Raw genomic sequence first — 121896 nt, 5'->3', positions numbered from 1 at the left:
ACTAGGCACCTGCAAAAGACAGCTCTCTTTTTCTTTCAGCCAATCCTACGGTGAATAGATATCTGTCAATCCTGCAGTGATCTGCCCTCCATCTTTCTTTCTCTATCCTTTTCCCTTCCTCTCCACCACCACTGTTTCTCCTGCAGCCATATGCTGTTCTGTGGCCCAGCAAATGTTAACACACACACTCTGCCTATAGAGGTCAGTGTGAACTTACAGAACCAGATTTACCAGAGGTCAGCAGACTCGCTGACAGACAGACGAAGTCGTGGTGGAATAAATATTATACCATGTTTATGTTACTGAACAGCGGATGTTACGTTCCTACTGTATCTGCAGTACTGGTTTTAATATCAGCGTCCTGGTCTACAGGCTCATTTCTGTCATATCAATATCACATCACCTTATAATCTGTCATTTTATCAGCAGATAACTTTGCGTTGTTATGTAAACAACAGTGATAGCGACCAAATCATGGTTATTTATTTGTTTGTTTATTTGCAGCGGTGGAAGTTCATTTGTGCATCTTTGAGGTCCTTAAGTTGGCTATTTGTATTTCATTTTTATTATTAATTTGAATATTCAGATGTTACACAAAATATGTGATGTTACCTGCGTGCTTTGTTTCCTGTTGGCTGTTATTGTACAGCACTCTGGTTGTTTTAAATGTGCTTTATAAATAAACTTGATTTGATGATTTGAGTATTTAATCATTTATTTATCTAGTGGTTTATTTTATGATTTTATGATGATATGACCAATTCTAGGCTTACAATATTTATTTGAATTATTTGAATAATAGAGTAAAGATAAAATAACGAGACTTTCCAGGTGAATAAAGGGGAAATAAAGTGTAAACAAAAGTCACTCTGAAGTTGTAAAAAAAAAAAAAAGAACATCTTAAAAAAGTGTTTATTGTTGTTTTTAATGTTAATTATCGTAAAACGTGGTTGGCATTAAGATATTTTATCTTTTATTGACCACAGATTGTAACAGGCCAGTAAAAACACAGTGGGTCGTTCAATGTGTGTGTGTGTGTGTGTGTGTGTGAGAGAGTGTGTGTGTGTGTGTGAGAGTGTGTATGTGTGTGAGAGGAATGTCGCAGGCTGGACTGAGCTGCAGCAGCGGCAGCATCCAGCCGGTGAGATCAGACCAGCCCGGCGGGCGGCGCATTGCTACCTGGCTGGGATCCCTGCACGGCTTCCCACACAGAGAGTTTGAGAAGTGCTCTGGACTTCCTGGTACGGGACCATGGACATTTTCTGCTCCACTCCGGCCGGGGAACTACCCGCAGCGATGTAAACGAGGGACGACCCGTCGAGTTGAGAGCAAGGTGAGCGTGTGTAGAGTTTGTTAGCCCCCGGTGTTGTCGGCGAATGTCGGAGCAGATGGGAACTTGTCGAGCTCCTGAATTGCATCTGTCAGTGCAAACGGTAGCGTTACCGCGGGGCTGAATGACGGTAGCCCATTAACGGTCGCTTTTCAAAGTGAAATGAAACATGGCGCCGGAGCTTTTTGGACTTTATTGGGCGTCTGTTTAAAATTATTCAGGTTGTTTTACGTTTGCGAAAGAGGGTTCGTTGTGTTTTATTATTGTAAACTTTGTGCTTATTTGTATTCACTGAGGCCTACCTAGCCAAACCCACCACTGTTGAGCTAACAGAGTAGAACAAAGATACTTCCGGTATCATCCTACAAAGTAAAAGTCTTTATTTACAAACACAACTCAACATCAGAGGGGTTTAGGGTGATTTGGTAAAGCTTGCGATTGTCTTTATAAGGCTTACAGTATATTTGCGTATTTGTAGGTAATGAATAGTTCATCCCTAAAAAATATGTTCTGTTCCTAGCTAAATCTGTCCCTCCATTTGTCAGTTTATTTGGTACCCTTAACTGAAATTAATGCAATCTAATACTCAACAAATTCTCTCTTTTGTGAAGGTTATAATTCAGTTTCTGTTAAAACTATGTCAATGTGGTTAGCTGTGATGCTTTCAAAGTGTATTATGTTATACCAGCAGGTGTTCCTATTATTTTGTCCATCAGTGAGGGTAAACTAAATAGCAGAAACACTTCCCTGTACAATGCCATACAGGTCAACAGCACCACAAACTACATCCTCAAAAATGATCACACAGTTGAATCAACACCTATCTGAAACAGTTTCAGTAAAAAAACTGAACATCGTGACCTTTATGAAGGGAGGATTTACAGTGTTTGCTTCCCTGTCATGAGCTAAAGTTTTCTCGTTCTTGTTTACACAAAAATGTTCACTTGAATTATTCACAAATGTACTTTATATATATATATATATATATATATCTGTCCAAGTCTTGTATATATATATATATACAAGACTTGTGTAAATCCCGATAAATAAATAAAATTTAAAGTTAGCACAAAGCAGAGGAAAATAAATTTGTCAAACTTGACTAGAATACGTTACAGTAAAAACAAAAATAATATTATTCCTAAAAATCCTCCATTTAAAATGTGGTTTTAAGATAAATGGTAAAGTTCTTGCCTTTTTCTAATGCATAAATGTGGATCCGTCGAGCCAGTATTTTATTTTGAATGTTAAAACGCTCTAATTCCGGCCCTATTTCGGTGGATTGTTGCAACGTTGACTCGGCCGAAACCCCCTCAGGCAGCCTCCCGCAACGGAATCAATGGGGCCGGAGCACCAATCACGACCTCCCGTTGGCTGTAACCGTGAGTTCCGAGGCTCCGGATTGGCTGTTACGGGCTGTCAATCACTTTGATGAGCTCGGAGATGCAGCCGCTTTCTGTAGCGTTTAAATGAATCGAGGGGCTCAGTTGTTTACAATTTGAAACAAGAACATATGTTGAGATTAACAGGAGCGGGTCTGTTTTAGTGCTTGTGTTTGATAAAGTTGAGCCACCGTGTGTTATTTCCCGCCTCAGGAGAGACGGGATAGAGTTACCTTTTAGCAAGGTGCGTTAAGATGTTAAGAACGACAATAAAAACGGATATTAGATGAATCGTTTTCAAAATAAAAGCGCGAAATGTGTCGGTTTCAGGTTCAAAACTTAGTACTGTTCATACTCCGGACAATGTATGGAGCATATTATCAGTTAACATAGCACATATTTATATTAAATTTAAAGTAAAATAAGACTATATAAATACAAGTATAAGAACATTTTATACACTTCATTAAACCTCCATGCCTTGAAAAGAGGGTATTAAGGCTTTGAATATAGGCCTATATCTGAATGTATTTATATCTATATATGTATATACATGTATAGATATACAATATATATCTTAACATTTGTAAAGCAAAACTTCACCAACTTAAAGCAACGTTAATACATTCCAGTCAATATCAATCACAATATATGTTATATGTTGTAAAATTGATGTTTTATTTTGAAAATAGTGGTAGGAAATCATATCTCTTAATGTTGCAAACTTGACAGTGGTGTGTCTTTCAATCCTTCCTATCCCGCTTCAGGATAATGCGGCTTAACGCAGTCAGGAGCTTTACAGTTTGAAAACACAAGGCGTTTGGAGTGGTATTGCACTACTGTGACTGCGTCTAGCTTCAAGACCTGAAACCTTGTAATGCACATGCAGGACTGTGGAGTGGAGGATAAACTTGACACTTGCCAGTATCGAGCAAAAAAACAACCACACAAAAATCAACTGCTTGAATCAGAAACATGTATTCCCTTTACTGCAGGCCTTCGTCTGCTTATCACTGTTGGTGTCATAAAAATGTGGTTAAAGTCTCACTTGTACACTGAGCGTCAGGCTGCGATGAAGTGAGCAGCATGTCAGGATGTTTCAGGGTCAGACTATCCGCTTTATCAGCTTTTTATTTGGAGCCATTGTGTCACTGCTGCTGAGTTGCTTTTCTGGGATCAGCCCTTTTCCCAGCTCCGTTGCAAAATAGCGGAAGAAAGGAGATAGAGAGCAGCATTCCTGGGAAAGGCGAGTAAGTAGAATATTCATTTTTTATTCAAGAGCTTGTGGACACCCCCTCTCCCGTTGCTTGCTGTCTGTTTTGGGTTGTTGCTGTCTGTCAGAGAGATCACACGTCAGACGGAGAACATCACCTGCACAGCTGTCGGGCTTTCAGTGTCTCGCTCACAGACCGGAAGCTTGTTGCTGCAGCGTTTTTGAGGTTAAAGGTCTGATAAGTGTTCGTGCCACCCAGCTGCCAGCACACTATTGTCAACGTTTGACCTTTTTACACAAAACCCCCTGCTGACTTCTAGAGGTAGTCGCTGTGCTCTGTGGCATTTTCACGACCTATTTTGGATGCGAGGCACATTTGCTCTTCGCTAATAATAGTGAACTGTATTTCCCCTCCATATCAAAACATGCCTTTAATCACATTACCAAAATATAGGCGTCTAACAGCTGTTTATTATTCACATATGTTGCTTTACATTCTGTATTCACGCAGACCAACAGCCTAAAAGCAAAATATAATAAATTTACAGGAGTCTTAAAGGCAGAAAAGCAGCAAATCTTCACATTTGACCAGTTGAAACTAATGTTGTTTGGCATTTTTTCTTTATTAATGAGTTAAAAATGTCTGTCAATTAACTAGTTAACTAATTCACTTATTTTTTTCAGCACTAGTTAAAAGTTAAAAATGTCATAGAATTACAATTAGTTAATGTAAAATTTCTTCTCTTTTCCTTCTCACTCTGTTGAATACCTGGCCTGAGTAAAGCATTCGATCCGCACACGCTAATCATTTGTGCCCATATTGGGTAAAAAACATAAAATCTCTGACTGATTCAAAAAAAAAAAAGAAAGAAAAAGAGGTAGTTCCTCAGTGTGTTGAGGCTGCGGTTGGATGTGTGGCTCGGTGACAGAGAGGAAATGGGAAAAGCCCGGCAGTCGTCAGGGTCAACAACCACAAATTAGTTCATCTCCTTCTTCTGTTCGCTCTCTATCTCTGTTACAGCATCTGCCCAGCCTCTCAAGAAACAATTGAATGAGCCTGTGTGTGTGTGTGTGTGTGTGTGTGTGTGTGTGTTGTAGTAATGACGGTTTATTTGCCAGGTTGCACAGTGTTATGTGGCTCCCCAAACTCCAAACGCAGGTTTTGTCCAACTGAATGTCTGTATCATAGCAACAGAGACTTTCCAAGGTCTCTCTCTCTCTCTCTCTCTCTCTCTCTCTCTCTCTCTCTCTCTCTCTCTCTCTCTCTCTCTCTCTCTCAGCTACATACTGACAGTCTCTGTCTGTTGTGGCTGTAATTTTACTCTTGACCCTAAGAAGGACTACGTGTCCACGGTGCAGCTGTGTGTGTGTGTTTGTGTGTGTGTGTGCGCCTCCTCAAGGGAGTTTAATTCGAGCTTAAAATTTGTTTTTTCTTGTTTCTGTGAGTGTGATCATTTATAAAGTAAAGTAACAAGACGAATTAACTCCATTACACGTTATCTAGCTTGATTTTACTTCACTTTATACTATAACCCTAACCTGACAATTATCAAAATATTGTCTGTCAGCCAACTAACAGACTAATCTTTTCAGCACATCTTTATTTTCATTATTAAATTTGACTTGAATCAATTTGCAAGTAGGTTTAAAGGAATAGTTCAACATTTTCACAAAGCACTTATTCTCTTTCTCGGTGAGTAGATTGATAGAAGTCCTGTATCTGTGCAAGAAAGCAAATTTTGAATTCGAATTGTGGATCTTTTCTATTGTAAAAGTCACATGTTTCTGTGTGAAAGCTACAGATTCCTTGAATTTGCAGGTCGGCTGAAATACGATAGGAATTTCAGTACGGTGCAGCAGAATTCGAGTGACTTCATCAGGCAGGCGGCCCACCCACATACCAGATGTAGTCCACACACACACACACACACACACACACGGTTCCTGCATTCCCTCACTGCTGTCCAGGCCTTGGCACCAACCTGCTGGTGCTACCCGTCTTTATTGGCCGCTGATCCCCGCTGGCTCAGTCCACCGCTCTCTGTTTTAATGCCCAGCTTCATAGGAGCGACACACAACACACCACCAGATGCTGAGCTGCCCTCTGGCCTCTGTGTGTGTGTGTGTGTGTATGTGTGTGTGTGTGAGAGAGAGTGAAAGAGAAAGAGAGTCCCGCTCTGGCTCCTGACCCTGCATCAAATGTAACTAACCTCGTGTCCAACAAACACGCCGGTGTTTGGCCAATATGGGGCTCATGAAGGCTGATACAGATGATGTCGGATCAATCTGCCACCAGCTGGCTGCTCCCTGTTGTAATACTCACATGTCACTTTGGGCCGGTTTAACGTCAGTGGCCTGTTAGTTCACTTCAGAGACGTATAACCAGTCTGAGGGTGCATGGTTACTCCTTAACACGCCGTGACAGTAGTTACACATGTTCACAGCCGCTGTCCAGCCGAGTTTACTACACCACGACAACAGAGGTCTCGTTTGTTGAACAGCTTGTTAGCTATTGTGGTGCCAGAATATTCACAAAATAGAATCACCTCCTCGTGGTTGTATCCCTCCGCCACTCAGACTAGTTACAGGTTACATGCGTGTTTATCCAGAGTCATTCAAAATATGAACCATTTGTGTGAAATTTTTTCATAATTTCTAATTTGAAGTCTTGAGAAATGGGTAAAAAGTGTTTTCTGAGGTCACACTGACCTTGACCTTTGACCTTTGACCACCAAAATCTAATCAGTTTGTCCTTGACTCCAGGGGAACATTGTTACCAAATTTGAAGAAATTTCCTCAAGGCGTTATGGAGATATTGCATTCACAAGATGAAAAAACATGTTTTATGAGGCCACCGTGACCTTGACCTTTTGACCTTTGACCACCAAAATCTTACCAGTTCATCCTTGAGTCCGAGTGAATGTTTGTGCCAAATTACAAGGGATTCCCTCGAGGAGTTCTTGAGATATTGCGTTCACAAGGCCAAAATCATGTTTTGTGACGTCACCATGACCTTTGAACTCTGACCTTTAGACATCAAATTCTAATCAGTTCATCCTTGAGTCCAGGTGAAATGTTTTACCAAATTTGAAAAAGTTCCATCAAGGCGTTGCTGAGACAAACTGATTCAATTTTGGTGGTCAAAGGTCAAACCCGTGACCCCAGAACTCACGTCGGCCTCTCTAAAGTGACCCCGCCTCCTCGCTTACGGTGCGTTTGATTGGCTGCATGTAGCACAGTCATGATAACTGGCCAGTGTCCCAGCGTGGGGCAGAGGTGGACATATGGTGGATCTAATCCCAGGTCAGAGCCTCGGAGCTAAGACTGTCCGCCTCAAACCCTCTGAGATCTTACTTCCTGTCTGTCGCTCTGACACGTCGTGGCTGAGGGAAGAGTTTCAGGGAGTTGCATGCTGGGTATTCAGACTCTTGGATGTAAGTCCTGCACTAAACAGAGTTTTTATTGTTGTTGGGGAAACTGAAATGAAGTCTGTCACACCTACAAACATTCTGTTGTTCTTGGAAACACTGATTAAAAACACATTTCTTTCTAAAAAAGTGATGCTGTTTTGCACGAACACGTCGTTTTCTGCCAAAATCAAAACCATATTTCACATGAGAGAGTTTGTGCATTTGTGTTTGGCCTGTACTATGTGCGGAAAATCCCCCTTTTAAAATGTTTTACTTTATTGCTTTTAGTTGAAGCCTTCTATATTATTGTGAGTCCATGAGGAACTAGAGATCACTCTACAGTCTGACAGTCTGATATATATATATATATATGTGTGTATATATATATATATATTTATATAAACACTTGTGAAAAAGATATGTAATGAAAGCAGGATATTTTACAGATTAACAATAAACTTTATTGTCCAAAATGACATCACTGCACTGAAACAGTAAATTTCACTAGGAATTAAACAAAATAACTATAAAAATAAACTATAAATAAAAAACATAAGAACTAAAATACAACCTCATGTCAAATAACCTGAACTGTCCCTTTTAAATGGCCCTAAATAGCAATGTTTCTATTGGGTTTTTAAACTGCTGGTTGGATAAGACAAGCAGTACGAGGACATCAGCTTGCATTCTGGGTATTTTTCTTTACTATTTTTGACATTTTACTTACTAAGTAACAAATTCATAAATCGTAAAAATGATGAAGTAATAAAAGTCATCATTGGTTTCAGCGCTCCCATATCAAAATGTTGCCGTCCTCTTTAAAGACTTTAAATCTGCATAATAGTTTCAAACTGTCCAAACGCAGTAGTAAATCGGATGATGATGATGATGGAAACATCAGCTTCTCTGTCCGTCCTCAGTGTGAATGGATCTGAGCACCTTTCTCTGCTCTGCTGCTTGTTTGTCATTCCCTCCGCCTGTGAAGAGTTCTGCTGACCTGTGCTGCTTTTTCCCTCACAGCGCTGGAGGATATTGGATCCTCAAGCATCTGCAGCGAGTTGAGCTGATGGCAACATAGTGTAAGAGGAAGGAGGGGGGGGTGGGGTGGGCTTTGATTTCGACATCACCTGCCTCATTTCCCCCCCGCCCCGCCCCTCACCTCTCTCCCTCCTTCCTCATCCTGCTGCAAGCATCTGCAGAGTGATCAAATTACCCATTATTACTGCATACTATCATCAGATTACTGTTATTTAGTCCAATGACCGGGTTGATTCGGATGGATGGGCGCTCGTGCACATACACACACCGCTCATTCAGCCTCCCTGTGCCCTGCCATTTCCATCCCAGCGAAGATGTTAATGAGCAGGCCCACATCCTTTAATCAACTGTGTGTGTGTGTGTGCATGTGTGTGTATGCGTGGTTGATTTGACACTGTATTTGTCTGTTTCAATGACACATGAATGGATCTGCGTACTTGGGCCTGTTTCCTTTATCCATTAAGATGTCAGTTATTGTTTGATTTATCATTTTATCTATAAAATGTTAGAAAATAGTGAAATATTTCTATTATGATTTTCTAAAACCGAGGGTGACGTGTTCATACTGCGTTACAGAGAAAAGGAGTGAAAACTCACACTTGAGAACCTGTAACCAGAAAATGTTTGACATTTTTATTCCTCCGCACCGGTGGCAGCCATATTGTTTTCAAGTGGTCCGTCCGTCCAACCGTCCCATTCTCTCAGACACGATATCTCGATAACGCCTCGACAGAACTTCTTCAACTTTGGCACAAACATTCATTTGGACTCATGGATGAACTGATTAGATTTTGGTTGTCAAAGGTCTAAGCTATAACCAAAACACGACCATGTTGCAAGCAGGTGTCCTCACAAACACACTGAACACTTGGTGTCTTGATTAATAATTAGTACTAGATTAGTAGTTTCTATCAGCAGCCAGTTTAAACATGGAGTGGATATCAGGTGTGACCTCATGCTTTCTTTGTCTTCCCCAGGTCATGAGTGCCTCTACGAGAGACCCAGTGGAGAATAACCTCACCTGTCCAAAGCCCCGTCCTGCCTGGGTCTCACCCTGCCCCCCACCCCTGGACTCCCACCATGAGTAAGTTCCACCCATATTTCTTCTTCTTGCTCTCTTCCACTTTGGCTGCTTTTTTGTTGTAATGCAAATCGCAGGAAGTGGGAGTATTATCTTTTATTGTGTCTCACAACTGCCGTCGTACTCCATATACTCAGTCTGATACTCGGTATCTTCATAAGAACACCATGAAAACACGGGGACACAGCATTTGTACTTTCTGCAGGTACATTTTAAAGCCTCAGTGAGGTGCTCTGTCGGTTATTGGAACCACAGAGATCGATATTTGTGCCAAGAGAAGGAATTCAGGGTTGGACCGAGGTCAAACTGTGATAGACTGAGATAGAAAACCCTCACGTCCCTGCTTTGGCCTTGACACCTTATTAAAGGTCCCAGTTTTACACTTCTCCTGTGTTTTATTTTGAAGTGTTGATCCATAAAAAGATGGTTTTAAGAACCAAAAACCATCTTGATGTAGTTTTACATCTCCTCTCTCAGGCTTCTTTCTGGAGCTCTAGTAACAACAGGTCAGTGAGCCAATCAGAAGAGAGGAGGCTCTGAGACTCTCTTCTGATTGGCTGTTTTTTTTGAGTGATCCAATAAAAATAAAGCAGATTTCAGGTAAAACCCTCAGAGAAACCGAATCCTGCAAGGTTTGGATGGTGGGTTCAGGCGGCTTGGGTTGTGGCTGAGAGCGGTGACTGTTTGTGACATCACAAAGTTCCAGAAGTGTTTTCCTTTGCACCTCCAACCTGCTCCTCCTCCTCCTCCTCCTCCTCCTCCCTGACGGCAGAAACATATGGCGCAGAGGAGAAGTGCTACAACCCTCACCATCTCATCACTCATCAGTCACACTGCAAAGCATGATGGGAGGGCAAATGTAGCGGGATGTGGACTCCCATTATTTCCATCTACATTATCTGTGTGTGTGTGTGTGTGTGTGTGTGTGTGTGTGTGTGTGTGTGTGTGTGTGTGTGTGTGTGTGTGTGTGTGTGTGTGTGTGTGTGTGTGTGTGTATGTGTGTGTGTGTGTGTGTGTGTGTGTGTGTGTGTGTGTGTGCTCGTCTCATGCGCCGCTGTATGTCAGTGTGACTGTAATGGCACGGCCTCGCATGTCGGCTCAGTGTGAGTCATCCAGGCTGCAGTATATTCTCTTAATGTCTCATATGTTCATACATGTGTGAAACGTCACACACACACACACACACACACACACACACACAAACACACACACACACACACACACACACACACACACACACACACACACACACACACACACACACACACACACACACACACACACACACACACACACACACACACACACACACACACTGCGCCAGAAGTTTTCATCATTTTCCCCACATGGGCTGTGTCCTGTGTTCTGGTTGATGTGGATGAAACCTTATTAATATTTCTTAATATCAATCATTTTTTATTATGGTATATCATGTGCAGGTTGACTTTCTATTCTTTGTTTAGCACCTTTTAAACCGTCCTCGCCCACGTGATATTGGGATGTTTGACTGAGTTATTCTTCTCAGTTTGTTCATTTTAGTGTAAACCTGCCAACAACCCCATAAAATACTTGAAAAATGACACAAGAACCTGTAAAAATGTACCAATGTTTAGCAGTAAGCACTCAAAATATCATTATAGTACAGTTCAGGGTTGTAAAAAATATTGTTTCACTACTTACACACAGAAATACAACAGAAAAATAAAACTATAATGAACCCTATTTAAATGTAACGTGAATCTATCATGACTAATTTTTGTGCTTGTTTGTCTTCAAATGCCTGAAAATATTAATAATTCACCTTTAACTACAGTGAGTAGAAATAAAGTTATGCTACTATAAATAAAACATGCTCATGGTTTTCCCCAGGGAATAGACAGAGCCCAGATTGTTGAAACATACTTTCATATCAGTGTACTGTTTGTTTCATTTAGCTGCAGCTCTCAAATAATCAATCAATAAACAATCCCTCACTGTAACACAACATTTAAGATTTTTCTCATTGATACCAAATCCCAAATTAGTAAGTTTAGGAAAGGAAGGAAGAAAGGGAGTTTATTCCTTCACCACCCAGAGTTATTTGCTCTGTGTATCAGGCCTCCACAGTTTACAGCTCTACCCTCTCAGACCTCCTTGTTTTCTTTGCCATTTAGCTCACTTCACAGATAAGGATTGAACGCGAGCCAACGTTTCCTCCTGCCAGCGCCGTTAACTCACTCTGCACTGGACGGTTCGCAGCCTCGCCTCCGTGCCGAGCCGCGAGGCTGTAGATCTGTGTACCGGGGGGGGGGGGCTTGGACTGGGTTACCGTGGCAACCCAGCGCACGCTGAGGCCATAACCGGAAGGCGATTGGATTAAGCAGCATGGCTGAAGGGTGGTGTTGGTGGTGGGACTACTGAGAGGTTTAACCCGATTACTGCCTTTGCCTTTGCAAACTGCCGCCAACTGTGCACATGCACATACACACAAACCGTATGTGTGTGTGTGTGTGTGTGTGTGTGTGTGTGTGTGTGTGTGTGTGTGTGTGTGTGTGAGAGTGAGAGAGAGATAGAGAGATGATCTGATTGATTGTGAGTGATGAAAATGGAGAAAAGACTGATTGATGAGCTGAGTGGAGGAACAGTGGGAAGTGGTGGTGCTGTCTCTTTCTGTGTGTGTGTGTGTGTGTGTGTGTGTTTGTTTGTGTGTCACCCCAATGCCCTGATGTGTTTAATGTATAAAAAATCAATACATTATTGTGTTAGGAATGTAAGAAACTTTGTGTAGGTATTTGCAGATTGAATCAAACACCATCAAGAGGAACTGAATCATTAGAAGTAAAACAATGTGAAAAGGAAGTGAAAACAAGCATCATCAGTTAATCTCCATGCAAACAATGAACTGTCCTGAACAAACTCCGTGCTGCTATTGTTGTTTTAACATGACCTGAATGTGCTCCGAGAGAAAAGGCTTTTATGTGTTTCATTATTTATCTCAACCTTTGATAGACTCACTCTCACTCTCTCTCTGTCTCTCTCTCTCTCGATGGTTGACGATGTTGATATCCGGAGCTAATTACCTTAATTACCCCTCCTACAACACACACACACACACACACACACACACACACACACACACACACACACACACACACACACACACACACACACACACACACACACACAACCGCAGACCCGGGGCAGGGCGGGGTTAGTTACTCTTAACAAGGATGGATGACTCACTGTGGATAGTGTGAATATCAGTGGTAAAAGAGAAAGAGAAAGAGTTGGACTCATCTTTGTTCAGGTGTAAAAATGCTTACTCAGGTTTGAAAAGTGTGGTCCGGGGACCCACAGGGGCCCTGAAGGGGTTCAAGGTTTGTCAGAAATAGTATCAACAGTAGAAGTGAGTATTTGTGGCGGTGTTAAAGTGAGCCAGACAGTAGATATGTGATTTTAGCATTAATTCAAATGCTAAGCTACTGTTAAATTTTCATGATGCATGAAGGAAGCAGTCCCCTATACAAGCACAATCATTTGGTATCTATGGCAACACATGCGTGTCAGTGCACGAGTGAGATTTTCCCAGACACAACAGAAGATGAGTCGTATCATATGTCAAATGCAAAACAACTTATAATGCTCGTAATGAACTGTGACCACACGCAGGCAGAACAAATGCACGTAGTCTAAAAGTGAGAAAAACAATCAGAAAACAGTTTAATCAGGATCATCTGCGGCTAAATATTGGTTCGCAGAGTGCGGCTAACGTTAGCAGTGCTAGCACCAGCAGCAGGTTAACGTCCACATTCCTGTGCTGAACCTGGTTACGCATTGCTCCTGACACACAACCTCTCTCTCATTTTCTACAGATCAAAATACTGATAAACAGCATTGGTTTGTATGAGATATAATCCATCCCGCTTTCCAACTTGCTTGTTTACAATATTCTGCCGCGGCTGCGTAACATCTTAGATATTATTAATGTTGTGCATTCATAAAATATTAATGATAAGTTTAACTGAGCCGTATATCAGCGAAAGTAGTAACGTTTAATCGTTTAGTCGACTAATCACATTAATCCCTGCTTGATACAAGGCAGGAAGTCTCACTGAGTATATTGACGTTTCATGTGCGCACACACACACACACAGCAGTACATATCTGCTTGTTCATATACACACGGACATTGATGACACATAATGAGAAATCACAGTTTAATGAAATTGGTATTGTTGTCACAGGTTTTACCTCGCGGGACAAAACTTTATCAGAGGTTCGGTCCATTTAAAACCTGCCCACGTCGCCTGAAGCTGCATTAAGTGACATAGATGAAGTGAACAGAAGAACAAACAACACGCCGTCATTATATGTTGCTGTAGGAAATGGATGCAACGCCGAGTGCTAACGGCGAAAGGGAGGGGACGGTGATGACAGATGAAGAAGACACACGGAAGCTGTGTAACGTTTTATTGGTGTTGTATAAACAGAGCCGTTAGTTAAAGGAGCGTAATGGCTGTACAAAGACGGAGACGGGCGGGGACATTGAGTTTCTGTCGGCAGCAGCAGTTTGGTTTGTCATCCATAGAAATAAATAGAGGGAAGGAATGAGACGGGGAAGGGGAAGAAGCTGTAATGGAGTTAATAAGTTCCTATTTATATTCTGTCTCTTCCTGCCGAGGCCTCGGAAAACTTTCCCTGTGTATAAAGAGAGGGAGAATGAAGAATTACCGTTATTAATATTAACCAAATTATGTGTAATTTACAGATGTTCACTCATTTACATACATCTACAATACACACTAATTTATACTGCGAAGATTTATTCTAGCCCTCAGAGGCTGGTACTTTATGTGCAATTTATATTTTAAATATTAGATTTTATTATTTTTTTATCAGTGACTGGCTCGATATGTAAAAATTCAAATTATTCTGTGTGGATATTTTTAATTTTCTTAACTTTTCATCATCACAAATGTACCACTGGTAGCTGATAAATCCCCTAAAAGAGTCTTTAGTCTTCCTCGTTGCCAGTTAGTTTCTAAAATAGAACAACATCCACCCTGAAATTACCTTTTTACAGGCTCCATGTTGTTATTAACCCTCAAAAAAAGGAGGAAAAAAAGAGGCTTTCAGACGTGACGCCGGTCCCACTTTATGACGTCTGAGCTCAGAAGTAGGAGATTTTAGAGGAGCACTCGAGGGCAGCATGAGTGTGCAGACATGGACTGTTGACTCCAATCTGTTCACCTGTCCTTCGCCTATTCCAGCACACACACACACACAACACACACACACACACACACACACACACAGCCATCTCTCCCTGTCAGAAGAAGACTGATGTCATCGGGTGGCGTGCTGGGCACACAGTGTCTGGGTGTGGTGCAGGATAATTATCTCTTCTTCAAAGCCTCATCTGGCCTCCATCTGCTGGACTTTAGCGTGGTTAGCTTAGCCGCAGAACACACGGCACACTTCCTCTACTGCTGGACCTGCCGTATCTTTTTCCCAGCTGCCACCTGGTTTAGATTGACACAGGACACAGACTTCTCAGTGGTCAGTGAAAAGTTTGCGCCCGAGCGCACAGGACGCCTCGGCTACAGGTTCCTGAGGGATGGGAGGGTTGTCAGTACATCAACCACATTTTCCAGGCCAGGGAACCTTGTGATCACGGTGTGCGAGCTGCCAATTCCCAGGACGATGTTAATCACACAGGGTGGATGACAGCTAATGGTGCTAATGTCTCCCTGCGGTGCATGTCATTCCCCGCCCAAGACATCGCCGTTACAAATAGCTCTTCACGAGTGTTCAGCCTGAAAATAGCCCGGTGCTTCTGGTACCACCCAGTGGGGCAGAAGGGGCAGAGGGGGCGCTGGTGGTGGTGGTGGTGGGGGGGTGATTCCACAACCAATAAAACCCACAATATTCTCAGTTTACAGCCGTTTTAAAGAAGGAATAACAACCAGCTACTGTCCTTATGTCAGCTTCAACTTTCTTTCTGAACCACCCAGTGTTTTTTGCTAAATCTCTTCTGTGTCTGCTGTGTCAGTTCAGAGGTTTTAATGAGGTTTAATTTATGCAGTATTAAAGTAAGATTCACACGGAGGAGAGTTAGTTGAAAAGATTGATACCAGTCTCACATCTGTCTGGTTTGATATAAGGCTTGCTTAGCTTAGCTTAGCTTAGCTTAGCTTAGTTTAGCTTAGGTCAGCTTAGCAAGAAAACCTGAAACAGGGCAAAACTTACAGAGGTTTAAGGAAATGAGGTAAAACTTGTTCATTCATTAACTGTAGAGATGGTAGAGTTTGTTAATGTTGGACTGAGCTGTCGGTCTCTGCCAAAAAGTGAAGAAAAAAAAGTGGCTTTAGTTTAAGTTTTCTTTTCACACTGAAGTCATATTTATACAGATACACGACATGAGGTGCCTGAAAATAACAACATTTTAACAGTAATAAAACTATAATTTGGTTTTCTGTACTTGTATAAAAGAAATAAAGCGGCACAGTTGTTGTTATTGGTTCCACATCCTGGGGTATAACAGAGATGTCAGATTTGCTCAATCCTGTTTACCTCTATTTTTGCTTTGTTTGTTTTTGCTCATTCGATCATAGCACATTTCTGAAAGCACTTGAAGGCAGCATTTGTTCTTGTGTTTTGTTTTTGTTTTTGCGTCCGCTGAACCCTTAAGCCCTGAAGTGAAGATGATGACACATCTCCTGGTGAGAAATGTCTTCACCGGCTCCGCGTACTCAGAGCCTCTGTGCCCACTGAATGACTGGAGGCTAATTACTACAGAGATTGGTATTTGTTTGTTCGGAGAGATCACCTCAGGGAAACAGGACTGTTTCAGTTTGTTGCTGCTGCACAGGTCGGGCAGGTTTATTAGCCTGCCGCGCTTCCTCCACTTCAAAGACTCGTCTGTGCTGTAAATTTGAACTTGAACATAGATTAAGGATTAAGATGAGTCCAGATTTTAAGCATGTTGTTTTCATTAATGCTGGGCTGGTTGAAGTCCACATCTAAGGTCTCCAGCAGACAGGAAATGAGGCAGGCGTCGTTATAAACACTGTGTTTTCACCACAGTAGTACTCCCAGTCCTAGAATGCTGTTTAATGTTTTACTTACATTTACTACAAACCGTGACTGAGTCTGCTCAGCTGGTACAGTTTGGAAATATGCTTTTAATTCTTTTTAAAATGTTTTTTAATGTAATTGTTTTAATAGGAATAGATTTTGCTCGTGTGATCTAGGCGTCAGGGTTGTGCCCATATGGACGATGATACTCAGAGCGATCGCTGATTGCTCATGCCTTTGCAAATGTCACAACAATATTTGACTAGTTTTCCCATTAATGTCGTAACTTATGATATTAAATTCAATTTGCACCGCCACAGTTTCAGTATATAACCACATATAACCATGTTTGCAACCTACGCATGCGCTAATCCCGCTGCTTTTTACGGTTGTAAATTGAACTTTTGGACAGTCAGTGAGAGAGACGCATCATATCTACTATCAGCAGTTTCCCAGGGTGACGATAGGAAGATCAGATTATTGGAAATAACTGGATGTATCCCTGAGAAAATAAATAAAGGTTGATGATGATGGTGATGATGATCTCCTTATCATATGAAAATGAATGGAAACCAATGGCTGCTCAGAAAAAGTAGGAAAATACAGCCAACTGAGAGTCAGGTGTGTTATGCTAGTAGCGGCTAATGTAACTTAGCTTAGATGAGGAGCAGGTTCAAATTACACATTGTGCCTTTAATTTTGGACTTCCTGTGGATGTGATGTTACATTCACAATCAACACTCTGTAAAAGAAAAGTTTTCTGCCAACTCACTTCAAAGTTGTTTCGTTTTTAATTTTTATGTCGTCAGAAGCGTTTTCGTCGCTTTCGTCTCTTTCACTTTCCCCCTGTTTTCTCTCCGTTCTGTCCTCCTCTCTCTCTCTCTTTTTTTCCCGCCTCCACGGTTCATTCCAGTTCCCGCCAGTGTGTGCGTTCCATGACGACTGAGGAGTGAACTGTGTGTCATGTGTGTGTAAAAATCTGTGATCTGATGCCAGTTGTGTGGAGGAATGCAGTTCGTCCACCCTCCCACTCTGAATTCTCTGTCCTTTCCTGCAGCAGAGAAGGATGCTCAGATGTCATGTGTGTGGAGACAGGGATGTGTGTGTGTGTGTGTGTGTGTGTGTGTGTGTGTGTGTGTGTGTGTGTGTGTGTGTGTGTGTGTGTGTGTGTTGACTTATAGGAGGATGGGGGGGGGGTTACAGGAAGGAAGCCTTGCTGGAATACGATTACATCTCCCAGTAAACAGGGCAGCAGGAGGAAATGGATCCACAGTCTCTGTCCTAAGGGCATCTTCATGTATATACTGAAATCACCAGAGAGTAATATGTTCCTCACACACACACACACACACACACACACACACACACACACACACACACACACACACACACACACAAACCTGGTAGATCACATACCTGAACACATGCTCACCTGGACGTTACATACATTACAGTATGTGTCAGGTTTTTCCACAGACGGGAGATCTGGTTTCGGTCAGTGTCGACCTCTCCTGGTTCGATGGGTCAGAAGAGAACAGTGTAAACAAAAGCAGTGACTACACACTACACAGATAAAAAGCCCTCTTCATTCGAGATCTTAATAGTGACGATTGTATTTCAGTAAACTGCGAATAGTTCTTTCCAGCAGACGAGTATCTCTGTGCACCTCTTCTGCGGTTGCAGCGTTTCAGTAATGCATTCTGGACGGATGGTTTTCTGCAGATGAGAGGAGCATGTAAGAACATTTTCGATACCGTTTTCACTGCTGGTGTTGCTGCTGGCTGCAGCTTGAAAAAGGGGTAACAGGGTTATGACTATCACCTGGTTATCCCGCTGCTGCCGGGCAAGTTTTCCATTCCGCCACACTTCTATCAGGTTTTCCAGCCACATTATGCAGCTCGGAGTGGACCCTGGGATTTATACACGGTTTGGTGTGACGTATATTTGCTTTTTATTCCGATGCTCTCGACAAAATAGCAGCAGACCAAATATAAGTTTGTTTTCTGTCTCCGAGCTGGCAGCGCTGGCAGAGATTAGGGAAGGTGAGAGCAACACACAGAGTAAATGACATTTCCAAGCCATGAAATATCAGCTTTATAGGAAACAGAGAGCTGCGGCTCCCTGCAGCTTTGGTCAAATATTCAACCTGCTCCAAATTCAAATTGTTTTGGCTGATAAATAGTTTTTCCAGAAGATGATATAACTGCAAAAACAAAGATTTATAAAGATCAGAGGCGGCTCTGTGCCGACTTAAGACTCCAGTTTGCAAACATATGAAAAGAGAGAACTTTTTGGATAAACACTGTAATATTATCCACAGGGATATTTAAAGTAAGATAACTGCTCCAGGAAAATGTGATACTTCCTCTTTCACATGCACAGAAATCATGAAGTTGCCTTAACGTAAGCTTTTCGTGGCCTGTGTGTATTTATGGTGAAGCGAGTGGAGCGGCTGTTTTTCGGCGGCGGCGGCGGCTCTTCTGCTCAGAAAGTTTAGTCCATCAATACTTAATGTCTGGACTGGAATGTCTGTAGACAGACGGGATCTTAAGCTTTGCTGTTTTTGGATGTGCAGCTCTTTAATGTTTGTTTTTTTTCTTTGTGCAGACGTGATGTGAGTTCAGTCTCTGTGCCAGTTGAGTCTGATACCAAGTTATTTGCTTCTGTTGTTGAAAGTAACAGAGTTTAAGCCGTTGATGTAAAGTAGACGTGTAAGTTTATGCAAAATCTTGGAAATTATTGGATACACAACACGGTTTTAACGTCACAGTTTAAAGTACAGTAAAACAAATGATATAATTTTTATTCATTTATTTTAAAAAGTGCAAACACTAGGTCATGGGTCACAATTAGGGAACTAAAACCAACTAATCTTTGGTATTTTATTATGAAAAATAAATGAAATAATTTATAGATTATCAAAATAGTTAGTACTTTTTTTTGCACAGTTCTTGCTAACCGTGATTTACTGGTTTAATCTGGGTTGTTGTTACTAGCCACTTCCTTACAGTCAGTCAATGGAAGCTGTTGCATCATGTTAGCTAGAGCCGCCAGATATCTAATAAGAGGTTTTAGAAAAAGAGAGGATGATAATAATAATAATAATAATCAAAGTGTTTTTAAAGAAGAAAATCAAATAAAAAACAAAAAGGAAAAGTAAAAGAAAAAAATAGGTTTCCAGCTGTTTCTTCAAACCATCACCAGAAGGTGATTGTCTGATTTGTGGTGGGAAAAGAGTAATTGATTTGTTTTCCAACAAATTCTCACATTTCTAAAGCATAGGAAAGTTTGTTGATAAGGTGTTTTGCTAATTTGTAAACCTGTTATGTTACCAGTATGTTGCCAACTGCCAAGACACGGCAATAATTATTGGTTGAGGTTTTACCAGTTTTTGCCTAGAGACTAGAAACACACACACACACACACACACACACACACACACACACACACACACACACACACGAGACAAAACACAAACCTGTTAAAGCATGATGCGTTACATCATCTCAGTTTCTTCAGATTAAGTGTTAATGACTAACAAAGATCACATGTGCAACCTCCCAACGCCACCGTTAGCAACTTACAGTAAAGCAGTGACCAGGGAGAAACCTCACACACACACACTCACACACTCACTCACACACACACACACACACACACTCACTCACACACACACACACACACACACACACACACACACTCAGCCGGTGACAAACATCTCACCGCCTGTCAACCCGTGATATACGACACACACCCTATCGACCAATGTCAAGCGGGATACACCTGATCGACTTTGTGATGTATGAACGCACGTGTGTTAGAGAGAGAGAGAGAGACCGAGAGGGGGCGAGCACAGAGCATTGTGGGTAACATTCGTAGACTCCCACGCTGCTGGTTGCCGCAGTCACTGGAACGGAGTGGTCGTAGATCTTGGGCTGTCAAACCTCTGCTCCTCCTGCTCGGCCCTGGTCCTCCGCTGCTTCACCAGCTGTTTGCTTTAGTCTGGCCTTGTAAACAACACACACACACACACACACACACACAACACACACACACACACAAACACATCTACAGACGCTATTGACTCTCCCACCTTTGTGGTAAACATCATGGCTGTGCACTGGGAGGCGGGGTCATGCAGGCCTGGGAGAGGTTAGCTCTGAGGGAGGCCGGCCTCTTCATGTGGAGTCACAATCAGACTTAGACTGATTTATTGTTTCACTCATGTTTCGCCTTTGGTTGAAACTATATTCGGAGTGTTTTATTTGAACTCTAGAACATTTACTCCTCTATTTATTTTCTGTTTATCTTGCCATTCAAAGCTCAGAAGGAAGGAAATAACTGAAACCGTATATAAAGTAAATCCTCTATTAATTTATTTTACATTTGGCTGCAGCTAATGATTCTTTTCATTATTGATTAGGCCAATAAACAGTCTAAAATCCATAGATAATCAGTTTACAATCATAAAGGACAAAGGAAGGCAGCCAGTGTTCACGTTTTAGAAGGTGGAGCCAAAAAATTTTTGCTTAGAAAATAACTCGACCTGATTTTCAACATTTACCAGACAAATTGAAGTCCAGGTTGACTCTGACTTTCTGTGCATTCATTTTTCACAGAAAATATTAATAATTCACATTTTTAAATACAGACACAAATAACCTACAGTGATATACGTAAAACAAAAGTTATGTGTGAAGTAAAGAGAAGCTCCAAGACAGGGACAAAAGAAGAAGAGAAACCTCAGGAAGAGCGACAGTGGAAGGATCCATCCTGCAGTAGATGTTGAACATGTTGGCCGCAGGAGAAACAGGACGACAGCATGAAGTAAATAAAGTATAAAAGGCACAAAAACTATGAGCTATGAGGGTGCTGAAAAGGATTCCTCACTAACCACTTATGAGTCATATGACCTTTGTTTACAAATGCTGGTTTGTATTTTTATGGGGCGGTTAAAACCCGAACAAACCACATACAAAAATGCAACAAATTAAACTGAACCACTGCGGTTTAACACAGGGAAACACACTGACAGTCAGTCACTTCAACTGGGAAATACTTTTTATTTTGCATCTTGATCTTGACCATAATAGCAATAGAATAATAACTGAATACTTTTAAAAGCATTATTAAAAAGGTGAAGAATTGTAGCATGATATTGAGTTTGGGGACAAATATCAGTATTGGCTTTCGCAAACCAATGATTTGATTGATTAAATAAAAATACAGCCTTCTTTAAATGAGCAGGTGTTTTTAGGCCCAAATGTGTATTAGATATTAATTGGATCATTTTTATATGAAGTTTTAAAATAAACAAGATTAAAGGCAGTGACGGGACTAAAGCAGGACAGGTGCTGCTGGAAAGTTTCATATATATAGCACGACACGTAACCAGCCACGAAGGACACTGGAACACTTGGCTGACGTCCGATTGGTCAAAGTGTTTGCACACTTCAAACAGGAAATGACACGGGGAGGGCAAACAGGAAGTGCGAGGCAGAGCGGTGATGTTGTTCCAGTGTGTTTTCTTTCCCGTCCCGTTCCCATTCCCTCGCTCGCTCGCTGAGAGAGGAAGGAGAGAGGAAAGGCAGTGAGAAAGTCAGCGATAGGGAGGGTATTCAACCTTTCAAACATGCTGACTCAAAACTTTTTAGAGCTGTGATACTTTAGTCAGAGTAAAAAGCAGCATTTTAAGACACTTCAGCCTCCCTGCTGTCGGACACCAACATGTCTCCAGTGGGATAATGTTGCTGCATCTCTGTTGGACGTGTAAGTAAGCGACTGTTTGCTAACGTGTCAGAACTGTGAGTCTATGTTTTGCAGACAGTCTGCAGTCGGCTTGCTCAGTAGTTTGGCTGTTTTGAGCTTATATCAGATGAACTGTGTTGCTCTGCGATATGGAAATGAAGAAGTTCAAGTATTGATATCAGCATACGGCTGGAGATCACTAAAGCCTCGTGGAGCTACTTTCTACATCTGTGCACAGCTGCAAACTTTCCATTCATACTACAGTTGTGGTCTGCGCTGGTCCATGTCGGTGTGGCGATACACGCATGCGCATTTCCCGATTCACACGCCATGATTGCTCATGCCTTTGCAAATGTCCAGACGGTATTTGACTTGTTTTCCAATTAATGCAGTAACTTATTATTTGTGGTGTTAAATTAGTACAACATTTAGCTCTTGCACGACCTCTCTTCAAAACAAGACTCCATTTTGTAATCTGGAGCATATCGGCGCACTTGCTAAGCGCACAGTCGTGGACGTGGACATAGGATTCACTCTCTGGGGACCATGAACTTTCATCTCGAGAGAAACGCTGCCAGATCGTCTGAAAGAATCAGTATTTGCTTCACAACCACTCCGTCCCTATCTGCAGATTTACACAGATGAATGTAGGTACGAGCTGAATGAAGAGGTGACGTGCATCCGGTGAAATGCGGCGGAGTTGTTCGTGTTCATATTGTTCCCCGTGCATGAAACCTCATTGGCATTCAGCAGCAGGACTCTGAGTGCCACGGCGCACTGAAGCGCAGCAGGCAGCATTAATCAATGTGCCGAGCAATCAGCACCCAGCCTAATTCAATCCCCCTTCCAACAGAATGCTGCCATTAGGACAACAGAGGAGTGTGTGTTCACACCACTGTTATGTCTGTGTGATTTGTGTGTGTGCCAGCCGCCGCCACCGCCGCTCCTGCTGCCCCCAAACAAACCCCCCCCCCCCCCTCCCCTTAGAGAGACAGAGTGGGAAGAGGAAGCAGATAGAAAGCATTATGGAGAAGAGCGCTGAGTGAAATTGGGGTTGTTGCTGCTCTTCTTGCAGTGAAGAGGAGAGACAGAGATGACAGTGTAGTTGTTATTGTCATTTTCTGTGGAGGGAGATTAAAGGGAAACAAAAACGTGGCATTGAGCTGAAAAAAAAGTTTTCACGCTGGCTTTCCTGTCAGGCGGCAAAGACGTTCATTCATTCATGTTGTGATAACTGGAGACATTTCTTGACTAGTTTTGAGAAATTCTGACAATGAGGCCTTCAAAGCCTCTGTGTCTTTCTTCTGACACCTTTTGTATCTCCCAGCTTTCTTCTCTGTCTTCCTCTGGTAATATTTCCCTCCTTCTTCCATGTAATCTTCCACAACCCTGACTTCTGTTTGTTTTTCTTTTTATTTTGTCTTTTTCTTTGTAAATTCAGCTAATACGCTGAGTCTGAACACATCCGCAAACTCACATCTGCAATCACACGTATCCATAACTTTCTCTTTGAATTACTGCAAAACCAAATTGTAAATGTGGTTAAAATCTCATAATTTTTAAAAAAGAAGGAAACATCTTTTAAGAATATTTCTTCACTATTGTACAGGCAGCGTCGGCTCTTTTAAACTTTTCAAACCGATAAAGTGTCAGAACAATGTGTTCCTCAGCTTTCCTCTGATTAACGCAGATTTAAGTGCTGTTTCGCAGGTTTTCCCGCTTTGCAAAAAGCTGTATTTCTAAACACGACTGAATCCTTGTTGAACAGACAAATTCAAAGATTTAAATCTTTCTTAAAAAAAAAAGTCATTTCACACTGAAAAAACATTTTTAAAAATGGAGTTACATTATTATAGTCGGTTTATTTCAGCTCCTTCATTGTCGGCTTCATAAAAGATTAACAGTGCTACAAAAATACCTGCATCGACCTGTTTCAGATCACCGCTGCTCTTTCACAGTTGTCGCTGTGTTATTTTTCCAGCCTGTGCGCAGGATCTACTCTCCTCTCTCCAACATCCAGAACTTGGCGACCCGGTCGCGGCGCTGACGGCGTCTCGGTTGCCAGTTTGAGTGAAGAAGGCTGTCACTCGGCCGAGCTCTCATCTGGCCCGTAGATTACAGAGGCGATGTCTCAGCAGCTCCGGGAGACTTACAGTATCTGTCCGTTCTCAATCAAGCGAGCGTTAGGGCGAACTCGTCGAGAGCCTATTGATCTGAAACCGACGTATGGCTGCTGTCAAGAGGAGACTGAGGGCTCCATCAATATCATTCTGCTTCCCTCCAACTCAGCCACAGGTCAATCCATATCTCTGCAGGTCTCTGTTCCCCTCCGTTTCTACGATGCTTACCTCACTTCCTCTTTTCCTTTTATGTGTGTGACTTCTTTGATCCCTGCAATCTTTGAAAAATTAAACGATTACATATTGATCCTCGGGAACATTACAGTAGAAATTAATTGCAAGACATAATATGATCGACCAACATCATTATTTGATTTGAATTTTAAGATTTAGACTTAGAATAAGGGGAAAAAAATGATCCAATATTAACTTTAATGAACTTTTTTAATGCCTCTGAGCAAATTTGCTTAATTTATTATTGCTTTTATTTTAAATTTATGATTTAATTGATAGATATTTCCAGTTCAATACAATGTGGGTCTTTGCAGTTTGATTGTATTGTATTCATGGCTGAAATGATTTAAGATATTCCTTCATTAGTCCCACAGTGGGGAGGTTTGCAGTATTACTGCAGCGAAGTGACAGTACTGCAAAATGACAATATCAAATACTTAAAAAAGATAAATAATATATTTACAATAGATATTCAAATATAAGAAAAATACAAAAAATAGCAGCAGATAAGTGTTAGATGTTAAAATTATTGCACATGACGATATAGAAACACTGGATTTACCACTTCAGGCCTCTAAAAAAACAATCTGAGTCACACTCACTAGTAAATATTACATGATTTTAAGGAGCCACAAGGGACCTACTGCTGAGGTCGGCCAGCGGCATCAATAAAGAACACAACAGGTGCATTTTCCACCTGCAGCACTGCTAGCTGCAGCCTGTGTATGACTTAACGTGGAGAACAGTACGCGTGGTTATTTTGATGCAGGTGTCAGCGGATGATTGTAGTCACTAAAAGATGTGGTCACCATTATGTTGGTAAAAGGCCACACTTTCACCTCCTGTAGTGGGGTCACAGCTTAGCAACAGTGGGTCTGAGGCCATAGCAACAGTAGCCACCGGCTCAGTCCAGCTATGCAGTAATTGGACCCTCTGACTCAGATCGACGTGCACGAACACACACGTCATCATAAGGACACATGTACATACTGTAGCACAAAGTATGTGTTTGATAGAATGTGTGTGAGAGATGTGTGCCATTAGAGAAGTGTGTGTGTGTGTGTGTGTGTGTGTGTGTGTGTGTGTGTGTGTGTGTGTGTGTGTGTGTGTGTGTGTGTGTGTGTGTGTGTGTGTGTGTGTGTGTGAGAGAGAAACAGCAAACAGAGTGTGTTTTATAGTGACTCCATTAGTGTAAAAAATGAACCTGCCTGCTGGTGCTGCTACACGGTGCCTGCTCCTCTGCATGCTGCACCGTCCTTGGGTAGGCGTCATTTGTGTGTGTGTGTGTGTGTGTGTGTGTGTGTGTGCGCGTGCGCGCAATTTCCTTGTGGGTATGTGCATATCTTCCCATTCAACATGACAGTGAGCACTAATGACATGACGTGTTCATGTACCTTGAAGGTGTGTGAAGTCTCGCTGCTCAAGGTCATTTTTGGGGCAGTCCATTTTCTAACCGGCTCAAATACTGATATAGGAGGACATTATTCACTGCCGGGGCTGCTGGGAAATCCAATTTGGATTTGAAACTAGAGAAGAGGAGGAGGAGGAAGGGGTGATAGAGACAAGGGTTTTGTTTTTGTTTTATTGTTTTTGAGCCATTGATCAAGAAGGAGTCGCACACTATGGGCACATCTGTCACAACGCCTTGTATGTGCAAGCATGAAGCACATGAAACATGCAGCAACATGTGCAAACTATACCATGGCGTTTGGTACAAAAAATATCTAAATTTATCATTTAAATTACATGTAATGTATAATTGCATCATAAAATTACACAATTATAAAATTACACATAATTATAAAATTACGGTTAATTTTGGTTTTTTTTAATTATAAATTACACATAAAATTATGCATTATTACAAATTTACATGTAATTTTATATATACCTGTAATTTTATGATTTTAATTCCCAAATTAATTTCATAATTGCATCATGAAATAAAACAGTACAGGCAGTGGAGCTCCTCCTTTTTTTTATAATTTACAATACAAGAAACTAGAGAATGCATGGCAAAATATTGGCCTATGACTTGTTAAGAGGAACTGAGCTTCCCTGTAGTTTCCACCCTGTGTATTAGGAAAAGATAGCGGGGACCTAAGATGGATCCCTGAGGAACCCCAAAGGAGATACCAGAGACAGAGGATGAGGAATGGCTGAAAAAGACCCGTAACGCTTCATCAGAACAATTTCTCCTGCCCCTAGAAACTACCCTCCAGTTTCCGTCAATTTCTGTAAATTTCCGAAACCAGGAGTAAATCATTCATGGTTTATTACAGAGTATGTTCCTTGATAAGTGACATTAAAACCTGAGTGTCATTGGTAATTTGCTTTTTCTGTCTTGAAAGGCAATTTAAAAAAAAAAAAAATCTTTATCAGTGCGAGGGAGTAACGACAGTGACAAAGACGGTTTGAAAATGTGAGAGGGCGTAACCTCAGGATGACAGTGTTACTGATGCTGATGGCTGCAAATCACACACATACACACTCATCTCTTGCATCACATTTACTCCCTTTTTTGCATTCTGCTCGCGTCCTCAGCTTCGCAGTAAATGTACACAATAAAAAAAAAGAGAAAGAGGGGGGGAGTGGGTGACCGAGACAGAAAGTGACACACTTATAACGGGAGAGAGAAAGAGGAGGGAGGAGTGCAGGAAAGCAGGGAGAGGGAGAGGGAGGAAGGGAGGGAAGGAGATGCTGTGGGTGAGTGAGAGGAAGCGCTCATTAATTCGAATTTAAAGGATGTGAAGAGAGGATGGCGAGCGAAGCAGCCAGCGATCGCAGGACTGAGGGAGGAGAGGGAGACGGGAAAGAAAGAGATGGATGAGAGAGTTGGACATCACTGGTGAACTGTGCGTCCACTGATCCACAACGTCCAGGTGGTTCTGTCTATCTGCTGGAGCCACAGAAGAAGAAGAAGAAGAAAAAGAAGAAGAAACAGACAAGGGGGGGAAAAAAGGAAGAAGAAGAAAAGAGAGACAGGACTGCTCTGTTCTGTTTCTCCGCTGCCGACCGCCAAACGGAGAGTGTGTGAGAGCACTCCAGCTGAGCGACACCACACACACACACACACACACACACACACACACACAAACGTCACACACGACAGGAACACATTCAGTTTGCTGCCAGTGAATATCATCCACTACTTTCAGCAGCTGCCATTAGTTGAGCTGAGATTTACAGGCTGTTTCATGTGGACCAGAGGTGGGATTCGAAGCAGGTGAAGCCTTTAACAGGTTGTGTGTGTGTGTGTGTGTGTGTGTGTGTGTGTCTGTGTGTTTGTGTGTATGTGTGTGTGTGTGTTAGCTGCTGCTGTTCATCTGTGCTTGGAGATCCAGCTGTTTTATAAAGAAATATCAGCAAAGAGAATCTGAGGGCATTTGAGTTGCCGGAGAGTTTATAAGCATGTGTTGAAATCTGGAGAAAGAACATCAAACAGAAAAAGGAGAAGAACGTTTTTAAAGAAAAGGTTGGTTTTTTTTGTGGGGTTTTTTTTTTTAACTCCTGGAGAAGCAGCGAGCTCTCGTACACCACCACCGCCACCGCAGGAACAAGCGCCTCATCTCGGAGCAGAAACGCAGCACCTCGCCTCGCCTCTCCTCCAGGATGCTGAAACCAACGTCCCCAGGAGCCGGGAGTCACGATGTGGATTAGGAGTCCCGAGGAGGCGCCAGGGAGGGATGAGGTTGTGGAGGGTGAGAGGGCAAGAATGGGCTGCCCCTGCCCCGTGGCACCTCCGGCTGCCTCCACCACCGCCTCCCCGTGAGGATGCAGGTCCTACAGATCGTCAAGGAGCTGGTGTCGCCTTCCAGACGCAGGGCAGCAGCCAGATTCGGAGGTGTGTGCGTTTATATGTACGTCGGTCATTTTAATGATCCATCACTATTATAGCCACTGATTGTGTTTCTCAAAGTGATGTAGTGCAAAGGTTTGACCTAAAAACATCAGAAGGAATATCGGACATTAGACAGTGAGTGTTGTCCAGGCTACATCATCAGCTCAGTGTGAGGAGAGGGCAGCAGCCCAGAGGATTTATGAGCCTTGTGAATATTTGCTGTAGGGTTCGACCGATGTAAGAGGCAGGAAAAGCTTTTATTAAAGAAGGTTATTGGCCAGTTACGTAGCCTCCCTCTGACACGACGAAGCTCTGCTGTATCGTCTGAATGCCGCGTCCACGACCGGGTTCAGTTTCCCAAAGATTTATTAGAATCAAGCAAAGTCTTAGTTCATGTGTCACTGTCAGTGTTTCTGCCAGGATGAAAACCACCACCATCATAGACGTGGTCACGACACAATGGATAGTACAAACAGGGATGACGGCACACACCCTGAAAAGTCACCGCTCCCTGATTAACCATCTTGAGCTGTTTGTGATGTAATAATCATCATCAATCAATGTGACCCGCCTACATGAGGAAAACCAACTTCAGCTCGTTTTGTCATTTGCTAACAGTGATTTCTTTTTCTTTTTTTTTTTAAAGACTAAATATATAAAAGATATAAAAATGGTTTATAATTAAGTTATCAATTAGCTTGTTAACACTTTACAAATCATAAATAAACAAGTTATAACACAGTTTTCATACACTGATACTACTCATTAATCTTCCTAATGAGTTACTATCGTTTATAATTGGTGTTGTAAAGTGTAAAACACACCATCATTTATTAATCATTTGACTTTTTTTATTCTTCCACGCCGCCGACAGTCAAAGCGGGAGCCATATTGTTTTTTCGTCTGTTCGTCCGTCCCATTCTCGTGGGCACGACATCTCCGTAACACCTTGAAGGAACTTCTTCAAATTTGGCACAAATGTCCACTTGGTCTCAAGGATGAACTGATTAGATTTTGGTGGACAAAGGTCAAAGTGTCACACAGAAATTATGACAAAAAATTTCACAGAAACGGTTCATATTATATATGATTCTGGATAAACAGGGATGTAACCTGGAACTAGCCTGAGTGGCGGAGGGATACGACCACGAGGAGGTGATTCTGGTTTGGTTTTGAACTAGTGTGACGTTAATTATTTTGTACTGACTGTCATTGAGGATGGGGTTAAACTTCCTGCTGAGCCTGTGTGGCATTTGTCTGAATGGAGGGGAGCCTCCACTGTAATGGCTCTGTTGCTCTGTGTGTGTGTGTGTGTGTGTGTGTGTGTGTGTGTGTGTGTGTGTGTGTGTGTGTGCGTGTGTGCGTGCCCTGCAGCTGCATTTCTCTGGTGTGCGATGAATAACGAAGCATGGCGCCCACAGTAATGTGACACGCTGTGACCTCCGACCCCTCGTCCTGTGTCCTGATTGGTTCAGCCTGCGTGCGTTCGCCTCGATCTTTAATCTGCTTCTGCAAAATAACCGTCATTTTTATTATTTTTTTTTAAATTGTTGTTGCCACAAATTTATCCGAAGCTTTCCTTCCCTGCGGGAGGATGAACGCCACAGCTTGTTGTTGACTTCTTGCTTCAGTGCTTCAGATACAAAAAGGAGGTAGATTTGCATGAATTTAACGAGGGGGCTGATGGGCAGGTAAAAATGTGTTGTAATTAGGATGCTGATGGTAATTTATGATAATTTCTCCTAAGTGCATTCATTTTTTCGCAGCATCTCCAGGTCTGTGTGTGCACTTATATTTGCCTGGACTGTTTCTCTCTGAACTTTAGGAAAATGTCAGAAGTGATATTTTTCAGTCTCTTCTTCTTCTTTTAAAAAATGTTACGTTTAGCTCAGTTGGTGCTGGAAAACAAACGGCCTTTCCTTTCATTTGTGCCATAAAGTAACCAGGTGTAGAAACCAGTGTAAAAGGAGGATTCACTTTTAAAGGCTTTTATTCAAGTACAAAACTCTTTTGCCTCTCGACAGCTGGCTTTGATAACAGCTTTAATTTATCAACTAAACCCCACTAGTGCGCTCACGGAGGAGCAATTAAACCACGGAAGCAGGAGCTGCAGCTCGCGGTTCCACTGGGAAGTCAATAATATTTTGGGTAGAAATTGCTTTTGTGCTGGTGAAATGATAGATGGAGGCAGATGTTAACATTCAGGAATGCAGCAGTTTTTATTTTTGGGGCGCGTGACCAAGGTCAGGTTTGTGTTTGGGTTTCATTAAGGTCCCAGTGTTACAGCTAAATAACAAGTTAACCTCTTGAACCGACGAGGAGACGACTCTGTGATCATGTTAATGGAGTCGGTGCAGATGTGTCGCCGTCACTCCGATCTGATATACTGTGTTTTTAATAGGAGCTGTGGAGACTGAATCATCAGCGCTGTGACAGAGTTGGCATTAATTAAGTAACAGTGACAAAACTCATCACACTTTTCTGATTTAATGCTTCTGTTGAACCCATTTAAATAACAGTCACACATCCGATCACCTTCCTTTAATTGTTCAGATTCCTTTATCTGATTGGTCAGGGAGTTCTCCTGGCTGAAAGTGCTACCATCAAATCCCAGTTGGCAGACATTAAATGTGAAAAATAGACTTTTGCCGTTGCTGATTCGCTAAAAATCTGCTAAATATGAATGAAAACGTTTGAAAATGCTCTGATTTAAATACTGGAAAACAATTGCTGCAAGCATAAAGCGTAGTGTTAGGATTTCTGTCAGACTCAGAATTATACACAGTTTAGCTTAGAAAACGTCTCTATTGAAAACCTGCCATGCATTATTTGGTTGTTTTCTGTTTCTTACCTTTTATATCGTCCTGTTCGACTGTGAATTATGTTCATTTAATATGCATATATTTCACACCAGCACGATTTTGTTTGGGAGAAACTGCAGCAGTGACGAGATTCTTTTCAAATATTCTTGAGTTTCCGTCAGATTTTATCCATCTATCTATCCATCTATCTATCTATCTATCTAACATCAGCGTGTGAGACAAAACATTCACACTACACGTATCAGCAAAATATTCACTGTGAATGACGACTCGACGGACGAACACAATCACGTTTCGGAGGCTTGTCGTCACAGTGAGGTTGCCAGGCAACCAGCAGAGACGCTGCTGGTTTTAGTAAGAAATAAACAGGAAAAAATGCAACTTTGTTAATTAGTGTGACTTAGAGGTGTTTGTAAGAGTCTTGAACTTTAGAGCCAGGCTAGCTGTTTCCACCCGTTTCCAGTCTTTATGCTAAGCTAGGCTAATCATCTGGCAGATCTGAACTTTCACTCTGACTTGAGTGGTTTGGATTTTCAAAGTCAGGAAAAACTCACGAACCCAGATTTTAAAGGGTCAAAATATGATTCAACATATTGTTTAATAATTACATGAGCTGATAACGAATGGAGTCCTCCTGAGACTGTTGCTTTATAAAGATGAATTTGAAAAAAGTAGGTGTTGAATTTAGAAAATTGTAAGGTAAAAATAAGTGGCAGCACTTCAGAGGCAGAGACACAGGTCAGGCAATATGACCGTGGTCTTGTTTGTTTACAGTAACTGCCCTAATGCCACTGAATTAATGTCGTAACGATTTATTGATTTTTATTTTTTTTTTTAAATGTTACAAGTGGAAGCTTTTGCCATGACCGACCTGCACTTAGCCTCCAACTCCCCAGTGCAGCTACTCCACGGCGCTGTTAGACGCCGCTGCGAGCGTGCAGACCTGATGACAAGTGTGTGAAAGCTGCCGCGAGGCAGGTAAGTGTGTGTAATCAGCTCTAAAGGCACAGACACTTAAACAGAGAGAGCGTCGCAGAGATTTTCAGCTGCTTTATCGACTGGCCCGGGAACGATTCGCGCTTTCCATTTGGCTGTCGCCTTCGTCTCCGTCCGTCAGCCCCGCGGAGGAGAATCACCTTGGCTCCTCTCTTGGCTTGGATCAATGCAGGCAGATTTAGAGATGGCCTTCAACCGATACAGGACAAATACACACACATACATAAATTCACAGACTCACTGCAGTGCCGTGCTGGGGTGTGATGACGGGATGTGATGGGTGTACGGTGCTAGCAGATGTTGCCAGCGTGAGTCCCGTGATGAGGGTGGGGCTCTGAGACTGAGAGATATAACTCATGTGTGAGAGAGAGAGAGATGATGAGGAATCGGCAGGTTGTGTGTTGTGCAGTATATAGTATATAGTATAAGTATATCAACATACAAGAGTGAAATATTCCTTTATGGCGCAGCAGTTTCTTCCTTTTCCACGTTGTCAAACTAACAAAGTGATGAAAACATGGAAGCGCCGTCTTGAGCGCGCTCAGTGACGTCTGCCACACGTGTCACATTCATCGTAACAAAGGAATATGTCACCCAATACAACAGTATGGCTCTTTAATGAAGGATACGTATATTATTGATCCTGGTTTCTTTTTAAGGGAATTTTCAGTATCGATGTTACGGCTTTGTAGCTCGTCAGCGGAAAGTTGCTGGTTCAGTTCCCTCGACTGACTAAGAAAACATGTGAAAGAAATTAACATATATATATTTCCTTGGAGTGGCCACTGAAATACCTGAGAGGAGAAACATGTTGCTGTGTGAATATGAAGCAGGGAGCTGTCAGAAAACGTGTTTCATATTTTCGTCAGCGTATTGACTTGCGGCTCAGCTACAGTAGCCTGAGGGAGCCCCGAGGCCTCAACCTCGGCCCTCATTTAAAGCCGTTTGTAGAGTGGGACTCCCCCCCCGGGACCTCATTATGACTCGACAAATACTATTATAGGCTCTCATTAATAATTTGCACTGCAGCCTTCGTACGTTTCTGTCTGGAAGAAGAAAGAAACGGCACAGAAAAAAACTAGCCAGAGCCCAAACCAACGAGATGCTGATTCATGCAAGAGTCGATCCAAGATTATCGGGGAGAGGGTCGCTGCCTTAAGGAACTTAAAAAAACTAGGATGAATAAAAGAAAGTATACTGACAAAATATTTTACTTTGGGAGTCGGCTTGTAGCTGGAAAACTCTGCAGCTCAAACGTCGTAAGATAAGATCATCTCATATGTACTGGGAAATGATGCGTGCTACATCCTTTGCCTACTGATGGACTCAGTGCTCTGTTCATCATTTGACATCAGAATAACACACCTGTGACCTTCACCGAACTGTTCTCTGCAGATGAAGACCATGAGATGCAGCTGAAAGCTCAGGAAAAATAACATTGCAGTAAATGGGCATCGCGCCGAGGTTCTTTATTTTCGTCAAACTACAAACAAAATAAATAAAAATGACCCTTCAAGCTCAAAAGCCAAATGTCTAAATGTTTTAAGTTCAGCTACTTTATTGATATTAATTGACTATATTTGATAAAAATCTAAAACTGGGAATTATCGCTAAAGTCAGCTGTGTCCCAGTTCAGGGGCGTTGCATCCTTCGGAGGTCTAGGAAGGCGCGGTTCCCCGAAGATTTTATTCGGGGACGCAGCGACTCTCGGGGGATAAGTAAGGCCGCGAAGGATCCACCTGTTGGATCCTTTTTTGCAGTGAAGGACATCTTTTGAAAGGAGCCTTTGAAATGCAGCCGTCGAAAGATGAGGCTCCTGAACAGAGACGCAGCTATTGATTGTATAGGTGTTTATTCAGCACGCGGGGAAGTTGGAGGGATGGGACGTTTGCAGCTTTTGAGGCAGTCACTGGCTCTGGATCGAACCCCTGCGGTTAATCTTTGCGTTTGGCAAAATCGTAGGTAGTTCTCCTCTCCACATACGTTATCTCCCCCAGCTGCTGCAAATCCCCGGAGGATCTGCAGGTAAAACCGGTCCTGTACAAAGAGAGCTTTTCTCTGCAGCAGAGTCTATCTGGTGCCTGTAGCGAGGGGAGGAGGCACAGAGCAGTTTGGATTTATATCAAGTCTAAAGCCAGACTCTGCTGCTGCCAGACTGCAGCCTCCTCCTGGTCAGCACCCTCGACAGCTCGGTATCTCTCTGCATTATTCAGCAGCCCTCGTACTTCTTTCTCTCTCTCTCTCTCTCTCTCTCTCTCTCTTTATCTCTTTCTCCGCTCCTCTCCCTCCTGTGGCAGCGAATTCAAATGCTGCGCCAGGAGCTTCAAAACAAGGACACTTCTCGGCGTTTTGCATACCAACGTGTGAACCATCTGTGGGCATAATGTGGGTGTGTGAGCTTTTTTGTGTGTTTATGTGCGGAGCCGGAGCTTGAAGGGAAAACCGCACACCGGTTTAGTTGAGGAGGGACGGTCGGGACAGTCCAGGCCCAGCGGGTGTCGGGTTGAAGCCGCCTGCTGACATCCACACTGTAGCAGCCGGGCTAATTGCCTGTCTGTCCTCCCTAAAGGGCACGGCTGCGGTGCTCTTCATACCGCTGCTGTCAGCCTCCGTGGCAGAACAGAGCAGAGAGTTTAATCTCCAAAAATGCCTGTTCTTTTTTTTTTTTTTTCTCCCTCAGCGGCTTCAGCTTCACGTGAACATCTCGGCTTGTTTTATATCTTTCACTGCTCGTGTCAGATTTAGCTGAAAGTATCGATCCCCCCCCCCCCCCCCACGCTCACTGATTCACACCTAGGCCTTTTAAATTATGTATCAAGTGGCTCTGCAGCCCTTCAAAAATCATTACTGAGCTTAAGCCGACACACATGCTCACATACACCATCCTGCTCGCCGGAGAACCAAATGTGGATTCATCTTGGCAGCGTCTGACCAAAAAGATTAACTTCCCTTCCTCTGCTTTGTTTCAGTCATCAGGTCGGTTGTTTTTCGGAGCGTGCGCCGTCCCGACTTGTCCCGTCTTGTTAATAGCAAGCTGGTGACAGTCATGATGTTGGCACGGAGTCCTGCATGTTGTGGTGATAACAGCCTCTGTGCTACGATCAGCTGCGTTTGATCAAAACTTTGTTCTCTGGGCTGAATGTAATGCCGCAGCTTCATCAGATTAGTGGCAGATTTCAAAGGCGTGTCGTCTGTTTGCACCAGTTTTAGGCAGTTTACTCTGCAAAGAAATGTGTCACTCAAAACAACATTTATTAGTTATTCTTCTCCATATTCTCTCTTTCACAGCTCAGGAATTTGAATCCTTTCTTTACCAATTTTTCAATTTCCTGTCAATAATCAGGAAACCACACGGCTTTCACGTCCTGAGTTGCTCTCTCAGATTAAGACGACTACAGAGGCGTCTTTTCTCAGTCCTCTCTGTGTGAGAGGATGACAGCTCATTAGATTAAATAAAGCCTATAAATCATCCTTACTCTTTTATTTTGACAGGGTTTAATATTGTGCGGATTGAGTGTTGAGGTGAAAGAGCAGCAGTTTTCCAGTGAAGTAAAGAGTTCAGTCTTATATATTGTTATTAATAACTGTGTGATGGCAGAGAAAGTGTGTGTTGTTTGAAAACCAGCAAAACAAGGAAGTGACTTCCAAACTTTAACCGGTGAGGAAGTTGGACTAGTTGCCTTTGAGGAACAGCGACTGTTTTTCACTTTCTGTGATGAGCTGTGGGAGCTAATAATAATAATAAAGAACTTATTTTGCACCTGTCGTTACAAGAAACGCAGCTCAGAGTGCGTTAAAGATTGAAAACAAGTTAAAAGACCGAGCAGGTAATTTAAACAGCAGGTACAGTTTTAAACAGCATCTCAAAAGAAAAGGAGGGAATGATGATCTGAAGATTATTTCTCCCCTGGGACGACTTGTACCTGTATTTAGCGCCGTCTGCCTCTGATCTGTATCCACATTTAGCCTCTTTGAACAATACGACTGCATCTAATTATGCTGCAGGCAGCTGCTTCACCCACCGACAGACACTTTGATATTGATTAATATTTGCCTTGTGGGAACTCGCACTGCAGCTTCGGTCCTCGGCTGATTTCTGACGGCAAATAAAAACGTTGAAGTCATTAAAAACATGGCGCTGAGTCGAGTGGTAGGGGGTCACGGCACGATCTGAAATATTAGGACAGAACTTTTAGTAATTAATTATTTCCAGCAGTGAATAAATGGACAAAAAAAATAAACGAGGAGCCATTTTATCTACTGTATTGACAAAAAATATATGATTTCCACCACGAAGATGAAAGTTAACCCTAGCGCTGACCTTGTAGTCACACACCTGCTGTTCCTCCAAACATGGCAGCGCGCTGATCTGAATCTACTCCAGGTAACACATGTCAAATGACCCCAACTCTCCCTTTTAAAGTTAAGCAGCTACAGCTCAAAAATGTGTCTGTTCAACCGGCGAAGAGACGGCGATCAGGGCCGGCTAAATATAGTCAGTGCTGCAGGAGTGTTTTTGTATATCGCAAACAAAGTAATAAATAAATAAAGGAGAGATTGAAGCTTCGACAGGCCTCGGTGCAGAGTGAGTCTGGCATTGCACGAATACAGACGTGGATTAAGTGGACTTCCAGAAAACGGCGATGATGACGCTTGAAAGCGGTAAACGTCCGCCCTATCTATTCTCTGTGTGACCCACGGAGCTTCTGAAGTGATAAGAGCACTTCACTCTCATCCGCCAAACTCTCTCCCCTCACGAGCGCAGATATTTCCTGTACTGATGCAGCAGCGAGATACAGCCGAGACGACAGGCCAGCTTCTTTTTCTTCTCTCCTTTTTGCCTGTTGCTCATTTCAGCCCCACCCCCCCCCCCCCCTCGCTCTCTCTCTCTCTCTCTCTCTGATGCGCCACATCACAAGACCCTTCACGGCACATCACGTCCACTCCGTAATGAAGTTTTAATGGAAACTTTTTTATCATCAAACTGTCATCGTCTGCCCTCCTTCAGCTTCCCTCGCTGAAGGAAGGGCTGAAGGGCTCGACTTGAAAGAACAACAACAAAGAAAAACTCTTACGCACATTGGGAAATTGTTTAATTGGTAAATTTTTGTGCCATAAATAATCACACTGTAATGAACGGTCCACTCTCTTTGTAAACACGAGTGCAGTTCCTCTGGTTTTTTCTTTTGGATCGTCGTGTTTTACTTTTTTGTGACATTTGGAAAAACTTCTCTGAAAACAGCGATTCCCTCTGTCGCGTCTCTGTCTGACGTGCTGAATGGAGCTTGTTGTGTTGTTGTGTTTGGGTGGGGAATGTTGTGAGTGGGACTGACTGATTTCTGCCTCTCCGTCCGTCCGTCCGTCTGTCGTAGCCACAGCAACAAACAGCAGCATTGTTGACAGCAGCAGTCTCTGATCTCACTTCTCTTCGCCTCTCGCTCATGTTTCCTCTCCGTCCCCTCTCTCGCCGCGCAGCAGTGGGCAGTGACAGTGATGGGACGTGGTAGTTCAGGTTGTCTCTTGTGTGTGTCGGGAACCGGGTTGAACTGAGACCGATGCGGACGAAGGCTCTGACCCGCTTGGAGGATCCGCTGGATGGCCTGAAAAGAGGTAAAAGATGAGAAGGAGTCGGACATCTCATGCAGACGATACAGGCAGTGTGTGGTTTATAGGATCTGATTTAAATGGGTGTTTCTGAGGGTAAAACCTGTGTGACGGTTGGTTAGTGGATTTTCCTTTCAATCTGTTTGTCTTTGATTCCTTTTTTGCAAATATACAGAAGGCAGGGTGAGATACTTTCCACAACACAAAAATGTCCAAAGAGTTGCAATAAAAGTTGCATTGTGGTGTAAAATGTAACACAGACAGTAACAGAACTTGTCTGTAAAGTGCAGTACACATACATGAACAGCAACCTACTGAAAACAAAACATTGGTCACTGAGTAATCGCTATATATATATATATTTTTTTTTTTTTAAATTATAAAAATGTAAAAAATTTCCAGATGATATGACGCAAACATTCGTGTTCCCCAGAGGATGAATCCAGATGATTCCTGAGCCACCGACAGGACGAACTTACCTGTAAAAGTAGCTGTAGTTTGTCTGTGTATTAATCTTCCCACCAGTAACAAAGAAAATAGTTCACACTTGTAACAAACCACAAAGAACTAAAAGAATAAGAAAATATTAAACATTTTTGATTCATATCACACTTTAAATTTTTAATTACCATTGTTCCATAACTATAGAAATACATCTCCTTTTAATCCCTTTTTATTTTTTTTGCTTTTCGTGCCATAAACTTTCAAACATCTCTCAAAAAGTGATGCATACTCAGCTTTTTAACATGTTCAAATGCTATTGATTTATTACATTTATTTATTGCAGAGTCCAGATGCAGTTAAAAGCTTGAAATAACTTTATAAATCAAATGACTGTCAGACCGGCAGCAGTACATTATCATCTCCTCACGCTCTTCATCTAAATATAATGCCCTGATGTCACAATGCTAATATTAGATGCTCATGGTAGATAATAATGTGCTGTGAAATGTCTGCTGTTTAATGGGTCACACTTTTTACTTGAAGGTGCCGCATGTTAGCATGCTAACGTTAGCATTTAGCTTAAAGCAGATCTGAGTTTTTGTAGCACGGTGGCTGCAGCTTGATTATAACAGTATTAATACAGAGTATACATGGTTCATTATTCGTGGTTCTTGTTATTGTTTGCGTCTGAAGAGCTTCACCTTCAGGTTCAGGACTGCTGGAGTCTGTGATTACCGGTTGACACTGAGAGGTCACGTCATGTTCACGTGGTCAAACCTGGGTTGGAAAAAGCAGACTGAGAGACAGATGGTTGTTTTGGAGGCTGGGTAATAACATGTAATAGTGAAGTGTCTGCAGTTGCCTCATCAGTTGTTTGTTGTGAAGTGGGTGACATCATTTGGTCTGTGTGTGTATGTTTGTGTGTGTGTGTGTGTGTCTACATCTCAGTCACTTCTCATAGAGGCGCTAGATGTTTCAGCTTTACTTTAATTAGCAGCACTGACTGTTAAAGACGCTGCACACGTTCTATTTTACACGGTTTCAGTTCATGTGGTGCAGCTCAGATCTTCATATACTCACTTTAGGGAAACTTATAATAGAATAATATAAAATCATGTTGCAGACAGTTGCATCACTGTTCGGGAACTTCAGGTGATTCTGTGAGTTTGAAGCGAGAAGTTGTGTCACAACGTCTGAGCAGAAATGTCTGCAGCTGACAAGTATCTGTGTCCGTGCTGATTCACATGCTGATCATTTTCTTAATCAGCTGATCAATCAGTTGGTCTGCTCTACAAAACGTAAGAAAAATAGAAACATGTTCATCACAAGTTCAAACAGCCGCAAATCAAAAAAGATTTTCACTTTATTAACATGAAAAACAAAGAAAAGATGAAAATATTAAGATTTAAGGAGTTAGAACAAGGGAATTTAAAACATGGCATAAACCAAATCAGTCAATTATTTAAATTATTGCCAATTAATTCAATTGTAATCACTATTTTTTTCACAAAGAAAAACATGCAATGATACAGCACTTCCAACGTGCAAGATACTTTTTTAAAGAACACGAAACAGTCCTTGATATTTTTTCAATTTTTATAGGCAACTTTGAAAATGTGTCGTAGAATAAACTCCACAAGAATATAAATAAATAATTTGCTTTTAAAGCTGTTAAAATGCATGAAAACTTCCACCTCTGAATCACCAGAATTGTAAATGTAAGAAATCTGCATTCATGCAAATTCAGTTTTACAGAAAAGTTTTAATTGTCAAACTGCTGTCGTATGAATCGTTTCAGGTCTATGTGCAACTACCAGAAAAAAAACATACAACACAGCAGAGAGCTTCAGTCAGTCACAACTTGTTTTGTTTTTTTCTGTAACTAAATAATAAAAAGTACCAATAAGGGAACGGTTAAAGTACCGGATCGATAAGCGGTATTGAGTACCATTAAAATCTTAACGAATACCATCCTTAGTCGTCACACTGAAAGCTTCCAGAGTTAAACTTCCTGCTCGGCTTTAATGGAAATGTAAGCAGCTCAGTATTAAAGCATCTAATTATTATGAAGAGCTTGGTCTGAGTAGAAGGTCAGAAACCCAGACAATCATGGATCAGGTGACGTGACGCGTCGTGCCCGTCTGAATGGAGGTCAGGTGCGGCTGTAAGAGCCTGAACGCAGCAGCTGAACCAACTGAAGTGTGAAAGCAAGAACAAAAGACAGGAAATGAGTTCCTCTCCAAAGCAACCTCTCCACTGTTATTACTGTCATTATCATCATCATTATTATTATTTGTCTGTCTGTGCAGATAGCATATACGACAGGGAGAGAAATGCACAAAGAAATGGTTGGAGGTTTTTGCAAAGAGCTGAAACAGGCGACGACTCCTTAACACGAAGAACAAAGAGTTGCTCGTTACGTCGGGCAAAAGGCGGCTTCAGGAGAGCCGAGGAAACGAGAAAGGCTGTGATTATCCTCGTGGCGGTGTTCGTCGTCAGCGCCGGTCTTTAACCGCGGCGATAATGAGGAACTAACATACAAATACACCCCGCTGCTCTTCCTGTCACGTGTCACGCCAGCAGAATTGAATCTGAGGCCTTTTTCAAGTGGGTAGATTGAAAACCAAATATAGAGAGAGATTTTCTATCTACATTTAATGGCGCACTTGTTGTATATTCATTAGCATGTGTGTGTATCTCAGTTAGTGTGTGATTGGCCTTTGAACCCCTCGGTGTGTCAGACACCGTTGAAGCTGTTTGAGATTCAAGGACGAGGCAGTCAATGAAGCAAAAAACCTTTTAGCTTTGAAACAATCAGGAGCTTTATATTCACAGATACAACTACTGATTATTTTCATCACTCTGTTTTTCTTCCGCTTATTTTCTTGATTATTCAGTTGCTTTATAAAGAAATAGTGAAAAAATGCCACTCTGACGTTTTCAGATTGCTCGTTTTGGCTGAGCAGAAATCAAAGATATTCAGGTGAAACCAGTGAAGTTTTAATAAAAATAAACATCTGAATCAATTGTTTAAAAAGTTGAAGTGGAATCAATGCTTTTATTCATTTCATTGCATTTCTAAAAATAAGATAAAAAATAATGTAAAAATCAGAAAAATATAAATCAACTGATCAATTGATATGTTATATATATATTATAATCATCTGCGGTGGCCACAGTGACTGAATGTTATTTTATTACTTTTAACAAGTGTCTCATAGATGTGGTAAATGTCTTGACTGGAGGTTTTATACAAGTTTGAATGAGCCAAATATTATAATAATATTTTGGCTTGTTCTTGAACTCATCACACATACTAATGTTAGAATATTTTAGCAGCACCTGAAGAAATAAGTCGGTTTTGAAGCCTGACAGTGTTAGAGCTGTAAAATCCTCCCACACTGGAGCAGAATAAAATAATATTCAGAAACTGTGGCCAACACACTTTTTTTTAAATCTTATTTTTTGAACTTAAATAAAATTAAATGAATAAAAAAGGAATAATTCATGTTGTTTCAAAATAAATGAACTTTTAATTTTATTTATTTCACTTTTTTAGACCTGTAATTGAAGTAAGATCAAGTAGAGATAAGATATAATAATAATAAAAAATATTGGACTGGCATAAATATAGCCATGACATCTTTCTTTTCTTTTTCCATTAACAGCTTTTGAATGTGCAGGTTTTCACTTTGCTGCGAGACAGGTGAAAACATGGGAGTCACAGATTGAAATGAAACATGATGAGCAGTGTGAGCTTCCTGTCTGAGAACAGCGCTTGCATCACCTGTTAAGTGGTAAACGCCACTGGGGAAGTTGCACCTAACTTCCTGAATTCTTCGTGTATTGTGCTGGTTTCAGACGAGCTGTCATGCGTGAACACTTCTGACTCCTCCAGCCCTGTGTGCTGACAGCAAAAATCCCACGTGACCTGAATGCAGCGTGAGGAGTGAAGGGCAGAGCCAGGGGTGGGGGGCGGCATCCAGCTGGTGATGCGGGGGTGACGGACAGGGACATTTTAATCACAGCGGGACAGGGACAGTTAGCTGGAGCTGACATCGGCCTCACTGCTGGGGGAGTGACTGTCAGCTCAGAGGAAGGGGGTGGGGGTAATGACAGCTTTGTAATGACAGATAAGCTCTGTATAAAAACTTTATAAGCTCAGTTTAACTCTTTGATGTTGTGACTCATTATACGTACATTTTGTTGGTGTTTCTTAAATCTGTTTCCACTTCATTCGATCACCCAGAGATTTGTTGTGTTTCTCAGAAGAATCCCAGCAGTTCATTTTGTGGTTGTGTTCAAAAATTGGTGCAAAAACATACTGGAGCGTTAAGCTGCTAAAGAAGATGGGGGTTTTCTCAGGAGCTGGTGGAGACCAAAAACAGAGCTAAAAGAGAGAGAAAACACTGGACTTAGATTCATCAGGTGGCCAGAAAAACACCTCTGAATGAATGCTAACGTTGCTCCATCTCTCACATGTCAATATATATCAACTTAAAAGATTGTGTTTACAGCTTGTTTCTGAAGCGTCAAAAAAGGGGCATTTAATGTTGGTTGAACAGAAGACGCCAAAATAAAATGTTAAAAGTTGTCTAAACACTTGAAACTGTACTTCAATTCCCAGTTTCAAAAAACAACAAAAACAAACTGTTCATGTTTTGAGAAAAATCCTTCTTAATCACCATTACATAACCATATGAACCAATAGATAGATGTAAAGTGGTTGACAAAACTATCTCAACTCGTTGTGCTTATTTGTTTAAGGGCTAATTCGTCTCTTGAGACCAGCTGTTCTCAAACTGGGATCAGGGAACATGCAAGGATGTGTCATCACTTTCCACACACACACTTTAATTTTTACCAAATTTTTCTTCACAGCAAAGTTTCCAATTTGCTAGGAAAAATCTGAATCTGAATTAAAACTTCCTTGTGTGCAGTTTAGATAAGTCACAACGTGTTCTTCTTCTACAATCTCCTACAAACTCTCAGGACTCACTACAAGTCCAACGAGAGCCACAAATAAAAACACACACACAGACCCGATCTCCGTCACGGACGTCAGTGTGATCCTCCAAGCATGAAAAAGGGTCTAATTGCATTTAGCTTAAGTCAGGCCACTGTGGAATACTAATATGGCTTTAAGGGCTCAGAATTAGGGCTAAGCTCCAGTGCAAAGAAAAGGCCTGAATCCCATTTCCTCCCCAATTCCTCTCACTCTCACTATGGGAACCGCAGGGCCCCCCGGGGTGGACGTCCCAGCAGAAAAAAAAGGGGCTTTAACTGTATTTGTTTGTTTGCCCCAGACAGTCTGCCTTGTTGGGTGCTCTCCCACTGTGTGTGCTCTGGGCAGCCCACAGCGACATGCCTTTCACTGACACACACACACACACACACCATCCTGTCATAAAAATGCCAGCCGGGCTCAATAAGGAGCGTGTTTGTCCGGAGCGTTTTGGAATTCCAGTCAAGCCGTTCCTCCCGTTGAAACCCCGGAGACCCGGGGAGGAAGTCGGAGAATTACACGAGTCAAATACTTCCTGTTACAAAAAACTGGCAAAAAGAAAAGAACTGGGAATATTACATAACTGCTGGGATTTGAACGACTTGGGGTTTTTGAAGGCCAAAGTAGTTTTAGATAAAGGCTGATTACAGCTGATAGATATCAGTGTCTTTACAAACATCACATGCTTTCTTTATATTTATGATCATTTTGTGCAGGAAAAGAATGTTTATGAATCTGCTTTTAAAAGGTTTTAGTGTTAGTTTTTCAGTTTAAAGCATCAAAGCTGGAAATATCTCATTAAAGAGTTAGAAATATTTCCATACCGAACATTTCTTTTGTACTTAAACTCAACTTATTTCAATCAATGCAGTAGTGTATTTTCAAAAAAGGTATTAAATTCTAGTTAGACATTTAAATAAGACCTTTTTTGCACCATAGATTTCAAGTAGGAACCAAGCAGCAACCTCCAAGGCTGAAAAATGAAGCCAACACTGAAGTGCTAAAAACTGCAGTTCCTCTAATGACCACTAGAGTCGGGCTCCGACAGTGAGTCAATCCCCATAGACTCCCATGTTAAAATAAAAATGTTTACAGCCTGGTACAAAAGCAGTTTTGGTCTCAAGAGCTAATTTCCCTCCTTTATGACTGTTTATATAACTCACCTGTTTATATTTTATTAAGCCTTAAAGTTATGGAGAATTGAGGGCGTGTCCTCTTTGAGTGACAGGTGGGCGAGCGTATGCTTGCCACAAACCGGCATGAACCGAAGTTTCAGCTCCACTCCCATTTTAACAGGGAGTTAGGAGTTGAGTCAGGCACTGCCAAGATGGCGACGGTGGAGCAGCTCACTCTGAGCTTCAAAAATCGCTCTTCAGAAACCTGTGGGTGACGTCACGGAGGCTACGTCCATCTTTAGTTACATGGCGGGAACATGTCACAACATAGTGTGGAATGAATTTTAGCCCCCACCCCCTCCGAAAGTCTATGTGCTAATGCAGGAACCACGTCAGGTAATATGGTACTTTAGTCAAGCAGATTCTCTAACAACATTACCAGGAACGAGTTGCCTTACAGTAAACCTGGGGCCCCTGTGTGTCTGTTATTGTACCGTTTCCTGCCAAAAAAACTTGTCTGATCCTCTGACAATTCATGTGTCTACTCGCTCTAAAAATACATCGGAATAAATTTAAATTTGCTTATTAAGGAACTGATTTGCACTGAGGCTCGATATTATACAGTTGCCACCAAACAGTAACGGCTCCATCAGTATCTGTTAAAAAAGCAGCGCCATGTTAATATTCATCCTCTTTAGTGTGTTTATTACCATGGAGTGATTCCCACCGGCTGCTTCTCCTCTCACAGCCTGGAGGTGTGATTCATTATATACCTCCATTACTACGTGCCGCTCGCCGTATTCAACATAAACACAACATGACCCCACTTAGTAGTGTGTGTGTGTGCCAGCTTTGTTAACACACATCCGATGTTTGGAGCCTCTCATGGTTGGCTGCATCAGGAAGTGTGTGTGTGTGTGTGTTAGTTGTGTGACAGATAAGAGAGTGGAAACCATCGTGGGAAATGCAGATTTACAATCCTGAGGTACACAGAAAAGTATCTGTTTTAGTGTGTGTGTGTGTGTGTGTGTGTGTGTGTGTGTGTGTGTGTGTGTGTGTGTGTGTGTGTGTGTGTGTGTGTTATGACCGTGTGTCGCAAGTGCAACACACGTTAACGCTCACACAATGTTCAGAAAACAGAAAACCTGTGTGTGCCAGTGTGACATCTCTGTCACAGCAGCTCTCCGTTTAAAGGAGCTCCTGTCATCAGCACACACACACACACACACACACACACACACACACACACACACACAGAAACGCACATTATTGACTGAGGCTGAGGTCAGGCTGGCACGCTGGCTGTGCTGCAGTGAAGTGCTCCTGCTGGCCTCACCACGCTTTCTCTGACTGGTCTGAAGAGAGAGAGTGTGTGTGTGTGTGTGTGTGTGTGTGTGTGTGTGTGTGTGTGTGTGTGTGTGTGTGTGTGTGTGTGTGTGTGTGTGTGTGTGTGTGCGCGCTCTCCACGTCAGCTCTTGGCCCTGACACGCCGAAGGAGAGTTGGAGCAACACAAAGCGAGTCTGTCAGACTCATCTGAGAACTAATCTGAATCTGTACAGGAGGAAGTTTGTAGATGATTTTAAACAAAGTTAAACACATTAGATAAATTCACTATATAAGTTGTTTATGTTTTATTTGTTTTGTAGTCATGCTCACGTCAGTAGCCGGACTGTAGAGTGTGGCAGCGTCAGTCCAACACTTTGGTTCAAAGCATAAATATCTCCACAGTTATTAGATGGATAGCCATGACATTTCATCCAGATGTGTACAGATGTGTACGGACGTTTGAGCCACACAGATAATAAATCAAATGATTTTCATGATCCTCTGACGTCAACAAATGTTGGACAGTTTTCATTTATGCAACACTGGAATTCATCACAGGATAGATCATCATAGAAATGACTGAGACGAATGAATAAGGGTTCAGATTAAAGCTAACATAGCATGCTAACACGCTAGCATACTGTGAGCTTCACTTGGTCTAAAATAATTTGGCTTCAACTGTGGACAAGAGTTTACATGCTGATGTTGTAAGTATGTTAACATTCGATTCTTAACATGCTATCGCTACATAGCTAGTGATAGGCAGAGGAAACTGAGAGTTAGCCCCTTTAAGTTGCTCTGTGGTTTTATTTTTTTGTTGTTGTTTGAAACTACTGTTTAAATTGGAAAAACATTTATGGGTGAGTCACGACAAACCAGCAGCATGATGTGAAGCCCAGCTGGTGAGAATGATTTAACCTCTTGTTGTTTTCCGCAGAGTCTGATCACAAAGGTGTTAAAGTTGTGTGTTTTGTCATTCATCCTTCCCTCTCTTCTCTCCCTCCTTCTTGTGTTTGCTCTCCAGCGTCTGATACCGAGCAGGATGCGGCGGTGAAACTTGACCAGGAGCGGGCTGAGATAGTCGCCAAATATGATAAGGTACGGTGCAACAATCTTCTTTTTTTTCTTTATTTGTTTTCCTGTGGTCACCCGCAGCCAAATTCCAGTCACTCATTCACGCTGAGACTCGACCAAACCTCACAACACAGTGGTGAAATCCCTCCATAAATCTCTGCCTTATTGCCCGTGAAACACAGTAATAACAGCGTGCGGCGTGCAGAATCTGCTGCTCTGTGTTTCAAACGTTTTCATTTAGCGATGCTGTGTTTTTTTTTTTGTGTGTGTGTGTAAGAGCCACGTTTCAGATGCAGTATTCTCAGCTAATGTATTTAAAAGGCACCATGGTTTATTCATTCATTCACTAAAAAGCAGGGTTAATGTGATGTCACTGGCACGATGTGATTTTATTGGCTGAGATCCAGAGGTGGTACTTCCTTCATCCAATGTTGTCTCCCAGCAAAAAGCCAATACTGGCAGAATCACAGATGTATTTCATATTTCATTGAAGAGAAATCAAGATCAGTGAATTAATCACGGGAAGTGCCACTCATAACAGAACACCGATGACGTAATAATGATGTCATCAGGCTTGCCTCGGCAGGTTTGACTCGCCTTGTGCTTGGCGACTGCTCATGTATTTGTCAGGATGACTGTGTTATAAACTGAAGGTGTGGAGGTTTGGAAGATGTGGTTGTTGCTCAGGCAGGAAGTGGCAAATGAAAGATGCCAACTCTGTTGCATTATGGGAAGTGTAGGATCCAGGTTTTTTTTTTTTTGGAGGGAATACAAGTCGGGATGTGTCTGCTTCTGCTGTTTCCGTCTCTTGCAAATCCCTTGCAAATAACTGATTAATCGAAAATCGAAAAATCCTTTGTTTATCCTCAGTGGGCTATTATAGTGAGTGATTGTTTGATCAGTGAGTGTAAATAACTTGACATGTCCTTAATGTCGTCCATAAATCTGTCAATTACCCTCCAATGCCTTTTTAGATATTAAACAATACAGAAGAAACTATCAATAATCAAGCATCTTCTTTGATCTTTGCTCCTCTCGTCTATAGTTTCTGTAAATTTACATCAACGTCTGTGCAGGGAAATCAGACAATAACTGTCCATGGTGTCTCTAACAGTGTGTGTGTGTGTGTGTGTGTGTGTGTGTGTGTGTGTGTGTGTGTGTGTGTGGACGCTTCATGAGTGACACGTCTATTTCACAGCCCGGCGGTATCAGTCGGACCAGCCCACCACGCTTGGTTTGTAAATTAGTCTTTTTAATTTAGTCCAGCAGGCTGCATAATCAAGCTGCCTCATTAAGAGTGAAGAGACCATGGAGAGGAGATGATGGAGGCGTGTGTGTGTGTGCGTGTGTGCGTGTGTGCGTGTGTGTGTGTGTGAGGGTTTACTGAGGTGGAATGAGACACAATCAGAGTTAAATCAGTGTCATTGTCGCTGTCGGAGATGGGTGGAGTTTAATGGAGTCAGTTATCACGCCGACCACACACACACTCGCACACACTCTCGCTGCTCGTTCTTTTGTGGACATTAAAAATGATTTCTTGGCCTCGAAGAATGAAATGAAGAGTTTTGTTTCCAGATGACACGCCCACCCAGGCCTGACCGCCGTCTGTTTTTCACTGCTACAACTGATGCTGATAATTTTGGATGGAGGCCACTGATGGAAGATGTTTGGAGCCAATGTTCAATAACTTCCTGCTTGGCTGGGATCAGATCAAAAATGTCACATCAGTTCAACTTCAAATCCCTTTCGTGGACACTCAATTTAAAATTCAGCAGTTCAGTTCAGACTTTGGTCCAGACTGAAATATCTCAACAAATGTTCAGTGGACTGACATGAAAGTTTGCCCCGACATTCGTGATCCCCAGAGGATGAATCCTACTGACCTCTAGTGCCTCCATGAAGCTAATATTTGTGCTTTAGGGTGAAATATCTCAACATCTATTGCATAAATTGCCTTGAGATTTTGTTCAGAGATTGAACTGGTTGGATGGATTGCCATTAAATTTGGCGCGCACATTCGTAGCTGTTCTTTGTGTTTAATGCTAATTAGCAATCGTTAGAATGCTAACAGGCTAAACTAAGAAAAACTTTACCTGCTAGACAGGCATGCTAATGTTAGCATTTAGCTCAAAGCACCTGTGTGTCTCAGTACAGCCTCACAGAGCCGCTAGCAATAAAAAATAATTCTTAATAAATCAGATTTGCCCTGATATATCTGGGTATCTAACTTATTATAGATCTCAAATGAGTTATGGTATTTTATGTTTTTATTATTCAACCTCTATTTTTTAAATTTAAATATTGAATGAGGGAACATCTGACCATGAAACACTGACGCATTTAGGGTCACGAGATAAATCTAACGGGTCGGAAGATGATTAAAACTCAAAACTTTGATTATTTTTTCTGGACTTTTCTCAAATATTTGCTTGCTTTGCTTAATTCTTACGAAATGGAAAAACCACAGACTTATATTAATGAATCAGTACAAGTTATAGTAATAAACTGTAGACATGCTGCACACATGACTGAACCTCGCAGTCCATCACAGACTTGTGGTGACACACAATCACAGAAGGCATGAGGGAGCGAGCGCTGAGCAGTCGGAGTACCGCTTTAATTTTCCGCTGAGATTGATTTTAAGCAGAGAGAGAAATAATAAATGTGTCATTCGTGATGATGTGGTGCTGTTGACTCCGTGGACGCACAGGTTGGAGGGAGGGGGATAAAACACTGAGGTCTTTTGACTCTTCAGAGATGTGTAGAGTTATTTATTCAACTGGTGTGTTTCTGCTGAGCGAGCAGAGGGTGAGGGAGAATATTTTACCTCAACATCTGGTCATCAGACCGACCTGTGAAGCCTTCTGTGTATTTTTAACATATGTTGGATCATATACGGTGGAAACAGGCAGAGAGGTCCGGTGGCAGATGTTTCTGTACATCAGGTCATCAGGTGAAGCTGTTCTTCACATCTGTATTTTCGTAACATGTGATTTAATCCAGTTTGAAACTAAGGATCAAACCAAAAAATGTCACATTTAAACATTTAAGTGTGAAAACACTTAAATTCAGCCAAACAATCATATTGTTCTTTATATCAAAGCCCAGGGTTTCACAACCGTAGGGTCAGGAGCCAATACACCCGAGCTTCTTTACACCTCCATTTATATTTATTTGATAAACAATATTTAATGCATTGATTTATCAGAAATGCACTGATCAAATTCTGGTTCGTAAATCTTCTCTTTCTCTTCTATTATTCAAAATTCTTTCTAATATTTTTGCATTTCTTTGAGGATTATTTTACACAGTCGGAGCTTAATTTTGATTAAAAGACTAAATAAACAAACAGATATAATTTTGCTGTAATTGCTTTGTAGTTGTTCAACACAATGAGGCATAAATTGCTGGTTAATTAAGTACTCGTAAGTACTTGTATCACACTTGTATCAGCAGACAAACGAGCAGCAGATGAAATGACAAGAAGCAGCCAGGAAAGGAAACGCTTCGCACAATGAGTCGTATTCAACATGTGCTTTTAATGCGTATTTACTTTAAAAAATATCTATATATTTCCAGAACTCCCCTGAGAATCATCAAGTTTTGAAGTTTTCTTCAGTATCACATTAATTCGGTGGCAGTTGCTGGTACATCCGTGTGTACAGTGCAAACAGGAGCTGCTAACAGCTGATTCGGCTTCTTTTAATGATGCCAAAAACGTAAACAACAAATATGGATCAGAGAAATGGGGCTGCAGTTGTTGCCCGCAGCAAAACTGCAAACCTGAGATTCCTGCAATGTTTGTGTTTGTGGAAAAACTACATTTAAAAATTCAACAGCAACATCTGTCAGTATCCTGGTGAGTCTCTTCACAGATGTTGTGAGCAGCGTTTTTGTTTTTTTCTTGCTCGGACGGTTTTTCTACCAGAGAAACGCGACATTTACATATTTTTGTACTTTATGATGTGAGCTTTATATTGACTCTTTCAACTTCCTGCCCTCTATTCCTCCATTTCTTTTTGTCGCACACTCTGTCTCTTTGATATTCTCCCCTTGCTCTTCTCCACATAATCCTCCCTGACACACACACGCACACACACACACACACACACACACACACACACACACACACACACACACACTCTACCTGTGGGTTTTCTATTTCTTTGCTCCGTGATGGTGAATTAACTACTTTTTTCGGAGGCCCAGAGTCAGACGGTGACACAGGTGGTCATCGCTGCTCACACACACACACGCACACACGCACACACACACACACACACACACACACACACATACACAGAGTTTCCTTGTGTCTCGTAAAAACGCACACTCACGCCAACACACATTCCCAAGGGCGCCGGAGTCGTGGCCGTCCGTCAAAACTCGACCCTCTGCCCCTGAGGAACGTGGTTGGTGTGTAATTTGGAGCTCAATCAGAAACAACGGTTCAGTTTATTTCAGAGCTCGACCACCGTCACACATACTACTTCTATTGATACGGATGAATCTCTACGCTATTTTTCAGATTAACCGATTCATCAATTTGTCGATAAAATGTCCGAAAATGTTTGGATTCAAATTAAAAATAATGTAAAATTGAAGAAAAAAGCATTAAACAGACGTTCAAGTGAAAGTTGTCTGGTGTTAAATACTATTTATATTGTTTTTGCTGTGTTAAAAACAGTTGTTTTACACAAGGGCTACAACTAATTAATATTTTCATGATTAATCAATCTGCTGATTATTTTCTTAATTATTCGTTTTTTCTATAAAATGTCAGAAAATAGTGAAAAATGCCCTTTAAAGCTTCAGATGTCACATCAGTCATGTGTTTTGCTCTAATCACTGACCAGATGTTGAGTTAACCATTAAACATAATGTGAAATATTAAAGCAGAGAAATAAAGAAATGAGTAAGTCAAGCCGTGTGTGTAACAGGAAGTAGCAAATAAGAAAAATATAAATGAAAAATGGTTGAAACTATGTGACATTCACTTCAGCGTTAATGTGATTCTCTGTGTTTCCCTCCAGGGAAAAGAGGCCACTGTGGAGCCCTGGGAGGACACCAACTTCCACCTGTACAAAGTCATCGACCGCTTCGGCTTCGTCCAGTAAGAACACGCACAGCAAAAACATCACAGCCTGTTATTATTCTTATTAAGTAAATGAATGACCTCCAAAGCTCAGCATGAACAGCAGCGCCACACTGAAGAAGAAAGGAGGGAAAATGAGAGGCTGAGAGACGACTGTGTTTGTGGCTTTGGTCCGAAGGCCGGTCGGTCAGGAGGCTCTTAAACAGCGCTGTGTTGGACTGTTATATATATATATAGGCTGGCACATGCAGGCAGGAAACAGAGCGGTTAGCCACAATCACAGGCATCAGTGTTGGGATAGAGTGGTACGATCCGGTGGAAGATGGGAGAGGGAGGGATGAGAGGATGGTGGAAGGAGAAGAAGGAAAAATAAACCTCAGGGTTACATGATTGTTTCAGACAGGGGACAGAAGTGTCCTAAGGTGAAGGTCAGTGACTGGGCGGCGAACGAGAAGGAGGAGGAGGACTCCATGTTTGTTGCTGTGAACCAGGTCTGATTCTCCAGTTGAACCTCTGCAGAGGAAGAAGGGGGGGGGGGGGCAGCAAGATGACTCCCCATAGACTCCCATGTGAAAATGTTCGAACTTTACCACAGAAAGAAACATGTTTACATCCTCGTACAAACAAAGATAAATAAATTAAAAATCAATAATCCAACTGTTATTTTTCCAAGCTTTATTTTAGGCCACGTTGTTGTGTAGCAGTGGAGGAGAGCGGTGGAACATGCAGGGCAGGTTTTCAGGTGCCCTTGTTAAAGCCGGTGCGTCCTCTGTTTATTGTTTACTGTGCTAAATGGCAGGTAGTATTCAGAGCCGACGAACACGAGAACGAAACCAGAATATTCATTGAACCCGTCTCGAGGGAGAAAAACCCGCCGCTCCGCCGCTGCAGAGACTCTGAAAACGCAGATAAACAAGAGCCAAAATTGAGGAGTGTCTAATCTGTTATTTCCTGTTTGTGTGACTGCTGACATGTTTGATGTTCCCTCTTTGTGATAACGGTCGGGGGGGGGGGGGGGGGGAGACGACGAGCTCTGACCCGGATATCAGTCGGTTGTTCCATCACTCAGTGTTTTCTGGGAGGAATCTGACTTTGAACCATGTGTTGAGCATGAAAACTGTCAGACTGGCTGCAGAGTGACGTTTCCCAGCTGACAGACTTGGCAGTGTTGACTAAACTGTGATTCATATATGACAGAAAAGACACAAGCAGAGACGTAACAATAAACTGGAGCTTTATAGATAAGTCCAACTCTTTTTTTATCTCTTCATTCATTTACTCTCTCTCGCTCTCTCTCTCTCTCTCTCTCTCTCTCTCTCCTCAGTGAGAATGAACTTCCATCCTACGACTCGGTGGAGGAGAAGGTGAGTGACCTTACTTCTCTTTCACTTCCGCATCTAAAAACATCCTATAAATGTATCCTATGAATAATATCACAAGATTTTTAGTCCGTATCGCGATACACAATATATATCTTGATATTTTATATTTTTAAACCTTCATAAATGCACAATTTGCATAAAATCACAGCAGTATGATGATTCTAGTCCCTGCAACATCTATCTCCATTAACACATTCTTGTTTACTGTTTATTCATTAGTGGTTTCTATGGGAACCATTTAAAATTTACATGAAAAAAACAGGAAATCACAACCAATTTAAATTTGACTCATTTTCTCACATATATTTTAGTTTTTCATACTGTAGCTACACTTCCCCCATTCATATTGCACATCGTACATATTTGTATTATATTTATATTTTTTCACGTTTATTGTTATGAACCAAAACACCAAAGCAAATTCCTCATATGTGAAAAACCTACTTGGTAATAAGCCTGATTCTGATTAACAAAAAAACATAATCAAGAATCGCAATATAGTCGTTTACTACATCCCAGGTGGAAACAAGCTGCGATACATCGGGTACGTTCGATATATCTTCCACCACTATAAAACATCTGCCTGTGAAGATCACGGCTCTTTTTAAAACCAAACAATGTCAGGAACTGAACTTTACAACTGTGTAAATCAGGAAATTGATATTCCCTTTCTGCACATTCATGTTTGCTTTTCTGCGGAAGAGGATTAATTCTCTTCTGGAGTTTTCTAGGAAGCCCTGACATGACCTTGATTCTCACAGCTTGTTTTCATAGATTAAAAAAAATAAACAAACAAAAATTTAGACAAATGATTCTGGCAAAAAAAATAAATTTACTTTTCCCCTGCATCTGTAAAACTGTCATCAGATTAGATTAGATTAGATGAAATAGTAACTAGATTAAAAATAAATTAGATTCACTGTGGTTATTCTTATTCACCGTTACATGAATCTGACATTTGAGTGGATGTTTGAAAACGTAGTTTCCCAAAACTGCTGAGAATATCATTGATATTACTTTGTTTTATTTAAGTTTCTATTGTTTTAATTCATTCAGTCTTTTATCATGAACATAAAGCTTCTTTATTAAGTTTGTGAAAATGTTTAAATTAGAAAATAAAACGACATCCCACCAGACTTTTGTCTGTAGATGACACACTTTAGTTTCTGTGACCAAAGTGTGAAGAAAGTTTAATCAGAGCTTCTCAGCAGCTTCAAACGACTTTTGATCAGAAGTCGTTCCTCTTTATCCGTCACGTCGCTCTTGACAGCGATTTCCCGTCGGACAGACTCGACACAGAGGAAGTTTATTAATGTGTCACTTCTGCTTTCCGCGCAGCAAAAACACACGGAGGTGGAGCGGACCACCAAATGGCTGAAGATGATGAAGAGCTGGGACAAGTACAAGAACAGTGAGAAGGTGATCGTCTTCATTTCTCTGTTTGTCACCACATCTCATCTCATCCTCCTGTTTTACCGCCGTCACACTCGCCTCCATCTGTCCTTCACTGTTAATCTCTCTCTCTGGACACGAGGATAAAAATAGTCTCATTTTGCTGAGACTCAAACAACAAACACTTCATTTTGTCCGTTTTGATGACTGAATACTCTGGAGAGAATACAGAGAGTCATACGCCACTTTATTTCACAAGTTATTTTCATTACTACTTCATTACTTACTTTCATTATTCATTACTCTCTCCTCTCTCTCTCTCTCTCTCTCTCCCCTCTCTCTCTCTCTCTCTCTCTCTCCCTCTCTCTCTCACTCTCTCTGCCTCCAACAAGGACAATTAGAGGCAGGCAGGTATCAGTTATCGCTGCCGTCATTAGCGCCTCTTTTAGGTCCAGGTTGGGTTGTGGTGTTGCCTGGAGGCGTTTCACCGTGTCCTTCATTTGTATGTGTGGTTTCAGAAAGGATCTTGTGTGTGTGTGTGTGTGTGTGTGTGTGTGTGTGTGTGTGTGTGTGTGTGTGTGTGTGTGTGTGTGCGTGTGCGCGTGCGTGTGCGCGCACTGGGGCTTTGAAATGTGAAATACACTCACGGCTGGCACTAAGAGCACAGTCAGACTCGCCTGCTCTTTGTTTCAAAAGAAATGTTTACGGCGAGTAACATCCAAGGACACAGAGGAGTGTTTACCCCCTCCTCCCCCTCCTCCTCTTCCTCCTCCATCACATCACTCTCCATCTCTTCCTCCTCCTCCTCCTCCCTCTTCATCTGTGTCTTTCTTCTTTAAAGCTTGGGGGATTTTCTATTTCTTTTTCGTCTTTGTCAGTCAGCGCCGTGCTTTCAGCTCGGCGAGGAAACAGGTCACGCTTGATGTGTCTCTTATTTTGTTTCCTCACTTGCCAGCTGCTGAGAACATTTAGCCCGCAGTAGGAAAGTACTAGAGAGCCGAGCAGATGTAAAGAAGTCATAAGCTTTTTTATTTATTTATTTATTTATCACCCCACCCCCCCCTCGTCGCACCACACATGACAAGTCTGGCTCGAGGTCGTAGCGTTTTTAGCAGAACTGTAATACCACTGCACCATCTTAAGGCTCAGAGCTGTGACATGATGTTGAAGAGGCTGTAGCATCTTTGAAGTGACCCCCCCTGCACCCCCCACCCCCCCCTGCACCCCCCACCCCCAGTCAGTGAAGCTGTGCCTCAGTTCACAGTTAAAAAAAAAGTGGAAGCCCGGTGATGCAGTAACTACTTCCAAGCTGCTGCTGTTTGTGAATAGTGTTTGTTTGTGGACACGTTTAACGTCGGTCTTTGCAGCTCTAGATGAATGTGCCAGGATTTAAAGTGAGCATTAAAAAAAAAGAAAAAGTTCAAAAGAAAGTTCAATAACCAAAGACTTTCCAGGTTAAGTTCCCTCAAAGTGAAGGACCTGACGCGGCGCAGTTTGAGTCGGGGATCAGGTTTAACTACAGTTACAACACTAAGAATAGAAGCACACAGACAACAATTAAGAAGAGAGAGAGAGAGAGAGAGGCTTGATTGTGTGAACGCTTGTGTTGTGTTGTGTTACCATGACGACAGACTGTGGTCTTTAAAAATTCAAAATCTCAAAAAAAAAAAAAAAATCATCCAGAAAAGCTGCACATAATATATGAATTCAAGCACTTTTCAATGAGACGTGTCTATTTATGTCTGTTTTCAAAAACTTTAAATTTCTCAAATTAACAAACTTTCGACTCCATTTAACAAAATTTAGTCTGATTTAGAAATTTTCATTTAATATCAATATATATATATATTGATGTACAGGTATATGTTGTGTTCTAAACGGTGCTAGAGGCAAATTTTTGAATGCAAACTTTATTGTTACGGCAGGTAACAACGTGTTTTGGATACATGCGGATAATCAGGTGGAAACCAGTTTAAACGAATCTGTTCGTTTAATAAAATCAGTTAAAAATCAGGAAAAATAATGAGCGTCGTGTGTAAACAGTGAATGCAAAGAAAGACTGAAACTGCACAGATTCACTGAAATGTAAATGTTGACACAGACATGTTTAAATACACACACACACACACACACACACACACACACACACTCAAAGGATGATTAGCCTAACAGATGCTCTCATTGACTCGCTCATCAGAGTCTAATTACAAGGCTGTTGCACCAGAAACTAGTGAGTCCCAAGCGTGGTGGTGGGAGGCTGATGGAGTGTGGGCTTTGGACACACACACACACACACACACACACACACACACACACACACACACACACACACACACACACTCACACACACTCACACACACTGACATGCAGACGAGCTGATTTGTGACATAGATGTGAACCTCTGACTCCCACTGCTTGTTTTTTCTGTTCGATTCAAAACCTAAAAACGTTGAGTCCACTAATGCACAAGAAAGAAAAGTTAAAATTTCTCACATCCTGAAGCAAAAATTTGACATTTTATCTTATAATTCCTTAACAAGCCAATTATTTGATTATTGGAACAGCTGATGATTAACATTGTGTTGATCAACTTAGCAATAAATCAACTCGTTGCAGCTCTAGATCAAACAGTTCTACTTGTAGCAAAACTAAGTCTTCCATCGAGGGTCATGAAATCAGCTCCATTTAATGTTTGTTTATGATTATTTATCATGTATTGATCAGTGAAGAGTTGGTATCTTTGGTCGTATTGATTATCGGTGGTTAGTTGAAGCTGATTGGATCCTTATTAAATCACCCAGCTTTAAAAGACGCTCAACGTTGTTGTTTTTGTGCGAGTGTTAATCCAGGCAGTTTTCGGTTTTGAATGGGGGCCGTTTCGTTGTTGGAAATGGAAGATTGACGGGGGGGGGGGGTCATAACTCCTGATTGATTGGCTGAACAATTAGCGATCTGGCTCCCGGAACGGATCGGACTGTCTTGTCTGTGTCCTTCAGCCATCTGCGGCTCCATACTTTTCTTGTTCATTGGAGATCTGCACAACTTTTACTCTTAGACCAGAAACCGAGGCCTCCTGAAGTGGGGGGGGGGGGGTGGATAATTACAGGAGGACTTTTCCTTTTCAAACCTGTACAACACCACACATTTACAACCACAGCACCCCCCATATCTGCTGTAGGACTGTTCCGGCTGGATGCGTTTTAATGGCTGCAGACAGAGAATTCACCGCCGCGATTAGCTTTGCTGTTCCTGCAGTTTGGGTTTGAAGACTTAATCTTCCTCAGCCGGAGTCCGACCGATTCTCCGTCTCTTTGTGAATTGCTGAATTACTCCAGACTGTTCTGCTTGCATAGCAGTCTCTCTCATTCTCTCTCTCTCTGTCTCTCTCTCTCTCTCTCTGCCCACAATCTCTCCTGGAGCTCGTCCAGCCAGATGGTCGTGGTTCACCTTCCAAAGCCCTTTGCTTTTTTTCCGCTCCGGGAGAGCGCCGAGTACATTAACGCATCCGCTGTTTGTATCTCTGACACCTTCGACAGGGTGAGGGCAGCTCAAACTTAACATGACTTGTAGAAGTACGTAGTAAAGTAAGCAAGTAAGTAATTAAGTTTGTTTTGCCCTTGAGTAACAAAAAGCTCCAGAAAGACAGATTTAAAAACATCAACAGAAATCTTCCTACGTAGCATCTGCTGGACAAAATCTTGTCCACATCAGAGCTGCAACCGTTTGTAAGTTTTGCTATTGCTACATAGCTAACGTTAGCATTAACAGCTTGTTTACTCACCAGTTTTGGCGAGAGCTTCAGCCATACAAGAGGTTATAAAACGTCCTCTGAGCAGCTGCTTCTTCAGGGCAGACTGGACACCATCGCCACCTCCAGAATCCAAGATGGCACCTTCAGATGATTTGTTTGGTCAACCTACAGAGATTCGATTTCCATCGAACACTGGCCATTTTTTATTCCTTCCTGCCGCCGACAGTCAGAGCCGGAGGCATATTGTTTTTTCACCAGGACTCAAGGATGAACTGATTAGATTTTGGTGGTCAAAGGTCAAAGGTCGAGGTCACATTGACCTCAGAAACCACTTTTTAGCCATTACTCAAGACTTCACACAGAAATTACAACAAAATTTCACACATGAATGGTTCATATTTTATGTAACTCTGGATAAACAGGGATGTAACCTGAAGCCTGATATTTAATTAAAGGCCTGATGTTCTGTCGGACTAAACCCTGGATGAAAACCTCGACTTTGATGTGAAGGTGGAAGCTGCTGCTCTTTGAAAACCTTTCTAACAATGACTTCCCGCCGTTTGCTTCCTTCCAGCTGGTCCGGAGGATCTATAAGGGAATTCCCCTGCAGCTCCGAGGGGAGGTGTGGTGTCTGCTGCTCGACGTTCCCAAAATAAAGGAGGAGAAGAAAGACTTCTACGAGGTACGAGACACTCTCCACACTCTCTGCCTGCCGGCGCTTTACAGTCCTGCTCTCCGACACCACTTTATAAACTCTCTCCGGCACAGCGGCCTTCATTACCGCGCAAGCCTCATAAAGATTCATAAGCGAGGCTTGGCTTTTATTTGATTTTACTGAGCTTCAATTCTGTTGTGGGTTTGGAGGCTTAATTGTGTTTGTGTGAGGCTGCACGCTGTGAAGAACTTTTTCTGTTCAGCAGCGAGACAGACTTTGGATCTCATTAGAAAAGTTTAAGCTGGCAGGATCAATACAGCGCCGCCTGGAAGTGCCGTAATTATGAGTTACAAGCAAACAGAGTGCGGAATATAAACCGTTAAAGAGAGAAGTTGTGTTTTGATGAGCAGGGAAACTGCGGCGCTAATAAGTGTGAAAGTTAATTCCATCTGGTTGAAGCCAAAAGTGTCAAATAAAACATTGAATAAATGACAAAACTGTTCAAGTACAGACCTTTTTAAACTTTTTAAAGCAAATTAACATCAGACGAACATGAAGGGAACATGCAGAGTTCATGAAAATACAAATGATTTTTGAAAAAGAAAAAGGTTTGGTTTCTACAATGTTACATTTCATTAGAAATATTCAATTAAATTAAATTTTACATTTTCATTCAGTCTTTAATTGACAGACACAAATTAGTTTTAAAGAAAATGTTTAAACTCTGATGTGAACGTCTGACAAAAGTATGAAACTCGCTGTTTTTTCTTTTTGGAGTCTCCTCTGTCGCTGACCTCTGACCTCTGCCTTCAGTCTTTGTTTGTTTTTTGTTTGTTTTTTTGGTCGTCTACAGAAATTAAAAGCCCGAGCCAGAGGACTCTCCCCTGACATTCGACAGATCGACTTGGATGTGAACCGAACCTACAGGGACCACATCATGTTCATGCATCGCTACGATGTGAAGTAGGTTTCCCCGTCACTACAGTCAACAAACACTGCGGCTGATTTAAAGTCAGAGGCGATAATGATGCTCAGCAGAAACAGCTTTGTGGCGTTAAACAGTTTAAACTTGGTCACAACATTTACAGTGACTTTAGGATATAAAGTCAATAAAGTTAATATTAGTTCAAATGTAAAACGTTTGTATTATCAGTGCAGTTTTATGTTTATGAGGAATAAACCGAGGTCATCAGTGGTGAGCACGAACATGACCTTCAGATTTCAGCTCAGAGATCGTGTTGCCGGGCAGGATTTGTCTCACTGACACGACGTCAGGACGACTCAGTTCTTCTTCTATTTATTCTAAGAAAAATATACGCATCACTTTTTTTTTTTTTTTTTTTATTCACCACATAATTTTCTCTACAAGGATGAAGAAGCAAAGAAAAACGAGAAAAATCACATTACATCTCTGCTGCAGAGCGGAAACACCACAGAGTCAGCACTTAGCAACAGAAATAAAGGCCATAATGCCTTTAAATGTATTTTCACACTTTGTGTAACTGTGTACTGTCAGCCTAGAGCAAGATGTTTTTCATGGTTTATTTAACTGCAGATTAAAAGTATAAATAACCAGAAGAAGGTTGTAAAACTCTCAGGTATCTGAAGCTTTCCCAGTGAGGAAGTGAGACGTCTCACGTCCTCTTTCTGCGTTTTAGACGTATGATTTTAGGCCGCAGAGAATCAGCGACGACTCTCTTGAAGTGTCGTACAAGAGCTACAACTATTTTAATACCACTGTAATATGTTATGATGATCGCACTTTGATTCTCACATTAAGATCTTGTGCATCACTTTCATTTGTTTCACGCACCTGAGCCGCTGACGTGCAGCTCCTCGGCTTAAACTGGAAGTAGAATCAGTCCAAGGTTTTTGGAAACACAGAACCGAAACTGTGAGTGACGATCTCGCCTCTGTTCTGTGGGTTTTGTGTTAATTGCGGTTTGTGTTTGTTGTTCTCAGGCAGCAGGCTCTCTTCCACGTCCTCACGGCCTACTCCATGTACAACACGGTGAGTCGCTCGCTCTGTAGCAGCGCTGTGCTTCTGGATGTCTGTCCCATTTTATTCTTTGTTTCTGTGTCTTTGACGGATTTTATTTCCAAGCTGTTGCTTTAACTTTTGGAAGCGGCAGATTGATCTGTAAGGACACAAATTTTAATACTTCCAACTAAATGCAGAACTCAGAGGTAATATAATATAATATAAGATAATACTAGTCTCACCTTGAACTTCCCATCCTGAGCGCGACGTCAGGAAAATGGCCGCCGTGTGTGCAGTAAGAACATACTGTTGCTCCCCCGACTGATAGGTGTGTGTGTGTGTGTGTGTGTGTGTGTGTGTGTGTGTGTGTGTGTGTGTGTGCATTTGCAGGAGGTGGGCTACTGCCAGGGCATGAGTCAGATCACAGCTCTGCTGCTGATCTACATGAACGAAGAAGACGCCTTCTGGGCTCTGGTCAAACTGCTGTCTGGGCAGAAACACGCCATGCACGGTAACACGCACACACACACACACACACACACACACACACACACACACACACTAATTATCTAATACACTTATTCTACTTAAACAACCCCGCTGTCCACTGGATGTATCTGCTGGAAGCGTCCCACTCTTTCCTCTCATCACACATTTTAACGTGTCTGAAATTCACAAAAGCACTTTAACACCTATATTTACTCCTTATATATTTACTGACAGTTGGCTTTAAATTCATATACATTTCATTTGCTCCTCACTTTGTCTCAACAGACACGATTCATTCTTCACCTCAGAAACAGCAGTTGACAAAACAAACTGTGATTGGACAGAGAATAAGATAAACAATTGGGAGGCACAGATAGACAGAGAGGGTGTGGTGCAGAGCAGCGATGTATGGAAACCTGATGAGGTCGTTGATATGATCAAAGTGAGCTGCTGAACTGCTTTGATGTGATTGTAAAACAACTTATCACTACGTTTGAAATGCAAAGCTGCAGCTAACAGCTAACGCCACAACCGCCGTAAACACCCACGATCACTACAGATCTGTAGACTGTAAACATACAGACACATTTATATACACACATGTTTGAAGGGATTATCACAGACTGGGCCTGAAAGCCCTGAACATACACAACCATCTAAGGATGAGTTTGGCCGTGGGGCAGTTTCAGCTGCTGCCGCCGCCGCCGCCATGAAGCTCAGCTGGAACATATTAACATCTCTGTTGATGCTGTCGGCCAAACACTGTATGTAGCCGCAGGACGAGCAGAACAAGAGACAGCTGAAAGTTTAGATCTGAGTCTGTCCAGTTCACCCAGTGTGTCCCCTCCGTCCTCACCTGTCCCCTCCGTCCTCACCTGTAGGGTTTTTTGTCCCCGGCTTCCCGAAGCTGATGCGTTTCCAGGAGCACCACGACCGTATCCTCAAGAAGATGATGCCCAAACTGAAACAACACCTGGTGAGACACACGACACGACACGACACGAGCTGAACCATGGAACATACACAGCTATAAATAACACAGGACTAAATTAAACTGTTGACATTCAATTACAACAAAAATATTTGTGTTTCCTGGACAGAAAACAAACTGGAAACTTATTTTTAAGCGACATAAATGATCTCGATGACACACAGCAGATACTGTGGTGAATAGATGTAGACGTTGCTGCTTTTGTCACTGTTCAAACGCACTGGAATAGATGTTTCTGTTGCGTTGGTTTGTTCTGCTGCAGGACAACCAGGAGGTGTTCACCAGTCTCTACACCATGAAGTGGTTCTTCCAGTGCTTCCTGGACAGAGTGAGTATTGTCTTTGTTTGACTACTTGTAGCATGTTTTCAGCTAATTGTAGGATATTAACACTTGAACTGAAACTGAAGCAACGCCCTCCGCATCACACTGGAATCATTGTCTCTCTTAAAAACACAAACAGGAAGAAAACAAACTTCAAATCTAAAGGAAATGATTTGTGATCACATCAGACTGTTGAAGTAAAGATGATTCTATATGTTTCTCATTGTCATCAAATACCAGGAAAAATAACCTCCTTAGGCTCCTCAGACGATAAACGCTCTAGTTCCTCCTGTTTGGGTAAATTGTTTAAATCACAGCTGTTAAAGGAAATCACTGGACCTTTTTATTTTTTTATTGTTATTAAAGATTTATGCCTCAGTAGGCGCCAGTGTTTGGGGAGGAGAGGCACAGACAGTGTTGGGATGGAACAACACATGATTGTTGTTTTTGTCATTGATATGTGATCCAGTCTTATACTTTATAATAAACGTGACTCTACAGAAGTGTTCGGGCGACAACAATCACAACAATGTCTCTTCTGTTTGTGTCCAGACGCCCTTCACCCTCACCCTCAGGATCTGGGACATCTACATCTTGGAGGGAGAACGAGTGCTGCCTGCCATGTCCTACACCATCCTCAAACTGCACAAGAGTAAGACTGTTGACTCCACCCCCTGATACCAGCTGCTGCTCTCCTCTCACACACAGAACAGATCTTAATGTGTGTGTGCGTGTGTTTGTGTGTGTTTGCAGAGCACCTGCTGAAGCTGTCCATGGAGGAGCTGGTGGAGTTCCTGCAGGCGACTTTGTCCAAAGATTTCTACTTCGAGGACGACTTTGCGATCGAGCAGCTACAGGCGTCCATGACGGAGCTGAGGAGGGCGAAGCTGGAGCTGCCTGCACCAGGTACTGCCACGGCGCGACGCGCACGGTCACAGGCCGCAAACACCACGAGCGACACGATGAGTTGTGATTTTGCGGATGAGGGGTGATGAGGCTGCAGGAGAGAATCAAGATACTGCTCTGCTGCTTTTGGCTTTTCATCAAATACAAATATCTATCTAAAGTAATAACGGCCCTTTACCTCAGCTAATACAACATACACAGGTATGAGGCATGAGTATGTTTATTTTGTTATTGTAAACTGAATATTTTGGGGGATTTGACTGTCACCATGAGCTTTTTGGGCTTTTTATAAACTCAACAGTTGGTTTTAATAATCAAAAAATAAGGAATAATCTTAAAATCTTGTAGAAAACATTGAGTGATTGATAAACAAATAAGTCCAAATTTAAAAAATACTAAAAACAAACGCCTCCTCAGGTATCATTGCTTTGACATAACAGTGCATGTGTACATACAATAAAAAAACAAACCCCCTGTTGTAGCCTGTAAAAAAAATAATGAGACACACCTGTCCAGATGTGTCAGCACATGTATCAGCTGACGCGGCCTCCTGCTGTCCTTTAGCTTGTAGCTGTGTTTTCTAATCTTGCTCTGTCTTCTCATTAATCTGCCTTCTCTCCCTCTTCTTTCAAACAATGTTAGCCAACAACAACAAAAGTGTGGCCGTGAGTGGGGGCCACATTCCCTCCTACAACAGTAACCGGTGGGCTATCCTGACTGGTCTTCCCTCTCTACATGTCTCTGTCCATCTGTCCCTCCGTCCGTCCGTCCGTCCGTCCGTCCTGTCTGTCTCCTGTCTGTCCAACAGCACTCGGGTTTTTCCTTCACAAACTGGTCCTCCAGCTGTTTTTATACCCCCCGTCCCCCCACCACCACCACCACCACATAATATTCTTTCACTGAGCTCAGCTGCATTGCTTCAGTGTTGACGTGGAGTCCTGCAGTGGCTGGTTCTCCTCTTCTTTTTCTACCTTGAGTTTTTCCCCCCCTCTTCTCTCATGTTTTGATTCCTACTGTAGAAACTGAGCCTCTGTCTGTAGAGGTCTTTCAGGTGACACGATGCGCCCTCTGGTGGCCACTTGAAGGTACTGCAAGATGCTGGTTTTAAATTCCCAGTTTGAAAACAAATGTAATGTTTTGTTTTTAAACAGCTGATATATTCGACTATTTAATCCTGCAGATTATTAATATTATTTTTTTATAAATAAATAAGATAATTAACTTGACTTTTCTGCAACTTGCAGCTCATGTAAGACTTTGAAGACGGGTTAATATGTAAGAATAACGGCTCTACACCTGTCCTCGACACTGTTTTTCAGGTTCCTAAGCCTCGTCTTCCTCCTGTATTTACTCATTAGTCCGTCAGTCGTCAGTCACGTCAACAAACCACTTTTAACTTTAGATTTTTTTTTTTTTTTTTTTTGCTTTCCCCCCGGAGCCCACACAGTTTTAACAGTAGCTGTCTGTTCGTTCTTCTACCCGCTGACAAGATAATGAGCCACTTTCCCAACACTGGAGGCTTTTGTTAAACTTCCCTTTTAACAACCATCTGCAGCCACAGTTTCTGCTGCTTTTTTTTAATCTGCATTTTTGTATCTGAACCGGTTGAACTGTGAGAAATGACATCACCGACCCTTAACCGAGTTAGTAGGTTAGAGCAAAGAGGAGTCGGTGAGTAAAAACTCAATTTAGACCCACATGGTTAGGGTTAACTTTAAAAGCTGATCATTTGTCCTGATATTTCGTATCAGTAAATACAATCAGTTTGTCCCTTCAGGACACAAAGATAAGGAAAGGCTCTGCACTCTGTCCAAAACTCAGAAGTACAACATGAGCGAAACAAATTAGAGATTCTTTTCAAACCAACCTGTTCTTCTCCTGCGAACTGATGGTGGCCTGTTTGCCTCAACACAAGAGGAAGAATTACATCTGTTACGTGATGTTATGACCTTTTAAAATCCAAAAACATCACTTCAATTTTATCACCCTCAGACCTTTGTATGTGAGGGGGGAAAAAAAACCCTGTACAGCAGCATTTATACTGTCACGGTGAAGACGCAGCTCCTTAAGGCAACGTTAGGTTTTTAAAGACTTCACTAAACTGAAACAACTTCCTCTTTCCAGCTGTGTGAAGTAAAAACACCTGAAATACAAAAGTCATGAGGTGAGGAGGATGGAGGACAAAATAAAATCTGTTCATCTCATATAATGCTTATAAACATTGCAGGAAGTTCACCTGAAGCTGCCAGACTTCACCCTTACACCTGTATTAGTGTGATTTTAAAATCACCTTGACTTTAAAATAATGTTAACAGTAACAATATTAGTATCTCTGTTTTGGAGGGATGATGAAAATTAGTTTTATCTGCCATTTGAGCCAAAAAAGACTTACAGCATATCTCAGTAAAACATCAGCAAGATTCAGAGGAAGAGAAGTAGAAGTGCAGGAGCTGTGATGAAGTTTACTCCAGGGCAACCAGAAGCCAAAAAACGGTATTAATTTAGTTCTAGAGAGAAAACACGAACCGACTCGACTCGATTCAGATCAACTCTCATGAGGAAGAAGACGTAGCTCAGGTAATCCCCCCCCCCCCCCCCCCCCCCCCCCCCCCCCTCCCGCTGCATTTTAAAGAGGAGAAACAAGGTCGAGGTCAGAGGAGAAACCCGTCATGGACAGACGCTTTAGTTGGTGGATTCAGAGCCAATGATACCGTTCATTTCCTGGATCACTCCCACAGCACTTCCTCTTCCTCCAGCTGCTGCGTCCCGACCCACGACTCTGGTGATCACACTTTCCCTTACAGTCCCCGACACATCCGGCATCACCATCACTGTGTCTGCTCACTGTCGACTGTACTTTTCATTTCTTTCGTTCAGGTATTAACCTGGAACTCGTAACGTGTTCTGGTTGTAACTTTGGTGCAAGCTGATTAGTGAAGATATATTTCTGTGGTTTTACAAGTCTCAGTAGCTTCTTTTTTTTTTTACAAATGCCATTAATCAGGAAGTATTTCTGTATGACCTTTCGAGTCCGGGGCGACTGCTGCAGCTAAGTGCAGCTTAATGAAATGGAGTCAGACTCAATTTCAGGAACCACTCACTTGACTGTCACTTGCTAATTGAGCCCCTCCAGCGAGCTGGGAATTAATATGAAGCACTATTTTTTTCTGTCCTTTGCTCTGTGCCTGTGGAGATGTGATTACGTGTCGTCATGAGTGTAATTCTCCTTTATTTTTACCTCTCTATGGCAGTGGTGTTGCATGAATCCATGTCCCTGTCGTGACTCCTCATCTGATGTGAATCAGCGCCACAGTGTGTCCAACCATCACCGTTCGCTTTTGTTTCCCTAATGATTTTTCTAACGTGTTTCCCGTTGTTTTCGTCCTGCAGGTAAAGAGGACGAGTTTCCCAAGAAGCCCCTCGGTCAGCTTCCTCCTGAGCCGGGAGCGGCGGTGGTGAACCACGTGGGCAACGGCGAGAGCCACGCCGAGCCGGCCGAACCTCCCAGGGACCCGAGTCCTGCACAAGACCGCCAGCGGGAGAGTAGGCCCCCCAGCCGGTCACGCCGAGACTCGCTAGATAAACCATTCCGCCACCACAAGGCTGACAAGAGGGACGCCCGTTCCAGGGGATCAGGCGAGATCCCCAGTGAGAAGCAGTCCACTTCCACCACACCTGAAAGGGGGGCGACACCGCCCTCAGCGCTCACCCCCACATCACAGCTCACCACAGTGGATAGAAGGAAGCCGCAGAGCCACGCCACCGCCAACCACAACTCCAACGCGGCCTCCAGCTCTCACAGAGACATCACCCCCCGCTGGTTCAAACCCTCCGAGACCAAGCTGGAAGCCGCCAAAGCGGCGGCGGCCCGAGATTTCCAGCTGAGCAGGGGGGCGTCACCAGCCCCCTCCAGCCCGGACGACCCCGCTCTCCCCCATCGCCGACCTCGCTCCAAGGGCTTCATCCCCGGCGCCGACCGCGGCTCCAACGCCTCCCAGTATGACAATGTACCGGGGGTGCCGGAGCAGGATTTCGAGATCTTGGAGCTCGAGAGACCTCCGTCCAGAATGAGGACCCCTCGCAGTGAGACGCCCTTCAGTATGTCATCCATCCATCAGGGCAGCCCTGGCCGTGGACCCAGCCTGGCAGGAAGTGTTGTCTCCGTCGCATCAGGGGCCAGGATGCCCAAACACCCGCTTCCTCCATTTTCCCACAACAGTCCAGCAGGGATCCAGTCCGGCTACCCGGGCAGCCAGAGCCAGTACCACACCTCCCCCAGGCAGCCATCCCCCGGCAGAGCTACGACCGAGGTGCCCATCTTCCATCCAGCCTACAGCGTGAACCTGGACCACAGAGGAGAGGACAGACTCTATGCACCATCCTCCAGATTCCCCCCACCCTCCTCCAGCGTGGCGTACGGGGAACAAATGTACGCCACCACCCAGCGGCAGCCCAACAGCCTCTCCCCGGAGAAGGCTCTCATGAACAACTCCTTCGCCACGTACCGCAGACAGCCGCCACCCGGCTCCACCCACAACCCCCGCAGCTTCAGGCCTCCCCAGGAGCATTCGATGCAGCTGGAAACCCAGGGGAGCTCCATCCCCATCTACCTGCAACAGCTCACCTCCACCACACAGGTCTACACCCCGGTGGACTACAGGTTTGAGGGGCATCGGCGAGGCGAGGCGAACCCGCACTACCTGCCGGAGGGAGGGCCTCGGCGGGCCGTAGAGGGGTCGGTGTGGGCGTCGGAGGATGAGCTGCCCCCTCAGTCTCCGGGTGGGATGCCCCGCTCCCCCAGCTTCCAGAAAGCCCAAATGTCTCCGGTTCAGGAGTTCACTTTTCCCGCCGCCCCGGACGGCCTGCTCCATTACAGGACACAGTTCCAGGAGCAGCAGCCCGTCATAAGGCAACAGCTCCCCCAGCTGTTTGGAGGACCACACTACAGGCACGCACAGGAGGCGTTCGCCATGCAGGAGTCCATGCTGCTGTAACTGAACAATAAGGAAATGGAGAGACACTGTATAAAAAAAAAATAAATAAAAAAAAGAGGTGTAGTCACTGACACTGTGGTAAAGACGAGCAGTTGTCCTAGCTTTGTTAGGAACCTGGTTTTGTTGTTATTGATGTGTGAAGTACTGACCTTCTGACTGTCGCGCTGCATCGTAACGTTGCAGGACACACCAGCCTCTGACGTTTTTACTGATCACTTTAAAAAGAGAAAAAAAAAAAAAACTGACTGAAGATTTTATTTTATTTTTGGATGTAAATCATTAACGAGAGGTGACAGTATATGTCTTTTAGAGTCTGATATGTACAGTGGATTTTTTTGTTAATATGCTGAGTTGTTATCAGTAGCGGGGGGGGGGGACTCTCCCCTGAGAGAGCAAAACTCTGATTTATTTTCCATCTTTATTTTTTTATATGTTACTTACAGATATTTACATTAGAGATAAATTTACTCTATATGCTCGTGAATGTTATTTTTCAAAGAGAACAAGTGAAACTATGTCCAATTAAACAATTTAGAAAGAAGTTGATTTCCCATTTCAATTCTGAAGCGCCTCCACTGTAGAGAAAAAACAGGGTTTGTTGTATATTTTTTAGTTTTGCCTTTTTCAGTTTCAGTCAAAGTTTTCCTTCCTGATTAACTCATGTGCAATGCATTTTTCTGTCCCTCGTGACGTACAGTATGTTGGGTATTTACACATATTTGAAGCCAGTGTAGTTTTTGGTTAAATTCCTACCCTGATTAGAGACTCACTCATTTGTGAGGGCTAATAACATATGTGTATATTTTTGATTTGATGGCTTTAAGTCATCTTATTTGTGATGTAACTACAGATAACATGTTTTTTTGTTTTGTTTTGTTTTTTTTAATTGCTGTACTGTAGCTACCACATTTTGAGCACATGAAATAGTCCCAGTAAAAATTTGCTTTACTTCATTATGTCTGATTATTCTCAACACTGTCATATCCACTACTGTTCAGCTCCTGGCACTTCCACTGGCATACAGAGTCTACTGGCACACACACACACACACACACACACACACACACACACACACACATTTTTAACATTTAATCAGTCACATTCCCTATCCTTATTATTATTATTATAATTATTATTCCTCACTCTGGTTTTGATGCAGTTATTCTCAGACAGTATTGCTGTACTGTTTATTACATTCCCTAAGTTATCTTTGTTACTTGTTAAACGACTAATTGCAAACCATTCTGATACTTTGCTTAATAAAATAAGGTGGGTTGAAAATGAATCTTTGGTTCTGTCCTTGCTTACTGTTTGCTGCATATCCTTCTTCTCTTTATTTCCACTATCAATGAAACTGCCCCCTGGTGGGCACAGTGTAGCTTTGCAGGACATAAACAATAAAGGTATTGATTTAGATTTTAAAGGAGAGCCACCAAGCGATTAACTAACTAACTGTACATGAAATATCTTTGGGTTTTAGACTGTTGTTTGGACAAAAAAAACAAACAAAAAAAAAAAGTCATCTTGGGGGTCTGGAAAATTGTGATGGGCAGAAATGGCACTTGATGGAGTTGAATAACATATTTAAGATTTTTGTGGTTAAACTTGACAGTAATTTTGTCCCCATTGGCATTAGGCTTTATAGCAACTCAGTTATAAAGAAAGTGGCTCATGACCTTGACTAATTTAACAATATTTACTATTTTTATTATTATTACTAATGAGCTGCTGGACACCTGAATTTCTCCTCTGGGAGAAAAAAAAGGACTCAAGAACACGCATACATACACAAGGGGTGTAGGTTTGCATATGGACAGTAGAGACATGTCCCTACCAGTAGTTTGGAAGGACAGCATTATCCCTACCAATGTATAAGGGAACTTGTTCGCACTAAGTTAGGAGCGCAGTTGTATTAGATTATTTCAATGTGCCCTCCAAGAGGCTACGTCTGCATGTCAACCGATTTTATGTTACTTCCCTTTCCCCTAACGAGCTGGTATGATGTTTTCATGACTTTTTTTGCCTTACTATACTATGACTTTTTATACTATTACGTTTTTATGACTTTTTATAATATCACTTTTTGGACTTTTTATGCCTTACTATACTATGACTTTTTTATGACTTTTTATGCCTTACTATACTATTACTTTTTATGCCTTACTATACTATGACTTTTTTATGACTTTTTATGTCTTATTATACTATGACTTTTTTATTACTTTTTATGCCTTACTATACTATGACTTTTTTATGACTTTTTATGCCTTACTATACTATGACTTTTTTATGACTTTTTATGCTTACTATTACTATGACTTTTTTATGACTTTTTATGCCTTACTATACTATGACTTTTTTATGACTTTTTATGCCTTACTATACTATGACTTTTTTATGACTTTTTATGCCTTACTATACTATGACGTTTTTATGACTTTTTATGCCTTACTATACTATTACTTTTTATGCCTTACTATACTATGACTTTTTATGCCTTATTATATTATGACTTTTTCACGACTTTTTATACTATGACTTTTTTTTACTTTTTATGCCTTACTATACTATGACGTTTTTATAACTTTTTAAGCCTTACTATACTATGACTTTTTATACTTTGACTTTTTATGCCTTACTATACTATGACTTTTTATGCCTTACTATACTATGACTTTTTCATGACTTTTTATACTGTGACTTTTTTAACTTATTATGCCTTACTATACTATGACTTTTTTGACTTTTTATGCCTTACTATACTATGACGTTTTTATGACGTTTTATGCCTTACTATAGTATGACTTTTTATGCCTTACTATACTATGACTTTTTTATGACTTTTTATGCCTTACTATACTATGACTTTTTTATGACTTTTTATGCCTTACTATACTATGACTTTTTATGCCTTACTATACTATGACTTTTTTATGACTTTTTTTTACTTTTTATACCTTACTATACTATGACTTTTTATGCCTTACTATACTATGACTTTTTATGCCTTACTATACTATGACTTTTTTATGACTTTTTATGTCTTATTATACTATGACTTTTTTATGACTTTTTATGCCTTACTATACTATGACTTTTTATGCCTTATTATACTATGAGTTTTTCATGACTTTTTATACTATGACTTTTTTATGACTTTTTATGCCTTACTATACTATGACTTTTTTATGACTTTTTATGCCTTACTATACTATTACTTTTTATGCCTTACTATACTATGACTTTTTTATGACTTTTTATGCCTTACTATACTATGACTTTTTTATGACTTTTTATGCCTTATTATACTATGACTTTTTCATGACTTTTTATGCCTTATTATACTATGACTTTTTCATGACTTTTTATACTATGTCTTTTTATGCCTTACTATACTATGACTTTTTTATGACTTTTTATGCCTTACTATACTATGACTTTTTATGCCTTACTATACTATGACTTTTTTATGACTTTTTATGCCTTACTATACTATGACTTTTTATGCCTTATTATACTATGAGTTTTTCATGACTTTTTATACTATGACTTTTTTATGACTTTTTATGCCTTACTATACTATGACTTTTTATGCCTTATTATACTATGACTTTTTCATGACTTTTTATACTATGACTTTTTTTTACTTTTTATACCTTACTATACTATGACGTTTTTATGACTTTTTAAGCCTTACTATACTATGACTTTTTTATTACTTTTTATGCCTTACTATACTATGACTTTTTTATGACTTTTTCATGACTTTTTATACTATGACTTTTTTGACTTTTTATGCCTTACTATACTATGACGTTTTTATGACGTTTTATGCCTTACTATAGTATGACTTTTTATGCCTTACTATACTATGACTTTTTTATGACTTTTTATGCCTTACTATACTATGACTTTTTTATGACTTTTTATGCCTTACTATACTATGACTTTTTTATTACTTTTTATGCCTTACTATACTATGACTTTTTTATGACTTTTTATGCCTTACTATACTATTACTTTTTATGCCTTACTATACTATGACTTTTTTATGACTTTTTATGCCTTATTATACTATGACTTTTTTGACTTTTTTATGCCTTACTTTACTATGACTTTTTATGCCTTTTTATACTATGAGTTTTTCATGACTTTTTATACTATGACTTTTTTATGACTTTTTTATGCCTTACTATACTATGACTTTTTATGCCTTATTATACTATTACTTTTTCATGACTTTTTATACTATGGCTTTTTTTTTACTTTTTATGCCTTACTATACTATGACGTTTTTATGACTTTTTAAGCCTTACTATACTATGACTTTTTTATGACTTTTTATACTATGACTTTTTTATGACTTTTTATGCCTTACTATACTATGACTTTTTATGCCTTATTATACTATGACTTTTTCATGACTTTTTATGCCTTACTATACTATGACTTTTTATGCCTTACTATACTATGACTTTTTTATGACTTTTTATGCCTTACTATACTATGACTTTTTTATGACTTTTTATGCCTTACTATACTATGACTTTTTATGCCTTATTATACTATGACTTTTTCATGACTTTTTATACTATGACTTTTTTTTACTTTTTATGCCTTACTATACTATGACGTTTTTATGACTTTTTATACTATGACTTTTTTTGCCTTACTATACTATGACTTTTTTATTACTTTTTATGCCTTACTATACTATGACTTTTTTATGACTTTTTCATGACTTTTTATACTATGACTTTTTTGACTTTTTATGCCTTACTATACTATGACGTTTTTATGACGTTTTATGCCTTACTATAGTATGACTTTTTATGCCTTACTATACTATGACTTTTTTATGCCTTACTATACTATGACTTTTTTATGACTTTTTATGCCTTACTATACTATGACTTTTTTATGACTTTTTATGCCTTACTATACTATGACTTTTTATGCCTTATTATACTATGACTTTTTCATGACTTTTTATGCCTTACTATACTATGACTTTTTATGCCTTACTATACTATGACTTTTTTATGACTTTTTATGCCTTACTATACTATGACTTTTTTATGACTTTTTATGCCTTACTATACTATGACTTTTTATGCCTTATTATACTATGACTTTTTCATGACTTTTTATGCCTTACTATACTATGACTTTTTATGCCTTACTATACTATGACTTTTTTATGACTTTTTATGTCTTATTATACTATGACTTTTTTATTACTTTTTATGCCTTACTATACTATGACTTTTTTATGACTTTTTATGCCTTACTATACTATTACTTTTTATGCCTTACTATACTATGACTTTTTTATGACTTTTTATGCCTTACTATACTATGACTTTTTATGCCTTATTATACTATGAGTTTTTCATGACTTTTTATACTATGACTTTTTTATGACTTTTTATGCCTTACTATACTATGACTTTTTATGCCTTATTATACTATGACTTTTTCATGACTTTTTATACTATGACTTTTTTTTACTTTTTATGCCTTACTATACTATGACGTTTTTATGACTTTTTAAGCCTTACTATACTATGACTTTTTTATTACTTTTTATGCCTTACTATACTATGACTTTTTTATGACTTTTTCATGACTTTTTATACTATGACTTTTTATGCCTTATTATACTATGACTTTTTCATGACTTTTTATACTATGACTTTTTTTTACTTTTTATGCCTTACTATACTATGACGTTTTTATGACTTTTTAAGCCTTACTATACTATGACTTTTTTATACTTTTTATGCCTTACTATACTATGACTTTTTTATGACTTTTTCATGACTTTTTATACTATGACTTTTTTGACTTTTTATGCCTTACTATACTATGACGTTTTTATGACGTTTTATGCCTTACTATAGTATGACTTTTTATGCCTACTATACTATGACTTTTTTATGACTTTTTATGCCTTACTATACTATGACTTTTTTATGACTTTTTATGCCTTACTATACTATGACTTTTTTTTACTTTTTATGCCTTACTATACTATGACGTTTTTATGACTTTTTAAGCCTTACTATACTATGACTTTTTTATGACTTTTTATGCCTTAATATACTATGACTTTTTCATGACTTTTTATACTATGACTTTTTTTTACTTTTTATGCCTTACTATACTATGACGTTTTTATGACTTTTTAAGCCTTACTATACTATGACTTTTTTATGACTTTTTATGCCTTACTATAGTATGACTTTTTATGCCTTACTATACTATGACTTTTTTATGACTTTTTATGCCTTACTATACTATGACTTTTTATGCCTTACTATACTATGACTTTTTCATGACTTTTCATATTATGACTTTTTTGACTTATTATGCCTTACTATACTATGACTTTTTCATGACTTTTTATACTATGACTTTTTTGACTTTTTATGCCTTACTATACTATGACGTTTTTATGAATTTTTATGCCTTACTATACTATGACTTTTTTATGACTTTTTATGCCTTACTATACTATGAATTTTTATGCCTTACTATACTATGACTTTTTTATGACTTTTTATGCCTTACTATACTATGACTTTTTCATGACTTTTTATACTATGACTTTCTTTGAGTTTTTATGCCTTACTATACTATGACTTTTTTATGACTTTTCATACTATGACTTTTTTATGACTTTTTATGCCTTACTATACTATGACTTTTTTATGACTTTTTATACTATGACTTTTTATGATTTTTTATGCCTTACCATACTATGACTTTTTTATGCCTTACTATACTATGACTTTTTATGCCTTACTATACTATGACTTTTTATGCCTTACTATACTATGACTTTTTCATGACTTTTTATACTATGACTTTTTTGAGTTTTTATGCCTTACTATACTATGACTTTTTTATGACTTTTTATACTATGACTTTTTTGAGTTTTTATGCCTTACTATACTATGACTTTTTTATTACTTTTTATGCCTTACTATACTATGACTTTTTCATGACTTTTTATACTATGACTTTTTTATGACTTTTTATGCCTTACTATACTATGACTTTTTATGACTTTTTATGCCTTACTATACTATGACTTTTTTATGCCTTACTATACTATGACTTTTTATGCCTTATATACTATGACTTTTTATGCTTACTATACTATGACTTTTTCATGACTTTTTATGCCTTACTATACTATGACTTTTTATGCCTTACTATATATGACTTTTTCATGACTTTTTATATTATGACTTTTTTGACTTATTATGCCTTACTATACTATGACTTTTTCATGACTTTTTATACTATGACTTTTTTGACTTTTTATGCCTTACTATACTATGACTTTTTTATGACTTTTTATGCCTTACTATACTATTACTTTTTATGCCTTACTATACTATGACTTTTTCATGACTTTTTATGCCTTACTATACTATGACTTTTTATGCCTTACTATACTATGACTTTTTTATTACTTTTTATGCCTTACTATACTATGACTTTTTTATGACTTTTTATGCCTTACTATACTATGACTTTTTATGCCTTATTATACTATGAGTTTTTCATGACTTTTTATACTATGACTTTTTTATGACTTTTTATGCCTTACTATACTATGACTTTTTTATGACTTTTTAAGCCTTACTATACTATGACTTTTTTATGACTTTTTCATGACTTTTTATGCCTTACTATACTATGACTTTTTTATGACTTTTTATGCCTTATTATACTATGACTTTTTATGACTTTTTATGCCTTACTATACTATGACGTTTTATGCCTTACTATAGTATGACTTTTTATGCCTTACTATACTATGACTTTTTTATGACTTTTTATGCCTTACTATACTATGACTTTTTTATGACTTTTTATGCCTTACTATACTATGACTTTTTTATGACTTTTTATGCCTTACTATACTATGACTTTTTATGCCTTACTATACTATGACTTTTTTATGACTTTTTATGCCTTACTATACTATTACTTTTTATGCCTTACTATACTATGACTTTTTATGCCTTACTAAACTATGACTTTTTCATGACTTTTTATGCCTTACTATACTATGACTTTTTATGCCTTACTATATATGACTTTTTCATGACTTTTTATACTATGACTTTTTATGACTTTTTTGCCTTACTATACTATGACTTTTTCATGACTTTTTATACTATGACTTTTTTGACTTTTTTATGCCTTACTATACTATGACTTTTTTATGACTTTTTATGCCTTACTATACTATTACTTTTTATGCCTTACTATACTATGACTTTTTCATGACTTTTTATGCCTTACTATACTATGACTTTTTATGCCTTACTATACTATGACTTTTTTATTACTTTTTATGCCTTACTATACTATGACTTTTTTATGACTTTTTATGCCTTATTATACTATGACTTTTTATGACTTTTTATGCCTTACTATACTATGACTTTTTATGCCTTATTATACTATGACTTTTTTTATGACTTTTTATACTATGACTTTTTTATGACTTTTTATGCCTTACTATACTATGACTTTTTTATGACTTTTTATGACTTTTTAAGCCTTACTATACTATGACTTTTTTATGACTTTTTCATGACTTTTTATACTATGACTTTTTTGACTTTTTATGCCTTACTATACTATGACGTTTTTATGACGTTTTATGCCTTACTATACTATGACTTTTTATGACGTTTTATGCCTTACTATAGTATGACTTTTTATGCCTTACTATACTATGACTTTTTTATGACTTTTTATGCCTTACTATACTATGACTTTTTTATGACTTTTTATGCCTTACTATACTATGACTTTTTATGCCTTACTATACTATGACTTTTTTATGACTTTTTATGCCTTACTATACTATTACTTTTTATGCCTTACTATACTATGACTTTTTTATGACTTTTTATGCCTTACTATACTATTACTTTTTTATGACTTTTTATGCCTTATTATACTATGACTTTTTTATGACTTTTTATGCCTTACTATACTATGACTTTTTATGCCTTATTATACTATGACTTTTTCATGACTTTTTATACTATGACTTTTTTTTACTTTTTATGCCTTACTATACTATGACGTTTTTATGACTTTTTAAGCCTTACTATACTATGACTTTTTCATGACTTTTTATACTATGACTTTTATGACTTTTTATGCCTTACTATACCATGATGTTTTTATGACTTTTTATGCCTTACTATACTATGACTTTTTATGCCTTACTATACTATGACTTTTTTATTACTTTTTATGCCTTACTATACTATGACTTTTTTATGACTTTTTATGCCTTATTATACTATGACTTTTTTATGACTTTTTATGCCTTACTATACTATGACTTTTTATGCCTTATTATACTATGAGTTTTTCATGACTTTTTATACTATGACTTTTTTATGACTTTTTATGCCTTACTATACTATAACTTTTTATGCCTTATTATACTATGACTTTTTCATGACTTTTTATACTATGACTTTTTTTTACTTTTTATGCCTTACTATACTATGACTTTTTTTTTATGACTTTTTATGCCTTACTATACTATGACTTTTTTATGACTTTTTATGCCTTATTATACTATGACTTTTTCATTACTTTTTATACTATGACTTTTTTTTACTTTTTATGCCTTACTATACTATGACGTTTTTATGACTTTTTAAGCCTTACTATACTATGACGTTTTTATGACTTTTTATGCCTTACTATAGTATGACTTTTTATGCCTTACTATACTATGACTTTTTTATGACTTTTTATGCCTTACTATACTATGACTTTTTATGCCTTATTATACTATGACTTTTTCATGACTTTTTATATTATGACTTTTTTGACTTATTATGCCTTACTATACTATGACTTTTTCATGACTTTTTATACTATGACTTTTTTGACTTTTTATGCCTTACTATACTATGACTTTTTATGCCTTACTATACTATGACTTTTTTATGACTTTTTATGTCTTATTATACTATGACTTTTTTATTACTTTTTATGCCTTACTATACTATGACTTTTTTATGACTCTTTATGCCTTACTATACTATGACTTTTTTATTACTTTTTATGCCTTACTATACTATGACTTTTTTATGACTTTTTATGCCTTACTATACTATGACTTTTTATGCCTTACTATACTATGACTTTTTTATGACTTTTTATGCCTTATTATACTATGACTTTTTTATGACTTTTTATGCCTTACTATACTATGACTTTTTATGCCTTATTATACTGACTTTTTCATGACTTTTTATACTATGACTTTTTTTTACTTTTTAAGCCTTACTATACTATGACGTTTTTATGACTTTTTTTGCCTTACTATACTATGACTTTTTTATGACTTTTTATGCCTTACTATACTATGACTTTTTATGCCTTACTATACTATGACTTTTTTATGACTTTTTATGTCTTATTATACTATGACTTTTTTATTACTTTTTATGCCTTACTATACTATGACTTTTTTATGACTCTTTATGCCTTACTATACTATGACTTTTTATGCCTTACTATACTATGACTTTTTTATGACTTTTTATGCCTTACTATACTATGACTTTTTATGCCTTACTATACTATGACTTTTTTATTACTTTTTATGCCTTACTATACTATGACTTTTTTATGACTTTTTATGCCTTATTATACTATGACTTTTTTATGACTTTTTATGCCTTACTATACTATGACTTTTTATGCCTTATTATACTATGACTTTTTCATGACTTTTTATACTATGACTTTTTTTTACTTTTTATGCCTTACTATACTATGACGTTTTTATGACTTTTTATGCCTTACTATACTATGACTTTTTTATGACTTTTTATGCCTTACTATACTATGACTTTTTATGCCTTACTATACTATGACTTTTTTATGACTTTTTATGTCTTATTATACTATGACTTTTTTATTACTTTTTATGCCTTACTATACTATGACTTTTTTATGACTTTTTATGCCTTACTATACTATGACTTTTTATGCCTTACTATACTATGACTTTTTTATGACTTTTTATGCCTTACTATACTATTACTTTTTATGCCTTACTTTACTATGACTTTTTTATGACTTTTTATGCCTTACTATACTATTACTTTTTATGACTTTTTTATGACTTTTTATACTATGACTTTTTTATGACTTTTTTGCCTTACTATACTATGACTTTTTATGCCTTATTATACTATGACTTTTTCATGACTTTTTATACTATGACTTTTTTTTACTTTTTATGCCTTACTATACTATGACGTTTTTATGACTTTTTATGCCTTACTATACTATGACTTTTTCATGACTTTTTATACTATGACTTTTTATGACTTTTTATGCCTTACTATACCATGATGTTTTTATGACTTTTTATGCCTTACTATACTATGACTTTTTATGCCTTACTATACTATGACTTTTTTATTACTTTTTATGCCTTACTATATTATGACTTTTTATGACTTTTTATGCCTTACTATACTATGACTTTTTTATGACTTTTTATGCCTTACTATACTATGACTTTTTTATGCCTTACTATACTATGACATTTTTATGACTTTTTTTACTATGACATTTTTATGACTTTTTATGCCTTACTATACTATGACTTTTTATGCCTTATTATACTATGACTTTTTCATGACTTTTTATACTATGACTTTTTTTTACTTTTTATGCCTTACTATACTATGACGTTTTTATGACTTTTTATGCCTTACTATACTATGACTTTTTCATGACTTTTTATACTATGACTTTTTTATGACTTTTTATGCCTTACTATACTATGATGTTTTTATGACTTTTTATGCCTTACTATACTATGACTTTTTATGACTTTTTATGCCTTACTATACTATGACTTTTTCATGACTTTTTATACTATGACTTTTTTGAGTTTTTATGCCTTACTATACTATGACTTTTTTATGACTTTTCATACTATGACTTTTTATGACTTTTTATGCCTTACTATACTATGACTTTTTTATGACTTTTTATACTATGACTTTTTTGAGTTTTTATGCCTTACATACTATGACTTTTTATGCCTTACTATACTATGACTTTTTATGCCTTACTATACTATGACTTTTTATGCCTTACTTTACTATGACTTTTTCATGACTTTTATACTATGACTTTGAGTTTTTATGCCTTACTATACTATGACTTTTTATGACTTTTTATGCCTTACTATACTATGACTTTTTCATGACTTTTTATACTATGACTTTTTATGACTTTTTATGCCTTACTATACTATGACTTATGACTTTTTATACTATGTCTTTTTTGAGTTTTTATGCCTTACTATACTATGACTTTTTATGACTTTTTATGCCTTACTATACTATGACTTTTTATGCCTTACTATACTATGACTTTTTATGACTTTTTATGCCTTACTATACTATTACTTTTTATGCCTTACTATACTATGACTTTTTATGACTTTTTATGCCTTATTATACTATGACTTTTTATGACTTTTTATGCCTTACTATACTATGACTTTTTATGCCTTACTATACTATGACTTTTTATGACTTTTTATGCCTTATTATACTATGACTTTTTATGACTTTTTATGCCTTACTATACTATGACTTTTTATGCCTTATTATACTATGACTTTTTCATGACTTTTTATACTATGACTTTTTTTTACTTTTTATGCCTTACTATACTATGACTTTTTTATGACTTTTTATGCCTTACTATACTATGACTTTTTATGCCTTACTATAGTATTACTTTTTATGCCTTACTATACTATGACTTTTTTATGACTTTTTATGCCTTATTATACTATGACTTTTTTATGACTTTTTATGCCTTACTATACTATGACTTTTTATGCCTTACTATACTATGACTTTTTTATGACTTTTTATGCCTTAATATACTATGACTTTTTATGCCTTACTATACTATGACTTTTTTATGACTTTTTATGCCTTACTATACTATGACTTTTTCATGACTTTTTATACTATGACTTTTTTGAGTTTTTATGCCTTACTATACTATGACTTTTTTATGACTTTTCATACTATGACTTTTTTATGACTTTTTATGCCTTACTATACTATGACTTTTTATGACTTTTTATACTATGACTTTTTTGAGTTTTTATGCCTTACCATACTATGACTTTTTTATGCCTTACTATACTATGACTTTTTATGCCTTACTATACTATGACTTTTTATGCCTTACTATACTATGACTTTTTCATGACTTTTTATATTATGACTTTTTTGACTTATTATGCCTTACTATACTATGACTTTTTCATGACTTTATACTATGACTTTGAGTTTTTATGCCTTACTATACTATGACTTTTTTATGACTTTTTATGCCTTACTATACTATGACTTTTTCATGACTTTTTATACTATGACTTTTTTATGACTTTTTATGCCTCACTATACTATGACTTATGACTTTTTATACTATGTCTTTTTTGAGTTTTTATGCCTTACTATTCTATGACTTTTTTATGACTTTTTATGCCTTACTATACTATGACTTTTTATGCCTTACTATACTATGACTTTTTTATGACTTTTTATGCCTTACTATACTATTACTTTTTATGCCTTACTATACTATGACTTTTTTATGACTTTTTATGCCTTATTATACTATGACTTTTTTATGACTTTTTATGCCTTACTTTACTATGACTTTTTATGCCTTATATATACTATGACTTTTTCATGACTTTTTATACTATGACTTTTTTTTACTTTTTATGCCTTACTATACTATGACGTTTTTATGACTTTTTACGCCTTACTATACTATGACTTTTTTATGACTTTTTATCCCTTACTATACTATGACTTTTTATGCCTTACTATACTATGACTTTTTTATGACTTTTTATGCCTTACTATACTATGACTTTTTCATGACTTTTTATACTATGACTTTTTTGAGTTTTTATGCCTTACTATACTATGACTTTTTTATGACTTTTCATACTATGACTTTTTTATGACTTTTTATCCCTTACTATACTATGACTTTTTATGCCTTACTATACTATGACTTTTTTATGACTTTTTATGCCTTACTATACTATGACTTTTTTATGCCTTACTATACTATGACTTTTTATGCCTTACTATACTATGACTTTTTATGCCTTACTATACTATGACTTTTTCATGACTTTTTATATTATGACTTTTTTACTTATTATGCCTTACTATACTATGACTTTTTCATGACTTTTTATACTATGACTTTTTTGAGTTTTTATGCCTTACTATACTATGACTTTTTTATGACTTTTTATGCCTTACTATACTATGACTTTTTCATGACTTTTTATATACTATGACTTTTTATGACTTTTTATGCCTTACTATACTATGACTTTTTATGACTTTTTATACTATGACTTTTTTGAGTTTTCATGCCTTACTATACTATGACTTTTTTATGCCTTACTATACTATGACTTTTTATGCCTTACTATACTATGACTTTTTCATGACTTTTTATATTATGACTTTTTTATGACTTTTTATGCCTTACTATACTATGACTTTTTATGCCTTACTATACTATGACTTTTTTATGACTTTTTATGCCTTACTATACTATGACTTTATGACTTTTTATGCCTTACTATACTATGACTTTTTATGCCTTACAATACTATGACTTTTTTATGACTTTTTATGCCTTACTATACTATGACTTTTTTATGACTTTTTATGCCTTACTATACTATGACTTTTTATGACTTTTCATACTATGACTTTTTTATGACTTTTTATGCCTTACTATACTATGACTTTTTATGCCTTACTCTACTATGACTTTTTATGCCTTACTATACTTTGACTTTTTCATGACTTTTTATATTATGACTTTTTTGACTTATTATGCCTTACTATACTATGACTTTTTCATGACTTTTTATACTATGACATTTTTCTGACTTTTTATGCCTTACTATACTATGACTTTCATGACTTTTTATATTATGTCTTTTTTATGACTTTTTATGCCTTATTATACAATGACTTTTTTATGACTTTTTATACTGACTTTTTATGCCTTACTATACTATGATATTTTTATGACTTTTTATGCCTTACTATACTATGACTTTTTTTACTTTTTATGCCTACTATACTATGACTTTTTCATGACTTTTCATACTATGACTTTTTATGCCTTACTATACTATGACTTTTTATGCCTTACTATACAATGACTTTTTATGCCTTACTATTCTATGACTTTTTTATGACTTTTTATGCCTTACTATACTATGACTTTTTATGCCTTATTATACTATGAGTTTTTCATGACTTTTTATACTATGACTTTTTTATGACTTTTTATGCCTTACTATACTATAACTTTTTATGCCTTATTATACTATGACTTTTTCATGACTTTTTATACTATGACTTTTTTTTACTTTTTATGCCTTACTATACTATGACGTTTTTATGACTTTTTAAGCCTTACTATACTATGACTTTTTCATGACTTTTTATACTATGACTTTTTTATGACTTTTTATGCCTTACTATACTATGATGTTTTTATGACTTTTTATGCCTTACTATACTATGACTTTTTTATGACTTTTTATGCCTTACTATACTATGACTTTTTTATGACTTTTCATACTATGACTTTTTTATGACTTTTTATGCCTTACTATACTATGACTTTTTATGCCTTACTATACTATGACTTTTTATGCCTTACTATACTATGACTTTTTCATGACTTTTTATATTATGACTTTTTTAACTTATTATGCCTTACTATACTATGACTTTTTCATGACTTTTTATACTATGACTTTTTTGACTTTTTATGCCTTACTATACTATGACGTTTTTATGACGTTTTATGCCTTACTATAGTATGACTTTTTATGCCTTACTATACTATGACTTTTTTGACTTTTTATGCCTTACTATACTATGACTTTTTATGACTTTTTATACTATGACTTTTTTGAGTTTTTATGCCTTACCATACTATGACTTTTTTATGCCTTACTATACTATGACTTTTTATGCCTTACTATACTATGACTTTTTATGCCTTACTATACTATGACTTTTTTATGACTTTTTATGCCTTTTTATACTATGACTTTTCATGACTTTTTATATTATGACTTTTTTATGACTTTTTTATGACTTTTTTGACTTTTTATGCCTTACTTACTATGACTTTTTATACTATGACTTTTTTGCCTTACTATACTATGACTTTTTTATGCCTTACTTACTATGACTTTTTATGACTTTTTTATGACTTTTTATGACTTTTTTATGACTTTTTATGACTTTTTTATGACTTTTTATGCCTTATATACTATGACTTATGACTTTTTATGCCTTACTATTACTATGACTTTTTATGACTTTTTATACTATGACTTTTTTATGACTTTTTATGACTTTTTATACTATGACTTTTTTTGACTTTTTATGACTTTTTATGACTTTTTCATGACTTTTTACTATGACTTTTTTGACTTTTTATGCTTACTATACTATGACTTTTTCATGACTTTTTATACTATGACTTTTTATGACTTTTTTTTACTTTTTATGCTTACTATACTATGACTTTTTTATGACTTTTTTATGACTTTTTATGCCTTACTATACTATTACTTTTTATGCCTACTATACTATGACTTTTTTATGACTTTTTATGACTTTTTATGACTTTTTTATGACTTTTTATGACTTTTTATGACTTTTTATGACTTTTTTTACTATGACTTTTTATACTATGACTTTTTTATGCCTTACTATACTATGACTTTTTATGCCTTACTATACTATGACTTTTTAATGCCTTACTATACTATGACTTTTTATGCCTTACTATACTTTGACTTTTTATGACTTTTTATACTATGATTTTTTATGCCTTACTATACTATGACGTTTTTATGACTTTTTATGCCTTTTTATACTATGATGTTTTTATGACTTTTTATGCCTTACTATACTATGACTTTTTATGCCTTACTATACTATGACTTATGACTTTTTTTGACTTTTTATGCCTTACTTACTATGACTTTTTATGCCTTACTATACTATGACTTTTTTATGACTTTTTATGCCTTACTATACTATTACTTTTTATGCCTTACTATACTATGACTTTTTTATGACTTTTTATGCCTTATTATACTATGACTTTTTTATGACTTTTTATGCCTTACTATACTATGACTTTTTATGCCTTATTATACTATGACTTTTTCATGACTTTTTATTACTATGACTTTTTTGACTTTTTATGCCTTACTATTACTATGACTTTTTTTTACTTTTTATGCCTTACTATACTATGACTTTTTTTTTACTTTTTATGCCTTACTATTACTATGACTTTTTATGACTTTTTATGACTTATTATGCCTTACTATACTATGACTTTTTTATGACTTTTTTTTACTATGACTTTTTTGACTTTTTATGCCTTACTATACTATGACTTTTTATGACTTTTTATACTATGACTTTTTTGACTTTTTATGCCTTACTATACTATGACTTTTTTATGACTTTTTATGCCTTGCTATACTATGACTTTTTATGCCTTACTATACTATGACTTTTTTATGACTTTTTATGCCTTACTATACTATGACTTTTTATGACTTTTTATACTATGACTTTTTTGAGTTTTTATGCCTTACTATACTATGACTTTTTATGCCTTACTATACTATGACTTTTTATGCCTTACTATACTATGACTTTTTATGCCTTACTATACTATGACTTTTTCATGACTTTTTATACTATGACTTTTTTTTACTTTTTATGCCTTACTATACTATGACGTTTTTATGACTTTTTAAGCCTTACTATACTATGACTTTTTCATGACTTTTTATACTATGACTTTTTTGACTTTTTATGCCTTACTATACTATGATGTTTTTATGACTTTTTATGCCTTACTATAGTATGACTCTTTATGCCTTACTATACTATGACTTTTTATGCCTTACTATACTATGACTTTTTTATGACTTTTTATGCCTTATTATACTATGACTTTTTCATTACTTTTTATACTATGACTTTTTTTTACTTTTTATGCCTTACTATACTATGACGTTTTTATGACTTTTTATGCCTTATTATACTATGACTTTTTTTGACTTTTTATGCCTTACTATACTATGACTTTTTTATGCCTTACTATACTATGACTTTTTATGCCTTACTATACTATGACTTTTTATGCCTTACTATACTATGACTTTTTCATGACTTTTTATACTATGACTTTTTTGACTTTTTATGCCTTACTATACTATGACTTTTTTATGACTTTTTATGCCTTACTTACTATGACTTTTTCATGACTTTTTATACTATGACTTTTTTGACTTTTTATGCCTTACTATACTATGATGTTTTTATGACTTTTTTTACTATGACTTTTTTGACTTTTTTATGACTTTTTATGCCTTACTATACTATGACTTTTTTATGCCTTACTATACTATGACTTTTTTATGACTTTTTATGCCTTACTATACTATGACTTTTTCATTACTTTTTATACTATGACTTTTTTTTACTTTTTATGCCTTACTATACTATGACTTTTTTATGACTTTTTTAAGCCTTACTATACTATGATGTTTTTATGACTTTTTATGCCTTACTATACTATGACTTTTTATGCCTTACTATACTATGATTTTTTCATGACTTTTTATTACTATGACTTTTTTGACTTTTTTATGCCTTACTATACTATGATTTTTTATGACTTTTTTTGCCTTACTATACTATGACTTTTTATGCCTTACTATACTATGACTTTTTATGCCTTACTATACTATGACTTTTTTATGACTTTTTATGCCTTATTATACTATGACTTTTTCATGACTTTTTATACTATGACTTTTTTTTACTTTTTATGCCTTACTATACTATGACGTTTTTATGACTTTTTATGCCTTACTATACTATGATGTTTTTATGACTTTTTATGCCTTACTATAGTATGACTTTTTATGCCTTACTATACTATGACTTTTTCATGACTTTTTATACTATGACTTTTTTGACTTTTTATGCCTTACTATACTATGATGTTTTTATGACTTTTTATGCCTTACTATAGTATGACTCTTTATGCCTTACTATACTATGACTTTTTATGCCTTACTATACTATGACTTTTTTATGACTTTTTATGCCTTATTATACTATGACTTTTTCATTACTTTTTATACTATGACTTTTTTTTTACTTTTTATGCCTTACTATACTATGACGTTTTTATGACTTTTTAAGCCTTACTATACTATGATGTTTTTATGACTTTTTATGCCTTACTATAGTATGACTTTTTATGCCTTACTATACTATGACTTTTTTATGACTTTTTATGCCTTACTATACTATGACTTTTTATGCCTTACTATACTATGACTTTTTCATGACTTTTTATATTATGACTTTTTTGACTTATTATGCCTTACTATACTATGACTTTTTCATGACTTTTTATACTATGACTTTTTTTACTTTTTATGCCTTACTATACTATGACGTTTTTATGAATTTTTATGCCTTACTATACTATGACTTTTTTATGACTTTTTATGCCTTACTATACTATGACTTTTTTATGACTTTTTATGCCTTACCATACTATGATTTTTTTATGCCTTACTATACTATGATTTTTTATGCCTTACTATACTATGACTTTTTATGCCTTACTATACTATGACTTTTTTATGACTTTTTATATTATGACTTTTTTGACTTATTATGCCTTACTATACTATGACTTTTTCATGACTTTTTATACTATGACTTTTTTGACTTTTTATGCCTTACTATACTATGACTTTTTCATGACTTTTTATACTATGACTTTTTTGAGTTTTTATGCCTTACTATACTATGACTTTTTTATGACTTTTTATGCCTTACTATACTATGACTTTTTCATGACTTTTTATACTATGACTTTTTTATGACTTTTTATGCCTTACTATACTATGACTTTTTATGACTTTTTATACTATGACTTTTTTGAGTTTTTATGCCTTACTATACTATGACTTTTTCATGACTTTTTATATTATGACTTTTTTGACTTATTATGCCTTACTATACTATGACTTTTTCATGACTTTTTATACTATGACTTTTTTGACTTTTTATGCCTTACTATACTATGACTTTTTTATGACTTTTTATGCCTTACTATACTATGACTTTTTATGCCTTACTATACTATGACTTTTTTATGACTTTTTATGCCTTACTATACTATGACTTTTTATGCCTTACTATACTATGACTTTTTTATGACTTTTTATGCCTTATTATACTATGACTTTTTTATGACTTTTTATGCCTTACTATACTATGACTTTTTATGCCTTATTATACTATGACTTTTTCATGACTTTTTATACTATGACTTTTTTTTACTTTTTATGCCTTACTATACTATGACGTTTTTATGACTTTTTACGCCTTACTATACTATGACTTTTTTATGACTTTTTATCCCTTACTATACTATGACTTTTTATGCCTTACTATACTATGACTTTTTTATGACTTATTATGCCTTACTATACTATGACTTTTTCATGACTTTTTATACTATGACTTTTTTGACTTTTTATGCCTTACTATACTATGACTTTTTCATGACTTTTTATACTATGACTTTTTTGAGTTTTTATGCCTTACTATACTATGACTTTTTAATGCCTTACTATACTATGACTTTTTATGCCTTACTATACTATGACTTTTTATGCCTTACTATACTATGACTTTTTCATGACTTTTTTTGACTTATTATGCCTTACTATACTATGACTTTTTCATGACTTTTTATACTATGACTTTTTTGACTTTTTAATGCCTTACTATACTATGACTTTTTCATGACTTTTTATACTATGACTTTTTTGACTTTTTATGCCTTACTATACTATGACTTTTTATGACTTTTTATGCCTTACTATACTATGACTTTTTATGCCTTACTATACTATGACTTTTTATGACTTTTTACGCCTTACTATACTATTACTTTTTATGCCTTACTATACTATGACTTTTTATGACTTTTTATGCCTTATTATACTATGACTTTTTATGACTTTTTATGCCTTACTATACTATGACTTTTTATGCCTTATTATACTATGACTTTTTCATGACTTTTTATACTATGACTTTTTTTTACTTTTTATGCCTTACTATACTATGACTTTTTTATGACTTTTTATGCCTTACTATACTATGACTTTTTATGCCTTACTATACTATTACTTTTTATGCCTTACTATACTATGACTTTTTATGACTTTTTATGCCTTATTATACTATGACTTTTTATGACTTTTTATGCCTTACTATACTATGACTTTTTATGCCTTATTATACTATGACTTTTTCATGACTTTTTATACTATGACTTTTTTTTACTTTTTATGCCTTACTATACTATGACTTTTTATGCCTTATTATACTATGACTTTTTCATGACTTTTTATACTATGACTTTTTTTTACTTTTTATGCCTTACTATACTATGACTTTTTATGACTTTTTATGCCTTACTATACTATGACTTTTTATGCCTTACTATACTATGACTTTTTATGCCTTACTATACTATGACTTTTTATGACTTTTTATGCCTTATTATACTATGACTTTTTTATGACTTTTTATGCCTTACTATACTATGACTTTTTATGCCTTACTATACTATGACGTTTTTATGACTTTTTATGCCTTACTATACTATGACTTTTTATGCCTTACTATACTATGACTTTTTATGACTTTTTATGCCTTACTATACTATGACTTTTTATGCCTTACTATACTATGACTTTTTATGCCTTACTATACTATGACTTTTTATGCCTTACTATACTATGACTTTTTCATGACTTTTTATATTATGACTTTTTTTACTTATTATGCCTTACTATACTATGACTTTTTCATGACTTTTTATACTATGACTTTTTTGAGTTTTTATGCCTTACTATACTATGACTTTTTATGACTTTTTATGCCTTACTATACTATGACTTTTTCATGACTTTTTATACTATGACTTTTTATGACTTTTTATGCCTTACTATACTATGACTTTTTTATGACTTTTTATACTATGACTTTTTTGAGTTTTTCATGCCTTACTATACTATGACTTTTTATGCCTTACTATACTATGACTTTTTATGCCTTACTATACTATGACTTTTTCATGACTTTTTATATTATGACTTTTTTATGACTTTTTATGCCTTACTATACTATGACTTTTTATGCCTTACTATACTATGACTTTTTTATGACTTTTTATGCCTTACTATACTATGACTTTATGACTTTTTATGCCTTACTATACTATGACTTTTTATGCCTTACAATACTATGACTTTTTATGACTTTTTATGCCTTACTATACTATGACTTTTTATGACTTTTTATGCCTTACTATACTATGACTTTTTTATGACTTTTCATACTATGACTTTTTATGACTTTTTATGCCTTACTATACTATGACTTTTTATGCCTTACTCTACTATGACTTTTTATGCCTTACTATACTTTGACTTTTTCATGACTTTTTTATTATGACTTTTTTGACTTATTATGCCTTACTATACTATGACTTTTTCATGACTTTTTATACTATGACATTTTTCTGACTTTTTATGCCTTACTATACTATGACTTTCATGACTTTTTATATTATGTCTTTTTTATGACTTTTTATGCCTTATTATACAATGACTTTTTTATGACTTTTTATACTGACTTTTTATGCCTTACTATACTATGATATTTTTATGACTTTTTATGCCTTACTATACTATGACTTTTTATATCTTACTATACTATGACTTTTCATGACTTTTCATACTATGACTTTTTATGCCTTACTATACTATGACTTTTTATGCCTTACTATACAATGACTTTTTATGCCTTACTATTCTATGACTTTTTTATGACTTTTTATGCCTTACTATACTATGACTTTTTATGCCTTATTATACTATGAGTTTTTCATGACTTTTTATACTATGACTTTTTTATGACTTTTTATGCCTTACTATACTATAACTTTTTATGCCTTATTATACTATGACTTTTTCATGACTTTTTATACTATGACTTTTTTTTACTTTTTATGCCTTACTATACTATGACGTTTTTATGACTTTTTAAGCCTTACTATACTATGACTTTTTCATGACTTTTTATACTATGACTTTTATGACTTTTTATGCCTTACTATACCATGATGTTTTTATGACTTTTTATGCCTTACTATACTATGACTTTTTTATGACTTTTTATGCCTTATTATACTATGACTTTTTCATGACTTTTCATACTATGACTTTTTTATGACTTTTTATGCCTTACTATACTATGACTTTTTATGCCTTACTCTACTATGACTTTTTATGCCTTACTATACTTTGACTTTTTCATGACTTTTTATATTATGACTTTTTTGACTTATTATGCCTTACTATACTATGACTTTTTCATGACTTTTTATACTATGACTTTTTTGACTTTTTATGCCTTACTATACTATGACGTTTTTATGACTTTTTATGCCTTACTATACTATGACTTTTTATGCCTTACTATACTATGACTTTTTTATGACTTTTTATGCCTTACTATACTATGACTTTTTATGACTTTTTATACTATGACTTTTTTGAGTTTTTATGCCTTACCATACTATGACTTTTTTATGCCTTACTATACTATGACTTTTTATGCCTTACTATACTATGACTTTTTATGCCTTACTATACTATGACTTTTTTATGACTTTTTATGCCTTATTATACTATGACTTTTTCATTACTTTTTATACTATGACTTTTTTTTTACTTTTTATGCCTTACTATACTATGACGTTTTTATGACTTTTTATGCCTTACTATACTATTACTTTTTATGCCTTACTATACTATGACTTTTTTATGACTTTTTATGCCTTATTATACTATGACTTTTTTATGACTTTTTATGCCTTACTATACTATGACTTTTTATGCCTTATTATACGATGACTTTTTCATGACTTTTTATACTATGACTTTTTTTTACTTTTTATGCCTTACTATACTATGACGTTTTTATGACTTATTATGCCTTACTATACTATGACTTTTTCATGACTTTTTATACTATGACTTTTTTGACTTTTTATGCCTTACTATACTATGACTTTTTCATGACTTTTTATACTATGACTTTTTTGACTTTTTATGCCTTACTATACTATGACTTTTTTATGACTTTTTATGCCTTACTATACTATGACTTTTTCATGACTTTTTATACTATGACTTTTTTATGACTTTTTATGCCTTACTATACTATGACTTTTTATGACTTTTTATACTATGACTTTTTTGAGTTTTTATGCCTTACTATACTATGACTTTTTTATGCCTTACTATACTATGACTTTTTATGCCTTACTATACTATGACTTTTTATGCCTTACTATACTATGACTTTTTCATGACTTTTTATACTATGACTTTTTTTTACTTTTTATGCCTTACTATACTATGACGTTTTTATGACTTTTTAAGCCTTACTATACTATGACTTTTTCATGACTTTTTATACTATGACTTTTTTGACTTTTTATGCCTTACTATACTATGATGTTTTTATGACTTTTTATGCCTTACTATAGTATGACTCTTTATGCCTTACTATACTATGACTTTTTATGCCTTACTATACTATGACTTTTTTATGACTTTTTATGCCTTATTATACTATGACTTTTTCATTACTTTTTATACTATGACTTTTTTTTTACTTTTTATGCCTTACTATACTATGACGTTTTTATGACTTTTTAAGCCTTACTATACTATGATGTTTTTATGACTTTTTATGCCTTACTATAGTATGACTTTTTATGCCTTACTATACTATGACTTTTTCATGACTTTTTATACTATGACTTTTTTGACTTTTTATGCCTTACTATACTATGATGTTTTTATGACTTTTTATGCCTTACTATAGTATGACTCTTTATGCCTTACTATACTATGACTTTTTATGCCTTACTATACTATGACTTTTTTATGACTTTTTATGCCTTATTATACTATGACTTTTTCATTACTTTTTATACTATGACTTTTTTTTACTTTTTATGCCTTACTATACTATGACGTTTTTATGACTTTTTAAGCCTTACTATACTATGACTTTTTTTGACTTTTTTATGCCTTACTATAGTATGACTTTTTATGCCTTACTATACTATGACTTTTTTATGACTTTTTATGCCTTACTATACTATGACTTTTTATGCCTTACTATACTATGACTTTTTCATGACTTTTTATATTATGACTTTTTTGACTTATTATGCCTTACTATACTATGACTTTTTCATGACTTTTTATACTATGACTTTTTTTTACTTTTTATGCCTTACTATACTATGACGTTTTTATGAATTTTTATGCCTTACTATACTATGACTTTTTTATGACTTTTTATGCCTTACTATACTATGACTTTTTATGACTTTTTATGCCTTACCATACTATGATTTTTTTATGCCTTACTATACTATGATTTTTTATGCCTTACTATACTATGACTTTTTATGCCTTACTATACTATGACTTTTTTATGACTTTTTATATTATGACTTTTTTGACTTATTATGCCTTACTATACTATGACTTTTTCATGACTTTTTATACTATGACTTTTTTGACTTTTTATGCCTTACTATACTATGACTTTTTCATGACTTTTTATACTATGACTTTTTTGAGTTTTTATGCCTTACTATACTATGACTTTTTTATGACTTTTTATGCCTTACTATACTATGACTTTTTCATGACTTTTTATACTATGACTTTTTTATGACTTTTTATGCCTTACTATACTATGACTTTTTATGACTTTTTATACTATGACTTTTTTGAGTTTTTATGCCTTACTATACTATGACTTTTTCATGACTTTTTATATTATGACTTTTTTGACTTATTATGCCTTACTATACTATGACTTTTTCATGACTTTTTATACTATGACTTTTTTGACTTTTTATGCCTTACTATACTATGACTTTTTTATGACTTTTTATGCCTTACTATACTATGACTTTTTATGCCTTACTATACTATGACTTTTTTATGACTTTTTATGCCTTACTATACTATGACTTTTTATGCCTTACTATACTATGACTTTTTTATGACTTTTTATGCCTTACTATACTATGACTTTTTATGACTTTTTATGCCTTACTATACTATGACTTTTTATGACTTTTTATACTATGACTTTTTCATGACTTTTTATACTATGACTTTTTTTTACTTTTTATGCCTTACTATACTATGACGTTTTTATGACTTTTTACGCCTTACTATACTATGACTTTTTTATGACTTTTTATCCCTTACTATACTATGACTTTTTATGCCTTACTATACTATGACTTTTTCATGACTTATTATGCCTTACTATACTATGACTTTTTCATGACTTTTTATACTATGACTTTTTTGACTTTTTATGCCTTACTATACTATGACTTTTTCATGACTTTTTATACTATGACTTTTTTGAGTTTTTATGCCTTACTATACTATGACTTTTTAATGCCTTACTATACTATGACTTTTTATGCCTTACTATACTATGACTTTTTATGCCTTACTATACTATGACATTTTCATGACTTTTTTGACTTATTATGCCTTACTATACTATGACTTTTTCATGACTTTTTATACTATGACTTTTTTGACTTATTATGCCTTACTATACTATGACTTTTTCATGACTTTTTATACTATGACTTTTTTGACTTTTTATGCCTTACTATACTATGACTTTTTTATGACTTTTTATGCCTTACTATACTATGACTTTTTATGCCTTACTATACTATGACTTTTTTATGACTTTTTACGCCTTACTATACTATTACTTTTTATGCCTTACTATACTATGACTTTTTTATGACTTTTTATGCCTTATTATACTATGACTTTTTTATGACTTTTTATGCCTTACTATACTATGACTTTTTATGCCTTATTATACTATGACTTTTTCATGACTTTTTATACTATGACTTTTTTTTACTTTTTATGCCTTACTATACTATGACTTTTTTATGACTTTTTATGCCTTACTATACTATGACTTTTTATGCCTTACTATACTATTACTTTTTATGCCTTACTATACTATGACTTTTTTATGACTTTTTATGCCTTATTATACTATGACTTTTTTATGACTTTTTATGCCTTACTATACTATGACTTTTTATGCCTTATTATACTATGACTTTTTCATGACTTTTTATACTATGACTTTTTTTTACTTTTTATGCCTTACTATACTATGACTTTTTATGCCTTATTATACTATGACTTTTTCATGACTTTTTATACTATGACTTTTTTTTACTTTTTATGCCTTACTATACTATGACTTTTTTATGACTTTTTATGCCTTACTATACTATGACTTTTTATGCCTTACTATACTATTACTTTTTATGCCTTACTATACTATGACTTTTTTATGACTTTTTATGCCTTATTATACTATGACTTTTTTATGACTTTTTATGCCTTACTATACTATGACTTTTTATGCCTTACTATACTATGACTTTTTTATGACTTTTTATGCCTTAATATACTATGACTTTTTATGCCTTACTATACTATGACTTTTTTATGACTTTTTATGCCTTACTATACTATGACTTTTTCATGACTTTTTATACTATGACTTTTTTGAGTTTTTATGCCTTACTATACTATGACTTTTTTATGACTTTTCATACTATGACTTTTTTATGACTTTTTATGCCTTACTATACTATGACTTTTTTATGACTTTTTATACTATGACTTTTTTGAGTTTTTATGCCTTACAATACTATGACTTTTTTATGCCTTACTATACTATGACTTTTTATGCCTTACTATACTATGACTTTTTATGCCTTACTATACTATGACTTTTTCATGACTTTTTATATTATGACTTTTTTACTTATTATGCCTTACTATACTATGACTTTTTCATGACTTTTTATACTATGACTTTTTTGAGTTTTTATGCCTTACTATACTATGACTTTTTTATGACTTTTTATGCCTTACTATACTATGACTTTTTCATGACTTTTTATACTATGACTTTTTTATGACTTTTTATGCCTTACTATACTATGACTTTATGACTTTTTATACTATGTCTTTTTTGAGTTTTTATGCCTTACTATTCTATGACTTTTTTATGACTTTTTATGCCTTACTATACTATGACTTTTTATGCCTTACTATACTATGACTTTTTTATGACTTTTTATGCCTTACTATACTATTACTTTTTATGCCTTACTATACTATGACTTTTTTATGACTTTTTATGCCTTATTATACTATGACTTTTTTATGACTTTTTATGCCTTACTATACTATGACTTTTTATGCCTTATTATACTATGACTTTTTCATGACTTTTTATACTATGACTTTTTTGACTTTTTTATGACTTATTACGCCTTACTATACTATGACTTTTTTATGACTTTTTACGCCTTACTATACTATGACTTTTTTATGACTTTTTATCCCTTACTATACTATGACTTTTTATGCCTTACTATACTATGACTTTTTTATGACTTTTTATGCCTTACTATACTATGACTTTTTCATGACTTTTTATACTATGACTTTTTTGAGTTTTTATGCCTTACTATACTATGACTTTTTTATGACTTTTCATACTATGACTTTTTTTTACTTTTTATGCCTTACTATACTATGACTTTTTTATGACTTTTTATGCCTTACTATACTATGACTTTTTATGCCTTACTATACTATTACTTTTTATGCCTTACTATACTATGACTTTTTTATGACTTTTTATGCCTTATTATACTATGACTTTTTTATGACTTTTTATGCCTTACTATACTATGACTTTTTATGCCTTATTATACTATGACTTTTTCATGACTTTTTATACTATGACTTTTTTTTACTTTTTATGCCTTACTATACTATGACGTTTTTATGACTTTTTATGCCTTACTATACTATGACTTTTTTATGACTTTTTATGCCTTAATATACTATGACTTTTTATGCCTTACTATACTATGACTTTTTTATGACTTTTTATGCCTTACTATACTATGACTTTTTCATGACTTTTTATACTATGACTTTTTTGAGTTTTTATGCCTTACCATACTATGACTTTTTTATGCCTTACTATACTATGACTTTTTATGCCTTACTATACTATGACTTTTTATGCCTTACTATACTATGACTTTTTCATGACTTTATACTATGACTTTGAGTTTTTATGCCTTACTATACTATGACTTTTTTATGACTTTTTATGCCTTACTATACTATGACTTTTTCATGACTTTTTATACTATGACTTTTTTATGACTTTTTATGCCTTACTATACTATGACTTATGACTTTTTATACTATGTCTTTTTTGAGTTTTTATGCCTTACTATACTATGACTTTTTTATGACTTTTTATGCCTTACTATACTATGACTTTTTATGCCTTACTATACTATGACTTTTTTATGACTTTTTATGCCTTACTATACTATTACTTTTTATGCCTTACTATACTATGACTTTTTTATGACTTTTTATGCCTTATTATACTATGACTTTTTTATGACTTTTTATGCCTTACTATACTATGACTTTTTTATGACTTTTTATGCCTTACTATACTATGACTTTTTTATGACTTTTTATGCCTTACTATACTATGACTTTTTATGCCTTACTATACTATGACTTTTTCATGACTTTTCATACTATGACTTTTTATGCCTTACTATACTATGACTTTTTATGCCTTACTATACTATGACTTTTTATGCCTTACTATACTATGACTTTTTTATGACTTTTTATGCCTTACTATACTATGACTTTTTATGCCTTATTATAGTATGACTTTTTTATGACTTTTCATACTATGACTTTTTTTATGACTTTTCATGCCTTACTATACTATGACTTTTTATGCCTTATCATACTATGACTTTTTCATGACTTTTTATACTATGACTTTTTTATGACTTTTTATGCCTTACTATACTATGACTTTTTTATGACTTTTTATGCCTTATTATAGTATGTCTTTTTTATGACTTTTCATACTATGACTTTTTCATGACTTTTTATGCCTTACTATACTATGACTTTTTAATGACTTTTTATGCCTTACTATACTATGACTTTTTTATGACTTTTTATGCCTTATTATACTATGACTTTTTTATGACTTTTCATACTATGACTTTTTTATGACTTTTTATGCCTTACTATACTATGACTTTTTATGCCTTACTATACTATGACTTTTTATGCCTTACTATACTATGACTTTTTTATGACTTTTTATGCCTTACTATACTATGACTTTTTTATGACTTTTCATACTATGACTTTTTTATGACTTTTTATGCCTTACTATACTATGACTTTTTTGAGTTTTTATGCCTTACTATACTATGACTTTTTTATGACTTTTTATGCCTTACTATACTATGACTTTTTTATGACTTTTTATGCCTTACTATACTATGACATTTTTATGACTTTTTATGCCTTACTATACTATGACTTTTTATGCCTTACTATACTATGACTTTTTTATGACTTTTTTATGACTTTTTATACTATTACTTTTTATGCCTTACTATACTATGACTTTTTATGATTTTTCATACTATGACCTTTTTATGACTTTTTATGCCTTACTATACTATGACTTTTTTATGACTTTTTATGCCTTACTATACTATGACGTTTTTATGACTTTTTATGCCTTACTATACTATGACTTTTTTATGACTTTTTATGCCTTACTATACTATGACTTTTTTATGACTTTTTATGCCTTACTATACTATGACGTTTTTATGACTTTTTATGCCTTACTATACTATGACTTTTTATGCCTTACTATACTATGACTTTTTATGCCTTATTATATTATGACTTTTTCATGACTTTTTATACTATGACTTTTTTTTACTTTTTATGCCTTACTATACTATGACGTTTTTATAACTTTTTAAGCCTTACTATACTATGACGTTTTTATGACTTTTTATGCCTTACTATACTATGACTTTTTATGCCTTACTATACTATGACTTTTTCATGACTTTTTATATTATGACTTTTTTAACTTATTATGCCTTACTATACTATGACTTTTTCATGACTTTTTATACTATGACTTTTTTGACTTTTTATGCCTTACTATACTATGACGTTTTTATGACTTTTTATGCCTTACTATACTATGACTTTTTATGCCTTACTATACTATGACTTTTTTATGACTTTTTATGCCTTACTATACTATGACTTTTTATGACTTTTTATGCCTTACTATACTATGACTTTTTATGCCTTACTATACTATGACTTTTTTATGACTTTTTATGCCTTACTATACTATGACTTTTTATGCCTTACTATACTATGACTTTTTATGCCTTATTATACTATGACTTTTTCATGACTTTTTATGCCTTATTATACTATGACTTTTTCATGACTTTTTATACTATGACTTTTTTATGACTTTTTATGCCTTACTATACTATGACTTTTTATGCCTTATTATACTATGACTTTTTCATGACTTTTTATGCCTTACTATACTATGACTTTTTATGCCTTACTATAACTATGACTTTTTATGCCTTACTATACTATGACTTTTTTATGACTTTTTATGCCTTACTATACTATGACTTTTTATGCCTTACTATACTATGACTTTTTCATGACTTTTTATGCCTTACTATACTATGACTTTTTATGCCTTACTATACTATGACTTTTTTTATTACTTTTTATGCCTTACTATACTATGACTTTTTTATGCCTTACTATACTATGACTTTTTTATGACTTTTTATGCCTTACTATACTATGACTTTTTATGCCTTACTATACTATGACTTTTTATGCCTTACTATACTATTACTTTTTATGCCTTACTATACTATGACTTTTTTATGACTTTTTATGCCTTACTATTACTATGACTTTTTTGCCTTACTATACTATGACTTTTTATGCCTTACTATACTATGACTTTTTATGCCTTACTATACTATGACTTTTTTATGACTTTTTATGCCTTACTATACTATGACTTTTTATGCCTTACTATACTATGACGTTTTTATGACTTTTTATGCCTTACTATACTATGACTTTTTTATGCCTTACTATACTATGACTTTTTTATGACTTTTTATGCTTTACTATACTATGACTTTTTTATGCCTTATTATACTATGACTTTTTCATGACTTTTTATGCCTTACTATACTATGACTTTTTATGCCTTACTATACTATGACTTTTTTATTACTTTTTATGCCTTACTATACTATGACTTTTTTATGACTTTTTATGCCTTATTATACTATTACTTTTTATGCCTTACTATACTATGACTTTTTTATGACTTTTTATGCCTTACTATACTATGACTTTTTATGCCTTACTATACTATGAGTTTTTCATGACTTTTTTATGACTTTTTATGACTTTTTTATGACTTTTTATGCCTTACTATACTATGACTTTTTATGCCTTATTATACTATGACTTTTTCATGACTTTTTATACTATGACTTTTTTATGACTTTTTAAGCCTTACTATACTATGACTTTTTATTACTTTTTATGCCTTACTATACTATGACTTTTTTATGACTTTTTCATGACTTTTTATACTATGACTTTTTTGACTTTTTATGCCTTACTATACTATGACGTTTTTATGACGTTTTATGCCTTACTATAGTATGACTTTTTATGCCTTACTATACTATGACTTTTTTATGACTTTTTATGCCTTACTATACTATGACTTTTTATGCCTTACTATACTATGACTTTTTTATGACTTTTTATGCCTTACTATACTATGACTTTTTATGCCTTACTATACTATGACTTTTTATGCCTTACTATACTATGACTTTTTTATGACTTTTTATGTCTTATTATACTATGACTTTTTTATGACTTTTTATGCCTTACTATACTATGACTTTTTATGCCTTATTATACTATGAGTTTTTCATGACTTTTTATACTATGACTTTTTTATGACTTTTTATGCCTTACTATACTATGACTTTTTTATGACTTTTTATGCCTTACTATACTATTACTTTTTATGCCTTACTATACTATGACTTTTTTATGACTTTTTATGCCTTACTATACTATGACTTTTTATGCCTTATTATATTATGACTTTTTCATGACTTTTTATACTATGACTTTTTTTTACTTTTTATGCTTACTATACTATGACGTTTTTATGACTTTTTATGCCTTACTATACTATGACTTTTTATGCCTTATTATACTATGACTTTTTCATGACTTTTTATGCCTTACTATACTATGACTTTTTATGCCTTACTATACTATGACTTTTTATTACTTTTTATGCCTTACTATACTATGACTTTTTATTACTTTTTATGCCTTATTATACTATGAGTTTTTATGACTTTTTATGCCTTACTATACTATGACTTTTTATGCCTTATTATACTATGACTTTTTCATGACTTTTTATACTATGACTTTTTTTTACTTTTTATGCCTTACTATACTATGACGTTTTTATGACTTTTTATGCCTTACTTTACTATGACTTTTTCATGACTTTTTATACTATGACTTTTTTATGACTTTTTATGCCTTACTATACTATGACTTTTTATGCCTTATTATACTATGACTTTTTCATGACTTTTTATGCCTTACTATTACTATGACTTTTTATGACTTTTTATACTATGACTTTTTTATTACTTTTTATGCCTTACTATACTATGACTTTTTTATGACTTTTTATGCCTTACTATACTATGACTTTTTATGCCTTACTATACTATGACTTTTTTATGACTTTTTATGCCTTACTATACTATTACTTTTTATGCCTTACTATACTATGACTTTTTTATGACTTTTTATGCCTTACTATACTATGACTTTTTATGCCTTACTATACTATGACTTTTTTATGCCTTACTATACTATGACTTTTTTATGACTTTTTATGCCTTACTATACTATTACTTTTTATGCCTTACTATACTATGACTTTTTTATGACTTTTTATTTCTTATTATACTATGACTTTTTTATTACTTTTTATGCCTTACTATACTATGACTTTTTATGCCTTATTATACTATGACTTTTTATGATTTTTATGCCTTATATACTATGACTTTTTATGCCTTATTATACTATGACTTTTCATACTATGACTTTTTATACTATGACTTTTTTGAGTTTTTATGCCTTACTATACTATGACTTTTTTATTACTTTTTATGCCTTACTATACTATGACTTTTTTATGACTTTTTATGCCTTAATATACTATGACTTTTTCATGACTTTTTATACTATGACTTTTTTTTACTTTTTATGCCTTACTATACTATGACGTTTTTATGACTTTTTAAGCCTTACTATACTATGACGTTTTTATGACTTTTTATGCCTTACTATAGTATGACTTTTTATGCCTTACTATACTATGACTTTTTTATGACTTTTTATGCCTTACTATACTATGACTTTTTATGCCTTACTATACTATGACTTTTTTATGACTTTTTATATTATGACTTTTTTGACTTATTATGCCTTACTATACTATGACTTTTTCATGACTTTTTTTTACTATGACTTTTTTGACTTTTTATGCCTTACTATACTATGACTTTTTTATGACTTTTTATGCCTTACTATACTATGACTTTTTTATGACTTTTTATGCCTTACTATACTATGACTTTTTATGCCTTACTATACTATGACTTTTTTATGACTTTTTATGCCTTACTATACTATGACTTTTTCATGACTTTTTATACTATGACTTTTTTGAGTTTTTATGCCTTACTATACTATGACTTTTTTATGACTTTTCATACTATGACTTTTTTATGACTTTTTATGCCTTACTATACTATGACTTTTTTATGACTTTTTATACTATGACTTTTTTGAGTTTTTATGCCTTACCATACTATGACTTTTTTATGCCTTACTATACTATGACTTTTTTATGCCTTACTATACTATGACTTTTTTATGACTTTTTATGCATTACTATACTATGACTTTTTTATGACTTTTTAATGCCTTACTATACTATTACTTTTTATGCCTTACTATACTATGACTTTTTTATGACTTTTTATGCCTTATTATACTATGACTTTTTTATGACTTTTTATGCCTTACTATACTATGACTTTTTATGCCTTATATACTATGACTTTTTCATGACTTTTTATACTATGACTTTTTTTTACTTTTTATGCTTACTATACTATGACGTTTTTATGACTTTTTATGCCTTACTACTATGACTTTTTTATGATTTTTATGCCTTTCTATACTATGACTTTTTTATGACTTTTTATGCCTTACTATACTATGACTTTTTATGCCTTACTATACTATGACTTTTTTATGACTTTTTATGCCTTACTATACTATGACTTTTTCATGACTTTTTATACTATGACTTTTTTGATTTTTATGCCTTACTATACTATGACTTTTTTATGACTTTTCATACTATGACTTTTTTATGACTTTTTATGCCTTACTATACTATGACTTTTTATGCCTTATCATACTATGACTTTTTCATGACTTTTTATGCCTTACTATACTATGACTTTTTTATGACTTTTTATGCCTTACTATACTATGACTTTTTTATGACTTTTTATGCCTTACTATAGTATGACTTTTTATGCCTTACTATACTATGACTTTTTTATGACTTTTTATGCCTTACTATACTATGACGTTTTTATGACTTTTTAAGCCTTACTATACTATGACTTTTTTATGACTTTTTATGCCTTAATATACTATGACTTTTTCATGACTTTTTATACTATGACTTTTTTTTACTTTTTATGCCTTACTATACTATGACGTTTTTATGACTTTTTATGCCTTACTATACTATGACGTTTTTATGACTTTTTATGCCTTACTATACTATGACTTTTTATGCCTTACTATACTATGACTTTTTTATGACTTTTTAATGCCTTACTATACTATGACTTTTTATGCCTTATTATACTATGACTTTTTCATGACTTTTTATATTATGACTTTTTTGACTTTTTATGCCTTACTATACTATGACTTTTTTATGACTTTTTATACTATGACTTTTTATGACTTTTTAATGCCTTACTATACTATGACTTTTTCATGACTTTTTATACTATGACTTTTTTGAGTTTTTATGCCTTACTATACTATGACTTTTTTATGACTTTTTTATGCCTTACTATACTATGACTTTTTCATGACTTTTTATACTATGACTTTTTTATGACTTTTTATGCCTTACTATACTATGACTTTTTTATGACTTTTTATGCCTTACTATACTATGACTTTTTCATGACTTTTTATACTATGACTTTTTTGAGTTTTTATGCCTTACTATACTATGACTTTTTTATGACTTTTCATACTATGACTTTTTTATGACTTTTTATGCCTTACTATACTATGACTTTTTATGACTTTTTATACTATGACTTTTTTGAGTTTTTATGCCTTACTATACTATGACTTTTTTATGACTTTTTATGCCTTACTATACTATGACTTTTTTATGACTTTTTATGCCTTACTATAGTATGACTTTTTCATGGCTTACTATACTATGACTTTTTATGACTTTTTATGCCTTACTATACTATGACTTTTTATGCCTTATTATACTATGACTTTTTCATGACTTTTTATATTATGACTTTTTTGACTTATTATGCCTTACTATACTATGACTTTTTATGACTTTTTATACTATGACTTTTTTGACTTTTTATGCCTTACTATACTGACTTTTTCATGACTTTTTATACTATGACTTTTTTGAGTTTTTATGCCTTACTATACTATGACTTTTTTATGACTTTTTATGCCTTACTATACTATGACTTTTTCATGACTTTTTATACTATGACTTTTTTGACTTTTTATGCCTTACTATACTATGACTTTTTTATGACTTTTTATGCCTTACTATACTATGACTTTTTCATGACTTTTTATACTATGACTTTTTTATGACTTTTTATGCCTTACTATACTATGACTTATGACTTTTTATACTATGACTTTTTTTAGTTTTTATGCCTTACTATACTATGACTTTTTTATGACTTTTTATGCCTTACTATACTATGACTTTTTTATGACTTTTTATGCCTTACTATACTATTACTTTTTATGCCTTACTATACTATGACTTTTTTATGACTTTTTATGCCTTATTCTACTATGACTTTTTTATGACTTTTTATGCCTTACTATACTATGACTTTTTATGCCTTATTATACTATGACTTTTTCATGACTTTTTATACTATGACTTTTTTTTACTTTTTATGCCTTACTATACTATGACGTTTTTATGACTTTTTAAGCCTTACTATACTATGACGTTTTTATGAATTTTTATGCCTTACTATACTATGACTTTTTTATGACTTTTTATCCTTACTATACTATGACTTTTTATGCCTTACTATACTATAACTTTTTTATGACTTTTTATGCCTTACTATACTATGACTTTTTCATGACTTTTTATACTATGATTTTTATGACTTTTTATACTATGACTTATGACTTTTTATCCTTACTATACTATGACTTTTTTATGACTTTTTTATGCCTTACTATACTATGACTTTTTATGCCTTATTATACTATGACTTTTTCATGACTTTTTATATTATGACTTTTTTGACTTTTTATGCTTACTATACTATGACTTTTTTTTACTTTTTATGCCTTACTATACTATGACTTTTTTATGACTTTTTATGCCTTACTATACTATTACTTTTTATGCTTACTATACTATGACTTTTTATGACTTTTTATGCCTTACTATACTATGACTTTTTATGCCTTATTATACTATGACTTTTTCATGACTTTTTATACTATGACTTTTTTATGACTTTTTATGCCTTACTATACTATGACTTTTTATGCCTTATTATACTATGACTTTTTCATGACTTTTTATACTATGACTTTTTTATGACTTTTTAAGCCTTACTATACTATGACTTTTTTATTACTTTTTATGCCTTACTATACTATGACTTTTTTATGACTTTTTCATGACTTTTTATACTATGACTTTTTTGACTTTTTTATGCCTTACTATACTATGACTTTTTTGAGTTTTTATGCCTTACTATACTATGACTTTTTTATGACTTTTTATGCCTTACTATACTATGACTTTTTCATGACTTTTTATACTATGACTTTTTTATGACTTTTTATGCCTTACTATACTATGACTTTTTTATGACTTTTTATGCCTTACTATACTATGACTTTTTCATGACTTTTTATACTATGACTTTTTTATGACTTTTTATGCCTTACTATACTATGACTTATGACTTTTTATACTATGACTTTTTTTAGTTTTTATGCCTTACTATACTATGACTTTTTTATGACTTTTTATGCCTTACTATACTATGACTTTTTATGACTTTTTATCCTTACTATACTATTACTTTTTATGCCTTATATACTATGACTTTTTTATGACTTTTTATGCCTTATTCTACTATGACTTTTTTATGACTTTTTATGCCTTACTATACTATGACTTTTTATGCCTTATTATACTATGACTTTTTCATGACTTTTTATACTATGACTTTTTTTATGACTTTTTATCCTTACTATACTATGACTTTTTATATTATGACTTTTTAATGCCTTACTATACTATGACGTTTTTATGAATTTTTATGCCTTACTATACTATGACTTTTTTATGACTTTTTATCCTTACTATACTATAACTTTTTATGCTTACTATACTATAACTTTTTATGACTTTTTATGCCTTACTATACTATGACTTTTTCATGACTTTTTATACTATGATTTTTTTGAGTTTTTATGCCTTTTTTATGACTTTTCATACTATGACTTTTTTATGACTTTTTATGCCTTACTATACTATGTCTTTTTATGACTTTTTATGCCTTACTATACTAATGACTTTTTATGACTTTTTATACTATGACTTTTTTATGCCTTACTATACTATGACTTTTTATGCCTTACTATACTATGACTTTTTATGCCTTACTATACTATGACTTTTTCATGACTTTTTATACTATGACTTTTTTATGACTTTTTATGCCTTACTATACTATGACTTTTTATGACTTTTTATACTATGACTTTTTTGAGTTTTTATGCCTTACTATACTATGACTTTTTTATGCCTTACTATACTATGACTTTTTATGCCTTACTATACTATGACTTTTTATGCCTTACTATACTATGACTTTTTCATGACTTTTTATATTATGACTTTTTTGACTTATTATGCCTTACTATACTATGACTTTTTCATGACTTTTTATGCTATGACTTTTTTGACTTTTTATGCCTTACTATACTGACTTTTTTATGCCTTACTATACTATGACTTTTTTATGACTTTTTATGCCTTACTATACTATGACTTTTTATGCTTACTATACTATGACTTTTTCATGACTTTTTATGCCTTACTATACTATGACTTTTTAATGCCTTACTATACTATGACTTTTTTATTACTTTTTATGCCTTACTATACTATGACTTTTTATGCTTACTATACTATGACTTTTTTATGACTTTTTATGCCTTACTATACTATGACTTTTTATGCCTTACTATACTATGACTTTTTTATGACTTTTTATGCCTTACTATACTATGACTTTTTATGCCTTACTATACTATGACTTTTTTATTACTTTTTATGCCTTACTATACTATGACTTTTTATGCCTTACTATACTATGACTTTTTTATGACTTTTTATGCCTTACTATACTATGACTTTTTTATGCCTTACTATACTATGACTTTTTTATGCCTTACTATACTATGACTTTTTTATGACTTTTTATGCCTTACTATACTATTACTTTTTATGCCTTACTATACTATGACTTTTTTATGCCTTATTATACTATGACTTTTTCATGACTTTTTATACTATGACTTTTTTTACTATGACTTTTTAATGCCTTACTATACTATGACGTTTTTATGACTTTTTAAGCCTTACTATACTATGACTTTTTTATTACTTTTTATGCCTTACTATACTATGACTTTTTATGCCTTACAATACTATGACTTTTTCATGACTTTTTATATATGACTTTTTTGACTTATTATGCCTTACTATACTATGACTTTTTCATGACTTTTTATACTATGACTTTTTTGACTTTTTATGCCTACTATACTATGACGTTTTTATGACTTTTTATGCCTACTATACTATGACTTTTTTATGACTTTTTAATGCCTTACTATACTATGACTTTTTATGCCTTACTATACTATGACTTTTTTATGACTTTTTATGCCTTACTATACTATGACTTTTTTATGACTTTTTATGCCTTACTATACTATGACTTTTTTATGACTTTTTATGCCTTACTATACTATGACTTTTTATGCCTTACTATACTATGACTTTTTTATGACTTTTTATGCCTTACTATACTATGACTTTTTCATGACTTTTTATACTATGACTTTTTTGAGTTTTTATGCCTTACTATACTATGACTTTTTTATGACTTTTCATACTATGACTTTTTTATGACTTTTTATGCCTTACTATACTATGACTTTTTATGACTTTTTATACTATGACTTTTTTGAGTTTTTATGCCTTACCATACTATGACTTTTTTATGCCTTACTATACTATGACTTTTTATGCCTTACTATACTATGACTTTTTTATGACTTTTTATGCATTACTATACTATGACTTTTTTATGACTTTTTATGCCTTACTATACTATTACTTTTTATGCCTTACTATACTATGACTTTTTTGACTTTTTATGCCTTATATACTATGACTTTTTTATGACTTTTTATGCCTTACTATACTATGACTTTTTATGCTTATTATACTATGACTTTTTATGACTTTTTATACTATGACTTTTTTTTACTTTTTATGCCTTACTATACTATGACTTTTTATTACTTTTTATGCCTTACTATACTATGACTTTTTATGACTTTTTATGCCTTACTATACTATGACTTTTTATGCCTTACTATACTATGACTTTTTTATGATTTTTATGCCTTACTCTACTATGACTTTTTTATGCCTTACTTATACTATGACTTTTTAAGCCTTACTATACTTTGACTTTTTATGCCTTACTTACTATGACTTTTTCATGACTTTTTATATTATGACTTTTTTACTTATTATGCCTTACTATACTATGATTTTTCATGACTTTTTATACTATGACTTTTTTGAGTTTTTATGCCTTATTATACTATGACTTTTTTGACTTTTTATGCCTTACTTACTATGACTTTTTCATGACTTTTTATATGACTTTTTTATGACTTTTTATGCCTTATTATACTATGACTTTTTATGACTTTTTATACTATGACTTTTTTGAGTTTTCATGCCTTACTATACTATGACTTTTTATGCCTTACTATTACTATGACTTTTTATGCCTTACTATCTATGACTTTTTCATGACTTTTTATATTATGACTTTTTATGACTTTTTTGACTTATTATGCCTTACTATACTATGATTTTTTTGCTTACTATACTATGATTTTTTATGACTTTTTATGCTTACTATACTATGACTTTTTTATGATTTTTATGCCTTACTATTACTATGACTTTTTATGCCTTACAATACTATGACTTTTTTATGATTTTTTATGCCTTACTATCTATGACTTTTTTATGACTTTTTATGCCTTACTATACTATGACTTTTTATGACTTTTCATACTATGACTTTTTTGACTTTTTATGCCTTACTATACTATGACTTTTTATGCCTTTTATACTATGATTTTTATGCCTTACTATACTTTGACTTTTTCATGACTTTTTATATTATGACTTTTTTGACTTATTATGCCTTACTATACTATGACTTTTTCATGACTTTTTATACTATGACTTTTTTGACTTTTTATGCCTTACTATACTATGACTTTTTCATGACTTTTTATACTATGACTTTTTTGAGTTTTTATGCCTTACTATACTATGACTTTTTTATGACTTTTTATGCCTTACTATACTATGACTTTTTCATGACTTTTTATACTATGACTTTTTTATGACTTTTTATGCCTTACTATACTATGACTTTTTTATGACTTTTTATGCCTTACTATACTATGACTTTTTCATGACTTTTTATACTATGACTTTTTTATGACTTTTTATGCCTTACTATACTATGACTTTATGACTTTTTATACTATGACTTTTTTGAGTTTTTATGCCTTACTATACTATGACTTTTTTATGACTTTTTATGCCTTACTATACTATGACTTTTTATGACTTTTTATGCCTACTATACTATGACTTTTTATTACTTTTTATGCCTTATTATACTATGACTTTTTTATGACTTTTTATGCCTTACTCTACTATGACTTTTTTATGACTTTTTATGCCTTACTATACTATGACTTTTTATGCCTTATTATACTATGACTTTTTCATGACTTTTTATGCCTTACTATTACTATGACTTTTTTATGACTTTTTATGCCTTACTATACTATGACTTTTTATATTATGACTTTTTAATGCCTTACTATACTATGACTTTTTTATGATTTTTATGCCTTACTATACTATGACTTTTTTATGACTTTTTATCCTTACTATACTATGACTTTTTTATGACTTTTTATGCCTTACTATTACTATGACTTTTTCATGACTTTTTATACTATGACTTTTTTGACTTTTTTATGTCTTTTTTATGACTTTTCATACTATGACTTTTTTTGACTTTTTTATGACTTTTTATATTATGTCTTTTTTATGACTTTTTATGCCTTACTATACAATGACTTTTTATGACTTTTTATACTATGACTTTTTATGCCTTACTATACTATGACTTTTTATGCTTACTATACTATGATTTTTATGCCTTACTTTACTATGACTTTTTTATGACTTTTTATACTATGACTTTTTTATGACTTTTTATGCCTTACTTTACTATGACTTTTTATGACTTTTTATACTATGACTTTTTATGACTTTTTTTGCCTTACTATACTATGACTTTTTTATGCCTTACTATGACTTTTCATACTATGACTTTTTATGCCTTACTTTACTATGACTTTTTATGCCTTACTATACTATGACTTTTTCATGACTTTTTATATTATGACTTTTTTGACTTATTATGCCTTACTATACTATGACTTTTTCATGACTTTTTATGCTATGACTTTTTTGACTTTTTATGCCTTACTATACTGACTTTTTTATGACTTTTTATGCCTTACTATACTATGACTTTTTCATGACTTTTTATACTATGACTTTTTATGACTTTTTATGCCTTACTATACTATGACTTTTTATGACTTTTTATACTATGACTTTTTTGAGTTTTTATGCCTTACTATACTATGACTTTTTATGCCTTACTATTACTATGACTTTTTATGCCTTACTATACTATGACTTTTTATGCCTTACTATACTATGACTTTTTCATGACTTTTTATATTATGACTTTTTTACTTATTATGCCTTACTATACTATGACTTTTTCATGACTTTTTATACTATGACTTTTTTGAGTTTTTATGCCTTACTATACTATGACTTTTTTATGACTTTTTATACTATGACTTTTTTATGACTTTTTATGCCTTACTATACTATGACTTTTTATGACTTTTTATACTATGACTTTTTTGAGTTTTCATGCCTTACTATACTATGACTTTTTTATGCCTTACTATACTATGACTTTTTATGCCTTACTATACTATGACTTTTTCATGACTTTTTATATTATGACTTTTTTATGACTTTTTATGCCTTACTATACTATGACTTTTTTATGACTTTTTATGCCTTACTATACTATGACTTTTTATGACTTTTCATACTATGACTTTTTTATGACTTTTTATGCCTTACTATACTATGACTTTTTATGCCTTACTATACTATGACTTTTTATGCCTTACTATACTATGACTTTTTCATGACTTTTTATATTATGACTTTTTTGACTTCTTATGCCTTACTATACTATGACTTTTTCATGACTTTTTATACTATGACATTTTTCTGACTTTTTATGCCTTACTATACTATGACTTTCATGACTTTTTATATTATGTCTTTTTTATGACTTTTTATGCCTTATTATACAATGACTTTTTATGACTTTTTATACTGACTTTTTATGCCTTACTATACTATGATATTTTTATGACTTTTTATGCCTTACTATACTATGACTTTTTATATCTTACTATACTATGACTTTTCATGACTTTTCATACTATGACTTTTTATGCCTTACTATACTATGACTTTTTATGCCTTACTATACAATGACTTTTTATGCCTTACTATACTATGACGTTTTTATGACTTTTTATACTGACTTTTTTATGAATTTTTATCCTGACTTTCTTATGATTTGTTATTCCTTAATATACTATGACGTTTTTATGCCTTACTATACTGTCGTTTTTTTGACTTCTTATGCCTTACTATACTATGACTTTTTATGATTTTTCATACTATGACTTTTTATGCCTTATTATACTCTCGTTTTTTTGACTTTTTATGCCTTACTATACTATGACATTTTTATGACTTTTTATACTGTCGTTTTTATGCCTTACTATACTATGATATTTTTATGACTTTTTATGCCTTACTATACTATGACTTTTTATGTCTTATTATACTCTCGTTTTTTTGACTTTTTATGCCTTACTATACTATGACTTTTTCATGACTTTTTATTACTTTTTTTTTTTTTTTTTTTTTGGGGGCTTTTGTGCCTTTTATTGGACAGGATAGTGGAGAGAGACAGGATTTTTATGACTTTTTATGCTTTACTATACTACGTTGTTTATGACTTTTTATGCCTTACTATACTATGACTTTCTTTCAGTAATACTTAAATTGAGTTGCAAAGTAGATATAACCTGCAGCCTTCACAAGTTTTTGTCGCCATTCCCATTACAATGTATCTATTTAATATCTTCAATTTTCAAAGAACATCAATGCAATTATTAATTTAATGATACTACAGTTTAATTTCACGGGCCACCCACTGTTGCTTAAAAGAAACAAATCGCAGAAATCAGGTGTACAAGAAATGCAAAATGAATCATTGTCACAAATAAAAGAAAAAACACACAATTGATACAAAATTAATTCAAAATTGACCTTGAATCCAAAAAAGTGAATATTCTATCAGCTTGGTGTTTGGATGCTTCATGCCCCCTTAAGAGCTCTTGTTAACATCTCTCTTCACTTTTTAAAGTACAAATGCTTATTCCTTTGACATTATATCAAAGATATTTTCTAACACAGTTGTTATCTTTTACACTGATGATTCAACCAGAAGATTTTTGTGTCCATCCAAGACTGGGAAGAGCTTAAACAGACAATCACCAACTTCAAAGTAACCCCTCCCAATGTGTGAGCCTATTTATTGCACAAATACTGTACACAGAGCAGCATTCTTTAGCTTCATGAGTCAGCCAGCTTGAGTCCTCTGGATGGTATATACATTTCCCTCTCATCTCCACACTACAGTTTTTAAGGCACACAGTGGTTCAGCTATTTGTCTGAAGTCACAGCAACAATGAGGGAATCCTCTGGGAAGATGAAGTCAACAATTCAAACTTCAATCCTTATCATTACACAACTACATTTTAACAGCTGTGATGCCAAATCACTGGCTCATGACTGGTGCTAATTATTCCACACCATCTGTACCAGTCAGGAAAAATGACTCAGTGACTGTCACTCCAACAGTCCATCAGTCATGGGCTTTTTCTGCTCTATTGCTCCACACTGGCTTGCGTTTCTCTATGAAGGCCCGGATACCCTCCTGTCCGTCTCTCAGAGCCAGGTTGTCGACCATCACCTTGGAGGCAGTGGCATATGCTGCATCTCGGCCTTGAGCCATTTGTCTTTGGAAGAAACAAAGGAGGGGAGAACAACAACAATTTTTCACTAGGAATCCTGATTATTATCGTAATTTTTTATAACATTTTATCTGTCACTGTCCCATATTTAAAGTTTGTTACTGGTTTATTATAAAATTGACAGTCTCCGGCTTAAATAAACATAATTTTATGTGTCTGGTACTTCTACTATCTGTCACCCAACCTCTGTAAGCGTTACCTGCATTTATATAGCATGTGGATTTCCAGTGATAGAATCATTGAAAAAATTATGAAACTAATGAATGAGAATAATGTTTTCCTGATGGTAAAATGCTACATACTGATTATTAGATTTGATTTAAAGTGATATTCAACCCTTCCATGGTTCTTGGACTTTAAAAAAACACTGATAACCACAATGCAAAAGGTGAAAAAGAGTCTGTTTGCACTCTGACCTTTGGAAAGTGGCTTTGCCGAGGGCTACGACGGGTCGGCTAGCCTGGCACACCCGCTGGGCAATGGCCATCGTCTCCTCTTCCAGTCGCTCTTCTGGCACCACCTTACTTACCAGGCCGTGCAGCAGAGCATCATGGGCTGAGATGGGAGTTCCTGTGAAGAGCATCTCCATGGCAACCTGGTAAAAAGAGAAGAGCAAAGGGGTATATCAAATACAGCTTGATACTGCATATTTGTAATAAAAATATAAATCTGATCACATTATATCAGCTGATTAATTTGTAACATACTGTAATCATGTACAATTAACATGACAAGGAATTTGGTTATTATTTGGCAGGATAAGAGGAACAGTGAAAAGGTGATGTCTTAAAATTCCTTGTTTTGTCTGACCAAAAGTTAAAAACTTAAAGACGTTCAATTTACAATAAATAAATAAATACAGTAAAACAGTAAAACATAGAAATATGCAAAAATTTTGAGAAGCTGGAACATAAAATTTTGCATTTTTGCTTTATAAAAGACATCAAAGAGTGATCACAATTTATTTTCTGTCAATCAACAAATCATTATTTCAGCTCTAAAGATAACTAAAGACTAATTTTGAACCATAACTGGAAATGTAATTATTGTAAAGAATAGATAACAATATAACAAAACTTAATTTACAAAACATAACCTTCAAATAAAAGTGTAAAATTCTGTGAAAAAGCTTTAATGTGATTAATTTTTTCTCGCGCATTTGCCAACATATGAGCCAATACTGTTTTTTGTAATCAGCCAATCATTTCCCCTATTTCTAGATAATAGATAATAAATAATCAAGTGTCATTTTCTTGACCACCATTGGCATAAATATCACCCTGACACTGGATTACTATTGAAGAGCCACTGTATTGGAAAACATTAGCATGAGCTAATTGTGATGGGTTAGGGTTACCTTCCTCGGCACGGCTCTGCCGATGGCCACCGCCGGCGTCGAGCAGAACAGACCCACATTGACACCCGGAGTGGCGAAGGTGGACTTTTCCGTCACAACAGCAATGTCACAGCTAGCAACGAGCTGGCAACCAGCCGCCGTGGCAACACCATTCACCATGGCGACCACCGGAACAGGTATGTCTTGTATGAGAGTCATTACCTCAAGCATAAGAAGCCAATGAGTTATGAGTCACCTTATGAAAATAGTTAATAGTGATTATTTATTTATTATTAATTATCAATGGGCGAAATATGTTTTCAGTGGAGCCTGTAATAATATTGACAGTGATAAAACAATGGATTGGTTGTTTAAGTAATTTATGTATCCATCCAAAGTATAAATTTCCAAACATGTCTTTGTTAAAGCTTCTCAAATGTGAGTTTTTACTTGTTTTTTTATTGATTCCATGTCATTTCATTCATTAAACTGAATGTATTTCGCTTTTTGACTATCTGAAAACATCAGCTTTTCGATGTTGTGACAGGCATTTGTTATGTGTAAATTGTATACATTTTACATGCTCATCGATTAATTTATTAATTAAAATAGTGATATACTGGTGGCTTTTTAGAACAAGTTAGTGTATTAAAGATGTATTCAGTCAGACTGCATTATATCAGAGGTGAACGACACTCAAGAGAGACTAACTCACCTCTGCACAGGTGTGAAACACCTTTGTGTGATATTCTCTGCCCTGAGCTGACGTCAACTCCTTCAGGTCGTGTCCGGAGGAAAACACTGGACCTTTGGCTAAAACACACAAACATGCAAAGTTAAACCAAGATGCTTCTCCCGCTCACTCACACACACACACACACACACACACACACACACACACACACACACACACACACACACACACACACACTTATTAAAAACACAGACCTGATAGGATAATAACTCTGAGGTCTTCACTGTCGACATCAGTCAGGATGTTCTCTCTGAGAGACTCCAGCATGGACAATGACAGAGCGTTCCTCTTCTTGGGATTGTTCAATATTATTCTCCTTGAACCCAAGAAGAAGAAGAAGATGTTACATTAACTTATTACATCTACTGGCACTGTCTTGCTTTCTGTTCTCAGCGATCAAGTATTTTATGTGGGTTTAGTAAAAGACTTTTGTGCGTTTGGCAAAGAAAAATAGACAGAGTGAAAATGCTGTATTTTTCCTCCCTTACATACTGTCTATCTAATGGCTGCATAGTTTTACAAAAAAACTAACTAATAAATTAAGTGATGGGAGAAGTATTCTTTTTTTAATTTAAGTAAAAGTTGTAATAAAATAATGCAGAAATACTCAATTACAAGAAAGACCTGCATTCATAATGTTGATTAGGTACATGTGATGAAGTATTTTCCGCATATAATGAACTCTTTAAAGAGGAATAATCTGGTATCTATATTTCTTTTTTTGTCTCACAGTTTTATTGCAATGTGGTTGTTTTTTTTCAATGTGCCTTTTATATTATTTTTTCATTATATCTTATTTCCATTATATTTATTTTTAGAATCTTTTACTACTAGTATTTATTGTACTATCATTACTCTTGCAGCACATGTTTGTATTGTAAGTATATTTGAATGTTTTCCAATAAAGGTTGGAGGAAAAAAAACAGTATGTAAAGTAACTTATTGGTGGTGCCTCCAGACCCTTAGAGAGAAAAGTTTCATTTTAGTATTTTCTTCATGTCCCCACACTGCTTTATATATATTATATTTTATTATTTTGAATACACTGATGACGTCCCAATGTTGACATTGCAAAAATATGCTTTACACAGTAATAATATTTATGCCGAATTTACCTTGAACCCCTGTCATGTGTAACACAGTATTATATGAACAGCTGTGACACGCTTTTGCTGTTAAAATCTACGTTCTCTCCTTAATTCGACTGTTTCTACCGGTCAGCTACTTGTACACAAGTATTTACAACAGTTATACAACAGTTCTGAGACGACGGACGCATTTCGTTGCTGCACCTTATTCCGTTGTTTTGTTGTCTCACCGTCAGCGGCTCCGGTTCGGTGTGAGAGTAAAACCGGGTTCCGGTCAGCAGCGTTGTTGCCCTGCTGAGCTGGTACACACCGACAGCCCTGCTCAGTAAACCACAAGACATGTTTCACCACCGTCACCGCTTCACCTCTCCGCTCTCCACTCTCACTTCCGTGTACGATGACGTCAACGACACGTGATACTACGTCAGAATAAATCAATAGACGCGCTTTAAAAATAAATAAAGAAATAAATAAACTAGAAATTTTCCTGAAGAAACCATAGCAAGACATGTACACACACATGCATGTATGTGTGAGCAAGAAAGTGACTATATACATGAACCTAAAAACATGAAACACATGATGAGTGTTTGTGTCAAGTGAACATAATGTTTTGATGTTATTTTAACAGTCCTGAACATTTGTGATTGGGGTTTACAGTGTATGTAAAAAAGACACGCCAGAAGAATTTAGAGAAATAAAAAGGACAACCTTTCCCTCTGAAATTAAGTGGATTGGATGCTCAAATAGCTTCAAATGGAAATATTAATGGGAAATTTGACAATTTAACAAAACATGGTGCTAATCATTTCAGAGTTTACATATTACCTTGAGTTGTTAGACCAAAACTTTACTTTTCAGCATTTTAACTCATGTTTAAATGGAAAAAGAATCCCCTGTTTAAACTACAATTTGAGTAAGGTTTCAAATGTTAATGTTAATATTTGTGTGTGAATTTAGTACACACACACAGCAGTGGCAGGAAAACAGCTGTAAGAACATAAACTCTGCCTGAATTACACCTCATCCTAGAGAAACTCCCTGGTGGGAAGCACCTGTTGGGAAAAAATACTAGAGATGGCTGTTGGACAGATCAATCAGTTAGACATACAGTGCATTTAGAAAGTTCTCACTTTTTAATGTTGTATTATTTTTGAATAATCTTATAAATCGTTAAATTCATTCATCAATGAACAATGCCAGCAAGCTAGCTGCTAATGCTAGCGCTAATGAAAATAGGGGGCAGCTCTATGTATTGTGATATTAACAGGGATGCTAATTTTGGCTAGCAAAGAAATAGGCTCCTCTGAGTGTCTTTTAGAACAACTGAACGCCGAACAACACATTTTCAGGCAGACATGTTGGAGCTAACTTTGATGAACTGAAAACACAATGACAAGTCAAATGTCTGACACATCGCTCTGACCTCATATCCGAATTAACAGGCAGGTCCCCCTGTGTGTCAATCATGCGGTAGCCACGCCCTAAAACCACTCTGCTTTAATGTCTATTTTCTTTTAAATAGGACCATAATTTTAAAAATAAACATTATGTTGTATTGAAGAAAACCTCAAACTAGCGATTCAGACCATAAACACATAACGAAAACTGAGGTAACAAATCAAGTGACAACTTTTTGCAACCAGTCGAGTCGCCCCCTGATGGTCATTCGGTAGAATGCAAGTTTAAGGCACTTCCGCATTGGCTTCATTTTCCAGACCCGGAGTCGACGTCCATTTTTATATACAGGGTATGAGGCGCACGTATTGTTCGTGTGGGTTTTCTCAAAGCTGGGGAATAGTTACGCGCCAAAATTTCGATACGGAAGATGAATAACACGTATAAGTATGCAGAATAATAATATGCAATATGAAAAATTATAAAGAAAAATAATCTTCAGAAATGCAGCAATGACATTTAAAATAAATACCATGGAGGAAAAAAACAGTTATATCCTTTGTTAGACTTTAAAAATAACAGTTATTTCCACACATCAGTCATGCATCATACTTACATATCATCGCGTCTTCAAATCACCTGACTCGGGCTTCCGTAGCCGAGAGGCACATGACCAGGAAGTGAGGGAAGTGTTGTCTCAAACAGAAACAGGGCCGAGTCTTGTTCCTTGTTTTTCCTCCGGAGCTTCTGGCTCAGTTGCAGCATTTCACGCGGCGATAAGGCGCAGAGCTGAGGGGAGAGACGGACAGGCTTTTAGCGCTTTAATATTGAATTATGAAAATGGGCTCAAATCGCTGCTTTCGGCCGACGTTATTGAGTTGTCTCCTGATCTGCGTCACTTTGTGGAGCAACCTGAGCGCCGGGGTGTTTGCCAAATTATACCGGAGACCAAACATTGTTCTGATCCTCACCGACGACTTGGACATCGCTATCGGAGGTCTGGTAAGTGGATTTTTTTTAATCAAAATGCTGCTTTTTTTAAATCACACGTCGTTTATTATTTAGCATCTAGTTTGAGAGTCGTGACTTTTGTATTAACACATATTTTTTTGCAGACATGTCATCGGGAAATATGTGATTAATTGGTTTTAATTTGATATTTAGTCCAAGCCAGTGGAGCTGACTGCTCACATTCCTGGTTGGACACATCATTTAGGCATCTCACAGAGTCAGCAGCCTTATCACCTCCAGTCTGCTCCCACAGTTTCATCACACTCCCTCCCTCCTTCTACAACCCCCTTATCTATCAGGGCTCCATTGGAAAACAGTTTTTTTTTAAAGATGTTTACAGACTGGTGGCTTGTGTACAGCAGTGATCTGACACACCTTTTCTTACATCAACCTAAAATGTTAACTGATTCTGTAAATGTTGAACACTGTAACAAAGACAAACATAAACTGCTGATGTCTGGCTTTAATTAAAGTCTTTATACCTAAAATAAGTAGGGTGAAATACTGATTTGGTGTTTAAATTTAGATGACCTACTGTCTTGCAAAACATCTCAACACTAAAGCTGCAAACTAACAAATTTAATTAATTAAATTGGTATAATTCTCTTGTCAAGACTTTTCAAGAATATCTGCACTCAGTATTCAGCTTCAGTTCAAAAATATTCCTACCAGTCAGTTAAATTAAAAGAGGTGCAATACATATATTCAGTTTTTAAATGCACATTTCTAATTGGTCTGAACAATGTTACTCCATTGTTTCCAAAAACATGTAAAGCTGTGTTTGTATAAAATATTCACAAATTAATATTATTTGTATTCCTTTTGCGTTACCATGCCAGGTACTGATGCAATATAGGTTTTCTCCATCAAGAAGAAGCTTAGTCATGGAGACAGAGAAACTGAGCTTTACTGCTGAATCATGCTGTAAATTAAGAAAAAAGAGCTTGCTGCAACAGTTTAAGTATATTTGAGTGGCAGATAAATGAGGCCAGGTTAATGTGAGCAACATTTTGTCTCGTCACACCCAAATCTTCTCCTTCCAGAGTCCACTTAACAAGACGAAAAAACTAATTGGAGATGCAGGG

General features: G+C 35.8%; 3 protein-coding genes across 6 annotated transcripts in view; 2 read left to right on the top strand and 1 right to left on the bottom strand.

Annotated features, from left to right (window-relative positions):
* Positions 1-1078: 1078 nt before the first annotated feature.
* On the top strand, positions 1079-70083 carry usp6nl (USP6 N-terminal like). Of its 4 annotated transcripts, XM_056367627.1 has the most exons (15): positions 1079-1333; positions 9351-9457; positions 46791-46864; positions 51874-51953; positions 53260-53299; positions 54656-54736; positions 59035-59142; positions 59969-60078; positions 61078-61126; positions 61487-61607; positions 62467-62561; positions 62839-62904; positions 63451-63550; positions 63652-63804; positions 67195-70083. In XM_056367627.1, the coding sequence occupies exons 2-15, from the start codon at positions 9454-9456 to the stop codon at positions 68796-68798; spliced, it is 2685 nt and encodes an 894-aa protein (XP_056223602.1). In that variant the 5' UTR covers positions 1079-1333; positions 9351-9453; the 3' UTR covers positions 68799-70083. The 4 variants fall into 4 exon arrangements, with proteins under 4 accessions (XP_056223602.1, XP_056223601.1, XP_056223598.1 ...); XM_056367626.1 differs by lacking the exons at positions 1079-1333; positions 9351-9457 and adding an exon at positions 22120-22279; XM_056367623.1 differs by lacking the exons at positions 1079-1333; positions 9351-9457 and adding an exon at positions 26530-28456.
* Positions 70084-114292: 44209 nt separating this feature from the next.
* echdc3 (enoyl CoA hydratase domain containing 3) lies at positions 114293-118798 on the bottom strand. The gene is made up of 6 exons (XM_056368310.1): positions 118607-118798; positions 117509-117630; positions 117276-117373; positions 116582-116782; positions 115641-115819; positions 114293-115209 (listed from the first exon to the last, which is right to left on the bottom strand). Exons 1-6 carry the CDS (start codon positions 118741-118743, stop codon positions 115056-115058), a joined length of 891 nt encoding a protein of 296 aa, XP_056224285.1. The 5' UTR covers positions 118744-118798; the 3' UTR covers positions 114293-115055.
* Positions 118799-120472: 1674 nt separating this feature from the next.
* The window catches only part of gnsa (glucosamine (N-acetyl)-6-sulfatase a), an 11498-nt gene continuing 10074 nt past the window's right edge, over positions 120473-121896 (top strand). Inside the window, exons 1-2 of the mRNA XM_056367707.1 lie at positions 120473-120802; positions 121855-121896. The exon at positions 121855-121896 is cut by the window's right edge and continues 18 nt beyond it. Coding sequence (XP_056223682.1) covers positions 120635-120802; positions 121855-121896 — 210 coding nt within the window. The 5' untranslated portion in view covers positions 120473-120634. The remainder of the gene's footprint in view (positions 120803-121854) is intronic.

This window comes from Seriola aureovittata, chromosome 22, assembly GCF_021018895.1.
Source record: "Seriola aureovittata isolate HTS-2021-v1 ecotype China chromosome 22, ASM2101889v1, whole genome shotgun sequence".
NCBI classification, from domain to species: domain Eukaryota; kingdom Metazoa; phylum Chordata; class Actinopteri; order Carangiformes; family Carangidae; genus Seriola; species Seriola aureovittata.
The sequence above is the reverse complement of the archived record's forward strand: the minus strand, read 5'-3'. Positions and strand labels throughout refer to the sequence as shown.

Excerpts from the sequence above, each read along its gene's own strand:
- echdc3 (XM_056368310.1), bottom strand. The coding sequence starts at position 118,743 with ATGTCTTGTGGTTTACTGAGCAGGGCTGTCGGTGTGTACCAGCTCAGC. Across the intron at positions 117,631-118,606 it reads CAACAAAACAACGGAATAAG|GAGAATAATATTGAACAATC; the intron begins GTGCAGCAACGA and ends CTTGGGTTCAAG. Across the intron at positions 115,820-116,581 it reads GCAGAGCCGTGCCGAGGAAG|GTTGCCATGGAGATGCTCTT; the intron begins GTAACCCTAACC and ends TCTTTTTACCAG.
- usp6nl (XM_056367623.1), top strand. The coding sequence starts at position 28,387 with ATGCAGGTCCTACAGATCGTCAAGGAGCTGGTGTCGCCTTCCAGACGC. Across the intron at positions 53,300-54,655 it reads ACGACTCGGTGGAGGAGAAG|CAAAAACACACGGAGGTGGA; the intron begins GTGAGTGACCTT and ends CTTTCCGCGCAG. Across the intron at positions 62,562-62,838 it reads CCAAACTGAAACAACACCTG|GACAACCAGGAGGTGTTCAC; the intron begins GTGAGACACACG and ends GTTCTGCTGCAG.